The 126,050-nt window shown below is 41.7% G+C and overlaps 2 protein-coding genes across 4 annotated transcripts in view; one reads left to right on the top strand and one right to left on the bottom strand.

The window, feature by feature from the left end:
- LOC139451162 (acyloxyacyl hydrolase-like) overlaps positions 1-14,925 on the top strand; it is a 40,052-nt gene extending 25,127 nt beyond the window's left edge. For 2 of the 3 annotated variants that reach the window (XM_071232942.1, XM_071232939.1), the window contains exons 16-19: positions 2,643-2,702; positions 3,173-3,275; positions 12,368-12,444; positions 14,302-14,925. In XM_071232942.1, the coding sequence (XP_071089043.1) occupies positions 2,643-2,702; positions 3,173-3,275; positions 12,368-12,444; positions 14,302-14,430 (369 nt within the window). In that variant the 3' untranslated portion in view covers positions 14,431-14,925. Of the gene's footprint in view, positions 1-2,642; positions 2,703-3,172; positions 3,276-6,862; positions 6,940-7,578; positions 8,213-12,367; positions 12,445-14,301 lie in introns of those variants that run through there. The other variant, XM_071232941.1, reaches the window with a different exon arrangement.
- A 13,866-nt stretch (positions 14,926-28,791) lies between these two features.
- On the bottom strand, positions 28,792-90,656 carry LOC139451198 (sodium- and chloride-dependent transporter XTRP3-like). Its single transcript, XM_071232943.1, has 11 exons — positions 90,471-90,656; positions 77,548-78,193; positions 58,398-58,705; positions 57,273-57,434; positions 51,893-52,003; positions 44,978-45,179; positions 40,892-41,019; positions 39,900-40,101; positions 39,140-39,299; positions 37,094-37,256; positions 28,792-31,794 (listed from the first exon to the last, which is right to left on the bottom strand). Exons 2-11 carry the CDS (start codon positions 77,873-77,875, stop codon positions 31,561-31,563), a joined length of 1,998 nt encoding a protein of 665 aa, XP_071089044.1. The 5' UTR covers positions 77,876-78,193; positions 90,471-90,656; the 3' UTR covers positions 28,792-31,560.
- Positions 90,657-126,050: the final 35,394 nt, after the last annotated feature.

The raw sequence follows: 126,050 nt of genomic DNA on the forward strand, positions 1-126,050 counted from the left end.
GATGATCCTAGGCGCTGCTTGTCCTCGTCAATGGTTCTGTCATGGTGCAATGCTCAAAGCTTGGAATTTTCCCCACCGGGTTTCAGAAAAGGGCATGTTTAGGGTGGTCGCAATGTCAGCCTTTAAGCAACACGCACAATTTAAGATCTATTAACGGCCTTTTGATGTCCGACGAGCAGATGATAATGATGATGATGGTGTCATGATAATAATAATAATAATGATGATGATGATGGTGTCATTATGCTGACGATGACGATGACGACGACGACGATGATGATAATTTATGAATCCTTCCTATGCAATATTTCCTGTTTTTACTGGGCGGGGGGATGCCTAGTATCGCGTCGTGCCGACGGTCCAGATTTGATTCCCCACTTGGGTACAATGTGTAAAGTCCATTCTGGTGTTCCCGACTGTGATATTGCTGGAAAAGCTCACTCTCACCTGTTTTGACTCAGAAGAGATTCAACTGGTAACGATTCAATATCACTGTTCAAAGTTTGCGTTATTAAACGGTTTAAACTATCTTTGTTAGGACTTTGAGTCATACGTATTTCATGGGTGACATTACAAAGCGGTTCCTGTGCAGGATTAGGTCCTCCGCCTTGTTATAGCTGCAATATTGCTAAAAGCAGCGTAAAACACAATTCATTCACACACCTCTATGCATGGCTGAAAGTAGGTTGCGAAATTGTTTACCGACGCTCATGTGTGACTATCAAAGATCAACAGATCAAATTTAATGGTAAGAAATAGAAAACCTGTGTTGTTCCGAATTGGTTTACATGTCAATAACCTTGAATTTCTGCGACTTATAAGGAATCAAATTGATCCTTTGCAATATGATCGTTTATGGCCCAATTTGAAATAAAATTCCTCATGGTAGAATTATATACCCATGACTGACGTCCATTTACCGGAAGTAATTCAATGGCATCGCAAATGGTATGTATGTGGGAGCGATTTGATATATGTTATCCAAATATAACACAAGGCATTGTTTGCTCCATGCGCCCGGGGGATCTTGCCTGGTTTTATGTGATTTATTCGTCTGTTGTAATGCTTTTAGCGCAGAAGCAAAATACCCATTAACCAAAACGTATATTAATAATTCACATTATAAACAACATAAATCACCATCAACTAAATCCGGAACGTCACGTCTTTGGGGAGGCACGTGCAGCACAGTGGTCAACGGTGTTACAACTCGTTATGCAGAGTTGCGTCCCTTAGTCGTGTGAGGATCTACTTACCGTAGGTTTGAGTCCCAGATCAGCCCCGAGCATGACACAGACTGTCATCACAATACACTTGACTTACGCATAGTCTCTAAAAATATAGAATGTTGACCGAAACAAACAACACCATGAAAATTGAAAGGGAGCCCCAGTGAGAACCTGTGGACAATCTAGACTTGCTTCACTTAGGGTATAGCATTAGATTAAGGGCTGGAGGAAGGGGACATACTATGGTTTAGTGACTGTGAGATAAACTACACAATACCCGTGCTCATTGGCTTTACTGTGGACTATGTTCTGTTATGACCTTATGTATATTTGTTTGTGTTGTAGTTAACTTGTTAACTTGTTAACAAACAAACAAACAAACACACTTTTATTGCAAATTGTGTGAGTTGCGGGTAGAGCAGGACATGCTTACCCTTTTCGCGCACACCTGGTGTCATCACTGATTTTCAGTGATCCATTCATATAATTTTCACCACTATTTGCCTTTTACACCCTTACATTTGTAACATAACGCCATACACTAGGTGAATTTCCACAACGCTATATAAAAGAGGGCAAAACTCCGCTGATACAAGGCCATAGATACAAGACAAATAAATGTGGCAGTTGGTGTTGTTTTAGATTTTATAAAAGAGGCTGAACAGGAATTGTTAGAGTTTCTGCTTCTTTCACATGTGATGGGAGATGGTTCCACAGAGCTGGAGCACTGAAGGCAAATGACCTCTGCCCGGATCTTGTCAGTTTTGGTATACCAAGGAGATGTTTGTCAGAAGAACGGAGGGATCTAGATGGTTGATATACCTGGATAAGGTCGGATAAGTAGGATGGTGCTGACTTGTTCATATATACATGTACTGTCAATCTCATTAAAATCAGATCTTAGTTCTTGCTGCCGCTAAACAAAGATCTGAGGACATCCCATTACGGGTCACGTCAGACCGACCTTGCGCGAACTTTGACCGACCAATGGAATGACCAATCAGAAGGCGGCTTTCTCGTGCTTTACGGCACAAATTTCAAATTGGCGACTACGCTTCGAAACATATTTTGGCAAATTCTCGCTTAAAAGATTGAAACCTGTAATGGCTAATGGCTAATATATGGTCTAGACTGCATAGATTCAGTCGTTAAGCCCGTAACTATCGTTCGGAATACCCCGTTTGAATGTTTTCGAGGCTGCGTGAAGAGAAATCACATTCCGACTGTTACTTTCATGATCTGGTAAGCGACGCTCTGATTGGTCGGATGAAAGGTCGTTCTGACGTGACCCTTAATGGGATGTCCTCAGATCTTTGTTTAGCGGTAGGGAGAATTCAGATCTGAATTTAATGAGATTGTATATACTGTAAAAGTGGAATTGTAATCTTATTTTGATCTGCTTCTATATTGCAGGTATCGCCATGTCGGGGCTGGCTACAGACGAATGAGACTATCAGGAATATGACTGCCGTGGTGCGTAATCTGCTTGTAGTGAACTCAGTGTATATTCATCTACTTTAAAATACTAAAATTATACAAATTAGTATATCCTATGAACTTGCTCTGAATTTTGGATTAAAAATGTGATCAGAAATTGTTTTAGTTATTTACGTCTATCGATACAATCAACAGTATAGCACGGCTATTTATATTGTTGCCATGTCTTCAATGCCGTGACACCGGCAGATTCTATAACCGCACTACTGTATACAAACGTTTACTGTAAACCACTATACTGCGTATAGTAAATAGCGGGATCGAATAGGGGCATATACTGTTATCTGTATGCGTCATACCGAAGACGTTAAAAGATGGTATATGTTACCCTGCCTGGGGCACGGCATTAAGGCGATAAGACAGACATACAGACGTGCATGCACATTGCTATATAAGTGCATTACTATTGTCACCTCACCTTTAGGCTTGTGAGTCTTCTCGTTTAGCGTGCTGCCGAGCTGAGCAACGTTCTGAAGGACATCGCCACCACCGAGAAGTCCGCCTTCTCCTCATTCAACGTCACGTACATGGACTGCCCCTTTGAGCAAGGTAGGTGGGGTGGGGTCGGGTGGGGTTAGGAATGTGTGCGGTGTGCGGTGTGCAGTGTGCGGTGTGTGCTTTGTGCTGTGTGGTGGGGGTATTGTATTTTTGTAGGCACTGAAAATCATGTTTTTTCAAATTGTACATAGTTTGATATTAAATTTCACTTTTAACATTTATAATGTACGAATAAGTTTTGCAACTTCCATATAAGACCAAGTCGCAGAATATCTTTTGCACTTTAACTTTTCAATTCATTCACCTCAATACACTTATTCCATTTGTCTTTTACGCTTTTAATACCACTTTTATAGAATTACGCAGATTGGCCCTCTAACCATGCCTCTATGGCAGCCTTTATGTCCTCTTCATCCTGGAAGGGGGCGGTCGGGTAGCCTAGTGGTTAAAGCGTTCGCTCGTCACGCCGAAGACCCGGGTTCGATTCCCGACATGGGTACAATGTGTGAAGCCCATTTCTTGTGTCCCCCGCCGTGATATTGCTGGAACATTGCTAAAAGCGGCGTAAAACCATACTCACTCACTCACTCACTCACTCATCCTGGAAGGGGCACGGGTGGCCCAGTCGTCTAAGGCGCCGCGATTCGCTGTGCAGAGTCGCGTCCCTTAGGCACGCCAGAAACCTATGATTGTGGGTTCAAATCCCGGTTCGTCCCAATTATGTTTCTAGGTTTGTCAGCACCATACCCGTGCTCTTGGGTTTCACCGAAGTGGTAAACGTCTGAGACCTGTATCGCTTCAGGCTTTCCTCCCACATTAAGCTGACACGCCGTGATATAACTGGAATACTGTTAAAAGCGGCGTTAAACCCAACTCACTCCTATGCTTTAGACTCCCGAAACATAACAACAGATGCTTAACTTGTTTTGAACAATTTTGACGAACTGATAACTGACAGTTGCATGAGTGTTTGTTCAGTAGAAGTACTAAACCACACTGCTTACCTGCTGCTGAATTAAAACAAATCTTGTCTATCATATCAATTCATTAAACATTCCTCATTCTTAGTCTGACTGCACACATATACACTGCCGGGCAAAAGAAAATATACCCCCAAGGCTGATGGTGGGTAAAATTGAAAGAAACAAGAAATGGTTATTCGATGGTGCTGTATTTGAATCACAGCTGTGTTTTGGACCTTCATTTTATCGTTTTTCGGCGACCATTTTCAGCCTAGTACCGTTTTGATAACGTTTGTAAATTAATGGTCAAATCCAATTTTTAAGTGTGTACTTTCTTTTGCCCGACAGTTTACATGGAACAAATCAGTTGTGACCTTGACATTCCTTACATTGTGAGTCAAACGAATATGCCATTCAACGTGTAATTGAAAGAAATTCATATAATCCCATGAACCCTTTGAATAATACATAATAGTTGACTCTAGCAATCGTTGAGCGGTATAGACCACCTTTCTTTTCTAGCTTGCTGAATGACATAGGGTCACATTTATTGCCTTAATACCATACAGTGCATCTCTTATACTAAAACCTCTTTTCTTAATGATTGATTTTCAGCCCTTTATTCTAAAATATTGCCATGGTTAAAATATATAAAAAAAGACATTTTTAAAAATGAAGATAATGTCTTAGAAGAATAAAAGATAAAATTGATATATGGGAAGTGCAATAAAAAAATAATTTTATCTCTATTAAAGATTTTGCAATCGCATAGATACATTAAGTTCATGCACTGTGACCTCCCTGTCTGTTAGGTGCCTTTTCTTGTACAGAGCTCCAGATAATCTTTTGGTGTTGTGGGTATTTTACCCATGCATTTTAAAATCATTTGGTATCAGTTATTCTATCTGGGTATTCAAATTTCTATTACACACTAGTTTTTACACATGTGTTCATCTAGTCCCTGCAAACTGGTGTCGTGTGGGTTCGAGAGCTTTATAGGACTAAAAAATACCTCGATACTTCCACAAGAAAGTGTGATGGCAAATGATCATGATGTAACTGTCATCGTGGAGTTTGGCAAGGTTGACGGAATGTCCGTTTATAATTTTAAAATAAATTGCTGATTTGCTAATCGAATACGCAGGGTTACTTCGCAATATTTTGATGATACGCACAAATTTTATTTTTGTAGCGAATCTGTAATGTTCGTTGCGTATTTGATACGCTTGGATATTATTTTACTGCGTATTTCTGCATTTTTGATGCGTATTTTACGCAGATACGCAGCTTGTCTGGAGCCCTGCTTGTATCTCTAATAAACTAAACTTAGGGGCAAAAGAAAGTATGCTCCCATATTTCATGGAGGCTAAAATGAAACAAACGTTTTTTATTTTTTTTATTCGATATGGATGTATTTGATAAGGGGATCATAGCTGTAATTTGGACCTCAACGTTTCGGTGTTTCGGCTGTTTTCATTCTCGTAACGTTTTGATAACGTTTGAACGTTGGTAAAACCTTGGCGTATGCTTTCTTTTGCCCCAGTTTACTTTGTACACCGCAACTGCATGTTGACTCCGCATACGGATCCATGGTAACGGTACTTTTTCGCGAAACGCTACGCACATTAATATCGCATGTTGAGTGTCGTCTTGCAAGCATACTAATTTACCACGATAGGAATTTCACTGGAACAAGAAAGATTTCGGATTCTTGACATTTGACAGCTAAATCTAATGTAAGTGCACCAATGCTTTCTCTTATGTTTGATGCATGTCATCGTATGCCATTGTGTGGATCGATGCTCATGATGTCAATCACTGGATTGTCTGGTCCAGACTCGATTATTTTCAGACCGCCGTCAAATTGCTGAAATATTGCTGAGTTCAGCGTTAAACAACAAATAATATAGGAATTTCACTGGAACAAGAAAGATTTCGGATTCTTGACATTTGACAGCTAAATCTAATTGTTAGGACACCAATGCTTTCTCTTTCAATCATAAAAAAGTAAAGTGTTAAAACGAGATTCGCAGAGAGTCTATTTACATTTCAGTTAAAAAGTAAGGCTTATTGATCTGGCTTAGTTTCGACATTGTACTATGTTAATGGTACTGACATACAACTGATGTTACAAAGTGGCTGGACCCGTGTAGATCCGGAGTTAAAATAGGTCTTCAGCAACCCATGCTTGCCGTAAAGGCGATTATGCTTGTCGTAAAAGGCGTCTAACGTGATCGGGTGATCAGGTTCGCTGACATGTTTGATGCGTGTCATCGTATCCCGATTGTGTGGATCGATGCTCATTATGTCAATCACTGGATTGTCTGGTCCAGACTCGATTATTTTCAGACCGCCGTCACGTAGGCTGACACGCTCACTGACTCACTCACAACACTCTGCTTCACTGCTCACTGTGCGAAATGAGCCGTCGCTTGAAGCGTTCGGAAAATTATCAATGTGAGGCGATTAGCTTAGCATTAGTTGAATAACAAATCGTTCTATTAAGCAACGCTTGTGCTAACGCTTTGGATGGATGCATTGGAATAAACGCTCGTTAATACTCTGGCTACACTTTGCTAACGCACGTGCATGTTCTCTCTGTTCGTATTTCTATCCTTTGATCTAACACGTGTTAGCTCCTTATTTGGATAACGGCATATTGTCACGTGGTTTCAGAGTTTGCTAATTGGGTAAAACAGGGCGGAGAAGCATGGCAACTCATTGAACCGATAGATGGTTTCCATGTTAACCAGGTACGTACATGATATTCACTTATATAAGATTTGTCATGAACTATAGATTCATATACTCTGTGTCATACACTCTAAGACATACACTCGAGTACCCGTGAAGATCCGGGGTAGAATAGTTCTTCAGCAACCCATGCTTGCCGTAAAAGGCGACTATGCTTGTCGAAAGAGGTGACTAACGGGATCGGGTGGTCAGACTCGCTGACTTTGTTGATGCATGTCATCGTATCCCATTTGCGTAGATCGAAGCTCTTGATGTCAGTCACTGGATTGTCTGGTCCAGACTCGATTATTTACAGAGCGCCGTCATATAGCTGGAATATTGCTGAATGTGTCTTTAAACAACAAAGAAACAAACATACACCCGAGTCGTATGCATTGAGTCATACAAGGAGTATGTTTCCTTGGGGACCTGTTTCTATTATCCATTCCTGAAATTGTCACCGCGTCTTTGGAAATGAATGTTCGTCTATTCTTGACGTCGATGAATTAAAAACAGTAATATCATAATATAATTTAGACAATACACAGGTTAATCGAGGATGCCTTCACCAGTGCCCAGTTAATATGATTGGACGTCGGCGTAGAATGCCTGTGATACCGATGATATTTGCAGACACATATTCGTCTTACATATTTCAGATGGGACAAGCCTTATATGCGGCTGCAATATGGAAACATGTAGAGGAAAACATTCCGTTCGCTATCGGATCTCTTAACCCTAACAACGATAAGATACATGACATATTCGGCAACCAGGGCGGATACTGAGATTTCGCTGTGTTGAGGATACGCTGTGGGCGATCTGGGTCGACGACAGCGCGGCAATTACGACATCTGTAGATGCTGTCGACGTATAAGCGAAACTTTGATTCCAGTGGACAATTTTTAGTCCAAACCTCTCAGGAAACTCCACATGACGGACAATCGATAATACACCATTCTGAATTATAATATCAAGGAAGCCAGCGACCAATACCCAAACGCTTGAAGTTGAGACTTATGAGTTGAAAACACCAGTGATGTTAAATATAGCACGCTAATGTATGCTTCGTTGTGGATTAAGCCAGCGCTTGGAATGAGCGATCGATGTCTACCCACACACCTGGAGCATGTTAATTCAGAAACGATGCAAGGTTACCGTTTGGATTATCGCTTTTCCGCATGGCCTCTGTCTGAACTGCGTGACTGTGATATAGAGTTCTTCTCCACGGGTCCAGGTTTTAATAGTGTACATGTCATTTAGTATGTTTGTCTTTCGTGTATATAAAGTCAAGTTGGATGTATGGATGTCTGTTTTGTGTATTTATTAGCCCTGCATGCTGATGCTGTTTTCAGCATGTGATGTCTCCATATCATAGAAATACACTGATCCTTAACGTTAGCCCGTTTCTTGCTAACCTACTGGGATCGTCTGCCAAGGTCACCGCTATATTTACGGGGAACACGCAACACGTTTCTATCTGTGGTTTCAGGGAAAGACGTGCTACGTAAACCATATGTGTTTCAGGGGATCGTATGTTCAGTTAATCATTTGTGTATGAAGGAATCGTATATCAAGTTAACCATCTGTGTATGAGGGGACCGTATGTCAAGATGACCATCTGTGTTTGAAGGGATCGTATGTCAAGTTAACCATCTATGTTTGAAGGAATCGTATGTCTAGATAAAATATATGTGTATGAGGGGATCGTATGTCAAGATAACCATCTGTGTTTGAAGGAATCGTATGTCAAGTTAACCATCTATATTTGAAGGAATCCTATGTCAAGATGACCATCTATGTTTGAAGGAATCGTATGTCAAGTTAACCATCTATATTTGAAGGAATCCTATGTCAAGATAACCATCTATGTTTGAAGGAATCGTATGTCAAGATAAAATATATGTGTATGAGGGGATCGTATGTCAAGATAACCATCTGTGTTTGAAGGAATCGTATGTCAAGTTAACCATCTATATTTGAAGGAATCGTATGTCAAGTTAACCATCTATGTTTGAAGGAATCGTATGTCAAGTTAACCATCTATGTTTGAAGGAATCGTATGTCAAGATGACCATCTGTGTTTGAGGGTATCGTATGTCAAGATAACCATCTATGTTTGAAGGAATCGTATGTCAAGATAACCATATGTGTGTGAGGGGATCGTATGTCAAGATAACCACCTATATTTGAAGGAATCGTATGTCAAGATAACCATATGTGTATGAGGGAATCGTATGTTAAATTAATCATCTATGATAACATGATACAGTGCTTGTTGTTACTTCAACCGTGATACACAGCATGATACAGTGCTTGTTGTTACTTCAACCGTGATACACAGCATGATACAGTGCTTGTTGTTACTTCAACCGTGATACACAGCATGATACAGTGCTTGTTGTTACTTCAACACGTGATACACAACATGATGCATTGCTTGCTGTCACTTCAACAAGTGATACACAACATGATACAGTGCTTGTTACTTCAGCACGTTATACACACCATGATACAGTGCTTGTTACTTCAACACGTGATACGCAACATGATACACTGCTTGTTGTTACTTCCACACGTGATACACACCATGATACAGTGCTTGTTGTTACTTCAACACGTGATACACAACATGATACAGTGCTTGCTGTTACTTCCACACGTGATACACACCATGATACAGTGCTTGTTGTTACTTCAACACGTGATACACAACATGATACAGTGCTTGTTGTTACTTCAACACGTGATACACAACATGATACAGTGCTTGCTGTTACTTCAACCATGATACACATGATACAGTGCTTGCTGTTACTTCAACACGTGATACACAACATGATACACAGCTTGTTGTTACTTCAACAAGTGATACACAACATGATACAGTGCTTGCTGTTACTTCAACACGTGATACACAACATGATACACTGCTTGTTGTTACTTCAACAAGTGATACACAACATGATACAGTGCTTGTTACTTCAACACGTGATACACAACATGATACAGTGCTTGTTACTTCAACACGTTATACACAACATGGTACAGTGCTTGTTACTTCAAGAAGTGATACACAACATGGTACAGTGCTTGTTACTTCAACACGTTATACACAACATGGTACAGTGCTTGTTACTTCAACACATTATACACAACATGGTACAGTGCTTGTTACTTCAACATGTAATACACAACATGGTACAGTGCTTGTTACTTCAACAAGTGATACACAACATGGTACAGTGCTTGTTACTTCAACACGTAATACACCATAACAACAGATGATTAAATAGACAGAAAAGAATATAAAGATAAAGGTAGATATCGACAAGGACTGTATTGAAATACGTTGTCTTCCCTAAGAAATGATACGATATAACGCACCAGGCCGTCATAAGGCATCTAGTCCTCATCACGTATGGAGTTAAAGAAATTATAGCCAGAACGAAAAGGTCTAATTCTTTTATCAGAGCTAAGAAGAGAAAGGTAGAATTTTTTGGCCATATATTGAGTAGAATTCGATCAGTTCGTCGGGGGGGGGGGGGGGGGGGGGGGAGAAACTATTTACGTACATGTACCTTGTTAGTACATTAACGGGCAAAAGAAAGAATACACCAATGTTTGATGGTGGCTAAAATGAAACAAACAAGTTTGCAGTGTTTCGGCGACTGTTTGCAATGTTTCAGCCTAGTACCGGTTTCATAACGTGTGTAATGTTTGTGTCAAAAACAGTTTTCAAGTTTAAAAACGCCTCGGTAAACCTCTCAAAAGTTTTAAGATAGGCATGTGAAAGACATTTCAAAATTTGACGCATCAGTGACAAGAATGATGTCTGATGCAATTCCCTATTTTGACAAACAAATCAATTCATACACTCATTTTTTTTAGTCAATAGTTTGAAGCGTCCCTCTCCAAGAGTCCCAAATGACCAAAGGCCATGGTGCTTTACCACAGCTGGTCTGGGCCCGCGCATATTACAATGACCACTTACTACGATGAGCTCTTCAATTGTAGACCGCCTCCGTGGTCTAGTGGTAGAGCCTCCGTCCGGAAGGCGGAAGGTCCGGGGTTCGATCCTCGGCCGCGTCATACTCAAGACATTAAAAGATGGTACTTGTTGTTACCCTGTCTGGCGCTCGGCATTAAAGGGCTAAAGCCGGCTCGGGGTCAGTATACTGTGTCTCAGTGGGATATTCATGTTAAACTGCGGCATGGTATCTCAGTGTGCCAGCACTATAAATCGGCATCAGTCCGGACTAGTACAAGCAGCCACACACCCACGTGTATGCACGTGGCTATATAAGTGCAATAATCTTGGACGCGACGTTAAACCCCATTTCACCTCACCTCTTCAATTATGCCTTTCAAGGGATTGCGTCATTTTCGTGTCATGGGCGCAGTTCGTGGTAGTTATGATATATCAACTTTCAAAACATGTCTGGAACCTGAAGCTCAACTGGGATTATCATTTTCGTGTCATGGGAATTCAGGCGCAGTTCGTGGTAGTTATGATATATCAACTTTCAAAACATGTCTGGAACCTGAAGCTCTACTGGGATTATCATATACAGCTCATATATCAATATCTGGCATAAATGAACCAGAATTGAGACATGTGAGAAGAATCAGTTTATCTTATTATATCCTTTGGGTTCTCGGTGCTGATCATTGTGTTCAGGTTGGCCCAGTCGTCTATGGTGCCGCATTTCGCTGTACAGAGTTGCGTCCCTTGGACACACCGGAAATAAATAATTTTGGGGGTTATAATCCCGGTCCGGCCCTATTGGATCTTGGTTTGTCAGCACCAAACCCGTCCAAAGTGGTAACGGTCTAAGACCTGCATTCGCTACATGTCCTGTGCATGACGACACACGTGAGCAGAAAGGGATTTCCCTCGACTGTAATACTGGGATTCCCAGACATTCAGTAGTTACAAAAGTAGTCCACTTCGGTGGGCGTGGCTTAATGTTTAACTTTCACTGGGAAATGAATGCAATAACACGTGACCAATTCAGCTTATAAGAATGAAGGAATTACAAGGAACACAACGCAAATTTAATCATATGTAAAATGAACACAACACAGGCGGAATACGAAACAGTTTTACTGCTAAACTATTCTGTCATGAACGCGACACTTTGGCCCACCGTCATGCCGGAGGGGGTGATTTTTTACAGTAAACAGTTTTATTTGAATCAAGTTGGGGACAAATGATACTTGTACAAATATTTGCCCCCACCGCCACATTTGGCCTGAATACCCCCCCCCCCCCCCCCCCCACACACACACACACACACACACACACACCCACACACACACGCACACACTTTCCGCTTTCAGCGGATATGACGTCATATGACTGAATACTGTCAAAATAATATAAGAATATTTTACCAAACTGGAACCATTACACAGAATCAGCCACACCCACACGTCTTGTTACAGTGTTGAATCAGTGGAAAAAACAGGGAGGGGAACCATGGCAACTTATTGAACCTGTGGATGGTTTCCATGCCAACCAGGTAAGTACACCTTTGTTAGCTTCACGTTTAACGAACAGGTTGAAACAATACACCATAATGTTATTCCGAGTATTTGAATGTTGTTTTACGAAGCAGTAATATCACGTGGGCCTGAATATGTTTGTTTGTTTGTGGTTTAACACCGCACTCGGCTATATTCCAGCTATATGACGGCCCTCTGTAAAATAGTCGAGTCTGGACCAGACAATCCAGTGATTGACATAATGAGCATCGATAAAATGCATCAACCAAGTCAGCGAGCCTGACCGCCCGATCCCGTTAGTCGCCTTTTACGGCAAGCATAGGTTGCTGAAGACATATTCTACCCTGTATCTTCACGGGTCGGGCCTGAATATGATCGATCGTAGCGACCAAATATATGTTCGTGTGGTTACATTGTGACTCTTGTCTGATTGTATGTCACCGCACACTGACGGCATGTATGGTTGTTCTTGCTATCAACCACTTGTTTGTCTGGCCCAGGATCGATTATTTATAGGTCGCCATGGTTGAGCTCGACTGCGACTTTAACCAACATTAATTCTCGGTCTAACCAAACAAAATAATTTTCATTGTCACACAATCAGTTGATTCAACCATGTGTGAGAGTTGATTCAACCATGTGTGAGAGTTGATTCAACCATTTGTGAGAGTTGATTCAACCATGTGTGAGAGTTGATTCAACCATGTGTGAGAGTTGATTCAACCATGTGTGAGATGCTGACGAGGAAGGGTTGGCACCATGTTTCTGAAGAGTACAGCTTTGGTTTGAACGATTACCGTATTCGACGTAATAAGCGCCCCCTCTTATAAGCGCCCAAAGCGATATTTGCTAATATATTGGCAAGTGTACAATCCTAATTAGCACCCCTTCCGATTGATCACTGTACACAATACTTATTTATTCGTGTATAATACGCACTCGTGTGTTATATGCACCCTTAATTATGGCAATCTCATTAAAATCAGATCTAGTTCTCGCTATCGCTAAACAAAGATCTGAGGACATCCCATTACGGGTCACGTCAGAACGACCTTTCATCAGACCAATCAAAGCGTCGCTTACCAGATCATGAAAGTGTAAGTCGGAATGTGTTTTGTAATCATGCAGCCTCGAAAATGTTAACACGGGGTATTCCGAACGACAGTTTCGGCCCGTGCGACTGATTCCATTAAACTTATCGTCTATCTCTCGCTTCCGTGGGATAAACATTTGAACGGAGGAGGCGTTGCACAGTACGTGGGAAACACTGCCATGCAATCTTAACCATATATTAAACATTCCGGAATGTTCGTTTGTTCAGTTTTCAAAAGTTTAATCGACAGCTGTGTCAACATATTTTTCAAGCGTAGTCTGAAATGGAAGTCGCCAGATTGAAATGAGTGCCGAAAAGCTCGGGAAAGCTACTTTCTAATTGGCTCATGTCGACTTCTTGTTAGTCATTTCAGTGGTCGGTCAAAGTTCGCGAAAGGTCGTTCTGATGTGACCCGTAATAGGATGTTATCACATCTTTGTTTAGGGGTAGCGAGAACTTAGATCGCCAAAATAATATTGTAATATGAGCCCCCTATTTCTAATTTTGAGAGCGCCCAGGGTGCTTATTACGTCGAATACAGTATATATATAACTCATCGCTGCCCTTTCAATAACAGGGGCCCTGTCGTCTAAGGCCTTGGAATTCGTTGTGCGGAGTAGCATCCCTTTGGCTCGATGTGGGGCTAGAATCTCGTGTCCTTTATGTTTTCAGTTTTGTCAGGACCATATCCGTGCTCGTTTTGAATAGTGGCAAGAGCGGCTTGATTATTGCTGAAAATTCACTCACTCACCATAACCAACTATTTTGTCTCACTTGACAGCAAGGCCAGGCCCTGATAGCCGCCGCGGTTTGGGAGGCCATCGAACAGACGAGTCCTGCAGCGCTGGGCCAGCTCAACCCCAACAACGCCAATATACAGAAGATATTCGGCAACCAGGGCGGATATTGAGGGTTAAGATGGCGTCACTTCCGGTTGCATTAACTCGCCATCTTTAAATGGTATATTTAAGATAAAGGGGTACGGGTTGATGGTGTGTGTATGCATTAAGACCATCATTACTGACAGTTTGGGGCATTATTAAGGGACCGACTATTTATTTTCTGAGACAGACCTGAGATTTTTGTTCAAGACAAAATATAATCGGCCCTTTTGAGAAACGATTATTTGTTTGACAAAGGGGCATAGGCAGCTCTTTGAGCTGACGCCGGTACTCGTTGAGCAGATTTATGTCCCTTTATGTAGCTCCGTGGATCTGCTACTCGTATGTTCGAATCCAGTTTATGATCATTGGTCTGTCAGTACCATACCCGTGATTGTGAAAGACGTTAATTTCGTTTGCCCTGATAATAACAGCGAATTGTGATTTCTAGTGCAATACTGTTATGTCATAACGTTTCATATGCAACATGTGTGATAGACCATTTGACCGGTGCATGCGTGACTTCACGGAATATTCTATTTAAAATATTTCCTTATAAAATGATTGTGTTTTGTTGTTAATTGTTAGGACTTCTTGTCATTAGACATTAATTATTTCTTTATCCCACTGAGTATTGATAAAAGCGGCGTAAAACAATACTCAGTCATTCTTTCTTTCTAGTGTAATACTACATTGGCGTGACGGTACATGTGCAACACGTATATAGTAACACACACTTGACTAGTTTACAAATGTCACCCCACATTTATTAAAACATTAGTTTCTCTCATTTATCCATTTGGAAACATGGCGGTCCAGTAAACGCTGTGCAGAATTACGTCCCTTACCCGTGACAGGATATGCGCTACTCATGGGTTTTAATACCAGATTCACCTCGATTATGATCCTTGGTTTGTCAACACCAAAACCATGTTCATGGGTTTCATTATGAGGGGCACGGGTGGCCCAGTCGTGTAAGCCACCGGAATTCGCTGTGCAGAGTTGCGTCCCTTGGGCACGTCAGCAACTTAGGTCCGCCCCGATGATGTTTCTATCAGTGCTCGTGAGTTTCACAAGCCCAACTCACTCACTCACTAAAGCGGGAAGCGTCAACGACTGTCATGGAGGAGGATTTTCCTTCCACCTTACACAAAACACACACATACACACACACACACACACACACACACACACACACACACACACACACACACACACATATATATATATATATATATACACAGAGACGTAAATGTATAATACAATCATTTATTTACAAAACAGTGTACGCACGCTATACAAGTTAAATTACAGTCAGTTACAATTTCATCAACTACACTGTACAGTCCATGCTGAAAAATCATAAAGTAACAATTCTACACTTTTTACATCAAACACGAGGCTACTACTTCAGGATATAAAATCATGCCGTGAATTTTCGTTTCTTGGTAATGTTTTTCCAAAGCTTTTTAATCAAAGAAGTATCGGTATTTCTTCTGCGAGAGCTGGGAGAAATGGCCATTTGTCGCACTGTTTGACAGAGATTCTCAAAGATATCCTCAAACTCAACACTGTTCAGAGAAACGCCCACACCAGGCAAAGAGGCATTTGATCGAGGGTTTGTACACTCGATACTTGGTTGCTTATTTTGCGTTTCTTCTTGCCGCATTTTCATTAATATCTTTGGAAAATTGTATTTTTCAGACACATCACTCTTTCGTTCATTGCTAAGACAAATCTCTGTCTTATCGTTTAGTTTGTCCTTGGTCAGCTGTTCGCAAGCTTCAGTCTTGCAATTCTCGGACGCTGAAGCCCCATGAAATACCTGCGCACAAGCGATGAAGGGTGCTTTCCACACTTTCAGTGTAGAAAGAGTGCTTTCAGGTTCCTTCATATTTCGCTTTGTTAGCATCACTGGGAAAAGACGAGATGTCTCATTGCTAAGTTTCGCCAATCTCCTATCCATGTCCGTTGTCTTTTGGACCAATTGACAGTGTAGGTTCATCATCATGTCCACATAGCTCGATTCATCAAAGGATTGTCTGCAAGGGTGATCTGACTTTCTTTCGCACTGTGACTTAATTAAAAGCCCAGAATTGACTGTACCATATACCTTCTTCTGTATTTCAGGGATGTTACCAGGAATAAGTTCGCATAGCTCACGTGACTTGGACGTACTCGAATCAGGAGTCCTACCATTCTTCCTTTGCTTGACCGCACTACGAGTAGAGAATGTGTTTCGTCGCCGGAAACAGCCATCGGAGATATCATCAAGACTCTTCTCACATGACTTGGACCTACTCGAATCAGTAGTTCTACCATTCGTCTTTTGCTTGACCGCACTACGAGTAGAGAATGTGTCTCGTCGCCTGAACCAGCCATCGAAGATATTATCAAGACTCTTCTCACATGACTTGGACCTACTCGAATCAGTAGTTCTACCATTCGTCTTTTGCTTGACCGCACTATGTGTCGAGAATGTGTTTCGTCGGCGGAAGCACCTGTCGGCGACAACATCTAGCTCACTTCCGGAACTTCTGACGGAAGGTGACGGAACACCTGCAGCTACAGTTCTGTCATTTCCTGTTTCAAACTTATCTGTATTTCTGTTATTGGTTGTCTGCTGGGGCTGATCGTCCGTTGTCATGGTATCTATGAAGAGAGGCGATAGACTTGCCGTATCTCTATTTGTAATTTCCCAAGGATATGGGACTGACGCCGATCCATGTCCACCATCTATTATCTTCATCTGTATAGACAAGATTCCAACCTCATTTGTTTTCGCTATCTTGTTCATAATGTCCCTCCCTACTTGCACATGAGAGCTGTCTGTTAAAATGACAATGGCATCATCATCTTCTGACGTCAGGCTACTGATGGATATCTCCCCAGGACTGGCAGTTAAGTATCTGTTGGCCTGGAATTTGATTTTCACCTCGATTTTGGAGCCAGAAGCCATCAGGATGTTCTCCAATTTCTGACTGTATATATCTCTGTGGGTAAGAAACACAGTATGCACTTGACCATTACACATTGAAGATACATATAGATGTATATATCTGATGATGTTGATGTTTGTTGTTTAACGCCTCGCTCAGCAATGTTCCAGCTATATTACGGCAGTCAAATATTTGAGTCTGACAGACCAATGAGCATCGATCCACGCAATTGGGATACGATGACATGCATCAACCAAGTAAGCGAGCCTGACCACCCGATCCCCTTAGTCTCCTCTTACGACAAGTATAGTCGCCTTTTACGACAAGCATGGGTTGCACTGATACGATTACAAAATGGGGACCCCGTGAAGATCCGGGATAGAATAGGTCTTCAGCAACCCATGCTTGCTGTAAAAGGCTACTACGCTTGTCGTAAGAGGAGATTAACGGGTGGTCAGGCTCGTACATGTATGTCATCGTATCCCATTTGCGTAGATCGATGCTCACGATGTCAATCACTGGATTGTGTGGTCCAGACTCGATTATTTACAGACCGCCGTCCTACAGCTTGAATATTGCTGTGTGTGGCGTTTAACAACAAACAGACAAAATGGGGATCAGTTGGTGAGGTTCTGTGAGTTGGGTGACTGTTTGAGGCTAAGATTCGCTTATTTAACGAGAACATTTTATATTATCATATGCAGGAGGTGTTCTCCTTCAAAAGTTATAAGTTTCAATTCAGTTTCATGTTTGAGGAAGCCTAAAAGTCTTCCGTACATGTTAGCACGTACCTGAATATATTTCTGATGTTGGAGAATACGGCAGAGTTGAATTCTTCTTCCAGCAAACTGATGACAGCAACTGTGAAGACATCATGAAGACCGTCCTTGCTCCCCGTCTTTCGGAATGGCATCTTTCTTGTCAGAAAATGTCAAATGCTCAAAGGTGCATGGTCCTTCAGCATACACGGTGGCAAGTGCATCCTCTTTTATATGCTACCTGGCTTGGCTTAAGCCTATGAATATAACCTGTGAATGACAAACACCTTTTGCCTGTCACGATTGTTATTTTTACATATACTTCCCGGTCATGTTGCTGGGCAAATATTCTAATAATAATCATTTGTGTATATATAAACTTTGCATTTATTAATTGGTAGACGCTAAAATAAAAAACGGCCCTTTGTTTTTTTCTCTTAAATTTTAAGATACGATCTTGAAATTTCAAGATGTTATGTTGAAATTTCAAGATACATACTAAGTGAAATTTCAAGATAATCATCTTGAGTTTTCAAGATAATCATCTTGAATTTTCAAGATAATTTCTTGAAATTTCAACTTAGTATCCTGAAATGCTGAGATGCTAAGTTGAAATTTCAAGTTTTTGTCTTGAAATTGGATTCAACTTAGTATGTATCTTGAAATTTCAACTTGGTATCTTGAAATTTCAAGTTATTACGTGACCATCCGATCCCATTTGTCGATTCTCACGACAAGCATAGTCGCCTCTTTCGGCAAACATCGGTTATTGAAAATCTATTCTCCTCCCGGATCTTCGCTAAGCTGAGAATGACAGGTCAGTAGGTAGATGATTTTCCTGTAAACGTATATGTTACACACGTTTTTTGCGAATACATCTGCAAGTATTTTCTTGGATTTTTACTTATCCTGCAGTAAAAGCTGTGTGAAGGTCTTTGCTTGAAGAAGTTGCTCAATCACGCAGGTCCTTCGTGACGAAAGGAAGTGACGTCACGGATGCTCACATTACTCTTGTCACTTGATGAGTGAAGACCTGTTTTTCACTGTAGCATAAACTGATTCAAATCCTCACGTGTTTGCTATTATGAGTTAATGTTTTTTTTGTCTTTATGTTGTACCTGGGATAAACAAATTATAGCATGCATAATCGGGCGGGGACGCATTGTGATTTTACACTGCTTCATTGCAGATATCATGCCCTCCTGCTCAAAGTGCCGGCGCAATATGTCGGCGTGGGATCCCCACCACCTGTGCCTTAATCGCGTATCTCAATGCCTACTGCTTTCACCACAGCCTTCAGTCTGTATCTCCGTGTAGGTAAAAAACGTAGACCACAGCAGGCCAGGAAACACCGGCGCACGATGTCAGACCTCTCCGAGTATTCGCTTACAAGATCGGCCATCTCGGGTGAACCCCCCCCCCCCCCTTCCCCGACCTCAACTGCTACCTTGATGACGGACCCAAGGGTCGCAGTCTCCACCAAGAGCACCTTGACGACCACAACAACGTCTACCTTTACGGCGGCGACGACTTTGACGCCCGTACCTCACGTACCAGACGGCGCCTATACTATCCTCCGGACAGACGCTCGGTCTCCCACAGGCGCCCCGGCCTACGGCACAGACGCCCATGATACACGCCTCCCTCCTCCAGTACATTCAGTACTTACAGGCCAGACAGCCGTCGACGCCAGCGCCTTTACAGACGCCTCTACAAGCGCCTCCAATAGCGCCTCTGCAGACGCCTCCCCAAGCGGCCTTTCAGCTGGCGCCTATCTACACAGCGCCTATATAGACGCCCGCGCCTCTGCCTCTGCCTCCGCCGCGTCGGCCGACCTCACAGACGCCTTCTACCTCTCGTCACTCCGCGGACTCGGCTTCCCCAAGTACGTCTTCACGTCGGAAAGACAGCAGATCTTATCGACAGGGCCATAGATATAGGAGCCGCTCCCGGGTCGCAGACGCTCCAGTGGCTATCGATCCGACTCCTCGGAGGGCGCCTTCAGCCTTCGGCCTAGAGGTCGATAGCAAGACGGCCATCCGTGCTGACCCAATCTCAATCCCTCCTGACCCACTGATCAGAGACATGATCTCAGCTCTGGATGAGGACTTCAGTAAGCTATCACTGACTCCGTCCTTCAGGGCCCCACGCTATAGACGAGATGACTTCCCAGTCCACTCTCTTCAAGTTGCGGACCACGCTCACTCCTTAGATGAGGACATGCACCGCATGACGGGATCGAAGACAGACAGATAATTTATTTAAGTCTCACCTCACAATTACAGGGTAAAAATATGCTATACAAAATACAATAAAGTGTGAGACACCCTTTAAGGGTTACGAGAGACTATATATGAACTAAAATAAAATACACAAAACATAAAACTATATACTTATAAAAGGTTATCACTAAAAAACTAAAAGCATAAAAATATACCATTGAAATATGAAATATACACAATCTGAATTTGTCTAAGGCACTTCTATTACTCCTATAAGCTTTGCTTTTTTGTTTAATGTTTAACGCCACACTCAGCAATTTCCGCCTCCGTGGTCTAGTGGTACAGTGTCCGCCGGGAGAGCGGGGTTCGATACCCGGCCGCGTCTTACCAAAAGACGTTAAAAGATGGTACTTGTTGTTACTTTGTCTGGCGCTCGGCATTAAGGGGCTAAAACAAGGACTGGTCGGCTCGGAGTCAGTATACTGTGTCTGAGTGGGGTATTCATGTTGAACTGCGCCATGGAATCTCAGTGGGCTAGCATCAGTCCTGGCATGTCATTACATTGGTTACAAGGTTACCTTGGGTTACACCTTGCGTTATACCTTGGTCAACACGGGTTTACTTGGGTCGTCCATGATTTTCAAATCGACATAATAACCTTAAGCCTGCGGAATTGTTTTCACACTTCTTAGCCCTGCCTGCTGGATTAAGTTTAGCATAAGGCGCTCTGAAGAGGGTTGGGTGATTTCAAACAGTCGGTGCTTCATTATACAGGGTCCAATTGAAGAAATACTTTCCACATTTATTCCTGATAGAGAAATACACATTACTACGTAAAACAATCCTGATTTTTATCAATCATACCAAGGTTAAGACCAAAACGAACTCAAAATGTGTAAATTTTTGTGATCTTGCCTGAATTACGTTATTGATGGTGGTTTGCGTTTCATGTAAGGAACTTTTTTAAATCGTTAAATTTGTGCAAATTGATTTCAATAATCAGATCTCCGATATCTTGATTTTAACTGGGTATAAATTCGATGTTTTTTATTGGTATATAACAGCGCGATGGTAAATTATGAACATTTCCATTTCAGTAGATTTTTTATCCAAACGTTAAACAGAAAAAACCCTAAATTTTCGAGGTCATCATGTCACTTGCAGAAATACGAACATTCGAGTTAATCTAACACGTCACGTTATAAATTTTCAGGAAACAATAAATGACTCATGAATATTCACCAATCCTAATTTCAAGTGGTTTCGTTGAATATTTACGATATGCGAAAATACAAATACCGTGTCATGATGCCAGCAGACGTTCGAACATCAAACATGGCGCGCTTCGCCCGACCTCGGCATAACTAATTGCTATTTTAATATCAACAAAGTTGACACTGTCTTTATGTATATGCTTTGGGGAAAGTTGACGATCTTCTCAATCGAAGATTGTTTCATTTGTCATTTTCCGCTTAATATGACGAGAGAAAAACGAAAATAAAGATCGTAAATTCTGACAGCAATATTTCGGTTTGTGCAAAGGTCACCGGATGTGATGTCACAGACAGGTGTAGATATAGTCTGCTGATAATGTTTTGGAACAAGACATTTACAGTCAATTTTGAAATATTTCGCCTGTATTATAAAGAATAAACACAAATCACAACATATTATCAGTAAACACCACTAATATGAAATTACAAAGTGATTTTCACGATTTAATTGGTGTATTTTATAATCCGTTTGACCTTGCATGCTCCCGTGACCCGGAAACGGAAGAAGATGAATCAACACGCCACGTGCAAGTTTCTCGGTATCTTTTATTTGAACTATATGTAAGGATGACCATTCCATGTTACGTTGAATATAAAGTGATATGATTCATGTATCTGCGATGAACATGCTGATGATTTTGTTTTCACTATAATAATTATGTGTGTGAAGCAATAAGTCTATAGAAATCTTCGATCGCCAATGAACACCCTCCTCAACACGTGCGCGAAAAAGGCGTGACAAAACGTGTTTCAAAAAAGGATTTATGCGATGCCGAATATGATAGGCTATACGCAGGTGCGTGATGTATACATCAATAAAATTCTATATATGTATTTTCAGTGTTTTCCTTTTATAATACATTTATCGATTGTAGCATGATTTTACAATTCACGGAACATCTTAAAATTTTCCCATCAATATAGTGATATCGCCATGATTGCGTATTGATGATAGATTTGTTAATGTTTAATTATTAACATCTGTTCACAGCTTCTAAAATATTGAGTTATATTTTTATATTTAGTAGCTATATTTTCCTACAATGGTTATGTGTATGGATACTAAATATTAAACAACAGGTCAATGCATCAGCACAGTGTAATTGATCAGAATTTAATTATTATCTTTAGTTTAAATATATTTTATTCAACAATTGTTATCTTTCACCTGAACATAAATTATGTAAATAAGTAACTATTTGATGTCATTATTTGAGTTTAGTATTCCCTAAAAGATAAGAAATAGATAAAATACTTATGAACCTATAGATCTATATACACAACTCATATGGAATTAATCTTGTATATGAAGTTGTTTGTTTCCCCGAAAAAACAATTCTTAAATATTTTTGTAATATGAATATGATACATTAATTTCTTGTAACAGTACATGATACTTTTGTTTGTTTAATCACAAGAACCAGGTTGGCTGGTGAGTTAGCCATATATACCGAACAGCAATAAATCTTGAAATATTACAAAAACAATTTGAGCAATGACCGATTTTGATTAGAACAGACATAGACGGATTATTAAGAAAGACGACAAAGGAAACAGGAATACCACACAGTAATTACAATTACGTCATCAGTGTAAGGAAGACACATAGGGTTAAAATGAAAAGTCAATATCTGGTATGTCCGCCATTGACAGCAACACAGGCCATGCAACGTCTTCTCATTGATCGAATAAGTCTGCGAATAGTGTTCTGGGGCATTCCACTCTTGACGTAGTGTATCTTCAAGTTCTCTCAGGTTCGTACGGTGTCAGCACTGTTCAATTCCGTCGGCATTGTACGGTTGCTGCAATCCTGGTAGCCGGAAGTGTACGATCACGAAGATGCCGACAAACAATATGGCGATCCTGACGTGGTGTAGTTACACGACGTTGACCCGGACGTGGTCGATCTCTGGTGGTTCTTGTCTGTTGGTATCTGCTTAGTGGCCTGAGGACTGTTGAATGATGGCATTGAAACCGTTGTGCAACGACTCTACTTGACGTACCAACTTGAAGCATGCCCAAGGCACGTTCACGTTCCTCTGCTGTTAATCTTGGCATTTCTTGTGTTAGTACCCTTAAACGTCTGCAGCAACAAGTGATGTGGCTTTTAAAAGTCTGTCTTTTATAGCCCTATTCTGCATGCTTCCCGTGAAACAAAACACGTTTCCCATGAGGTGCACGCAATTTGTTGCGTTTTGGCGATTTCGCTCAACAAAATTAAGGAATGTGTTTTGACGAGCTGTTCTTCATGCTTTGTCCAGTACGTCGCATATTACTCATTCATATTTTCATATGACTTAAGCCCGGATAAAAATACATCCATTTTCATGGTGGTGCTTTTTTAATGCTGTTCAGTATATATATTTATAAGAGAATGCTATCTTTTGAAAAATGAATGGGGCACATATACGTTCATTGACAATTCTTGCAGTTCTGTTCTGTTGGAGAAAAGTATATGGAAATATCCTACCTTATGTATTTTTTCAGGGTTCTCACCAATGAAATAATGTGTAATTAGTGTGGCAGGACTTCCAGGTTTGTTGCAGTATGCTCTCGTGTGTTTGACAGTGACACTCATGCATGTCCCCTATGATGTACAAAAATTCAAAATGAATGCAGATCATCACCAGCTTAGGATCAGTATTGATCCCTTGACACCCTTGATCATTTTGATGGGTTTCTGAATATACAGTCAGTATAGGTCCTTATGTTCTATGTGTCTCAGCCTTCTGGGTGGAGTGAAAAGAAATGTCCCTGTATACATGAATACCTTCGTCAGATGTATATGGTTAATTTTCGCATACATGTACTGCTGCAAACCTGTTTTTCCCTTGCATATGCAATCACAGTATCAAACTTCATCAGCTGGTGTGAAACAAGTTCCTCAGTTGGCGTGTATTAAAGTGCCATCATGCATTTGCAATAAAAAAAACCCCACATTTGTCCTTCCTTGAATAATCTTAGGTTTAGTGCTTGAAATTTTCAGTGTCATAAGTTATTATTTTCCAAATTTCATAAGGATTTTTCTTTGATGGACGAACGTCAAACCATCTGTCAAGTTAGCTAGAATCATAACTTTAAAAGCCCTCATTTCTGAGGTGACCATATTTTTCAGATATTTTTTCTACTTGAGCCGTCTACCTGAGCTTGGTTACATAAACAAATACATGTTTTGAAATGTGAAATGGAATTCCACTGATTAGAAATCTTGTTTTATCCCATTGTTTTACGAAATCCATTTGACATGTGCTTTCGGTACCTAAAATGTCCTGAGAGTTTGTACCCAAACAGGTATGTGCTTTTGTGTCCAGAATATTTTTGTATTTCAGTTTTGTAGTTTCAAATTTACGCATGGCTTTTTGTTTAAAAAAGTTAATTTATTATCACTTTTCTGCAAAAAACCCCGACTAGATCTACAATTAACTTACGGCTTACCAATTTACTGGCCTCCTCTCCAGTGACAAGAATTTAAGACTTTCCTATCACAATTAATCAATTTGAGTTGTGCCAATGTGGACTGACTTCACTCAAGGACCAGGTACATTTAGGTTAGTCATATTATGAACTTGATGAAATGTTTTAACACAATGTTTAGCTCATTGTTTGCAATAAACATGCAAAAATAAATATAATCTTACAGATTTAGTTTAGTTTTCTTGGGTACAAAATCACCAAGTATTTTTGGTACAATTTTATTTTGGGTACAACATCACAGGCCCTCCATTCATCCAGTTGAAGTGCATCTACATCCATCCATTCTGAAGATTTGGGAGGGGGAGTAAACGTTTTAAAAACAATCCTGTCAAAATCAATGACAGACCAATAACAATATCCTGTTGTTATTTTTATGGCATATCAATATGTTATATCGCTCTCCGCTGCGGTCGTTTTCAGAGAATAATTTTCAAATCATCGAGCGTGGAATCCTTTACGGTTTACGCACTGGCGGCAATCACGAATTAATATGAAACAAACAGGAGTGAAGATTGCTATCCAGATAAATAAATAGTAAACAGTTGTCGAAAAATAGTAAATAGTGTATTTTCTTTTGAATTTGAATCTTTTTCGGAATTTTTGGGATGATACTTTGCTTACTAACTTTTGCATATTTTGCTTCGATGTGTCATGCGGTACGTGCTTCCGGTTTCAGAAATGATAGCTAAAATGTAAGTATTTGATTATTTTTCGTAAACTGATTATTTTGCTATTGAATGGTTTACTTAGAATGTATATCAGTTCAGATTTTGCGTATCATCCATTATTTGTCATTATTTGCAGTGTTTGTTGACTTAGTTCAACTAAACAAACCGCGAGTTAGGCCACGCCCAAACGTATCAAACGTTGTCGGCTTGTCAATGTGTCCGAAAGTTTAGCAAACGAAATCATTAAAAATTTTGCAAACTCTAAAAAAAATGAGATATGTTTTACACAGATTTATACATGCGTGTCAATAACTCTAGAAAATTAAGTTAGATGTAACAAAATTATTGTAATAGTCTTTCGGTATCACTATGCATGTGGAGTTGTTTGTTTACCGCCGTTGCTATGATCGTACGATTCAGATCTTACGATTCAGATTGTTTTTGTTTGTAATTAATTACATCGAAAATTGCTAATTTTTAGAAAATTAGGGAACTTGAGTGTTTTCCTTTCTTCAGCAAACAAAAAATTATGATCGAATGTGAAAAATGATAACATTATAAAGAAAATATCGGACTGCCTGCCGCTCGACGTGAAGTGCCAAAAGTCAACAATGGCCATTTCTGGTAGTTGTGTGCCGAGAAGTTTGGCCGAAACATTTTAAAACTAAATTTAAATGTAACAATGTGACGTAAATAGATATGGCGAGTTTTGTTTGTGGGTGTCCTTATGCTATTCGCCTGTCGAACTGATTCGACAGCAGCAACACGGCTAGTGACACACTCTGTCGAACTGGTTCGACAGTAGCGTTGAGAGCTTTAAGGCACGTGAAGGTCCGGGTTAGAATTGGACTTCAGCAACGTCGCTATATGGCTGAAATAATGTCGATGCGACGTTTAATTTTAACTCACTCACTCACTTTTAAATTCAGTGTATTAAGCCAGTTTGTAAAGCAACAAAACTCGAACCGGCGAAACCAGTGGTCAATATCATGAGGAACTTTCCATGCCGTCGGGGTACGATGACCGATTACTGATTAGCTCACACCATAGCCATATGTCTATGTGAAGGGAAAATGTCTGACACAAGTAAGATTAAGTAAATCATAAGTTTAGAATTTCCGGGGAAAAAAAGAACCCTTATATTGATGATACGATGTGCCCTGGAACCCGCGAGAAATCCCCATCTGACGGCGTTCATGTTTCAGATGGAGCGAGGGCAGGCGTGTATTTGCATAGAAATAACATGTAATCTCGTCCTCTCTATGAGTTAAAGCCGCAAAGTAAATACGAGCCATATTCTTGATGTTTTCTATGATTGAGTGTTGTATTTGATACGAAAGAATATTTTTATGGTTTTGACGTCTACACATCTCTTAGGCCACACGAACATGGTATTTGGTTGTTGCAATAAACACCTCAGATTAGGATTGCCATTAACCCCATCATGCCGTGTTATGGAATCTGGGTCACTGGTGGCTAGTCGCCAATGGCCTATAATTCGCTGTGCAGAGTTGCGTCCGTTGGGCACACAAGAAACCTACGATTGTGGGTTTAAATCCCGGTTCGCCCCGTTTATGATCTAGGTTTGGCAGCACCATACCTGTTCGTAACATAACTGTTCAAAGCGGCGTTAAACCCAACCCAACTCACTCACTCACTGTTATTGAATCTATTGTCCGATTAGGGGCGGTCGGGTTGCCTAGTGGTTAAAGCGTTCGCTCGTCACGCCTAAGACCCGGGTTCGATTCCCGAAATGGGTACAATGTGTGAAGCCAATTTCAGGTCTTCCCCGCCGTGATATTGCTGGAATATTGCTAAAAGCGGCGCAATACCACCAAATCACAAAACCTAGTCATATCTATTGATTATAATTTCAAGAACGTCCACCCTTTTTTACAGACATCACTTTATTCTGAGTGAGTTATTGTAGTGGTTGGGTTTAATACCGCTTTGCACAGTATTCCAGTTATATTACGGAGTGTCAGGAAAGCCCGAAGTGATGCATGTCTCGGACGTTTACCATTTTGGTGAAACCCTAGAGCACTGGTACGGTGCTGACAAAACTAGAATCATAAACGGGGCAAACCGGGATTTAAACCCACAATCAGGGCGATTCTGGGATTCACAGGGACGGAAAAGAATCCTCGTAGTCTATTGATAAGGAACGGAAATCTTTAGAGCGAATTGTGACGTTTTCATAAAAAATACAAAAAAACACCGAACCATTCACTGAATCTTTTGTCAGAAATGTACGGTAATGCGGACGTATACCCGATATTAATATAGACAAAAACAACATACGGTTATCTCTAACTAAGACATTTTATTGTATAGTTTAAGGTCATATAACGGTTCATTTATCTACAGTTAAATCTCTCACCAATAAACATTCTAAACTACTTTATCATCACAAAATAAATTTGAGATTTGGAAACCGAGTCCATCATCAAAATAAAATTCAAAGCAGAAATGACTAAAATCAAACTAAACTGTACTGCATTTCTTGTTTTCTTCAAGATGCAAATACCAACGACGGTGCCTTTGAAGAGATACAATTGTAATATCTGTGACATGGTATTGTGACATGACGTTGGTAAGCGAATGGAACGTACATTATTCAGCACCTTGTTTTCGTGGTTAAAAGCATGAGTTCAAGTATCAATCATGAGTGGTTCACAACAGATGCCAGTAACAATCATGAGTGGTTCACAAAAGATGCCAGTATCAATCATGAGTGGTTCACAAAAGATGCCAGTATCAATCATGAGTGGTTCACAATAGATGCCAGTATCAATCATGAGTGGTTCACAATAGATGTCAGTATCAATCATGAGTGGTTCACAATAGATGTCAGTATCAATCATGAGTGGTTCACAATAGATGCCAGTATCAATCATGAGTGGTTCACAATAGATGCCAGTATCAATCATGAGTGGTTCACAATTGATGCCAGTATCAATCATGAGTGGTTCACAATTGATGCCAGTATCAATCATGAGTGGTTCACAATAGATGCCAGTATCTATCATGAATGGTTCACAATAGATGCCAGTATCAATCATGAGTGGTTCACAATAGATGCCAGTATCAATCATGAGTGGTTCACAATTGATGCCAGTATCAATCATGAGTGATTCACAATTGATGCCAGCGTATGCCAGCCATCTGCATTTGTCCTTCAACCGAAATGCTGCTATGCTGTGCCTGTTGGACTATGTTAGGTATGTGAATAAAATATCATAAAAATATTTGTGTTTCTCACCACTTTCCGACCTGTTAAAAAAGCGAAATAAATAAATTTGTTTGGTTTGTTGGCCGCACTCAGCAATATTCCAGCTGTATGAGGTCGGTCTGTAAATAATCGACTCTGGACCAGACAATCCAGTGATTGATATCATGAGCATCGATCCACGCAATTGGGATCGATGATAAGCATAAACAAATACGGTAAGATAATAATTGTGTTAGGATTACAGGAAATAATTTCTATATATGTACCCAATTCTATATAATTCTATTCAGTTCTTCTCATGGCTATATGCTACTCAATTCTACCACATTATCCGGGCACGGCAGCTCAGGCGTGAAAGACACCGCAATTCGCTATGAATTGCGTCCCTTAGGCGTGCAAGGATCCTATTCAAATCTACGATTCGGCCTGATCATACCCCTTGGTTTCTCCCAGATTAAGCTGACACGCCGTGACATACCTGAGATACTGTTCAAAACGGCGTTAAACCTAACTCGCTCAGTGGTATTATATCACAGTCCTGTTGTCTATCACAGGCAGGCACATGACTCTACACAACCTCGACGTATAACATAATGTCACATATAGATTTATAGCCAGAAATAACATATACACTTCATGACAGTCCAAACTGGAACTGAAATTATTACACAATTTAACACATAGATATATATATTATATTGCTGCAGAGGTTTAACATCCCGTCATCCATTCATCGTTACGTCTTGGTGACAGTGAAAGCATCTGATTCCACACATTTGTTCATAATAGTAGGCTGGGTAGTCCACCGTTTGTTCGTCACGCAGAAGATCTGGGTTCGATTCCCTACTATCACATAAGGGTAGGTGGAGTAGCCATGAGATAACACTGTTATCCGGAGACCGAGTTCGAATCATGGGTACAAAGCCATAAGTTCATTTGTCCCCCCTCCCGTGGCTAATGTGTTACTAAACAACTAGTGGTTGAAGCGTTCGCCCGTCACGCCCAAGGCCGAGTTCGATTCCCCACATGGTGTGAAGCCCATTGGTGTCCGCTGTGATGTTACTGGAATATTGCCAAAAGCGGCGTAAAACTATTGTCACTCATTCTTCCTCAGCATTATCTCCTGGCTCGCCTAAACGCCTCATCGAATACCAGGCGGTCGGGTAGCCTAGTGGTTAAAGCGTTCGCTCGTCACGCCGAAGACCCGGGTTCGATTCCCTACATGGGTACAATGTGTGAAGCCCATTTCTGGTGTCCCCCGCTGTGATATTGCTGGAATATTGCTAAAAGCGGCGTAAAACCGTACTCACTCACCCATCGAATACCAACTGAAAATGGACATTATTATTAAGCAAATGGTCAGGAAAAAAGGAAAGAATGGCTACTAAATGTGCCCTGTTAACACGTAGACAGGATTACCCAATTATACAAACATCAGTCTCCCACGTCTCCAAAGCTTTTGTTCTCATCAAGTATACATGAATATTTCCGATACTGATATAGGATTTATACAGCATTCCAAGAAACAATGCATTTAAATCACTGATTCTGTTCATGTATCCTTGTGGCTGCTCTACATTACAAACAACACGCAAACATCAAAGGGCTCTTACATAAAAGTTCTCACAACCAAAACTGAAAAAAGACGAAATTTCACGACAAAGCAGTCGAGCCTATTTCAGAAATAAGTTTGAAATGGACTGTATGCACAAATAATTTTCTTAGAATGAATAGGAAACAAAACAATGATAACTTGCAATTATTCTTTGAGCTTTGGGGGGCGGTCGGGTAGCCTAGTGGTTAAAGCGTTCGCTCGTCACGCCGAAGACCCGGGTTCAATTCCCGACATGGGTACAATGTGTGAAGCCCATTTCTGGTGTTCCCCGCCGTGATGTTGCTGGAATATTGCTAAAAGCGGCGTAATACTAAACTCACTCACCCACTCACTATGAGCTATGGCGTCCAAAGCACGCTCTCACTATCAGATGTGACGTCATTAGCCTGCATTCCCTACTCCAGGAAGTGACGTCACCAGTCATGCCGGTGTTCTGAAGCTGCAACGGTGGGCTTGTAGTGTAGTTAACTCACAAGACAACGAGAAGTAGCTGTACAAGCTCGGAAAATAGATTCGATGTTAATTATCTTCACTTCAAAATATACATGCATATAAAATCGAATCTTTGATTGTTGCATTGGTGAATAATGGGCGAACGCATTGGCCTTTTGTACTGGGTAATGATATCCGCAACACTCTGAAAACCGCGCACCAATTTTGCACCGTCATATCATCCTATCCAGCTCACCGACTCCATGAAGTGAATCCAGTGACATTCATCTACTAATATGACGGCTACACTTTTATAATTCACTCATACAATTCTCCTTAAACAGCTACAAACGCTCAAAGCAGTACATGGTTATCAACACCTTCTATTATCATGCTATCGGAAATGGTCTGCTCCAAGTTAAATGAAGGTCATAGGTGATGTCAGTCGCAAATCTGATCACGTTTCCTCATCGCTGCAGATTTTTCCATTATTCGAAAATTGTCTGCTCCCAGTCAGATGAAGGTCAAATAGATGCAAATGAAGGTCAGTCCCTGAAGCCGAACAAGTATTTTTCCATTGGTGTAGAATAGTGGGGTTGTATTCCTCTTTCTTCTCGGAGCTCCTCTGCTGGGAAGAACGCCGGTGGTTCTTCCTTGACCTCCACGAAGCCGAAGTATTTGACTAGTGCCACTCCCGGGATCCACAGAACAGACGCAAGGATGAGGATGACAGCCAGAATCTGACACCACCACGGCCAGGGCAGCAGCACCGGCATACCCTGTCGACAACAAAACATATGACCTGATGAGTAGAATTTTATATTAAATCACAACCAACGCAAAGGGAGACGAAGATGCATACAATAATATCACATGAGCAATGGAAACAGTTTCGTCGGATAATAGAGACTGGTTATTTTCGGGCGTTTTATATTAACTTGAATTGGGTCGGTGTTTGTTGTGGTGGACTGAAGTCTCTTAGGGGCGGTCGGGTTAAAGTGTTCGCTCGAGACGCCGAAGACTCGGGCTCGATTCCCGACATGGGTACAATATGTGAAGCCCTTTTCCGGTGTCCCCCGCCGTGATATTGCTGGAATATTGCTTAAAGCGGCGTAAAACCATACTCACTCACTCACTGAAGTCTCTTAAACTACTTTCTTTACTTATAAGCGGCAGAATCTCTGCATTGTACACAGCAGACGTAATTCAAACTTAAAACACACACACACACACTTCTTTACGCAAATTGTATGAGTGGTGAGTGCTACCGGTAGGACATGCTTACCCTTTCAGCGAACACCCTGTGTCATCGCTGATTTTCACTAATCCATTCATATACTTTCCACTATTTTGCCTTTAATATAATTAATCAGTGTTCGCGAAAAAGCATTGAAGACAGTAAGGGCAAACCCAGTTTGGGAGCCGCTACCATGGTAAAGGTAAATTCCAAGCAAACTCGAACACTCGTTCCCTCTGTAACTGCCCTACAGTCGAAGATGTCAAAGAATTTGAAAACTACTCTCTTGTGATACTGAGCCCAGAGAGTTGTATATTAAAAGCCTCAAAACCCTTTTCAAAATCATAATAATATCTCTGCAAAGTTCATTGTACGATTCCGACAGTATTATGAGCATGTGTTTATGGAACACTTTCAAATAGTGATGATACCAGGTGTTCGCGTATAGGTGAGCGTATCCTGTCCCGCTGGTGGTAATCGTCTCAAACAAATGCAAATGCAAGTCAATTGTTCAGGTGAAAAAAAGGCAATTACATCTGACAGAATTTTTGTCACTGATGTGTCAAATTTAATTTGTCCTCCACATATCTACCATACTTTCAAGGCATTGAATTTTGTAACCCTGCTTAAACAACCTTTGAGCAAACGTTGTATGATGCTTTTTAAAATCTTTTTGGAAAGAGCATGCTCGATTGCACTTCAAGGGTTGTGAAATTTAGACTCCAAAGGCTGCAGCTGCTGGAGTATTGCTCAACATAAACAAATTCAATTTTTGCCCAGACTGGTCAGGTTAAATAGGTGTGCTTGTGTTAATGGCTTGCAATCTCTATATTCCGCGTCCATCCATCTCTGGTCAACGACTACATTGTCATTCGGCAGCTGTTGTTCCTGATGCCGGCCTTAAAGGATGGTATCGTTAGACAGACCTGACAAACTGCCTCTTCCTGCTCCTTTGCCTCTCATTAATAATACGGTATTGATCAGTTAATGGGACCCTCGTTATAACAGTGTTTTCAAGCTTTTAGCCATCATGTACCGAGAGCCTTGTGTAGCCTAAGTCAGGAACACTATTGACTTGTCGATATACTCGCATTCTGTTTGGGACGAAATAGGTAATGAAAATATTTTTAGTTAACAAGTTGTAATTATTGAGAACAGATATTTCAAGAAACGCCATTACCATATGGAATGGTAAACGTACAGATCCCTTGTATGAGTACGTTTATTGGGGCTGTTAAAAGCTTTTCGTTGCGTCGTAACATCGAGTTGAGGAGCAAACGACAAACATCATACTCTATCTTTGTTTTGAAATTCTGAATAAAGATGGAAAGTTTGTTCTTAAAGTGCATGGTATTTGTTTTAATGTCATGAAGAATATAGAACGAAGCACCCTCGTGGTTTATTCTGCCTGCAATGTTTTATTGTACGATAAATAACGATCACGAGTCATTTATTTCTTAAATATACTGACACTCGGAAGAAAAAAGTCAATGACCGGTGTGTGAGTGTGCGTGTGCATGCGCGCGTGTGTGTATGTGGTGTGTGAGTGTCTGAGTGGGTATATGTGGCGTGTGTGTGTATGTGTTGTGTGTCTGTCAGCGTGTGTGTGGTAATGAGGCGTGTGTGTCGTGTGTGTGTCTTTGTGTGCGTGTGTGTATGTGGCGTGTGTATGTAGTGTGTGCGTGTGTGTATGTGGCATGTGTGTATGTGTGTGAGAGTGTGTGTATGTGTGTGTATGTGGCGTGTGTGTATGTGTGTGAGAGTGTGTGTATGTGTGCATGTGGCGTCTGTGTATGTGTGTGTATGTGGCATGTGTGTGGTGTGTGAGAGTGTGTGTATGTCTGTGTGCGTGTGTTTATGTGGTGTGTGTGTATGTGGCGTGTGTGTATGTGTGTGAGAGTGTGTGTGTGTGTGGTGTGTGTGTATGTGGCGTGTGTGTGGTGTATGCGTGGTGTGTGTATGTGGCGTGTGTGTTGTGTGTGCATATGTGGCGTGTGTGTGGTGTGTGCGTGTGTGTATGTGGCGTGTGTGTATGTATGTGAGAGTGTGTGTATGTGGCGTGTGTGTGGTGTGTGCGTATGTGGCTTGTGTGTATGTGACGTGTATGTGGTGGGTGCGTGGTGTGTGTGTGTGTGAGTGTGTGTGGTGTGTGCGTATGTGGCGTGTTTGTGGTGTGTGCGTGTGTGTATGTGGCGTGTGTGTATGTATGTGAGTGTGTGTGTATGTGGCGTGTGTGTGGTGTGTGAGTGTGTCTGTGGTGAGTGTGTATGTGTGTGAGAGTGTGTGTTTATGTGGCGTGTGTGAGAGTGTGTATGTGGCGTGTGTGTGGTGTGTGCGTGTGTGGTGTGTGTGTGTATGTGGCGTGTGTGTGGTGTGTGCGTGAAACTATTACCCTTACATGTACAACGTTATACATGATGTTTCAAGTGTAGCTGTGTTTTGGCGCACCAAACTTTTTTTTAATGTTCAGTGAACGTTTCTGCTGCCACTCTGGGTTACCTGAAGCTTGTCTTCAATTTGTTGTTGCATCATGCACAAGTTGCAGCCTCCGTTGATAAATAAATCACCAATAAAGCAGATGTTGCTGTTTATTTGTTTTGAGGAAGACGATTCCAACGGGAACGGGGCTGTCCTGGTTGATAAGATCTCGCCGTCTTTTAGATTTAAAAGTTTTGAAAATTGCTTTCAGGAAAGCGTAATGATTCTGAATTTTGCCGCAAGGGCCTTTTCTCATTCGTCTTTGAAGGAGAAATGGCTTTTATGCTTGGCAATGTTCGCCTTCATCACACTCCACAAAATCAAATAGTAACTGATCAGATTAATTGAAAACGCAACCGGGAGTTGATCTAGTTATACAAACACGTAACCCTCTACCGCTGGCGTGAAGCTGAGTGAGACTCCGTCAGTGTCATACCCTTTATATAAGCAGGTGTGTGCTTAAGTCCAAAGATGGACGAGATCTCGTCTCGCGAGACTAATCAGAGACATTGGGTTTGGATACTTGATTGCAATGTTTCTCTGAGGCTACTGAAATTCTACTTTCAAATTTGGTTAAATATAAAACTATTGATTTCAATCGGAAGGCAATAAAGCTCCAAGGTTCCAAGGCTCCACAGCAGGGTTGTACTTAATCAGTTGATCAATATTGGTTTCATGGGGAAGTAATCTCCTTACAGCAGCCTTCCAATACACTTGAGATAGAAGCCTAAAGTTCACATGCATTTATTCAACATGTTGTTCCTATATATAGTAGTGGTAGTGTTGTTCCTACATCCGACGTGGGCTATGTTTGTTTGGAGATACAATACTACACTGTTCATTTAAACTAAAAGTTAACATTTAGTAATTCACGAGTCCAAATAATAATTGCTACACATAGCTACAGATAGTCATGTCCCCGAACATAATTTACACAAAACAGGTCACTCGGCAGTGGAGTCTAAAGCCGCAGATAAATATTCCAGCCGTACCACAGGATGTAATAACCGAGTCTGAACTAGACAAACCAAGGACTGAGTGTATGATCAGCGATCTACGTCGTCAGGAAACGCTAGGACCAGTCTTAGTGCCTGATTATCCAGTACCCAGTTTAGTCAACTCTACGACCGGCTTAGGTTACTCAGGTGAAGGGATCGTTATCGTGTAGGTTACTTGCGATAAACTGCCGGGCAAAAGAAAGTATACACCCTTTTTGATGGTGGCTAAAAATGAAAAAAACCCCACAAAATAACAACAACAAATGGTTATTCGATGGTGTATTTGATACGGGTATCATTGTTGTGTGTTGGACCTTCAGTTTGCAATGTTGCTGCGATTGTTTTCAGCCACGTAACGTTTTGATAACGTTTGTCATTTTTCGGTCCGATCCAATTTTCAAGTGTATACTTTCTTTTGCCTGGTAGTTAATGTACCCCCGGAACTGTTTTGTGGGTAGAACTGTACCCTGGCCGAAAACGTAACGTAAAGTAACGTGACGCAGCGAGTCTGGAGATGAGGTGAAATTGGGTTTAACGTCGCGTCCAAGATTATTGCACTTATATAGCGACGTGCAAACACGCGTGCGCGTATTTGTGTGGCTGCTTGTACTAATCCGGACTGATGCCGATTTATAGTGCTAGCCCACTGAGATACCATACCGCAGTTGAACACGAATACCCCACTCAGACACAGTATAATGACCAGAAGCCGACCAGTCCTTGGTTTAGCCCCTTAATGCCGAGCGCCAGACAGGGTAACGATAAGTATCTTTTAACGTGTTTTGGTATGACGCGGCCGGGGAACGAACCCCGGACCTTCCGCTCTCCGGGCGGACGCTCTATCACTAGTCCATGGAGGCGGTCTCGTAGCGAGTCCATTACATGGGACCCGTGAAAATGCCGGGGTAGAATAGGTCTTCAGCAACCCATGCTTGCCGTAAAAAATGACTATGCTTGTCGTAAAAGGCAATTAACGGTATCGGGTGGTCAGGCTCGCTGACTTGGATGATGCATGTCATCGTATCCCAATTGCGTGGATCGATGCTCATGATATCAATCACTGGATTGTCTGGTCCAGACTCGATTATCTACAGACCACCGTCATATAGCTGGGATATTGCTGAGTGCGGCGTTAAACAACAAACAAACAAAAATACAAAAAAACTTGCATTAACGCTGTTACGGGCTATCTTTCACGCAGACACCGCTGTCGCACACGCACACGCACACGCACACGCACACGCACATGTACGCGGACATTCACGCACATGACACTCACATTTAGGCTGTGATTTTACGGCGTCACAATCACACGCAACATTAACACACATACGTTCCCGTACAAGCACACGTAGCAACGTCTACCTTATTAGCGTCCCACGCCTCGTACGCTACTCCGTCCCTAAAGATGGCGAACAGGCTGGCTATAAAGATGACCAACATGGCGGCAGGCGCCAAGAATCGCCAGCAGAACAGGAAGAAGCAGCTGGGGCGTGTACCAAGCATCAGTTCAATGTCCTCGCTCAATCTGGAAACAACATTAGGCGTGTGGGTTTGTTATTTTTAACAGTATTTGATAGTTATGCGAAGGTGTGTCGGCTTAACGGGCATTCACACTTCCGTTAGTAGCTGTAGTTATCCTTAGAGATATTAACGTAGCCAAAATAGCACCAACGTGTCGAAATATGTCACTACGTCGAACAATGTTTCTCTATCAAAGTGTTACCAGGGAAATGTCCGTCAAGTTACAGACAAGTACGTTGTACTAGAGTGAACAAGTACGATAAGGGTGCTACACATCATCTACGTATTCCTACGTTAAGCTACTTTAGACTACATTACAGTACAGTAACTAGTTCATTTAGGTGCGTTGAACTACATTTAAAAGCGTTACATTACGTTAAACTAGGTAAACAACGCCCATTTCGCGCAAAACGTACAGGGTATATAAAGAGACATGTGGTTTTCATCATTCTTTCACTTTTGAATTCCTGACAAAGCACATATATATTTCATTCCTTTCGTCATTTTGGTCTTAGTTAGGTTTAGCTTAACTACAGTCTAGCTAGGAGGAAAACAAGAAACAGATGTCAAACCCCAGCTTCTGACATTGCCGAGGTTACTGAGGTTCATGAGAATCCTGATGTTCCTGGTGTTTCTTGGGTTGCTGAGGATCCGATCTATGAAGACTTTCAGGATATTGATAAAGTTGATGCCACTCCCCCAGATCCAGGAAGCTCTCAGAGGTGCAATGTCCAGGAAGAGGCAGCTGGCGCAAGTACAGGCAAGAGCGAGGACTCAAGCAAAGGCGCATGTACAGCAACAACAGTCCCAACCTCATCCCCATCTGCTATCTCAGACGCAAACACAGCATCAGCAGCCACACACCATCCCTCCTGTCACATCATCCACCAGTGGGGACTACCAGATAGCTTCAAATATTGCGGTTTCACAGTAGCAACGGTTTATCAACAGCCGCAGCAGGGACAGTCAGAGCGGTCTTCAAGTGCACCTCCAGCACACTCTCTACAGGACTTCCTTGAATTCTAGAGTGGAGGTTTTGAGGAATGGATTGACCTTTGTTCCTGTTTGGCAACCACTGTCGCCACTGCCTGGAGGATCAAAGACTGTTGATGCTTCCCTGTATTTTTATTTTGTATGTTTGTTTGTATTTTAAACATAAAGTTGAAATAAGAAATACAGATGTGATGTTGTTGATATGATATGATATGAAAACAGCCAAATTATTAACTAAGAGAGTTGTGCTAACAAACCAAAACAACCTGCTTGGTCCTAGTATTCCGGGTGTATCCCGACAGTTATCATTTATGTATACCGGGTGGACACTGGAAGTAATGCTATATGTATTCCTGGTGGATCCAGGGGGTAAGCCTATATGTATATCAGGTGGACACTGGAAGTAATGCTATATGTATTCCTGGTGGATCCAGGGGGTAATCCTATATGTATATCGGGTGGACACTGGAAGTAATGCTATATGTATTCCTGGTGGATTTAGGGGTAATCCTATATGTATATCGGGTGGACACTGGAAGTAATGCTATATGTATTCCTGGTGGATCCAGGGGATAATCCTATATATATGTCGGGTGGATCCTGGGAGTAATGCTATATGTATTCCTGGTGGATCTAGGGGGTAATCCTAAATGTATGTCGGGTGGATCCGGGGAGTAATGATAAATGCGTTCCGGGTGGATCCAGGGGGGTAGTCCTATATGTATATCGGGGGGATCCTGGCAGTAATCATATAGGTATTCCATGTGGATCCTGGCAGTAATCCTTTATGAATTCCCGGGTAGATCCTGGCAGTGATCCCAGATTTATCCTTGGTGGATCCTGGCTATTTTCGTTTCCTAAGACTTTCCATCGTGAACACTCACGAATACTCACTGTTTTAATCCGTAGATGTAGGAGACGGCGATGCATTCAGTGAAGGCGATGATGAGGAGCGGGATGTTGGCGGAGAAGGAGTCAAAGAGGGAGAAGACGTAGGGCCCAGTTGTCGTCCCGAAACAGAGTGAGACCACACAGGAGACGAGGCACACGATCCCTGTACGGGAGAGGAAGGCACATGCTATTTAGAACACTCCACACTACATGGAAAATAACATCCCTCAAATATGCCTAGTCTAACTACACCGGTCTTGAGTCCATGTGTGTATGGAGGTGGACAGTGGTCTAGTTTGTATGTTTGTTGTTTAACGCCGCATTGAGCAATATTCCAGATGTATGACGACGGTCTGTAAATAATCGAGTCTGGACCAGACAATGCAGTGATTGGCATCATGAGCATCGATCCACGCAATTGGGATACGATGACATGCCTCAAACATGTCAGCAAACCTGACCACCCGATCCCGTTAGTCGCCTCTAACGACAAGCATAGTCGCCTTTTACGGCAAGCTTGGGTTGCTGAAGACATATTCTACCCCGGATCTTCACGGGTCAATTCCACTGAAAAATCGGGTTTATTACCCTTATATACGAGTCAGGTTAAATCTCCTCAATGCATATTATTTTAAATACCATTCTCCGTCGCTGCCAAATAGCCAAATGCGACGTTCATTTCAAGCCATTCATTCGATTACTAAAACGGAATAATAAGAATGTGTATTTTGGTTATGCATCAGGCGATGAATAATTGTCTTACCACAAACGATCTCCTTCCTTATGCGTGGGAACAGCATCATGTCGTTGATAGATGTAAGGGCGCCTTCCAGCGTCCCAAACATGGAGTCTAGACCTAAGGTCAGTAGCATAAGGAAGAACAAGACTGCCCAGAGAGGGGCCACGGGGAACTGGTTGATGGCGTCCGTGAAGGCGATGAACGCCAGTCCTGTCCCTGAGGCTGACTGCAAGATACATTCAGGATTATTCTCTTCCGACCTCAAAGAGGCTCATTACTTGATGACAAAAATACTATTTCAATAGTGTATACATTTCCTGTGGTTTTATGTTTGTGACAGTAGCACTGATGGTATTTCCTCCCTCGCCCAACAGATCCGGCCCGGCTAAGGGATGTAACTCTGCACATCGAATTGCTTTACTTCAGACCACCTGGCCATCCGTGACTCCAACATAATGTTGTTGATAAAAGCGACAAAGACCTTTCCATATTCATAAGAATCACTAACATCAGAGTCACAAACACATGCAAAGGCAAGTCAATTATTCACCCGAAGAAACACGAGAACCCATGTCAAAATAGGGAATTGCATCGGACAAACATTTTGCAACTGATGCGTCAAATTTGGAAATATTCTCCACATGTCCACCATAAAATGTTTTTAAAGACATATACGTTGAAAAAAAGTCGTATAAGATAGACGAAAAAACCGCTATGAGAATGTAATAAATTAAGACATATGGCACATTTGATCAAACTTAATGATTTCACAAAGGGGTAAAAGCTGCTATGAACATATTGACACATGTTCCCTGGAACTATCATCAGACGTGTGAAGATTGTTGGTATCGATCATCATTTTAGACAGCTGAATGGAATGAATCTATTCATAATTGATAGCTTAAATTCTTCGTCTCTCACCCACTCACTTGGACCAGACAGAGGTACATTTAGCAGATCATCCGGATAGGTATTTTAAGCTCGAAGTTCCTTGCAAACCCTTGATGGGAGCTTACCTCTTCAATGATTTTCTTAAAGTTACATTCTGTGGTATTCTGCGATGACTCCAGGTAAGGACCTATTGCAGAGCTGTGGTTGCCGTGGTCAGCTAAACACTGCTCGTAGGCCATCGTGGCCTTAAAACCTGGAGAGAGTCAGGCAACGTTTATAGTATGACTTAAACAACAATGAAACAAATGACAAAACCATAATGTTTAAGGGTAACATACGAGGGTCGTTCAATAAGTTTTGCAACGTGGGCATTTGTGTTGACACAAACAATGTCAACTTGTGGCAGGCGTGACACTGGTCATAACATTAGGTTGACACATGTCATAACAAGTTCCAGACACAACAATAAGTTAGATGTGATGGCTTCATTCACCTAAGGGTGGTCACAATCATGGATTGTCTCAAACATGAACAACGCGCTGTAATAAAGTTCCTTACATACTCCGGTTCTCAAGTCGAGAACTGCACAGGCCGCCATATGTTAATGTGGATTCGAACAATTAAATCACCCACCCTACAGCCCAGACTTTGCCCCCAGTGACTATTTCCTGTTCCGGCAAATGAAATCTGCCCTATGTGGAAGACGCTTCCAGGATGACGAGGACATAAAGGCTGCCACAGGGGCGTGGTTAGAGGGCCAATCTGCGTAATTCTATAAAAGTGGTATTACAAGCTTGAAGGACAAATGGAATAAGTGTATTGAGGTGAATGGAAATTATATTGAAAAGTAAAAGTGCAAAACATATTCTGCGACTTGGTCTTATATTGAAGTTGCAAAACTTTATGAACGCCCCTCGTATTCTATAATCCTGGGCACAATAACATATAAACGTCTAAGACCTGAATCACTTCGGGCTTTCCTCCAACATTGAACTGACATGCCGTGGTATTGCTAGAATACTGTTCAAAGCTGCGTCAAACGCTACTCACTCATCACTCTCTCCCTTCGTACTTTTTGTAAACAAGAATCAATTCTTAATGTGAGCGAGAGTAAATCGATATTGCCTGACCTGCCCCGGGGATTTCTCGATCAAAACACAAGATTTAAATACTGAATATAAAAATATAATAAAAATTATCTATTTTAACCAGATCACGCAATGTAATCTTCGACCTCTCACGTTAAATAAATCATATATATATATCACAGCTGCTAAAACTCATCTCAGAGTCATGTTTCGACAGTCAACAGTTTCTTTATAACAGTGTATTACCGGCTTCTCTTGGGAGCGAGAATTTCGGTGACTGTCGTGGGGATATGGGATATATTCAGATACAAGATTTATTAATCCTGATTTCGAGGTTATAGGCCTGGAGAAGATTCATCCTCTATATATCCAGGCCTGGAATTTTCGGTAAACACCAACACCATCCTTCGGAACCATTCCCGTTGTTTCCGCAATCTCAAATTACCTGCCCTTGGATTTCACAAACATTTTACCGACCAATAATACGTCGAGATGAGGAAAGAGGAAATGGGTAAGGACTTGCCACCGCCCTTTTAATAGGACATGAAGACATCCGTTCCATCAGAAAGATTTTTTAGGGCTTTTTTTGCGTGTATGTCAGTTTTTCAATTCTGAATTTCTCGCAAGCTCTATCGTAAATTAATGGGACTGGCCGCCATGTTGTTGATATTGCCAACACAACATTGAGGCTGGCTGGTAACTCGCATTCTGATTGGTCCGTTAGACAGAGTAGGTAGCAAATCCAATTGGCTAATGAAATTAAGGGTGGATAATTTGAGATCGCGAGAATCACGGGAATGGAGACAGGGTTTAGTGTAGATTTATCGAAATGCGAGCCCTGGAGATATAGACGATGAGAGAACATCCAGTTCTACGATCTTGTCCAAAAAATGAATCATGAATACAGTTAACTAGTTTTATGTACGGATCTTTTAACTCAACTATTCGTCGGTGCCATAGTAGAATTGCTTATCTTTTTAACTATCATTCGAGAAATCTTTAAAGGAGATAGATACTTAAACTTTGCGATAAAATCTAAAAAAACTCCTATAGACTCATTTGTATCAAATCAACCTGAGCAGCCACACATCTGCCAAAAAATCAATCTTGATCTAAATCGGTTATTGTGCGATGTTCCTTCACACATAAACCTCATAAAAAAAAAGCCATCGAAAAAATCCGGTTTTTACCCCTGACGCGATCGTATAATGGGATCAGATCCACGATCTAAAAGTGCTGTTCACCGACAACCTCTGATACAACCAGACTTGTTAAACAATAGCGATCTCATGCTAATTGTATCTAACTGACTCGCCATGTCTGTCAAGATGCTAGGATTCCAGACACCAAGGTGGAACCCGTAACAGATCAAACTAGTTCTTGTAGTCCCTTGTGCAAACGCCATCTACCGGCGGATGTGTGTACGCCACCTAGCGGCTAGAGTGCAAGGGCGTGTAATAAGGTAGTACTGTCGGCAAATGCAGTGTTGGGGACCATGATCGACTGGTTGCAATTCTCTTGCCTCTAAATTTGTTTGTAAGTCAATCATCAATCAATAATACCAATGTCAGCGTGGGGTTAATGTGTTCGCTCGTCACGACAAGGACCCGGGTTTGATTCCCAACATGGGTACAATGTATGAAGCCCATGTCTGAAGTGCCAAGATATTTCTGGAATAGCGGTGACATCGTCGAAAAGCAATATTCACTCACTGCGGTGTTTCTTTAAGACGACAGTCATATTTCACATAAGCATATATTTTTTTGAATGTTTATACTGAATTAAAAAAAAGACTTTTTTTCAAATTATCTAAATAGGGTGCGGTGATGTCATGTCAACCGAGTGATTTTACCGAGATATTGCAACACTGTGTGTGTGAGTTCGTGTGTTTGGTGCATGTATTTTGCTTTTGTTTATTTGTGTGTGAGCGTGTTTGTGTGTGCGCGATCGTGCGTGTTTTTCTAAATGATGGTAATCGTTTTTTCAGACTTACAGGGTTACACTAAAGTAGTTAAGATGCCTTCGACAAATGCCAGCATTTCAATTCCCCTTTCTCCGAAATTCAAAGAATCCAGGAACAATGGAAAAAAATGACCTTACTTCCAGCTCGACCCAAAGTGCAGTCCAAAATAGCAACAACAATATTTCATTTGAGCTTTCAATGTGAAGGTACAAATAGTAATTGAGGGTGATGTCACCAAGAGTCTGCTTGAAGCTAAAAGAATCAATAATTCCTTTGAAAGACGCTATAATGGTGCCCCGAAACAGGGTAATCTAATATATTTAGGACTAAGTTTAGAGCAAGGCTTAAAATGTGTTCGACTGCGCAAGGTTAGAAAGACACTAATCTGCTTGTTTGGGCAAAGAGACCCAGAATAGACTAGAAATGGGCGAAGGTTAAAGAGGAGCTGTCACGATAACTGTTTGGAACTGGAAAAAACATTCGATACCATTTGCGATATGTGTGCAGATTAAACCACTCGAATTCGGTTTTTGACCATTTCAAAATTGCTTTCATAACCTTATTAAAAAGGTTATTCAAGAACTCTATGCTTAACTTTGAGAAGACTGTGAGATTCAACCCTGCGAGATTCACGCGGCATGTTAGCTTGATATGGAAGGAAGGTGACCGGTTCGAACCCACGATCTGGGCAAGCCCTAAAAGGGACCTTATTGTGCAGGGCGATTTGGGGCGCCTTAGATGTCTGGGTAACCAGTGCCGCCTTCAACGAGTGGACGGGATCTCATGTAGTGTATGAGTATCATTCCGGGTTGGAACAGTCCCCCCCCCCCCCCCCCCCCCACACACACACACACACAACCCCCATTCCACCGCCCTACACACAGACATCAACACCACTCTACGCCAGCTGCCGTAACAGTCGTTTACGATGGGGGGTCGAGCGGTCAAAATCGCTGCTTTTGATGTCGTACTTTCAGAGTCGTTACTGTACAGGTCGCAGTGATATAGCTGGATCCTTGCTGTATGCGGCGGTTAAGAACATGCATTCACTCACTGACTGATGCATGTGCTCGTTTGTAGATATCATGGTTATATTCCATTGGTACCATTGGATAAAAAACATTTCATGCGAGCATATGTTCATATGTTTACTAACGTACCTAACACGGAGAAGACGACGGTGGCGGTGAAGATGGAGGTGAAGAAGTCACAGATGGTGACGAAGAGCGTCTCCTTGAGGAAGTTACTCCTTACAGGGTTGTAAGAGGAGAGCGCGATCAGACAACCAAACGCCAGTCCAAAGGAGTAGAAGATCTGCGTAGCAGCGTCCAGCCACACCTGGGGGTCCTTCAGTCGACTCCACTGTAGAACATGATGTTATGTCCATTATTTAATCGGCAGATTGTGAAATACTGTAAATCGTGAAATTAATGCGTCTCCAAAAGAATGCGACCACTGGCCCCTGGCCAAAAATGCGACACCCCCTTCCTTTATTACTTACTTACTTAAATTAGGAATTTAACGTGCGCTTTCCGACATGTGCGTATTTCGCGCACGGGCCCGCCAGGCCATTTAGGGTATGTCCGAAAAGGTGAGGCAACCTAGGCGGGCTTTTTTAGGGTTGCTTACTTAATTTGGAGAACAAATTTTGAATTTTGAATTATACCATGCCAAAGGTGGAGAGGGGGGACTAAAAAGAGATTTTATAGGTTTAGAATTTTAGGGTTTATTGGCAGCTTGTTTGTTGTTCTTTTTTTTTTAAATGCGGCCAAGTAGGCCTGTTTTGATAAGATATATGCCTAGTGCTTTAAATGTTTGTAAGTCATTTAGGGGTTTTAGTACCGTTGCTAGTGTCATTTGATTGTTCCATTTTACTGTGGATTGGAGTGTTGTTCTGTGTCGCAGGTAATGTGTGTAGTATAGTATTTCGTGTTCAGGCGTTTCTTTTAAGTTGCAGTTGCAGCACCTTGAAACTGGTAACCACATAGAACCTGACCATAGTGGCTCCAGGAAGGGACACTCGTGTCTAGATCATATTCTAAGACTGGAAAATGAAAAAAAAGAAGCTCAGTTAAACAGACAATACCTAGCCGCAGTATTTCTGGACTTCAGCAAAGCCTTCGACATGGTATGGCATGACGGACTTCTCTCAAAACTAGCACAAAATGGAGTAGAAGGGAACATGGCAAACTTCAAAGACAGCTTCCTGCAAGACAGGTCGCTATCAGTTAAAATAGGGAAAATCGATCTGATCCTATGGCATTGGACAATGGCACGCCACAAGGCAGCATTATAAGCCCAACCCTGTTTAATATCATGGTCAATGATCTTTTTGACCATGTCAACTATCCTACCCAAACTTCTAAATTCGCTGATGACGGAGCAATATGGGTAAAGCGCAGAGATATTTCACAAATCAGAAAAAAACTACAGTCAGCCCTGGACGGAGCAGATCAATGGTGCAATAAATGGGGATTCACCCTTTCAAGTGAAAAAACTGTTGGAGTTCTATTCAAACTCCGGGGGAAAGATGCTATGATACCCCTTGTCTCTATAAAAGGCAAACCAATCAAATTCGAAAAATGTGCAATATTTCTTGGGGTGATCCTTAATCAACACCTCACTTGGCGCAAACATACAGAATATGTGGAAAACAGATGTCAAAAGGACCTGAACGTATTACGGGCAATTTCAGGCACATCTTTGGGCACATCGAGGGACACTCAGCTGGACCTCTACAAATCTCGTATCAGATCAAAAATTGACTATGGTTGTGAGGTCTTTCATTCAGCATCAAATACTGTCTTGAGGCGCCTAGACAATACAATACAAAGCCCTAATGCTGGCCACAGGCGCAGCAACAGGTACCTCACTAGAAGCACTACAAGTAGAAACGGGAGAACACCCATTGAAACTAAGAAGAGAGCAGGCAATATTATCGTACTGGGGACGAACATCAAACCATTTGGTTAAAAAGATATGGCAAGACAAAAACACTCGAGATGAAGCCCTAGCTCGAAAAAATCCTCCCTAAAGCCATCTGGGATATTAGTACGTGAACTCATTCGAAGTCACAATTGTGATGACATTCAGCCTCCAGAAAGTCAATACAAAGGGTTACACCCTCCCTCGACTTTAAAAACTCCCAAAATTGACACTGCTTTAACATCAGAAGTCACTAAAAAGAAAACCCAACCCTACTACGATCAGTAGGTATCACTAAAATTCAAACTACCTGGGACAGCTGGGCCCATATATACACTGATGGATCAAAGAATCCTATCAACAACAGTGCTGGTTACGGGATCCATATCCACAGCTCCAAACCTCACGCACATTCAGTTCGCCTGCCTGATGGTCAATCAGTATTCACGGCTGAATTGGAGGCAATTCATCATGCACTCAAACGCATACCGGAACTTCCGGAAGCAAAGGCGGTCGTCCTATCAGACTCGCTAAGTGCACGTCAAGCCATCAGTTGCAGAAACTCAAACTCCAGGCCAAACACAGTCAACACTATTCTATACGAATATACAAAACTATCAGACCAAGGGCAACAGGTGGAGCTGTGTTGGATCCCCTCTCACATAGATATTCCTGGAAATGAAAAAGGAGACTGGCGAAGCTAGCTCTAGACAAAGCGGATATACAGCCTATTCCCTTTCGCAAACTAGAGATAAAAAGCAAAATCAAAGCCTCCATAGCAGAAAAATGGCAAGCCCAATGGGACGCAAGTAAGATCGGCAGATGGCTATACAAAATTCAACCCAAGGTCCAACAAAAGCAAAAATCCTACTCAGATGAAAGGACAATTGAAATTGCTATCTCACGCCTCAGACTCGGTCACAAAAAGCACTATGACAAGGTTTGTTCATCTTGCAATCAGGCTGAAACCATTGCTCACGTGTTACTAGAATCTCTGTCATAGATCTCCTAAAGCCAAGAGATGCAATAGCGAAGGCCAAACTAACTCTATTTCTGAGAGATGGACAGCTACTCGAACGTATATAAACAGAGCAGCCAAGGATATAAATGAAATCATATCAATATAAGAAAATAGAAATCAAATCAATACAAAAACAGAAATTATGTGAATACCAAACTCACAATAGATATATGTACCCTACTCACACACAGGAGTCCCAAAGAGGGACAGGTCGACCTTAGGAAGAAGGCGACCTCTTAAACACTTAATGCAACAACAACGACAACATAGTTGTTGTATTTGTTTAAATAATAGAAAAAAGGAACAGCCCCAGGACTAGACCTTACCTCATACCAATTAATTAAACTGCTACCCAAAAATCGACTGGAATCACTACTCAAACTATACAATCTCATCTACCAAAACGGTCAGGTTCCTACTTCATGGAAAGAGGCATTGGTCATCCCAATACCAAAGCCGAACAAACCAGCAAACGAAGCAAACTCCTATCGACCAATCTCCCTAACCTCAAACTTATGTAAAATCATGGAGGCAATGGTCAAAAATAGACCCCAACACTATCTAGAACAAAACAATTAAATATAATAAACCAAGACCAAAGTGGATTTTCCCCAGGCCGATCAACCGTAGATAACCTCGCCCGATTAGAACAAAACGTCAAAACGGGCCAACTCAACCGACAATACACAGTAAGCATATTTCTAGACTTCTCTAAAGCTTTTGATATGGTATGGCATAACGGGCTAATAAAAAAACTAAAAAAAGAAGGACTTAAAGGCCAAATAATAAACTATATCCAAGGCTTCCTAACTAATCGCAAAATAACCGTGGGTATCGACCAAACGCAATCGGACCAGTGTCCCATAGAAAATGGCACACCCCAAGGTAGCATTCTAAGCCCAACACTTTTCAACGTTATGATTAACGACCTATTCGAGGAAATACTCAATAAAATTCAAACTTCCAAATACGCGGATGATGGAGCCCTCTGGGTCCGCACCAGAAGCATAAATATGGCTAAAAAATTACTGCAGAATGCATTAAATAAATTCAAATATGGGCAAATAAAACTTAAGGGTTTTCTCACTAAATGCCGAAAAAACCACAGGGATAGTATTCAAACACAGAAATATGCGTGCACACACCGCCTCCCCCCCCCCCCCCAAACTACAACTAAACAAAAAAAACCTTACAATTCCAAAAAGAAACCAAATTCCTTGGACTAATCTTTGATGAACACCTCACCTGGGGTGCTCACATTAAAAACCTAACAAATAGATGCACTAAAGACCTCGTAAACACATTACTCTGCCTGACAGGCTCCAACTGGGGGGCCTCCAAGGAGACCATACTATCACTTTACATATCACTAATTAGATCAAAAATAGACTATGGATGCCAAATATACAACACCTTAAACTCCTCATTAAGCGATAAACTAAACTCAATTCAATATCAAGCACGTGCACTGAAGATAATCACACGCACTGAGCATGGCACAGCGCGCATATCGCTACAGGCACTAACAGGCGAAATACCCCTGGATCTACGCCGAGAACATCTAACAATAAATTACTGGGCCTCAACCCAACAAAACCAACAAATCCAACAGATCCTGAAAACTAACACAAGCCCCAGACTCCAAGTTCTAGCTCGCAAAACCCCCCAATTAACACCAATCTCTCAACGCATAATAAATTACCTTAATACACACAACCTAAATAATTTACAGTTAAACACAGCCCCAAATAACACCTTCACACCCAAACTCCTAACCCTCCAAATCGACTTATCTCTCTCCACCAGACTAAATACAGAAACTGATCCAAATACCGCTAAATCCATCACATTAGCATACATTCACGAAAAATGTCCAAATTGGTGTCACATTTACACAGACGGGCTCAAAACGCACAGGATTCGGCATCCATATCAACGAACCCCCCCCCCCCCCCCCCCCCACAAAAGAGACACTATCATATAGGCTCCCAAATAATCAATCAATTTTCTCAGCCGAATTAATGGGAATAGCAACATCCCTGCACAGCGATCAAATAAATAGACACCAAAAAACCCTAATCCTTTCAGACTCATTAAGTGGGCTCCAGGCCATAAAAAAAACCCACAAAAAAACGCCCAAAACTAATACAACAGATAATTAAAAGCGCCAACAATCTACGTGAACTAGGTAAAGACATAAAAATAGTTTGGATCCCTGCCCACGTTGGAGTGTCTGGCAACGATCACGCAGACAAAGCAGCCAAATCAACACTGAAATTAGAAGAAGTAAGCATCAACCTACCAATATGAAAAAAAACTCACAAGGAGAAAATGTTCCAAAAGCCACTCAAAAAAAGAAAAAATCCATCATAAAACAAACAAAAATTGACTGTGTAATAACTAAACTACAAATAGGCCACACTAAGTTAAACTCCCACCTACACCAAATTAAAAAAACACCAAACCGGCAAATGCCCCCACTGCAACTTAAAAGAAACGCCGGAACAAGTAATACTATATTGCACACATTACCAGCAACACAGAACAACACTCCAATCCACACTAAATTGCAACAATCAAATGACACTATCAACTGTACTAAAACCCCTAAATGACTTACAGACATTTAAAGCACTAGGCATATATCTCATAAAAAAACAGGCCTACTTGGCCGCATTTAATGAAAAAAATAAAAGCACAACAAAGAAGCTGCCAATAAACCCTAAAATTCTAAAACCTATAAAAACACACAAACTCCCTTTAGTCCACCCCCCCTCCCCCCCACCCCCCTCCACCTTCCAAATTCCAAATTTGTTAATTAAATTAAGTAAGCAACCCTAAAAAGCCCCACTTAGGCTGCCTCACCTTTTCGGACATACCCTTTTCGACCAAACACCAAATGGCTTGGCGGGCCCGTGCGCGAAATACGCAGCGTATGTCTAAGTGGGTATTTCTGCTATCCAAAATGTCTTATTGTTGATATAAATGCCATGTTTAATAATGCGAGCAATGACCATTTTTCGCATTTAATTCACGCTCGCATTAATTTACAGATTTACAGTAAACTGCCAGGCAAAAGAAAGCTTAAACCCATGTTGTATGGTGGCTAAAATGAAACAAATAAAAATTTGTTATTCGAAAGTGATGTATTTGATACGGGAATCATAGCTATGTTTTGGACAAGTTTTATGTTTCGGCGACTGTTTTCAGCCTTGTAACGTTTTGATAACTTTATTAACGTTTTGGTCTGATCCAATTTTCAAGTGTATGGTATTACTTTCTTTTGCACCGCCTCCGTGGTCTAGTGGTAGAGCGTCCGCCCGGAGAGCGGAAGGTCCGGGGTTCGATCCCCAGCCGCGTCATACCAAAAGATGTTAAAAGATGGTACTTGTTGTTACCCTGTCTGGCGCTCGGCATTAAGAGGCTAAAACAAGGACTGGTCGGCTCGGAGTCAGTATACTGTGTCTGAGTGGGGTATTCATGTTAAACTGCGGCATGGTATCTCAGTGTGCTAGCACTATAAATCGACATCAGTCCGGACTAGTACAAGCAGCCACCCACACACACACACACACATAAGCGCAGTAATCTTGGACGCGACGTTAAACCCCATTTCACCTCACCTCACCTCACTTTCTTTTGACCGTCAGTATAGTTACACATGATGCCACAGTGGCTCTTATCTCAGACAAAACAAATGAAGTTTACTGGTCTGCAAGAGTTATAGCCTGAATTGGTGTCTCATTTGAAAGTCATATGATTGTCTGCAGACACGCGTAACATCATCCTAGATACGGCGTTCAGTAATGATCCAAGTGGGAGTCTAGCCAAAGCTCGGGGTAACCGCACTTTAAGCAGGCGTACAAGTACATTTCTGACTCATACCACTGTGTTGTAATATTCTATTTTCAAATAGGAATGTCATTGTTCGTGTTTACTATAGTGTTTGTTTGCTGAGAATATTCGCCCTCAATTTCTGCATAATTGCTGAGAGAGTTTGGCGCAGCCGGTGATCGAACTGTCGCCCTACCGCTCTGCGGCCAATGCTACACCCACCACACAACGGAGGGGGTCGCTCTGAGGAACATGCATTAGAGAACGGGAGAATCGTCACATGGTTAAGTCTCACCTCTGGCACAAACAGGTGCTCCAGTCCCTTCTCGAAGCCGTGCAGTGTGACTCCCCTGAAGAAGAAGATGATGAGCACGAGATAGGGGAATGTCGCCGTCACGTACACCACCTGGAGGACATAGAACATGGTTGTATACACGAGTTGTGTCCCCTGTCACGTACACCAACTGGAGGACATACAACATTGTTTTATACACGACTTGTGTCCCCTGTTAAGCACACCGCCTGGAGGACACAGAACATGGTTTTATACACGAGTTGTGTTCCCTGTCACGCACACCACCTTGAGGACATAGAACATGGTTGTATACACGAGTTGTGTCCCCTGTCACGTACATCACATGGAGGACATAGAACATGGTTGTATACACGAGTTGTGTCCCCTGTCACGTACACCGCCTGGAGGACATAGAACACGGTATAATACACGAGTTGTGTCCCCCGTCACGTACACCAACTGGAGGACATAGAACATGGTTTTATACACGAGTTCTGTCCCCTGTCACGTACACCATCTGGAGGACATAGAACATGGTTGTATACACGAGTTGTGTCCCCTGCCACGTACACCACCTTGAGGACATAGAACAGGGTTTTATACACTACTTGTGTCCCTTGTCGCGCAAACCACCTTGAGGCCATAGAACATGGTTTAATACACGAGTTGTGTCCCCTGTCACGTACATCAGATGGAGGACATAGAACAGGGTTGTATACACGAGTTGTGTCCCCTGTCACGTACACCACCTTGAGGAAATAGAACATGGTTGTATACACGAGTTGTGTCCCCTGTCACGCACACCACCTGGAGGACATAGAACATGGTTTTATACACAAGTCATGGTTTTATAGACATAGAACATGGTTGTATACACGAGTTGTGTCCCCTGTCACGCACACCACCTGGAGGACATAGAACATGGTTTTATACACAAGTCATGGTTTTATAGACATAGAACATGGTTGTATACACGAGTTGTGTCCCCTGTCACGCACACCACCTTGGTGACATAGAACATGGTTGTATACACGAGTTGTGTCCCCTGTCACGTACATCAGATGGAGGACAATGAACAGGGTTGTATACACGAGTTGTGTCCCCTGTCACGCACACCACCTTGAGGACATAGAACATGGTTGTATACACGAGTTGTGTCCCCTGTCACGTACATCACATGGAGGACATAGAACATGGTTGTATACACGAGTTGTGTCCCCTGTCACGTACACCGCCTGGAGGACATAGAACACGGTATAATACACGAGTTGTGTCCCCCGTCACGTACACCAACTGGAGGACATAGAACATGGTTTTATACACGAGTTCTGTCCCCTGTCACGTACACCATCTGGAGGACATAGAACATGGTTGTATACACGAGTTGTGTCCCCTGCCACGTACACCACCTTGAGGACATAGAACAGGGTTTTATACACGACTTGTGTCCCTTGTCACGCAAACCACCTTGAGGACATAGAACATGGTTTGATACACGAGTTGTGTCCCCTGTCACGTACATCAGATGGAGGACATAGAACAGGGTTGTATACACGAGTTGTGTCCCCTGTCACGTACACCACCTTGAGGAAATAGAACATGGTTGTATACACGAGTTGTGTCCCCTGTCACGCACACCACCTGGAGGACATAGAACATGGTTTTATACACAAGTCATGGTTTTATAGACATAGAACATGGTTGTATACACGAGTTGTGTCCCCTGTCACGCACACCACCTTGATGACATAGAACATGGTTGTATACACGAGTTGTGTCCCCTGTCACGTACATCAGATGGAGGACAATGAACAGGGTTGTATACACGAGTTGTGTCCCCTGTCACGCACACCACCTTGAGGACATAGAACATGGTTGTATACACGAGTTGTGTCCCCTGTCACGCACACCACCTTGAGGACATAGAACATGGTTGTATACACGAGTTGTGACCCCTGTCACGTACACCGCCTGGAGGACATAGAACATGGTTGTATACACGAGTTGTGTCCCCTGTCACGTACACCAACTGGAGGTCATACAACATTGTTTTATACACGACTTGTGTCCCCTGTTAAGCACACCGCCTGGAGGACATAGAACATGGTTTTATACACGAGTTGTGTCCCCTGTCACGCACACCACCTTGAGGACATAGAACATGGTTGTATACACGAGTTGTGTCCCCTGTCACGTACATCACATGGAGGACATAGAACATGGTTGTATACACGAGTTGTGTCCCCTGTCACTGGTCTATTATCGTAAGTCCATGTTGACGTATGGCAGTTGTGATCGACTTAGCGCTAAAATCGCTTTGTGGAACGCGCCTCTGGACTATACTAAAAGTAACCCAACAACATCCGCCATTACTACCATCCACATAACTCGCCACATGCTTTCAAGTCATTTCTGAAAATGCCCGTGGCACTCCTTAATTAGGGACATGGAGATTTACAACGTCGAAAGCATATACAAGCACCATCAATCTGATCAGTGTAACCACATTGTCCAGACCGATGTTCCCATAATCAGCAAATAATTCCGCTTTAGCAAATTTCTCCTCTTCAAGACACTATTAAGCTGGCTGAGTTGATTGAATACTCACTACTCTCAACTTGTAATGGGGATGCAATCATAGGAAGAACCATTCTGGAAGTGGTGGTGGTGGGGGGTGCAGTGACGTAGTATGTGCTTCGAATTGTTAGCCACATGCACGACAATGGAGGAATGGGTGGGCGAAGGAGTCGTCGAATGCTGTGGGGGATGGTGGGGGAGGAGGTAGTGGGAGGGGAAGAGAAGATTGCGTTCTGCACTCTTGAGGTAGAGGAATTAGTAGTCACATGGGCGAGGAAGAAAAATGTAAAAAAGTTTTACAGGAAACGCTGAACGCTTAAATAAATTCCATTACTTAACATGTCAGCGTTACTGCACTTTGAAACCCGTTTAGATCAATGATTTTCCTTCAGTTTCGCAACATTCATTTGGAAGTCTGCAGATCTTATTTTCTGAATAAAGAACTAGCGTTTGTGGGATGTACGTATGATCAGGAAAACATGCATCTTCCGCCATACTGAACACAGTCAGTGTTAACTTCCTGAATTCAACTTTAATAATATCACGACGAAGCAAATACTCCTAGAAACGGAATCCAGAATGATAAAGATCAAGTGATTATTTTAAGGCACCTGGTTTGGTTGTTTGTTAGGAAGTTGAAGGTCAAATTCTATGAATATACAAAAGGGATGAAAAGGATAAACTGAACTCTTCGTCGAACTTTATGTTGTTATATCAATATCTTCTTACAAAGGGCGGTGGGGTAGACTAGTGGTTAAAGTGTTCGTCACTACGAAGATCCGGGTTCGATTCCCCACATTTCTAAGACCCATTTCTTGGGTCCCTCGCCTTGAATTTGCTGGATTATTGATAAAAGCGGTGTAAAACCATACTCACCCACTCTACTCAAAAGAAAGAAGTTGTTATCACTAAGAACATAACGACACTTTCACAGTGACTCAGTTGGTTGGAGTCACTTTACAAAGTGTTTCAGCTGTTTGTAAGCTGAACGAGCTAGATAAGCCCCGTAATGCAGGGCGTTCACGTTCACCACGCTTGTGAAACTCACGCACAGAGGGTTGATGCTGCAATGGCGATTCTCTTGTCGAAACTGGTTTTCGAACCAGTTTAATGTCTTTTTAAATGAATTTTGACAAAATATAATCCATGGATTTGCTGGAGCATGCTTATTATTCAAATCATTTCTTACTTCTGTTGTGAATGAACTAAAGTGATCTCTAAGTCCAGAGGAGCTACACACGTGTGAGTGTTCCTATACAAAACCCCAAGCTTTCATTAAACACGAGAATATGTCAGTATATCATTAGATTTATAGGAGCGAAATATAAATATACGTCGACTTGGGTATTTGGGGAGGAGATACTATCAGAGGCAGACGCAGAGCTTCACTTTGCCAGATTAGATGGCGGACTGCTCAGAAGGTGCCGAAGAATCGATGAAGTCTTGTCCAGATGAATGCCAGCGTCCGTTGCCGACGTGATGCTCGTGAATGGTTCAAGTCCGGGAGAGTGTCAGGTAGATGTAGTCTCCGAGGCATCCCCGACACCCCATCATGAAGTAAACTACTGTTGGACATCATCGTCTCTAAGCACGCAGACAATTAGGCCACTGGTGTTGTTCTAGAGACACCGGTGCTTGGCTTCCTGGGAGTGGGCGCTGTTTTAAAATCGAACAGGTATTCCCCATACAGCAACCAGCCAATCGTTATTGTTTTGTGGGCTGGAAGCTAATCATTAATTCAGTGTCATCGACAGGTTCAAGAGAGTGGGTTGTTATGTTGGCGGTGATTTACGCCGGGGTAATGGAGATGACCCTGTTTAAACCGAGGCAAGCAAGTGTGGGAGAGGATGAGGATGGGAGTTGTCAGACATGGTCAAGAGAAAACAGGCTTGTACTGAATAATATTCGTTCGTACACTCGTACCCTCTGGGATGAGTCGTCTAGAATAGACACGCTATATTACGGCAGTATGTGGACAGAGACCCCCAAAGGATGCAAATGTATAATGTATATTTGATAATAGTGGTAACAAATTATACTTATTTTAGTGAAATCCAGCTAATTCTAACTGAAAACGTCCGTTTGAATTGCCGTTTGAATTGAAGGATTCATGGTACCCAACAATGACGTTTGAGTGTTCCCTGCAATAGGTGTCCTGATTGTGGGGTTTCCGAATTAACGAGGTTTCACTGTATATAATAGACCAGCACCTGTACTGAAGGTCGACTCTGTTTAGTGAGTGAGTTGGCTTTAACGTTTTCGTACAACTAAGGGGCGCAACTCTGCACAGCGAATTGTTGCTGACAAAGCGAGGATCATAATCAGACGAATCTGCGGTTCGAACCTGAAACCAGTGGATCGTGTGACTATAAAGGGACGCAACTCCGTACAGCGAATTGTTGCTGAGAAAGCGAGGATCATAATCAGACGAATCTGGGGTTCGAACCTGAAACCAGTGGATCCTGTGACTATAAAGGGACGCAACTCCGTTACAGCGAATTGTTGCTGAGAAAGCGAGGATCATAATAAGACGAATCTGGGATTCGTACCTGAAACCATCCTATAATAAACAATACATAGAAAGTGAGTGAGTGTGGTTTTTAGCAATATTCCAGCAACATTACGGCGGGGGACACCAGAAAGGGTCTTCACACATTGTACCCATGTCGGAAATCGAACCCAGGTCTTCGGCGTGACGAGCGAACGCTTTAACCACTAGGCTACCCGACCGCCCTTGATACATAGAGAAGTTAAGGAAAATAACATAACGGCAATTAAATATAACAATGGGTTTACAACTCACCTTTCCGGAGGACTTGATCCCCTTAATGATGCAGCAGTAGACAATGATCCACGCCGCCACAAGGCCGACACACATCTTCCAGTTGAGGTGGGGTGGGGACTCCACGGTGGGGGCAGTGTTCAGCGTCTCGCGGTACCAGAAGTACGTGGTGGGGCTGCTTTTCTTATGAGAGAGGGAAAGAGATAACATCAGACTCATGGGACAGATTGTGAATGAAGACAAGAATTAGTGGAACAAACTTAGAAAACGCGTATGAATTAGCCCATATACCAGCCTTCCAGTAGCATTCGGGTTACCAATTACCTTTTGTTTGTTTGGTTGTTGTTTAACGCCGCACTCAGCAATATTCCAGCTATATGACGGCGGTCTGTAAATAATCGAGTCTGGACCAGACAATCCAGCGATTGACATCATGAGCATCGATCCACGCAATTTAGATCGATGACATGCATCAACCAAGTCAGCGAGCCTGACCACCCGATCCCGTTAGTCGCCTCTTACGACAAGCATAGCCCTTTATGGCACGCATGGGTTGCTGAAGACCTATTCTACCCTGGATCTCCACGGGCAACCACTTACCTACTTTATACGACAGAGCAATGGATATTGTATCATATGCTGTAATCAATAATTATATTACCGTAATCAATGAAACGCCAGATGAAATATAATATAACCTCCAAGCACCGAGCAAGAATTTTGTTTTTGTTTTATGGTTAATAGCAATTATGTAAATTATAAATATTATATTCTATGTGACCAATCATGAGATATGGCACCCTATGGGTGAAGAATAACAATTTGACTTTCATTATATTTGAAAACTACAGCATCTTTCTTCGGATCACATAAATACAATTCACAAGCTTCAATTCATATTTATTACAGAAATACATGACATCACACATGGTTATCTTCACTGAAGTACGTTGACGTCAAACGTCTTATGACATCATAGTATAATTGTATTTCTCCTGGTTGGTCACTTATATAGGTAGGACGCGTGGTGGGGGTGGGGTGGGGGTGGGGGTGTGTGTGTGTGGGGTGTGTGTGTGTGTGTGGGGGGGGGGGGGTGTCTCACCTGATTGTGGTAGGACGCTTATAGGGACAAGAATGTTGTCTTACCTCACATTCAGGATCCAGAATAACTGTGCTATTGCCCTCCACCCGATGGGGGCATGACGCCCAGGGGAGAGGACTCTGAAAGCTCTGGCCGAGGTAGATGAGGCACCATGCCATGATGGTGTTGTAGTAGAGGGCCACGTTGAAGGACACCACGGCAGAGGCGATGCCAAGGCCCCCCAGGTAGGGGGATACCTGGCTCCATGCTCCAACGGCTCCTTTCCTCAGACGCTGACCGATCGCAAGTTCCAGGAAGAAGAGTGGTATACCCTCTATGGCCAGCATAATGGCGTATGGCACCAGAAACGCCCCTGTAAAGAATGACATGATTTCAGTGCAATGATGAACATTGATCCTTTGAACTGTATCACATATGTGTTTGTTTGTTTGTTTGTTGTTTAACGTCGCACCTAGCTATATTCCAGCTGTATGATGCAGGCCTCAGAACGGATATCGGAGAACTTTTATCAACCTGTCTTTATATAAACATATTTGACCCCGGAAGAAACTCGGGTGATATTCGTTTTAATTCATTCCTTGTGAGTGAGTGAGTGAGTATGGTTTTACGTCGCTTTTAGCAATATTCCAGCAATATCACGGCGGGGGACACCATAGATGGGCTTCACACATTGTACCCATGTCGGGAATCGAACCCGGGTCTTCGGCGTGACGAGCAAACGCTTTTACCACTAGGCTACCCGACCGCCCCTCATTACTTGAGATTTCGCTGCAATATTTATGTTTGTGATTTGTTTGTTTGTTGTTTAAAGCTGCAATATTTTAGTTATATGATGGCGGCCTGTAAATAATCGAGTCAAACCAGACAAACGTTTGGTTGATATCATGAGCAACGATTCACGCCGTCGGTGTACCGAGCCACATCACGCGACCCATCAATTCGCTTCGTACGAAAATCCTAGATTGTTGAGACCAGGTCTTATCCTGGTACCATATAAATTCCTATATAATTGAACGTGACCCTTTTCTGAAACAACTTTGCAGACTTTTTCCACCGCAACACATACCAACTTTGATGCAGATACATGTTTTTTTTTTAAATTAAAAAGGCGTGCATCGTAAAGTTGGCACATTTATCGCGATGCGGTATAACAATTTATCGTGCACTACAACCCTACGACACCTGTAGGGTTAATCTTGTTTCCGCTTTACCTTCCTCATCGCCCGAACCTTGAACCACCATCCGATCAATTTGTATTTAACGCGAGAGTACATGAAACTTAAAATAGACAATGTTGACCTTATATACAATTTCTTTTCAAAACGGATGTTGCCTCTGTTCGTAATTCTCACTGGTATCAACTGTATTAAAACGACAAGTTTTCATGTAACTGTTGTTTACACTAGTTTTCAATCTAACTAAGCTCCCACAGCGTCTTACCAGGGAACTCTATTATGTTATTGGTAAACGTAATGGGAGCATTATAGGGTGTATTGATTAGCTAAGTTGTCTGACAAGAGTAACCACCATTTTTATCTTCATCAACGTCGATGTTTAAACACGTAAACGAAAGGGTCACTTTACAGTCAATGAATCCTTCCTCGGTTGTCTCCCTTCGAGGAATTCTCCTCCATCAACATTCGATCTAATAAAGCCGACAAGCTGTTTGATATCTTGATTAGCCGGGATCCGGGTTAATCGATGAGTGCAGAGCAAATACAACACATGCACATTTCACTTCATCGTCTTGCTAGACGCAGTAGCTGCTGAGGGCGTACCTACTCGCCTAACAAACGCTTGGCACGAATAAGATGGCGTCGATGAGACGGCCCACGTGACGAAGCTCTGTATGAGGTGGTCGGGTACAACTGTTGACGTTCACGTTGCGTGATGTCGATGTGGGAATCTCTGGCTTAATCATGATCATTTCCCGCCCACAACTGAACATGTCGTGCGACAGAAATAACATTGAATGACAGCCACGGATCGCTCAGTACACATATCTTGTCCCTAGGTAACTATCTATGAAAAGCTTTGCGTTTAATGAGGTCGTATTATCCTTGTCGTGACATGGACTTTTTATGTGATGTATTGAGGAGATAATATAAAATTATTATGATTCATCTTTATTGAATATTAACGGACATGGCACAGTCGTCTGAGGCGACGCAATTCGCTTTGCAGAGTTGCGTCCCTTGTGCACGCCAGAAACCATTATTTGAGGGTTTGAATCCTGATTTGCCCCTTTATAGTTGCGCCATGTCCTATACAGATGTATATGAATATTTTGGACGAGGAACTGGTTGGGGAAAGAAAAATTTAGTGTGTGTTCTGTTTCATGTTTCTAGGTTTGTCAGCACCATACCAATGCTCGTGGGATTTACCAAAGTGGTAAACTTCTGGGGCCTGCATCACTTCGGTCTTTTCTCCCACATGAAGCTGACACGTCGTGCTGTAACTGGAATACTGTTCAAAGCGGTTATACCCAACTCACTCACTCATCTTTATTGGAAGGTGATGAACTCCTTTTAGAAATAATGTAGGGTAGTATTGATATTCCTTTTACCCTCATCAGAAGTTGGCAGAGTGAGCTTCAACATACAATTATATTAAAGGGAGTAAGTTCAATCGCCATACAGCTAGAATATGGAGTGTGGCAAACAATCAACCAATGGCATATTTGACTGACTGAGGCCTAGGCCTTGTAATGTGTATGTGTGCGTGCGCGGAAATGGCGCATTGAACAATATATATTTTGGGTAACATTTTCCACTTTCGTAATGGAAAAGATGTACATAATTAAATTTGAGTTAACTGACAAATACAGTGGCTTTTAAATCATTAAATTTTAAATCCTGTGTTTTTCATTTAATTTTGGTCTGATTCCCCTCAGATACCGATGCATTCAGAAAACTTCCAATCCAGTATTCAGTTATCTTGAGGAACGACCGTACACCAGGGACGTGAGTTTAGGGCTATGCTACATCTCAGAGATAATTAGATATTTATGTGTTTGTTGGGAGCTATCGATCTTAATTGACGATAACATTGTTTAAGGTTAACCTCCAAGTGACCTCTAACCCTGCGTCAGTCCCTGCAGGAAGGGCAGCCCAGGTGTACAGATGAACAAGTTTTAATTAACGGAAATACGAGTGAGTGCATATTGTTTTACACCGTTTTTTTTGGAATATTCAAGCAATATCACGACGGAAACACCAAAGGAGTGTTAAACCCAACTCACTCACTCGCTCATAAATTGACTCCAACAATAAGCGAGGGATATTGGACGCCTGTTCTACACAGAAATCCCCTGCAAAAAGAACTGCAAATAGGACAGAAATAACAATGCTTTATGTAATGCTGAGAGTATATAAATGAACCAAATTCTTGCAACAAACCTTGTAAAGATTGCAAACTGGTTTCATTGGAAAATAAGTAAAAAAGCGAACCATTAAAATATTAATATTTCCAATTGTTCCAAAGGAAAATCAATTGGATACTGAGGGTTGTTTATACTCGAAGAGGTCAAAGGTGAAATGTTAGTCAAAACAGATGCATAATTTTTTTTTTTAGTGATTGACTATGTGTTGAATGTCAACATCAGCCTTTCCTTTCATCACAGTCAAAAGTATAATCGGTTATGTCTGTAATTACGATACTTTCTATGGCATATTCAGATATGCTACACATAATACGTAACCCCACGTTTCTCATCATATTTGCACCAATCTCCTCTAGGCCCCCTATAAATAGGAGCTTTCAACGCTAATTTGTCTTCTATATTGCCAACAACGACTGACATTTACGACAATGAACAGGAAGCAGCGAATCGATCAATGGTAAACATCCTGTATGGTAGATATCACACCTATAGTCAAGGAAATCCTGGCGTTGATGTTGACAAAGAAGGTAGGATCGAACGGAACGAGCACACAAGAAATCCAAGCGACATTTTTGACAGGACGCTCGCTTTCACATTAACGCGTGACTCGCAAACTATAAATGCTGTATGTTTTGTTGATTTTGTGACATTTATTAATTCATGTCTGTGGCCAACGCAGGTTTGTTTCATTCTCATTCTATGCAACTTGTCGTCAGTCAGATGGTACATGTGAGCACAGTTGTAAATGAATAATATCTGAATATTCTAAAAACATCCACAGGGCACTCGGTTCACCTTAACCCTACATTCATTCGCCACAACTCGCCCATTTTCGTAATCTGCGAGAAGACTCTTCAGGACGGGCGATGGCGCAGTCCACTGAACTAATACAAACCCTGAAACCACCGACTGTAGACATGTAAAAGGCGACTAACGGGATCGGGTGGTCAGTCTCTCTTTCTTGGTTGATGCATGTCATCGATCCCCATTGCGTGGATCGATGCTCATGATGTCAATCACTGGATTGTCTGGTTCACACTCGATTATTTTTACAGACCGCCGTCGTATGGCTGGAATATTGCTGAGTGCGGCGTTAAACAACAAACAAACAAGACAAACAAACCTTAAAACACAACACAAGCGTCATCAAAAGATGACACATTCAAATTTTGTATTTTTTTAGATATTGGAGTGGGCTGAGGCTGAGAGATGGGCTATTACACATATGCTATCATGGTATGTCGCACTGGTGTTAGAACAGTTTATTTGACATTTGCAAAAAGCTGAGTGCGGCGTTAAACAAAAAACCAAACCAAACATGGTTGTACGGAAGCTCACTAGAGCCTTCATTTTGTATCTTGAAAATTCGAGGTACTTAGTTGAAAATTCAAGATAATAATAACAAAATTATCTTATACTATCTCTAAGTTTATTAAGCTGAAAATTCAAGATACTAACTTGAAAATTCATTATAAACTGAAATCAGTTAATGAACTTCCAAGGCTCCACGTTCTTATTTGAGCTGACATAGTTGCCAGATTAGAACTTAAATTTTCAAGATAAGAACTTATTTTTTCATGATAACATCTTGAATTTTCAAGATAATTTTGTGTGTGGCCCTCATGGATTTCCGTATGGTGACCTGTTTCACGGTAAATATTCTGTTGAGGAGTTCCTAACTGCGACACCGATGCTAGCTGTGTACAGCAACTCTGTTATTATCTAACATCCACTGGTCGGCAATACAAATATGGCTTCGATTTGGGCCATTATGACGTTCTACTTAAGTTCGATGCCCATTTTCCTCGGTCTTCAGAAACCCTGTCGGAGGGTAAATTAAGGAATATCTTTGAACTTGTTATACCCTATATTCCAAACCATTACACCAAATATTTCCCTTGACAATGCCTTGTCAACACTTGTGTTATGAACCTGTTAATACAAAAGGATCAGGTTTCTGTTTCGGACACTGTTAATATTTTTTAAGATACAGAGGTCGCGGCCAAAAGGTACGATTTTGCAGCTGTAAGGTTTTGTTTGTTGTTTAATGCCGCCCTCAGCAATCTTCCAGCTAAGTGACGGTCGGTAATTAATCGAGTCTGGACCAGACAATCCAGTGATTGACATCATGAGCATCGATCTACGCAATTGGAATACGGTGACATGCATCAACCAAGTCAGCGAGCCTGATCCCATCTCTTGAAGTTGTCTCCTTCAGTTCCTACTCATTGGCAAACTGGCATTTTCACACTGAAATTAATCATGAAAGAAATTCAATGTGCAGTTCCTTCACTTGGCCACTGAAAGGCAATCCAAAGCTGTCAAAATGTGATGTCGCTTACCGGGGAAGACTCAAATTTTCCATTCAGACGTTGAGATTGGAAAATATTGCCAAAGGAAATTATTGCGCCTGTTCAAAAATAATGAAAAAACTCTTATCTCTGTCTTAAAAACGTGTTTGAATGATATCTATTCCAAGATGTCGCCTTCAGTTGGACGAAACAGTGATAGTTGAGATGAGAGAGAGGGAGAGAGAGAAAGAGAGAGAGAGTGAGGAGGGAGAGAGAGAGGAGGGAGAGAGAGGGAGAGGGAGAGGGAGAGAGAGGGAGAGAGAGGAGAGGGAGAGAGAGTGGAGAGAGAGGGAGAGAGGAGAGAGAAGAGGGGAGGAGAGAAAGAGAGAGGGAGAGAGAGAGGAGGGAGTGAAAGAAAGTAAGAGAGAGTGAGTGGAGAGAGAGAGGGGAGAGAGGAGAGGAGGGAGAGAGAGAGAGGGAGAGAGAGGAGGGGAGAGAGTGGAGAGAAGAGAGAGAAGAGGGGAGAGAGTGGAGAGAAGAGAGAGAAGAGGGGAGAGAGAGAGGGAGAGAGAGGAGGGAGTGAAAGAAAGTAAGAGAGAGTGAGTTGAGAGAGAGAGAGAGAGAGAGAGAGACAGAGAGCAAGTGTGTGTGTGTGTGTGTGTGTGTGTGTGTGTGTGTGCGCCAACTAACGCCGGTGTTATAGTGCTAGCCCACTGAGATACCATACCGCACTGTAACACGAATACCCGAGCCCGACAGGACATACTGACTGCTCGTTTTATCCCCTGTATGTCACATGACACAAATCTCAAAAGCACATGTCAGAACTCAGTCGACAAAGGCAGAATAACAATACTCGGCAATAATGATTTTCTTGAGATCGGAGAGAAGGATATTCATATGGTAGCGTGAAAACAAAGCTTCTCTGCTCTAGTCTTCTTTGTGAGTCTTCAAAAGTAAGACGAAAAGTCGCCTCTAATAACATGATTGAAGGCCATGAAATCAACCAGGGGTTGAATGAGAAGTCCTAAGCCTGACATGGAAGGAATTGTGTAACAGTAAATCTTTTGTTTTCGACATCACGTGTCATAGTGGTGTGGCCACAAACAACTGAGTCAATTAAGCTAATTGTTTCGCTGTTACAAGTCAGTTGAAAAGAGGAGGTGAGGTGAAATGGATTTAAACGTCGCGTCCAAGATTATTGCACTTATATAGCGACGTTCATGTACGCGTGTACTTCACTTCAGGCCTTAACAGGAGAAATGCCACTAAGTCTACGCAGGGAACAGCTAAGCTTAAATTTCTTGGCCGCGTCCCAATCAAACCCTCTTATCCAAAACTTAATAAACCAAAACATCAGCCCCAAAAAACCAAGCTCTATCTCGTAAACACCCCTTACTTACCCCAATATTCCAAAGAATAACAAACTACCTAAATGAACACCAAATTAAAAATCTTAAACAAAACTGCAAACAATCAAATATCTTCACCCCTAAACTTAAAATATCCAAAATAGACTAGCTAGCCAAATAAATAAACAAACTACCCAAACATAGCTAAAACCACCACACTAGCATACATACACGGAAATTGGCCAAATTGGTGTCACATTTACACGGACGGATCTTCAGATCCGACCTCCAAACACACAGGTTTCGGAGTCCATACCACACAACCAACTAAAACCACACAATCCTTCCGACTCCAAAACAACCAATCAATATTCACGGCCGAACTAATGGGCATGGCCTCAGCCCTCCATAATCAAGAATCCAAAAACCACAAAAAAATCCTAAAACTTACCGACTCCCTAAGTGGACTGCAAGCCCTCCAAAACAAAAATACTCAAAACCGACCTAAATTAATAAATCAAATACTTAAAAGCTCCAACAACCTAACTAAGGCAGGCAAACAAATAACCTTTTTGTGGATACCCGTCCACGTAGGAATATACGGTAATGAAAACGCCGATAAAGCAGCTAAACTATCCCTCAAAATCCCAGAAATAAGCTTAAACTTACCCATCTCAAAAACAAGCAAGAAATCACCAAAAAATGGCATAACCTATATCTAAACTCAAATAGCCAAATAAAAAAAGTACTCAGCAAACCACTAACCAAACCAAAAATTCTCCATCCATCAAAAAATATCGACAGCGTAATCAATAAACTCCAAACAGGACACACCAACCTAAATAACCACCTAAAAAAATTAAAAAAACACACTACAGGTAATTGCCCACACTGCAAACAACTAGAAACCCCAGAACACGCACTCATCCACTGCACACACTACCTAACACATCGAACCGCATTACAAACCACCCTCAATCTAAACAAGCCTCTCACTCTAGAAGCAATACTAAACCCAAAAAATAAACTAGAAAACTTCAAGGCCTTAGGCGTATTCTTAATCAAAACGGAACTAATAAAACGCATCTAAAAACACAATAATCAACCAAATCAAAATCACATAAACAAACAAACATCCACCATACCCAGCCCCCTTAGTTCTCCTCCCCAACCCCATCAGCATCTATTTCAAATCTCAAAATTCCCAAATTCTATATAAGCAACCCCTAAAGCCCCCTCTTGGGTTGCACAGACCACTTTCGCCCCTTTCGGAAACACATTAAATGGCCTGGCCGGGCCCGTGTGCGAAAAACGCATCAGTCCGAAAGCGCACGTTAAATCTCCAAAGTAAGCAAGTAAGTACGTGTGTGTGTTTGTGTGGCTGCTTGCACTAGTCCGGACTGATGTCGATTTATAGTGCCAGCTCACTGAGATACCATGCCGCAGTTTAACATGAATACCCCACTCAGACACAGTATACTGACTCCGAGCCGACCAGTCCTTGCTTTAGCCCCTTAATGCCGAGCGCCAGATAGGGTAACAACAAGTACCATATTTTAACGTCTTTTGGTATGACGCGGCCGGGGATCGAACCCGCTCTCCGGGCGGACGCTCTACTACTAGACCACGGAGGCGGTCGTTGAATAGAGGAACGTGAGGAGATCAAGTTCCCGTGGATACTTGTTTGGACTTGACTGGACCTTATCAATCAATCCTCTATAGAGAGAAATTCCACTTATCTATAACTACCATATTGTAATAGCATATAGATGGGTGGATGGATTCTAAGTAACAAACTTAGGAAAGTGATAAATAAGTGTAAAATATATTAAAAATGGATTTACTTGCTGTTATATATGTCATGGCATGACAGGTGAGGTGAGGTGAAATGGGATTTAAGGCCGCGTCCAAGATTATTGCACTTGTATAGCGACGTGCATGTACGTGTTGTGTGTGGCTGCTTGTACTAGTCCGGACTAATGCCGATTTATAGTGTTAGTCTGCTGAGATACCATGTCGCATTTTAGCATAAATACCCCACTCAGAGACAGTATACTGACTCCGAGCCGACCAGTCCTTGTTTTAGCTCCTTAATGCCGAGCCCCAGTCAGGGTAACAACAAGTACCATCCTTTAACGTCTTTTCGTATCCTGGGATCGAACCCTGGACCTTCCGCACTGTGGGCGGAAGCGCTACCACTAGACCACGGAGGCGGTCCATTGCATGACAGATGATTGTAGTAACATGAAAGAATCGGGTGTTCTTATACTTCTTTTGAGTAACAAGACAGATAAACTATAGTTATATGAAATAATCGGGTGTTCTTTAACTTCTCTTGAGTAAGAAGACAGATTAACTATAGTTATATGAAATAATCGGATGTTCTTATACTTCTTTTGAGTAACAAGACAGATTTACTATAGTAATATGATAGAATTGGGCCTCCTTTAACTTCTTTTGAGCAGTACACATCAAGTTCGCACGATCATGAGACGACCAAGCACTCGGAAAAACGACGTGAATTCTATTCACGTTTGTCGAAAGTCTGGTCATGCCCTTCCTGTTTTCGGGTTGTCTCATGACGGACACAGGAAGTAGTTTTGTGTACGAACTATATTTTAAATGAGGCTTGGACAATCCATCCCTAGCCAAAACGAACGTATCCCAATTAAAACGCCAGGACCACGGTTCTGGGTTTCAATAGATCCCAATATTCACTCCAACGTCCCCGAAGGCGCGATTACTCGATGTATATTTCCAAAAAGTGTTTTTGTGGGTGCAAATTCGACAAATAACACACATATTTCTATAGTTTCGAACACATCTTAATTTAAACTACCGTCACATCCATAGCCAAAACGAACGCACCCAATAAAAGTGCCAGTGGCACGATTCAGCATTTCAATAGACCTCAATACTGCCGCCATCGGCCCCACAGACGAAGATAACGAGGCACGCAGCTTGGCCTGAAGTTACTCCACAAATATAATCAGTTTGCCAACAACAGGGGACTCAATTCAAGCATCTGCCTGATCAATTCTTCCTTGCCCAGTCAGTATGTGATAAGTGTTGGATGAACGGAATACAAACTGTAGTAATTGGATTGTTATCTTACATGTATTACGGTAGGGACGAATAAATTGATTTGTTTGCCTTTAGTGACAGGTTTGTGTGCAACTTCTTATCCCTTATCTTTTAAGAATCCAAAATACTAGAGCCAGTTCAACTCCCTGTTGAGAGTCATATTTCTTCAAAGCGAATCCCCTACCCTAAGGTTCTGATGTAATTGCCTGAACAGAATACCGATCGACACAGTCATAGGCGGCCTATGCCTGGAGCTGGAAGTCAGAAGAATTGTACTTTCCTTGAGATAATGGTCATATCTAACCACGAGGAAGATCCATTTACGTCCATTATACACCATACTGCCTTAGTCTGTAGTCGGTAAATATTTATCATTCCGTTGACGAATAGTTTGACGTCATTTACAGTTACAACACGTCAAAACCTTTGATTTGATTTGATATGGCGGCGAGAAGAACATGGCGAATAAAAATGTTGGTGATGCCCAAATACCCATTTTCTAATGTACATGCCGTAAAAGGCGACTATGCTTGTCGTAAGAGACGACTAACGGGATCGGGGGGCCAGGCTTCCTGACTTGGATGATGCATGTCATCGTATTCCAATTACGTAGATCGATGCTCATGATATAAATCAGTGGATTGTCTGATCCAGTCTTCCTGTGCGAGGCGTTACACAACAAACAAACAAACTTCGTTGACGTGTATGGGTAAGATTTTTACCAATACTCGAAAACAGAGGGAAACACGAAATGGTTAATTCCTGGACGTTTTCCACTTTAGTGAAACCCACAAGCATGGGTAGGTTGCTGACAAACAAGAGTCATAATCTGGTCAAATTGGGATTCGAACTGGAGCCTAGTAAAAACCACTACAGAGCGCATTGCCCCTTCGTTGGTTGGGTTTGTTTGTTTGTTTGTTATTTAACGCCGCACTCAGCAATATTCCAGCTGTTTGACGGCAGTCTGAAAATAATCGAGTCTGGACCAGACAATCCAGTTATTGACATCATGAACATCGATCCACACAGTTGGGATACGATGGCATGCATCCACCAAGTCAGCGAGTCGGACAACCCGATCCCGTCAGTCGCCTCTTATGACAAGCATAGCCCCCTTTTATGACAAGCATGGGTTGCTTAGAACCTATTCTACCCCGGATCTTTACTGCAGATCTAGCTGCAGATGAATACTAGATACGTCCACCGCTTGAGTGTGCATCTGTAAGTGTGTAAAAATACCTTCCATTTCACGGTAGACAAATTACTGTCCATATTCACCTTATATCGGCAGCGCGTGTGATTTTTATTGACATTCTGGAACATCAAGTCGTATAGGAACTCGCGCTGGCAAATGAAATAGCTTAAACAGCCATAAGAACAGAGCGGCAATTCGCAAAGAGACGGACGTGGCTTGTTCGGAAACGAGAGAACAATAGCTTACGTAGGAAATCATTGCACTGCAAATTGACACTGGGTAATTCTCATCGATTAATGCAAATATATTGGCAATGAAGCCAGAGACTCCATGACGATGGAATGGCGGAAATGGCATTGATGGTGCAGTGTGCGCCTTCTCAGGCATAAATAGTTTAACAGCTTGAGAATATTATCATACAAACTAGAGAATTATTATTCGACCTAAGGGTCAGTGACTGGTGTCGTTCACCCCCCATCGCCTTCCTTGTAATTAATGTGTTTTGGGGGTCGACTTCGTCAAAGTAACCATATTATTCTTCGCCTGTTTTCCGTATTGGTGAAACGTATAGCGTTTTTTGTCAACATTTGCATTAGTTTTTCAGATTTGTCCTATTTTATTACTCTAATTCCAAAATTGTGTTCAAACTACGTGCCCTAGTACAAATTTACTATTTGCATAAATGTTTTTGGTGTCAGTGGTAACTGAACCTCGGTATTGTATGAGACCAGGCAATTATTGTTACAAGGAATAAGCGGCATCGATATTCCTCTGAACTGAAGTTAAATTGCAGAAATTCTGCAACATGTTTCGATCGGTAAGGGGGCACGGGTGGCCCAGTCGTCTATGGAAAAAAATGCTGTGCATAGTTGGAACCACTGGGCACGCCAGAAACCTATGACTGTGGTTCGAATCCCGGTTCGTCCCGACTATGTTTCGAGGTTTGTCAGCACCATACCCGTTCTCGTGGATTTCACCAAAGTGGTAAACGTCTGAGACCTGTATCACTTCGGGCTTTCCTCCCACATTAAGCTGACACGCCCTGATATAACTGGAATACTGTTAAAAGCGGCGTTGAACCCAGCTCACTTACTCACTTCAACGGTAAGATTTGGGTTTGGGTGTGAATAAGATGCATACTTATAGATGCACCTGTAATTAGATTATTGCACTTACATAGCGACCTGCATGCACGTGTGTGGGTGTGGCTGCTTGTACTAATCCGGACTGATGCCGATTTATAGTGCTAGCCCACTGAGATACCATGCCGCAGTTAAACATGAATACCCCACAGTTTACTGACTCCGAACCGACCAGTCCTTGTTTAGCCCCTTAATGCCGAGGGCCAGACAGGGTAAAAACAAGTACCATTTTTTAACGTCTTTTGGTATGACGCAGCCTGGGTTCGAACCCCGGACCTTCCGCTCTCCGGGAGGACGCTCTACCACTAGACCACTGAATCAGGATCCATATTTCATTTAACTGGAACACATATCAGTTTCGGCAAAAGCTAGTTATCGATATTAGACATTAATAAATGACAAATACTAGCAAACATGTGCTGTATCCTCATGTGTTTAAAGTTACTTAAAAAAGCAAGATCTCAACACATTTGGGAAGTTGCCAGCTCTCCATCCTTAGGATAGAAGTCACAACAGGGATTTGTCTAGACCTGCTCAGATCCGGGGTAGAATAGGTCTTCAGCAACCCATACTTGCCGTAAAAGGTGACTATGCTTGTCGTAAGAGGCGACTAAGGGGATCGGGTGGTCAGACTCGCTGACTTGGTTGATGCATGTCATCGATCCCAATTGACTGGATTGTCTGGTTCAGACTCGATTATGTACAGACCGCCGTCATATAGCTGGAATATTGCTGAGTGGGGCGTTAAACAAAAAAACAACCAACCAATCTTAGAAGGGATGTTGGGGTCGCATTCTACCCGACTCTATTTCTCTCTCACAACCACCACACCAACTCTAACCCATACAAGACCCCGCTCTCGACTTTCGGAAGTATTGTTCACTGGTAGCTCCTGATAATCGATAGATGTGTTGAAAACAGCAATCTCTCGATTATAGACATTCAACAAAACAAGACTGAGTTTGAAGCGTGTAAACATAACAGGTCTTTTAATGTCATCAGACGCCTTCACCATGGCAACAACATCAACGAAGGCATCATAACAAATATGAATATGGCATTTTCACTGACCAACAGCGTCTTGCAGTAACAAAGGACATCACGAGGGTGAGCGGCTAATTTCTTCTGTGTTGATCGACTCCCAAGAGAAGTCTGCAAAACATCATTACTTTCACGAAATTATGCCCTAATCAACAAAGCGAGAAAGGGAAACGTTATTTTATTATTCCCTTGATGACTTTATCGAAAAACGAATTATACCATGACGAATGAGATTGTAACTCAGCAGTTTTTCATCCCTACTGGTAGCACTGGACTGGCTGCTTAAAAAGCTCAAAGGAAATAAAAAAACAAGTGTAGTATTTTTATTCGGCGAATGGATAGCTTTCTTGAATTTGTGAATTAGTTTACAACAAGATCTGAGAGCTGATTAAAGGGGCAATAACATATTAAAATATTTATAGTTCGGAATACAGAAAATTATCGCGATATTAAAAGCGCGCCTGTATCTTTTTATACTTGTTGTGATATTCTTTTCTGAAGCTTGAATGATAAGCGGACGAGCCTGCAAACATTGTGTGTTTGTGTTGATGAAAGTGAGTGAGTATGGTTTTACGCCGCTTTTAGCAATGTTCCAGCAATATGATGTCGTGGTACACCAGAAATGAGCTTCACACATTGTACCCAAACGTGGCTTGGATAAAACGGCGATCATTCAAGTATTGAATATAGAATGTTCATGCAGATTATTTGAGTCCAACTCACAGGAAGAGAGAATGTTCAAGATCCATTAAATGAACTGATTGAGTAGATGTTGTTTAACGCCTCAGTCAGCACTGGCCCAGCTGTATCATGATGGTCAGGAAATAATTGAATCTGGACCAGACCAACCAGTGATTGAAAACATTTGAGCAACGATCCACGCATTCAGGGCAAGATTGTAATCAGTAAATTTGGAACCCTCGGGTCGGAATTCGGCAAATCGACATCCTATCGTCTTTGGTTTGATTGATTCTCTTGCCACCCTTACCAATATTAATACGGCGGAAACCCAGAACAAATTGTTCCATTTTGGAATCGGAATCTTTGGCATAACAAGCATAGGTTCCCCCCCATACATTACCTCACTGTCCGTCTTTTTTGGCCGTAAAAGGCGGACCCGTGAAGATCCGGGGTAGAATAGGTCTTCAGCAACCCATGCTTATCATAAAAGGCGACTTTGCTTGTTGTAAGAGGCGACTAACGGGATTCGGTGGTCAGGCTCGCTGACCTGGTTGATGTATGTCATCGTATCCCAATTGCGTGGATCAATGCTCATGATATCAATCAGTGGATTGTCTGGTCCAGACTCGATTTTTCACATGCGTCCTCATATAGCTGGACTATTGTTTAGTGCGGCTTTAAACCAAAACCAAAACAAACACAAACAGAAATATTGCAGCTATTAATAATATCAAAACAAGGAATACAATAAATAGAGAATCTCACCCGAGTGTCAACCGAGATCAAACCCATGAAGGCGAGTTGATGACGTCAGAATGGTCTGCAAAGCATTATGATGCTATTTCAAAGCTCTTGATCACACCCAAACATCTGCTGAGGAAGCCAGTCTTAAATCATGATAAATGCGCTTTACACATTCTACCCAGATGGGGAATAGACCTTGGGTCTTCATATTCGTGAATGCATAACATCTGCCCCATCTTCCAGAGGCAAGAGAGTTAACTGGCTTTAAAAGTCGAATGTCCACCCTTGCAGAACGAGGATGGTATTATGGAGTTAGATTTTGGCTGGACTAACGAGTCTATGCATAGTCCAATCAAAATCGCGCTACGAAATCGAAATCCGGTTCGTAAACTGTCATGCAGAGTTTGGTCGATTGTAGGATTTGCACAACATGTGCACAGCAAACTCGTTGTCAACAGATATTTTCCAAATCGTTTCAAGTTTTTAATCAAGGTGCTCACGTGATTTGATGCACTTCGCGATGTAAGAACCGTTTTATCACAATACAGATCTTGATTGTCGATCGGATCGTCTTGACTGGGCGCCGCCATTTTGTTTGAAGCATATGCAAGTGATACGAGAGGTTGAATCTGATTGGTCCATAGGAGGGGAATAGAAGGGACATAATTCGCAACAGCCACTGGTAGCGCTACGATCGGGCCCAGGAATTCCAGCCTAGTTCGGCAAGGGTGGAAGCTGGACTTTTATAGTCAGTTAACTCTCTTGCCTCGGGAACATGCATCTGCCCCTAATGAATGAACGCCTAAAGCACACCATTCTTTTCAATTAGGATCGATTATCTGTATTCCCCCTTTAAACGTTTGTAATACTCTAATTCATCATCCATCTATACGTACACAGGCAGATTATTTATTCTGAGCAAGATGTTATTTCCGTCATGTTTTACTGATGCCATGTTATCTCAAAGACGCAAAGCGTAACTGACATCCCCACGCCATGTTATCTCAAAGACGCAAAGCGTAACTGACATTACACGCCATGTTATCTCAAAGACGCAAAGTGTAACTGACATCCCCACGCCATGTTATCTCAAAGACGCAAAGTGTAATTGACATCCCCACGCCATGTTATCTCAAAGACGCAAAGCGTAACTGACATTACACGCTATGTTATCTCAAAGACGCAAAGCGTAACTGACATCCCCACGCCATGTTATCTCAAAGACGCAAAGCGTAACTGACATCCCCACGCCATGTTATCTTAAAGACGCAAAGTGTAACTGACATCCCCACGCCATGTTATCTCAAAGACGCAAAGCGTAACTGACATTACACGCCATGTTATCTCAAAGACGCAAAGTGTAACTGACATCCCCACGCCATGTTATCTCAAAGACGCAAAGTGTAATTGACATCCCCACGCCATGTTATCTCAAAGACGCAAAGCGTAACTGACATTACACGCTATGTTATCTCAAAGACGCAAAGCGTAACTGACATCCCCACGCCATGTTATCTCAAAGACGCAAAGCGTAACTGACATCCCCACGCCATGTTATCTCAAAGACGCAAAGCGTAACTGACATCCCCACGCCATGTTATCTCAAAGACGCAAAGCGTAACTGACATTACACGCTATGTTATCTCAAAGACGCAAAGCGTAACTGACATCCCCTCGCCATGTTATCTCAAAGACGCAAAGCGTAACTGACATCCCCACGCTATGTTATCTCAAAGACGCAAAGTGTAATTGACATCCCCACGCCATGTTATCTCAAAGACGCAAAGCGTAACTGACATTACACGCCATGTTATCTCAAAGACGCAAAGCGTAACTGACATCCCCACGCCATGTTATCTCAAAGACGCAAAGTGTAATTGACATCCCCACGCCATGTTATCTCAAACACGCAAAGCGTAACTGACATCCCCACCACAAGCCTTCTTTCAACAGGAATTATTTGTCATCTATGCTTACTGGTGGTCACGAAGTAAATAAATTTCCCTGTATACAGAACTTCTGAACTTCTTTCTCTCTTAATATTTAGATTTGAATAGTGAGTTGTCTTCAGTCGCTGCAGCAGCATATCAGTTATGTCAATCCAAGACGATGATCTCCCTTTACGTACGCGATCAGATTAACATTATTCCATTGAAATTGCTTTTAACTACCTCTTCACACCACGTTACCTTGGAAACGTATTTACATCATTGAAAAATGCACACACGTCCGCGGGATTATAATCACAAATTATTGAATTTCGAATAATTGTGATGTATGCTACCTTCAATTTCCATTGTCGCATTCGTGCCTCGCGATACTTAACGAATTTGGTATTATGATTGTCCAAGCACGTCCAATGTGTTATTCTGAATAATGTATTTTAGTGGGCGTCATCGGGCCCGGTGTATAACACACATAGCAGAAATACCCTCATGGCCCAAGGCTCAGGCAATGTAGGCTAATGATGTTCGCATTAAGATGTTTATTAACGACCACCACAGCGTCCCTAATTGCCACCTCTTAAAATAAGCACATCAAAAGGCTTCTTGGTTTTTAGTTTCATTATTCACTAGGTATAATGTATTTCGGAAAATAGCATTTCATGAGAAAGGAAACACGGCCAAGACCATGTGCTTAAGGACCTTGGTTGCGGGATAACATTGTAGCAGGGTCATCACTGTAGATTGCTCTGTCATTTCTAATGGAATATATGTCAGGGAGTAGTAAGAGAATGTTCCCCAAGGGGTCGTATGTCGCTGGGAGCAAGGTAATGGATATAGACCACTGCTTTATATGGGAAACACAGCTGACAATGGACCTCATTAGAAATTTAATCAGTGGATGGAACGTCACGTGCATGTTGTGATGCGACGTGATTACTTCAACAATGTTAACATGCTGAGAAGTTGTTTGATCAAGGTTACAACATTCAGTAAAGCTTTCACGAAGTTTTATGGTAATCATGTGAAGGACATTTCCAAATTTGACGCATCAGTGACAAAAATGATGTCCGATGCAATTCCCTATTTTGACTTGTACCACATGTTCCCGTGGTTTTTTTCAGGTGAACAGTTGACTTGCTTTTGCATGTGTTTGTGACGGTTGCCACAGGCGGGGCAGGATACGCTCACCTTTTCGCGAACACCTGGTATCATTACTATTTGATAGTGTTTCATTAACACATGCTCATGATATAGTCGGAATTGTACAATCGACTGTGCTTAATGCAGAGATTCCTATTGGATATGGAAATGGTTTTGTCGCTTTTATTTATGTAAAGAACAGATCAGATTAATCTTGAATATTTTTTTAATATAAATATTCACATTATTTTGTTTACATCAAATGGTTTTCCCTGCCTTGGAGACATGGTTCCTCTTCCTTCGTTCAAAATACAAGGAATGATTCTTACATGAACAAAGACTAACCACATTTCTTCTAGATTCTTCAGGTAAAACCCGATAAAACAGGAAAATAATGGGGATAAAAATCCCATTTATTTAGTGTTAAATGTCGTCATTGCGCCCATGGTTTGAAAGTTCTGTTGTAATAACAACACGTCCTCCTGTATATTTATGTGAACGGCATGGCTTATTTGAAGATGAATATCATTTGTTCTTGTTGTCCATATCGTAAGACAAGCAGAGAAAAACTATTTGCATGTATATTTAATAAATACCGTTCATGCATTCATCAATGTCCTGTAAAAATGTTAATTTTAACAGAGGCTTAGTCAGTTTATTTGAAGAGACATTTGACTAGTCACTCTCTTGAATTGGCAGCAATACATCACACTTCATTGTACATTGCATTGAGGTATTGTTTTAATATTTGATAGCAAGTGACTGAATTAATGACCTGGGTCGCGTGGCATCCAATACTGAATAAACTCTCTCTCTCTCTCTCTCTCTCTCTCTCTCTCTCTCTCTCTCTCTCTCTCTCTCTAACATTCTCACTTTCTCTCTCTCACTCTCTCTACACTCACCTATCTTGCTCCTCTCTCACATCCACTCTCTCTCGCACTTACTCTTTCTGTCTCACTCTCTCTCTCTCCCTCCCTCCCTCTCCCTCTCTCTCACAGTATCATATTTATCACATTCGTATCCAGACATAACAGCCAAGATATATTATATAAACACGATATTTCACCGCTTTACGCTTTACTAACATTAAGCATTGTTTGATGAGGAGACCACTTTTTTTCTATAAAATACACTAATAAGCAGCAAAACATTAATCAATGCAGAATCCAGCAATGAATAGTTAAACTAAAACGTACCTCCTCCATTTTTCTGTGTTAGGTACGGGAATCTCCATACGTTGCCAAGCCCAACAGCGTAACCAATCAACGACAGCATAAACTGAAACCGGTTATCCCACAATTCCCGTTCCTCGCCAGTATGGCGGCTTATCTTTTGCTCGAGATCAATGCGCAGAAGATTTGCAGTGGATGCTATTGGTCCAATACTGAGCGTACTTCCGTAAGATGGCGTTGATGCGGTGAGGGACAATCGAGGATCGTTGCTAGGCTCTGGGACTTCCTTATTCAGATTCGGCAGAGCGAGGCGGTCCATCTCTATGCCTGGATCCAGTTCTTGATCCGACATCTTGCACCAATATTATTCCAACAGTTCTTTCCGAAAAAATCCCAAATTCTTACACTGTAATATATCCTCCAATGGTTGTCTTCACAGACGATACTAGCACAGCAACATGGCGACGCAGACGCACTCCAAATTTAAGAATATGATGACGGAATAGTACTTCACAATGTTCACTTCCTTTCACTTACGTCACTTCCGGTCCATAACAGTTGCTTCCCTGAGTTTCACTTCCGGTGTACACTAGTGCCCAAATATGGGCATTCCCTATACATGTTCTCGTGACGTCATACCTGGATGTAGCACCATTGTGACCGTATAGACCTGCAACACAACCATCCGGGCCTTTAATTTATATACTTTATGAAGATAAAACAAGAAAGCACATTACGTAATATATAAACCTTTTAGCCACCCCTTGCTGTATGTCTACCGGGCTTATACATGTCAGAATATTAATATCTGAGGCAGTATCAACGTCACGCTGACAAAATACCCTCTTCTGTGTTTATAATTCATGAAACGTGGAAAGTTCATACATCGGAACACCCATAATTCTATCGATTGACTCTCTCACCTTTCAGAAAAGATAGCAATTGACATACCTTTCTCATGGAAACCAAGACAGGCGAGATAGTTAAAGATATAGTACTTGTTATAAGACCACTAGGTATAGCAGTTCGTTATAACGCCTTAAGGTTTTTACAGCTAAAAGGCAGTAAGTTGGTGCAATGCATCTGGTTACTATACCAAAGGGCATTATATTTCTACAGCATATGCAGCCACCGGAATAAGACGTCTCGTAATAATTCCATTGATTCTTTAAGTGACATTTAGAAGTTTGTGTGAAGAGGGAGACAGTTCTTCTCTATTAGAATGAGGGCGGTGGGGTAGCCTAGTGGTTAAAGCTTCACTCGTCACGCCGAAGACCCGGGTTCGATTCCCCACACGGCGTGATATTGCTGGAATATTGCTAAGAGCGGCGTAACTCACTTTTGTAATGAACGCGACGTGGAGGTACTAACAGCGTTATGTTATCAAATGGTGTTCAGAAATGTGAAGTAGGAAGGTTATTTACATATGGATGAGTGATGTTAATGCAGATTGAAGGATTATAGATTGAAGTGTACACAACATGTAAGGTTGAAGTATAAAACCTGGTTGCAGAACATATCAAAATAAATAAGTCACACAGACCATACAGTGATTGATATGGACATGTTATTGGAAGCCAGAACTAAGATCAGAAGTTGATTAAGATCTCCCTTGTTCATAATTCCATCAGTGAGCGAGTGAGTGAGTTGGGTTTAACACTTCTTTTAACAGTATTCCAGTTACATCACGGCGTGCAAGCTAAATGTGGGAGATAAGCCCGAAGGGATGCAAACATTTTCCACTTCAGTGAAACCCACGAGCACGGGTATGGTACTGACAACAATAGAAATATAATCGGGGCGAACCAAGATTCAAACCCACAATCATTGGGACGCAACTCTGCATAACGAATCGCGGCGCCACAGACGACTGGGCCACCCGGGCCCCGTAATTCTATCAGGTTCACTGGTACGAACTGGCATAATGTGCCTAATAATGCCACACGGTTAGTACGACGCATTCGGGCAACTGGCATAGGACGTCACGTGTTTACGTTCATAAGGTTCTTACAATCATGACGCAGTTAAAGGGAATAACATGTCTCGTTATAATGCCATGGTTTAGTCAAGTTCAGAGGCGGTCAGCTCGTATAATGCGTCTCGTTATACCACCATCAGAATATAAAAGCATATACAGTTATTACACACCTCGTTATACCGCCATCGGATTACAAAAACATGACTTTTACAGTTATAACACCTCGTTATGGCGCCATTTCATTAAAAAAGCATGTACAGTCAACTGTTATAACACACCTCGTTATGGCGCCATAGGGTTTGTACAACACAGAAGCATTCAGTTGGTATAATACCTCTCTCAAATAACGCATTTATGTGCCCTCGTAAGAGCAGTATGGAGGCGTCAACCTGTATAACGGGACTCTATATAACGACATGAGTTTAGTGCCAGGGTTTGTAACAACGTTACATATATATGCACTTGCTTGATAACGGTGTTAGAACCTACACCGAAACGTCGCTCTTAATTGTAAATAAAGAAGTTGTTCATCCATGAATTCTTATTTTTACTATGTAACAACGGTTGTGACATATTTCACAGGACGTTTGGACTAATGCCGATTTTATAGCGCCAGACAACTGAGATTCCATGCCGCAGTTTAGTTTGAATACCCTACTCAGACATAGTATACTGGCTCAGAGCCAGCCAGCCCTTTTTAAGGCCGAACGCCAGTCAGGGTGACAACAAATACCATTTTGTAACGCATTTTGGCATGACGCGGCACACGCCCCACCACTAGACCACGGAGGCGATGTGGAGGGATGACAGTAACTGTATTTGGCAATATATACTCAAAACCATTGAAGTTTGTTAGAGATAACACGTCGCATTTTCAACTCTCGAGAGTGCAGTTCAGTTGCATCTGGAATGAAACATTTAATACCCACATTGACTGGGGCGTTTATTGCACGTGCATGGGCTAAACCACTGGTTGCGTTCAGGTGTGTGTTTCTCCATCACCTTCAATCTTGCATATCATTGAATTTAATATTCGTTGTTTCAAGCCAGCTTCCACTCAGGGTGACATAGATACATTGTCAACATACCCAGACATACATGTATTGTCGCTTGTTGTTAATGCTTGACACCCAACATACTGAGGCTGATTACACTTCCCTGTCAGTTGTGATATGGGTTTTATATGGTGGCCGAGAGGGGACATCGCTTTCTCGCCTTCAGTCATGGCCGCGAAAAAGCGATGTTACAAGACGAGAAAGCGGTAACACGAGACGAGAAAGCGATATTCATTTCACGAATTGCTTTCTCGCGGCCGTAAATGAAGGCGAGAAAGTGATGTCCCCTCTCTGCCTCCATAGTTTTAAGATGAAGCCGTTGTTACATGTGGGGAGATTGTTTCATCCCTTGTTTGTTGCGTTACAGTGACTAACATTAAACTACGCACCGTTTATCCGGAAACTCGTTTTCCTAATGCTAACATTAAGGAAAACATTAAAGCGACGATTACCAACGAGCATGGGTATTTTGTTATGATTATGAAACACTTTGGTAAATGAAAAGAAGATGAAAAAGACATGGGACCATCAGAAGACACCTTTGTTGTGGACGTTTTATACCCGAGCTGTTGCTTGTTCTGTGAAAATACTCCTTGTTCACAATCAGAAACCTTTGTTTTTTCTGCTAATGATGTTAGCACTATGCGGTTGCCTGTACTCGGCCTCATTTTGAGCATGCATTAGACGACAATCGGAGATCGATTATTTAAAGGTTAAAGTAGGAGTGCCATACTTGCACCACTTGAAGTAATGGAAACACAGATAATAGTTCAAAGCCAAAGTAAAACGCATTCAGTAGTTCAAACTGGCAGCATTAAGACTTCAAAGAGATTCCATTCTGATATTGCGAAATTCTTAGCATTCGTCGGAATTCAAAGGTGTGGAAGCATTCTTGGGATAAGTATGTTCATAGAAGACTTTCGAGACAAATTAATGTTATATTTCGCCAAACTCAGCAAAATAACAACTTTATCAAGATGGTTGAATGATTGAATCGGGTCCAGGGAAACCAGTGATTGACGGCATGAGCACCGATTAACATTGTTAGGGCACGATGACACACAACCGGCCAAGTCACACATTGTAACTAGCTGATCCTCAATGGATAGCACTGATGGCAAGTTTGGGGTTCTGGGCACCCTGAGTTTGTCGTGTGAGAAGTGTCATATCTCTCTCATGAATCAAAAACAGTGTTATGGAAAAGAATTTAATATATCAACGGTCAAAACGATTTGTTTATTAATATAATGGCCAGACAACTGTATTTTCCTGTTTCAAGGATTTTCCTTAGGAAGGAGACAAAAGAATAAAAGAAGAATTATCCCGATTAAATTTTCTGATTTTTTTTTCAGGGGTCTCAAAAACCATTTCTTCTATCAAGCAATACAGTTCATTTCCAAGAAATTTATTTTGTCGGTAAACCAAGAAGATGTATTTGTGCAGCCTAAAATAACACTAACTGTCCAATTGTTCAACGCTGAAACTGACTGGGGGTATAGTTTGCCTCTTATCAGGGTTTCGACCAAATTCGGGGGCACGGGTGGCCCAGTCGTCTAAAGCGCCGCGATTCGCTGTGCAGAGTTGCGTCCCTTGGGCACGCCAGAAACCTATGATTGTGGGTTCGAATCCCGGTTCGCCCCGAGTATGTTTCAAGGTTTGTCAGCACCATACCCGTGTTAGTGGGTTTCACCGAAGTGGTAAACGTCTAAGACCTGCATCACTTCGGGCTGTCCTCCCACATTAGGCAGTATCTTGATTTTGAAGACCTAATGCCCCTCCTTCAGGAACCTTTGTGTCTGCATAAAATAAAATCAAGACATATTTGTTTCGTTAAAGGAAAAGAAATGACTCCAGCAACTATTTTTGATGGGTGGGTCTACAAACAGAAGTCCAGAGAAGCATCTACGTGAATGATTCTTGATATGGCTTTGAAACGTTTCACCAAACCAAAAACTCCACTAACTCAGAGAAAGACCGCATGGTCCTGAATTTGGAAGTTGAATATATTGATTTGCCTTTGCGTGAGTTTGTGATGGATGCCACTTGTGGGGCAGGACATGCTCATCTTTTCGCGAACACCTGATGCCATCACTATTTGAATAATGAACTCTGCTTTCATCAGATATTACGATTATGGCAAGAGTTGTATCGCTTTTAATTATGTGAGCTATCAGACAAGAGACAACAGCTGCCTTTAACTGCTGCTGAACCATTTTGATGGCAGTAGAGCATCGCACCGTATTGACTTCATATGTAATTAACAGATCACCGTTGCATTGGCACGACAACAGAACGGGACGCTGAAATCTACAGATAGCAGTTATGTTTTAAAAAGTAGATGAATAAACTATAATCAATACACGACGGATGTTATGCAGTGGACTGATAAGGCACCTTCCTGCTCAACTAGACTCCAATGTCGCCTCAACGTAGAACGATATGAAACTAATCGGGTGAGTCAATAAGTGGGCGGACATTTGACTGGTGTTGTTTTTCCAAGTATGACAAATAATTATAAAAGCTTCGAAGATTTGGTATTGATTCTTAAGAAATTAACCTGTGTTCAAGCGTGTTAACTATTTGAGTGTCATCATTAACAAAAGTATCATATATTACTGTTTCGAACATGGGTGCCACCCTTTGCTGGTATCACAGGCCTGGATGTGGCTGGGGTATTGCTAAAAACCGCGATAAACCCAACTCACTCAATCAAACAAATGGTTTAACTGGCATTAATGGTTTCATCGATTAATCTTTAAATTAAATCGACAAAACCTTTTCCATAATCATAAGAAATCTCCACTAAAAGCTGAGTCAATTTACGATTCCGGCTATATCATGATCGTGTGTTTATGAATAACTATCAAATACTGATGTTACCAGCGTATCCTGCTCGCCGATGGCATCCAACAAACACATGCAAAAGCAAGTCAATTCATCTGAAGAAATACGGGAATATTATGGCACAAGTCAAAATATGGAATTGCATCGGACATCATTTTGGAAATGGATGCGGGAAAGTCTACCATAAAACTTTGAAGTTTCTACTGAGCTTGAGTGTTGTAACCTAGATCAAACACATTTTGAGCACGAGTGGTGTAACACACCTTGACACTTTGACGAACGATCTCGACAGAAACTACAACATTTGGTGTTTTCATACCATCCTCATATCAATAACTAAATGTTTATGGTGACATCCAATCTGACGTTCACTTGTCCAAAAATATTCTTTTTGACGGAGGTTGTTCAATCGAAACAATAATCACATACCCTAATTTGTTCCGTACATAGGTCAAGACCCATGTGAAATGACCAAGTCATTGTTTGATTATGCTGACTCAGCGACAATTGTATTGTCAGGCAACTCAACAGAATTACAAGTTGGAGCAGCTGACGCCAGTCTGATCAAGTTTCTGGGCATTAACACCGCGTTAATCTATTATACACCATTACCTAAGGATCCGACAAATGATTGTCTTTAAAGGCGGTGTGGGCTGGGATTTGTCCCTGACAAAATTGAAAAGAAAATTGCGTTAGGTTTTAATCCTCGGTCGATAACGATCGTACAACACCAGTGGCACAGCCAGCCATTGTTATGTCTCAGTGGTGATTGGCCATTTGAAGAGAAGTAGTGAGTGCTTTTCGATGCTGTAGCAGTAACCATTTGAAGATATTACTGACTACATTCTGGAAATGTCGCGGATAAAAACCGATAAAGGAGACTGAGTTTAAATAAAATTCGGTGACATTTACAAAAAGTACTAAATCGTCGCGATGATTCCAAACAGATATTTATAAGCAAATTCTAATGAATAAATAAATACAAAGGTTGAAACATAACACCAGTACCAGCGTTCAGCATCTGTTACATGCTATTAACGTTGCGAGTTGAATGGAACTGCAGGAGTGCTCAAGTACACCTACATATATGACACTGGGTCTGATGCCAAGATGTTACCCATAATAACGGTTTACCAGTCAATAGCTTGCATGTAGAGTCTCTCCTCGTCCCAGTAACATGAGCCTGTCCCATTAAGGTACAGTACGGCTCGTTGGCGCAGCAACCCTGGTTCTTCTCGCTCGACTGGTCAGTTGAATAGTTTGACTCTGGCCATTAAAGAGTTCCTCATGCGAATCTATCGAATTCCGTTCTTGTGGCCAAAGGGCATGCATGACCTGACAGGATATGCACTCTAAAGGGACAATTGAACAGTTGTCCTTTAAAGTTTTAGATGTTATTTGTAGATTAATGTTTTGTTGACATAAACTGCCGGGTATAAGAAAGTATACACTTGAAAACTGGATATGACCAATAACTTGCATACGATATTAAAACGTTTCTAGACTGAAAACAGTAGCCGATACCTCAGGTCCCCAAAACACAACTATGATATCCGTATGAAATTACCTACCTACTTCTTGTTTGTTTTATTTTTATCCATCACCAAACATGAGTGGATACTTCTTTTGCCCGGTTGTCTAGTTGACCTAAGAGTGAGTTAGTGAGTGAGTGAGTTGTGTTTAACGCCGCTTTTAACAGTATTTCAGTCATATCACGGCGTGTCAGCTTAATGTGGGAGAAAAGCCCGAAGAGATGCAGGTCTTAGACGTTTACCACTTCGGTGCAACCCACGAACACGGCTATGGTGCTGACAAACCTAGAAACATAATTGGGGCGAACCGGGATTCGAGCCCATAATCATAGGTTTCTGGCGTGCCGAAGGGACGCAACTCTGCACAGCGAATTGCGGCGCCTGAGACGACTGGGCCGCCCGTGCCGCCAGTTGACCTAAGAGAAATGAAGTGTCATGTGTCGGCAGGTTATCAAAGTCCGGTCAGACTATCCAGTGGTTGATAGTATGACCAACATTAAATTATCACACCAGTGTTTAAGAAATCAAGGCCGGGGCACATGAGCCAGTGATTGATAGAAAGAACGACAAAACATCATAGAAGTATGAACGCAATCAACCTTTGACCAGACACGTGGTTGATGGAGTGAGCACCAATGAGCTGTAATGATTCTGGAACAAGCAAACCGTTGAGAGATGGTGTGAGAATCGACCCGCTCTGTAGCGGTGCGATGACAATGTTTACAACGTATTGTTATAGTGGGTACTTCCGAACAATCTCATTCCACTCGTCTTCTACAATAATGCTGCAATTAGATTATCGACCTCTACAGCAGAGTTATTTCCCATGACGCCTCCGTGGTCTAGTGGATAGAGAGAGTAAGGTTGGTGGTTCGGTTCCGTGACAGCGTCACACAAAAAGTTCTTAAAAGACGGCACTTGTTGTTACCATGCCCCTGATTTTCTGAGTGGTACCCGTATTAAACTGCGGTGTTATCTCAGTGGGATAGCACTATAAAACCAGCTTTTCCCCTTTATTGTCGGTGATACAACACATACCTCGTTGTTCTGATTGGTGCAAGATTAGGCGGCCATCCAATCAGACAAACACTAGGTAAGGGCTCACAGAACGTCTCATTCGTGACCAACTCGTGTTATTCCGGCGACAAGCCGAATAGCGACTCGTGCCCCTGTCGTGGCCATTTTTGCAACCGGGTTCCGTCTTAGCGCAAACGGGCATACATAAAACAATTGTCAACTCGTTGCGCAATGGTTCACATATATTTCACCATATATCATTTATATTTCAGATGCAATTAAAAGCACATCAGGACATGCGAAATTATACAGTATGATTGGACACATTTAACTGTGTCTTGGGTATATTTTTAGATGCAAGACATATGTAAAAACAGAAATTATTTCTGAGGGATTCTTTGACGAAGAACTTGAAATCATAGGCGCATTCTGATTGGTTTGTCGTATTTTCGCACATAACATTCATCGATAGGGGGACAAGTCTTCTTGCAGGTTATGGAAAGGGGCGAGTGGTGACGAATGAGAACGTCTTGCTGTTCTGATTGCTGCACAATTATATGTTTATCCAATCACATGTGCCCCCAGACAAAGGCGACAGGCTTACAGTACATGCCGCGATGCTCTGATTGGTGCAAGGTAATATGCTCATTCAATCAAATGTGCCACTTGGAGCACATGATGCTCAAATACAGAGACTTCATCAGATTATTATTTCGTCCAACGTTTTGGGGGAATATCTATATTCCTGTCATATATATGCTCTTAATTGCATTACATTGCCTCCGTGGTCTAGTGGTAGAGCATCTGCCCGGAGAGCGAAAGGTCGTGGGCGCGATCCCCGGCTCAGTCGTAGCAAAATACGTTAAAAAATGGTACTTGTTGTTACCCTGCCTGGCGTTCGACATTAAGGGGCAAAAACAAGGACCTGTCGGCTGGAAGTCTGTTTACTATGTCTGAATGGGAGATTCATGTAAAGCTGCGGCATGGTATCTCAGTAGGCTAGCACTATAAAAATCGGGATTAGTCCCGACTAGTACAAGCAGACACACACACGTCGCTGTATAAGTGCAATTATTTTGGCGACGTTAAACCCCATTTCACCTCACATTACCTTGATTTCTATGACAACACTTCACGATCTTGACACTGAGCAGGTATTTCTCGGAGACAAGATGGCGGTACCCTAACGGTACAAACAATTGGCTAGTTAAAACAGCACTTACATCGCAAAGTGCATGTCTTCATATGTGATGCTGTAACGCAGTGTACACACGCAGATGAAGTATTGACGTTGTTAGAAATAACTATAATAGCCATGACAAGCAGAGTGTTCAGGGGCAGAGGCTACAACCTGGCACGTTACGAGCAGACAGGTCCACATTAGGCCAGACCTTTAACGGCTGCAGCTTTGCATGAAACATCAGACAGCTTCTAATCTTGAGAGGCGGTGAGGTAGCCTAGTAGTTAAAGCGTTCGCTCATCACGCTGAAGACCCGGGTTCGATGCCCGTTTCAGGTGTCCCCCGCCGTGACATTCCTGGAATGTTGCTTAAAGCGGCGTAACACCATAACACTCACTCTAATCTGGAAGTTGCCAAGAGGTGAATCACTAACCTGTGAAAGAATGGGCGGAATGGAGCAATGGCGAGACATTCAGACAACTACATCATTGTGGTAGACTTTGAGGTGAGGTGAGGTGAAATTGGGTTTAACGTCGCGTCCAAGATTATTGCGCTTATATAGCGACGTGCATGCACGTGTGTGTGTGTGTGTGTGTGTGTGTGTGTGTGTGTGGCTGCTTGTACTAGACAGGACTGATGCCGATTTATAGTGCTAGCCCACTGAGATACCATGCCGCAGTTTAACATGAATACCCCACTCAGACACAGTATACTGACTCCGAGCCGACCAGTCCTCTTATTGCCGAGCGCCAGACAGGGTAACAACAAGTACCATCTTTAAACGTCTTTTGGTATGACGCGGACGCTCTACCACTAGACCACGGAGGCGGTCGGTAGACTTTGATACATCACATGTAAAATGTACCGGGACATACACTTGAACCACTGGTTTTATACACGTGTTGTGTTTCAACACAAATGACACTCGGAATCTTCCTTTCTGTTTCGCGTTATTTGTCCATACAGAAAGACCCGCTAGTCAGGAACACCGCCCTTCTCTCGGATGCTTTTGGGAATATCTCCATTCAAACATTTCCACCTTACTTTGTGTCCATGGTCCGTTAATCAGGACATTTGTTAATCCGGACTACATCACTGGGAAACGCATCGGATTAACAGGGTTTCATTGTATACTGGGGCACGGGTGGCCAAGACGTCTTAGGCGCCTTGGAACTCCAGAAACCTTTGACGGTGGGTTCGACCCGATTGTTTCTAGGTTTGTGTAAAATTGTTTTGGCCATGTCAGATTAACTATAGTCATGTGAGAAAGTCTGGTGTTTTTTCAAATTCCTTTTAGCAGTATAAATGTTATTTTAAAATAAGCCAAACAATCGGACTTTCCTACAACATCATGACGATATATATCTGCAATACTGTTCAAAGGGGCGTTAAAACAAATTCACCCACCCAAGTAATTGTATATTTGGCACAAACAATATCCATTCCATCTCCTAATTGTAAAGTTCACATGGATAGTCGCGTTGCTTTTCACAAATTGAGCAGAATACATTGTCGACATTGATAAAGTTCGTCTCTACAATTAAGACATGGCAAGAAATTTGACATCCGCTTCAATTAAGCTCACAAATGCAATCAAAGTCAGTCATCAACACTTTAACGATTTCTGAATATTTGTTGATGAAAAGAGGCAGAACTGTCATCGCAAACAAGAACTAATTTCTGGCTACCAGAAAAAAGGTAGTTTTTAAAGAGAGGTTTGAAATACAAGTGTTAAACAAATACAGGCGGATATCGATTGGCGAGGGTTTGTTGTGAGCTTCAATGTCCAACCATCAGAGCATGGCACAGGTATTCGCCAGTAACTCGGGGTATTGCGCAAACAGCAAACATGTCGAAATAGATACCACACATGGGAATATTAAAATTAGAGCTGGCGTTTGCGAGAAATATAATCATTGCAGTAGTCCTTCCATATCGATATTAAGGTCTGCCGTTATTTTTGTTTAGATGAAAGGATGCATTTTTTATGACATAGTTCTGATAAAAGTCGTAATAGACGTTATGTCTACGTTTTCTGCATGGAATCGTTCAAACACGGAGTAATGGGATAAGGGTAAACGTAAAGTCTTATCAGATGTGTTGATCACAATTACAGTTTCATTACCACTACTCTAATTTGTTAGTAGCAGTAGTAGCAGTAGTAGAGGTAGTAGTAGTGGTAGTAACAGGAGTAGTAGTAGTCGAGTAGCAGTAATGTAACAACTACGGTCGTGGTAGTTGTAAACGACCCTAGTAGTGATAAATTCATTGGAGTAATAGCACAAATGTGAAAATGAATACCCCTAAAACGTTGACGTTTTAAAAATAAAATAAATTCACATTGTTATGATGTTTAAGGTAACGTTCATCTTGGGCGCCGCGATAGGGGTCTGAGAGTCTTGTTTGAAACAAATAATCTGGAATAAATGTATTTGTCGTCAGGTTCTAGCCAAGGACAAACATCGGTCGCTGAACATGATATTCTGAAATTATTTGGCACCGCCTACCATGATAGTAAACAATAATGCTTTGAACCACTGGCTGAAAATAGAATCTGTTTCCTACAAGCCGAGGCCATGAATAAGAAATTGTCAGTCACTACCGCGTCACAGGTACTAAGCAGAGAGCACTGAAGTAGCGGTTCAACATGGCAAATTAGAACATTATTTTGACTCATTTACTCATTTACGTGTAAATATTTACCTGATAGTATACATATGAACATCAGGTTTCAACAAGAAGCAATTCCTCAAACGACGGCCATAAACAGTTTGTCTTAGACAATAATATCGTCTTCTTTAATTGGTTAACGTTTGAGAATGGCACTGAGGTCCAAACAGTTATGTCGACTGTCGTGTCAATTTCAACCTCAATCACAATCACCAAGAGCAACGGCGTGGACGGCCAAGTCAGGTTTAGATGAGATTTGATAGGAAATCGATCACTCCTTGAGGTATCCAATAACGATCAGAAAATGAACCGTATTGACGAAGAGTGCCATGATTAGAACCCTCTATTTACTTACTAAACCTATATCAATAACTCCATACTTGAACATCGCGATTACCGAGAAGAGGAAACATTACCATTAGCAACCAATATCCAATACATACAATTGCAGAAAATCTATTATGTCCTACATTGGTTTGTTGGTTTAATGTCAATCACTATAAACATTTAACTGACCTTTCCAAAGAAACTTCAGAAAATGAATGCTAAAAACCGCATCATATGAACTAGGGACACAGTTTACAATCGGCTTCAACTTCTCTTGATTTGTTTTCTCAACGAATCGATGAAAGATTCAATAGCAATAGGAAATTTCACCATAGTCGACCTACCTGAGTTCGGAAGGACTACGTCCGCAGCCTTTGGTATAACGAATAAAATATAGTTAGAGGTAGCTCCTTCAATTCAAAACAATTTAAGCGTCCAAATCACAACATTCTTTATCCGAAGGACCTGAAGAATCCTCCGCCAGAGAAAACAGGTCCCAAGTCAGGGTAGACGAACGCTTTGAGAGTCGAGGGATGGTGCCGGTGGACCTCTCTCCTGGCGTATTGATTGTGGCTCGGCTAGCTTTAATCAGCCACCAGAACTAGTTGTACTGCAAGCAGTTCTCACAGTCTCAACTGCGGCCGGTTAATTAGAACCAGTGACAGGAAAATAGCATTTGCTTGTAGCAGCAGGTGTTGATGTTGTTTTAGGGCGATGTAATGAGAATTCGGTGATTTCATCAGATCTGGCGTGCGGCTGAAGATAGTGCAGCGTAAATGTTCCCTGATTAGATATGATCACTTAATATAGTGGGTGGGAAGAGTTCTCGTATGCGGCAATCTATTTTGAGATCTGATAAAAAACATTACTGTGTAATGAGTATTTATTTTTTTGTTTTACGCCGTCGGCAATATTCCAGCTGGAAATAATCGAATCTGAACTAGACGAACCAGGGATTGATATCATGAGCAACATCCCACATCATCCGGGTGCGATGACACGCAAACAGCCCATTAACCCTCGATCCATTTAGTCGCCTCGTACAAGCATTGTTTGCTGGGCCCAATGTGAACCCAGAATCTGGTACACTTAGCCTGTTTCATAGAAGATCAGGAAAACCATTTAGGGATTTTCCTTTGAAGAAAATGTGCTACCCAAAATATGTAATAAATAATCTTTACTTCAAACATCTAATTACCTTTGAAAAAGGACACGAATTAAACGCGAAGGACTTAATTGCGGCTGAAGCGGTATTAAAAGAGACTCACAAGGACGTTGCAGCGTTATTTAAGACAAGGGAGAGCAGGATAACTAACACCTCCAGGACAATGCCTATCGAGGACAAATATCCTGTTTCAGAATCAAAGCACAAGATGCCATTATTCATAACATATTCTCTCTATTACCATTCAATGCATTACCAGAAATGCGAGTGAGTGAGAAATTTGACGAGAAAGAATCGTTTCATATAGCGATTCATCTTCCTTCGGGACTGGCTGTTTGCTCAGCGCTCAGACGCAATACACACCGCCTTTGATTACTGTTGCTTGTGTTTCATGATCACAGGACCGGGACCCATAATATCAACACTCACGGACAAAGTGAAAGGTCAAACGCAACACGAGATTGAATGTTCACGCTACAAAGTTACCACAACCTTTACCGTCATGAACTTCAATACCTTGATAAAAAAACATCAAACTGATAAATGTAATCTTCAAAACATGGTAATCAACAACAAATCAAACAAAGAAACTAACAAACCACAATACAACCCCCCCCCCCCCCCCAACCCCCCCCCCCCCCCCCCCCAAACAACAACAACAACAAAACAAACAAACACGTGAATAAAAACAAAACCAAGAAATGATGAAGAGGTATATTTTGGGGGATGGTAGCTCGTGCTGACAATGCAACTAAATTCATAATAATCAATTTGGGATTCAACGCCATGATCATAGGACTATGGAACAACTATGACAAGGTTACAACATTTAAGGCCAAAGTAAAGCTTTCAAAACATTTTGTGGTAGACATGGAGGAAATTTACAAATTTGACGCACCACTGACCAAAATAATGCCTGTTGCAATTCCATATTTTTACTTGTACTACAGAAACCCGTCTTTTTTTCAGGTGAACACTTGACTTGACATGTGTTTGTGACGGGTGCCACCGGTCGGGCAGAATACGCTCACCTTTTCGCGAACGCCTGTTGTCATCATTATTTCATAGTGATTCATGAACACATGTTCATGATATAGTCTGAATCGTACAATCGACTCTGTTTTGACAGAGATTTCTTATAAATATGGAAAGGGTTTTGTAGCTTTAACCTACATAAACCAGTCGCGGCAAGCAATGTCATCCGACGGAGTGTCACTTTCTGCTTCATGAAACAACATGAGGTTAACATCAATGATGCAGACACCAGCAACGTCAGCGATGTAGTCAACCGTGGTGGAATGAGTTGCTGGTTCTATTGTGAGCCTTGGTTTTCTGTATCAAACTTGTGGTTCACCAAAACATCCTTGCTTTGTCAGCACAATGATTGTGTTTGCGTGGTTTACCAAGGCTCCTTGGTTTATCAGCACTATAACTGTGGCTCCCCACTATTCCTTGGTTTGTCAGCACAATAATTGCGGTTCACCAAAATTCCTTGGTTTGTCAGCACAATAATTGTGGTTCGCCAAAATTCCTTGGTTTGTCAGCACAATAATTGTGGTTCACCAAAATTCCTTGGTTTGTCAGCACAATAATTGTGGTTCGGCAAAATTCCTTGGTTTGTCAGCACAATAATTGTGGTTCACCAAAATTCCTTGGTTTGTCAGCACAATAATTGTGGTTCGCCAAAGTTCCTTGGTTTGTCAGCACAATAATTGTGGTTCGCCAAAGCTCTTTGGTTTGTCAGCACAATAATTGTGGTTCGCCAAAGCTCTTTGGTTTGTCAGCACAATAATTGAGGTTCACCAAAGTTCCCTGGTTTGTCAGCACCATAAGCATGTTTGTGCGTTTCATCAAAGTGATAAAAAGTCAAGGATATTTGTGCAAATTTGGTCAGTTTAGAAATATTGTTTAAAAGCCATGCACTTACTCATATTCCCAATATCCCAATTCTTATAGTCCAAATATTTCACGATTTTTATCTTAATGAGTTTCAATGATCCATTCATGTAATTTTCACCACTACGGTTATAACGAAATTAACGGGACCACTAAATTTAGTTCGTAATATCCGTAGTTCGTCATAAGCAAATAAACAGCATAATTACAGCAAATGGACGGGGCCAAAAAATGTTCGTTATATCCGTCAGTTCGTTATAAGCGTGTTCGTTATAAACGTACTTTACTGTACTCCCAAAGGAATTAGTTTCAGCAAACACTCGAGATTGCTTATTTGTTGACACACATTAATTATTTCTTCGGTGGAAACTATACATTTTTTATCTAAATAACATTCAGAAACAACCATTACGATTACAGAACGCGGATCTGTGCAAATTAAAACACATCATTGTAATCTATGACAATAGACGCATCCATTGACAAAGGCTTCTGTTCTAGACCTACACGCATCGATAACACCAAATATCAAATACCCAGATAACTGGCACGCATAACGCATCCTTGGCAACGATATTGTTCTTTCATCTTTATATATGATCATCATTGTATATATCCATCGACAGCTAGATCGTGTTGTTATTAAACATAATCTATGACAGTTATCCGAGGCCATGTACTATCCCTTGTTTTACATCTTCGTTCTCTAATAAAACATATAACACAGCGAGGATGATGCCTGATCATCATCCCATTCCGTCATAGTTTCAGATATATCACCATCTGTCACAACCCATGCATGCCGTAATAGACTACCATGCTTGTCGTAAGAGTCGACTAACGGGATCATGTGGTCAGGCTCGCTGACTTGGTTGATGCATGTCATCGTATCTCAATTGCGTGGATCTTTGGTTATGGTGTCAATCACAGGAGTGTCTGGTCCAGACTCGATTATTTACAGACCGCCGTCAGACAGCTGGAATATTGCTAAGGCGGCTTTAAACAACAAACAAAATACAAAAAAGCATCTGTCAGGATTGTCTGGTCCAGATTCGATTATTTACAGACCGCCGTCAGACAGCTGAAATATATTGCTAAGGCGGCTTTAAACAACAAACAAACAAACCACAAAAACACCTGTCAGATTATTGTGGGAGGAAAACATTAAGTGATGCTCTGTGATGAAGCGCACGAACATGGAAATGGTGCTCATAAACCACACCCAAACTATCCCCTGTCAAACACGTGGATTAGGCTCCCATGAGTGAGTTGGCAGTTTGCTCGAGCGGTCTACGAAACAACATCAAATATACATAAACCAAAGGCAACAATAACATCCGGTTGGTACAGATTGGTTTCTAACTTTACCGTGACGCGTCGTAGATGTCGTGGGGGTGTCTACCGAAACATGGAGGGCGAGAGTTGGTCGGTTTTCACTCGTCAAATCAGCCATGTTGGACAGTATACAATGCACAATGGACGAAATAGTCACTAAATACTGAGATGGGCTACCGGCACATTGAAACATTTTCATTTCAATACACTATAGAGCAGTTAAGCGTTATCGCACTAGTAATTCAAAAATGGTGTTACTGTCTGGTGATGTGGAACTAAATCCCCCCCCCCCCCCCCCCCCCCCCCCGAAAATAAAATGATAAAATTGATAAAAATCAGATGGACATTGACATCGGTACTTCATTCCAAGACCCTTAGTATGAAAACAGATTATATTATTGACGTTGCTCTTTCCCACCCAACATGTCCCATTACAAAGACTCAGTGGTGAATGGTAGGCAGTTGTGAAGATGAGGGTAATGCAAGTCAGCGTCATGGTGTCTTGGAGAATTTCTTAGCCCTCGAACCTGGGCGAGATTACCCGCCTTCAGGTGTGATATGACGTCATGGGATTGGCGAGTGCCGTGTTCGTCGAGTGAAGTGATCACACCTTCGTTTAATGCTTTTTGGTTTAAAAATAACTTCATCAACGTTGGCAGCAGGAGAACCTACTGAAGACAAATAATGTATGTATGTATGTATGTATGTATGTATGTATGTATGTATGTATGTATGTGTGTGTGTGTGTGTGTGTGTGTGTGTGTGTGTGTGTGTGCGCGTGCGTGCGTGTGTGTGTACAGTAGAACACGGATAGAGGGAACAAACGGATACAACGAACTGTTAAAAAATCCCAGATTTATCTCCTATATATTATCATATAAAATTTACATACATAACGAACTCTCTACAGCGAACTAACGGATATAGCGAACTGATATCTGATCACCGAAAAGCCCATCTACCACTAATTATTGACGTGTATAGCGAACTGAGAAATCTCACTCAGAGTCAAGTGTCACTGACAATTGGCTGTACGCAATCAGATGCGAATCAACACAATTACTGGTGACGATTCAACCTAGTTAAACTTGCATTATGTTAATCTTAATTATGATCAAATAATAACTTCAGATACAATTTCGTCCGACCATTGCATTAATAATTGTGGCACTTATTAACTAAATCACCGATAGATGCGGGAGGAAACGTGTATAAACGTGTATTGTATTTTGTTTTAGCCAAGATGGCGGACGTTTCCGAGCGAAAACGTATATAACGAACAACGAATATAACGAACTGATTTCTCCGGTCCCTTGTAGTTCGTAATATCCATGTTCTACTGTATGTATGTATGTATTCATTTTAGTTCAGTCACTGTGAGATTTCGGCGTTTCCCTAGTCCGTCGTACTTGTTGTTAACAACAGGCGTTCGCGAAAAGGTGAGTGTATTCTGCCCGACCGGTGGCACCCGTCACAAACACATGCAAAGTCAAGTCAAGTGTTCACCTAAAAAAAGACGGGATTATGTTGTACAAGTAAAAATATGTAATTGCAACAGGCATTATCCGTCTAAATGGGTTGTCTATAATGAGCCGTCTAAATGGGTTGTTTGTAATGATCCTTCTAAATGGGTTGTCTAAAATGAGTAGTCTACAAGGAGCCGTCTAAGTAGGTTGTCTAGAATGAGTAGTCTAATTGGGTTGTCTAAAAGAAACCGTCTAAATGGGTTGTCTAAAATGATCCGTCTAAATAGATTGTCTAAAATGTGTAGTCTAATTGGGTTGTCTAAAATGATCCGTCTAAATAGGTTGTCTAAAATGAGTAGTCTAATTGGGTTGTATAAAATGAGTAGCCTAATTGGGTCGTATAAAATGATCCGTCTAAATGGGTTTCCAAAATGATCCGTCTAAATGGGTTGTCTAAAATGAATCATCGAAAGGGTTGCCTAAGTTATCCGTCTAAATGGGTTGTCTAAAATGATCTGTCTAAATGGGTTGTCTAAAATGATCCGTCTAAATGGGTTGTCTAAAAGGATCCGTCTAAATAGGTTGTTTAAAATGAACCGTCTAAGTGGGTTGTCCGACTCTGTCATCGTGCCACGATGGTCTGGAGCATACTCAGGCACGTCCAGGCACGTATTTCCAAAGGACACATTAACTCAAGATTCACATCCAACTGTTTTGTTGTTTCTCAATATTCATTTGATATATTTGTCAACCTCAACTGAAACCCGGTCCCGTGTTACACGCATGGCACACGCGTGTGTAACGAGGGACCCACGCGTGCACAACGGGTTGCACACGCGCTGCACACGCGTTGCACACGCGTTGCACGCGCGTGTTCAACGGGAGCTCAACCCGTGTGTAAACCGTTGAGCACCCGTGTCACATGCGTGTGACGCGGGCTCTCACCGTGTGTGAGGGGAATGAACTTCTGGGAAGGAGTGTATCTGAATGTAGGGATGAATAACACTCAATATACAATATAGTATAGACCATTTAACGATTATCATATAAATGATGCATAGTTCAAACATAGATGTCGACTCGTGAAGATACGGGGTAGATTAGGTCTTCAGCAACCTATGCTTGCCATAAAAGACGACTATGCTTGTCCTAAGAGGCGACTAATGGGATCGGTTGGTCAGGCTCGATGACTTGGTTGATGCATGTCATCGATCTCAAATGCGTGGATCAATGCTCATGATGTATGTCAATCACTGGATTGTCTGGTCCATATTAAAATATTTACAGACTGCCGTCATATAACTGGAATATTGCTGAGTGCGGCGTTAGACATGAAACAAACAAAACAAACAAACAAAATCGATTTGGCTGTTTCTGTCTACTTATTCAGTATAGGGGCGGTCGGATAGCCTAGTGGTTAAAGCGGTCGCTCGTCACGCCCGGACTCGATTCCCGACATAGGTACAATGTGTAAAGCCGATTTCTGGTGTCCCCCGCCGTGATATTGCTGGAACATTGCTAAAAGCGGCGTAAAATGATCACTCACTCGCTCATTCAGTATAAACCCTCCACTGCTGGCGCATGGCTGGTAGTGTTTCTTTGATACAGGGACTCGCGTAAACTTCTCCACAGACTCTGCCAATATCTGCTCAGTGTAAACCAGAATCCTTTCTGTTGTCTCGTGTTCAGCCCAAACGGAAGTTGCATTCAAACCAGATCACGATGAGTTTACCGACCGGTTCTGACAGCAATAGAAAGGCCACTGCCGACTCCCATCCTCACGGGCAGACTAGAGATCCACTTTTGTGAGGGTCAATGAAATTCGATGAAGAAAATCGTATCTGCTGTCTCGTTAATCTTCGCCATTCCTAATTCAGGCCATCGTGATATCCCAATTTGGTATTGAAGGAGACAATCGAGTGATGATATTTCTATCCAACAACACACAATTGATGTCGTCTGCTCCCACGAACGTAACCTCAGTTTTCGGGCCAAATCCTCTGGGAAGTGAAGCGATCATTTAAACTGTGTATGCTAGTTTCTGAAAGCTCTTGTCTCTCTCAGTCTCATCAGTGGAGCTTTAAGAAACCGAAACCGGTCGTGAAAAAAGCAGATATAGCTGTATTGACATACATGATGGGTACAGAGTATGGGGGAAAGAATGGTTGTCACTCTGGTCGCCTTCCTCAGCCTATTCTACCGAGAGACTTAGCAAGTAGCAGACCTTTGGCCGGGGGTACACTGCAGATATTGCATAGGTTACAGAAGTGCCACGTTTACAATATCAGAGAACGAGAGCGTACCATATTCTTTAAAAGCTGCTACCAATGTACATGTACCAAATCCGGAACAAATCGCCGTTGGAAGGTTGGTGTGTTGAACGATTTTTACCCTGGTGTTGACAGCTTAATGAGGTCTTAGACGTTTACCACTTTCGTGAACCCCACGAGCACAGGTAGGGTGCTGACAAACCTAGAAACATAATGGGGGCGAACCAGGATTCAAACCCACAAACAAAGGTTTCTTGTGTGCACAGCGAAATAGATGCGTTTAAGATGACTGGGTCACTCTTGCACCGTCATAACCGCTGGATCTTGGGGGTAAGTCACGAAGATGTTTATCACACGTCAAAGATCACGCTGATAAATCAGGGTTTATAATCAGGATCCTGGTACAGATAAGGGACATTACTATGTACATCGAACTGCGGTGCTTTATACCACTAGGCCACCTTTGTTCCTTTGTGCTTTGGGGTAGCCTAGTAGTTAAAACAATAGCTCGTCATGTCGGGTTCGATTCCCCACATGGGTATATTGTGTGATATTGTCCCCCGCCGTGATGTTGCTAGAACACTGATGACAACGGCGTTAAACCATATTAGCTCACTCATCTTCTAAACGAATTCGAAAGCAACAAGTGACGTCACTTTTGTCTGACACCAGTGAAATACACCCGAATACTCCTGACACCAGTGGAGCAAACGACTCCTACGGAACAGGAAGTGAATTGATGGAACACTAAACTTGAAAGTGATGAATGCGACATTCTAACATGACACATATATGAGAGTCAATTTCTGTAATAATCATTTGAAAGAATGAATCATGTCATTTTTAAGCACGAGTCCCTGATAAAACACACTCATGTCATTGATGCATTACACTTGTTTAAATCATAAACGCAAATTTCAATCTTAACAGATGGGCAAATTTCGAGAGGACACGGCGAACTGTTTTCATTCTTGGATCGAAAACGTACAATTTATTCCGAGTGCTGTCACGTTGTAAGGCCCACTTAATACAGTTAAAAGGAAAATACGCTGTTTTGTACAGCGACGACGTGAGTGAGTGAGTTCTCCGCTTTTAACAGTATTCCAGTTATATCACGACGTGTCAGCTTGATGTGGGAGGAAAGCCGGAAGTGATGCAGTACAGCGATCGGGATTTTTTGTTTGTAACGCTTAACAGTGTGATAAGGAAGAGTGGAGTTTATTTTGTTTGCAATATGTTTTAGACAGTTGTCAAGGCAACACAGCGGGAGTTGTTGTGGAACCAGGTGTGGTAGTGTATCACAGCAGTTATTTGAATGATGAAAATACAAGTTGGGAATCAGTTGTACAGCAATCAGGATGGTTTGTTTGTAACGCTTAACAGTGTGATAAGGAAGAGTGGAGTTTATTTTGATTTGCAATATGTTTTGGACAGTTGTCAAGGCAACACAACGGGGGTGGTTATGTAACCAGGAGTGGTAGTGTATTACAGCAGTTATTTGAATCATGAAAATAAAAGTTGGGGACAAGTGATAATTGTACAAATATTTGCCTCCCTGTCAACAAAAGTTAACTACGGCCTTGTGTGAGTGGTAGTCAATATATATCTATGCTTTCATTTTGTTTTCATATCGTAGTTTATTGGAAATATTTTGGGCAAGTAAAATCTGAGTGTGTGGGTGAGTGAGTTGTGTTTAACGCCACTTTTAACAGAATTCCAGTTATTTCGCGGCGTGTCAGCTTAATGTGGGAGGAAAGCTGAAGTGATGCAGGTCTCAGACGTTTACCACTTCGGTGAAACCCACGAGCATGCTGACAAGCCTAGACACATAATCAGGGCGAACCGGGATTTGAACCATGATCACAGGTTTCTGTCGTACCCAAGGGACGCAACTCTGCACAGCGAATCGCGGCGCGGCCATTCGTACCCCCAGTAAAATATGAAGAGGGCTTGAACAGTTTTTTGTTAACAAGTCCTGTCCAGTGCACTTCGGACACTTATTCATACACTGCCCCTAAGTACTCGAGTTATGAACAGATTTATACAAAGGTGTGTTTTCGAAGCCATTCAATGATATATATTTCGAAGTCTCCAATGATATATATATATATATATATATATATATATATATATATATATATATATATATATATATAAAAAATTATATGTATGTATGCGAGTGATTGAGTGAGTATGGCTTTTCGTCGCTTTTAGTTATATTCCAGCAATATCACCACGGCGGGAACTCCAGTAATGGGTATCACACATGGTACCCATGTTTGGAATCGAACCCGTGTCTTTGGCGTGACGAGCGAACACTTGAACCACGAGGCTACCCCACGGCTCCGATGCGTGCGAGAGGTCGTATAGGTCAGCCAGATAAGAGTACACCCAAACATGTCAATCATATTTGACTGGAATAGATCTCCAGCTTTATACCTCCATTACACTATAGGAGAAGTGATTGTTGGACCAGCCACTTTCAGAACATGAAGTGAGGAATGAGCAGCTTTGATTGGAATATATTTTGTAAAACGTGTATGTTTCTCAAATATTCACCACCAAATTACCAAAAGTATGTTTTTGTAATATTTTGTCCTTATTGTTTTTACATAATAATTTATTCTGCTTTTGTCCACATGTTTTCACGAAAGTGCCATGTGGTGCAGACCCGCACTTGGTGTGTTTAACTTACTGCACTCGGAAAAATACGTTTTGACCTCAGTCCGCAATTACACGACACTAAAGTAGCCGTCCAATCAAATCACACTCATTGTCGAGGGAAACGATGGATGTTAGTTATAGGAGTGATGGAGGTGGTGACGTCACCCCAAAACGAAACTATGGTGAATGGATCCAGGGTATTTATTACAACATAATATATAATAATATATAATAATACACTAAATCATGGACGATGATATTTTCCCGTCGTCAGTATATGTGTTCTTGTTATACGTCAGTCGGATATAAAGCAAGGGACTCACAGTGATCATATACTGGTTGGCGGGATGTAAAGCAAGGTACACACGCTGATCATATACTGGTTGGCGGGATGTAAAGCAAGGGACTCACGGTGATCATATACTGGTTGGCGGGATGTATAAAGCAAGGTACACACGCTGATCATATACTGGTTGGAGGAATGTAAAGCAAGGGACTCACTGTGATCATATACTGGTTGGCGGGATGTAAAGCAAGGGACTCACGGTGATCATATACTGGTTGGCGGGATGTAAAGCAAGGTACACACGCTGATCATATACTGGTTGGCGGGATGTAAAGCAAGGGACTCTCGGTGATCACATACTGGTTGGCGGGATGTATAAAGCAAGGGACAATTAATAGTTATTGTAAAAAGAATACATTTACTTGAAATCCTCAAAAGATTCAGGGTAAAATCAGTAAACACAAAACAAATGCATGTTTTTGTCATTACGGAAGCTGAAGAATTAAAGTTTTACAATTTCAGTTACCCACCTCGTTACTAATATATCCGAGAAACGTTAACATACACCCATACGTTTTTTGAACATTTATGTTCCAACTGAGCTTTTTAGAATGTGATTAAAAAACACCCATTCCGATTACAGAACACGAATATGTTGTCTGTTTGTAAAATAAAAGACGTCATTTTAACCTATGACAAAAGATTTATTGGCAAACGTTTCTGTTCCAGACCTACACGCACCAATAACATCAAATGTCAAACACCAGATTTGCTGACATACATAACACATTCGTTCGTCCTTGGCAATACTATTGCTCTTTCATCTCATTTGATGATTGTATATTTTCCCCTATGATTAGATCGTAATGTTATTAAACATAATCGCCATATATCACCATCCTCCATCAATTATCGAGGGTTTGACATCTCCACTCTATTATGAAAGATCGAGTATGATGCATGATCCTTCAACCCCATCCATTTCAGAAAAAATCACCACCCGTCAGTTCATTGTGGGAGGGAAAAACGTTTTTTGAACATTTATGTTCCAACTGAGCTTTTTAGAATGTGATTAAAAAACACCCATTCCGATTACAGAACACGAATATGTTGTCTGTTTGTAAAATAAAAGACGTCATTTTAACCTATGACAAAAGATTTATTGGCAATCGTTTCTGTTCCAGACCTACACGCACCAATAACATCAAATGTCAAACACCAGATTTGCTGACATACATAACACATTCGTTCGTCCTTGGCAATACTATTGCTCTTTCATCTCATTTGATGATTGTATATTTTCCCCTATGATTAGATCGTAATGTTATTAAACATAATCGCCATATATCACCATCCTCCATCAATTATCGAGGGTTTGACATCTCCACTCTATTATGAAAGATCGAGTATGATGCATGATCCTTCAACTTCATCCATTTCAGAAAAAATCACCACCCGTCAGTTCATTGTGGGAGGGAAAAAGCATTAAGTGCTGAAAAGGTCTTTGAGAAAGCACACAGGCATGATGTTGATAAACCACAGGTAATACATTGGTGCATGTTGACGAGTTCACGGTTATACTTCATTTCAAGTCCCTTCAGTCTGAATATAAACTATGTTATTGACATTCCTCTGTTTTCCACCCAAGATATCCTATTACAAAGACTCGGTAAGGTGAATGGAAGGCAGTTGTGAAGATGATGGTCTTGCAAGTCATCGACATATTGTCATGGAGAATTTCCAGCCTTCGACCCTGGGCGAGATTACCCACCTACAGGTGTGATATGACGTTTGTTTGTTTATTGTTTAACGCCTTACTCAACAATATTCCAGCTATATGATGATGGTCTGTAAATAATCCTGGGAGTGGCGAGTAATCACACCTTCGTTGTGTGATGTTTTGTTTGTTAATATAGCTTCATCATCGTGAATACTTGAGAGTAGAGGAGAATCTACTGAACAAAATCAATGGATTTGATTTATCCTTGACATAAAACGTCGATATGTAATTGTTTTCAGAGGGTAAAATGAGAGTTATGTGCCTTTACCCTCTTTGCCTTTCTTCAAGTTAATTGAAGAAAACTGAATTGTAAGAAGAGTGATATATTCCTTTCAGTCCAATAGCAATTATCCATATTCGTTGAATATGTCCTCAGTCTCAAATGGGGTTGCCTAAAATAGGTTGTCTGAACTGAATTGTCGAAAGTGGGTTGTCTAAAGTCAGCTGTCTAAATGGGTTGTCCGACTCTGTGGTGAATGAGTTGTCTAAAATGACTCGTTAAATGGGTTATCCGACTCTGTGCCTGATTGTACATAATCGTACGACGATGGTCTTGAACGTGCTCATGCTTTCAGTCACTAGTTTTCCTTGTTTATTCTAAGGGAAACATTCTGACTGTAGGGTAGAATAACATATACAGGTGCACCCGAAGAACAAATACTCTATATACCATTTACTATAGTCTTACACGTTAGGCATATATGCATCGTGTGCTTGATCTGAAGATCTGAAAGTGATTCTTTGATACTGGAGTCAGCGTCATCTTCTTCACTGACCATGCCATTATCTGCCCAGAATAATCCAGGATCATTCTCGTCTGTCGCGATCAGCCCAAACGGATGTTGCATTCAGGACAAATCAGATCACGATGAGTTTACCGACCGGTTCTGACAGCAATAGAAAGGCCACTGCCGACTCCAATCCCCACGGGCTGACAAGAGATCCACATTTGTGAGGGTAAATGAAATTCGATGAAGAATATCGTATCTCCTCTCTCGTTAATCTTCGCCATTCTCAATTGGGTCCGTCGTGACATCCTAATTTGGTGTTAAAGGAGATAATCGAGTAATGATATTTCTATCCAGCAACTCACAATTGATGTCGTCTGCTCCCACGAACCTAACCTCAGTTTTCGGGCCAAATCCTCTGGGAAGTGAAGCGATCATGTGAACTGTGAATGCTAGTTTCTGAAAGCTCTTGTCTATCTCAGTCTCACCAGTGGAGCTTTAAAACATCGAAACCGGTCGTGAAAAAAAGCAGATATAGCTGTATTGACAGACATGATGGGTAAAGAGTATGAGGGGGAAGAATGGTTGCCACTCTGGTCGCCTTCCTCAGCCTATTCTACCGAGAGACTTAGCAAGTAGCAGACCTTTTGTCGGGGGTACACTGCAGATATTGCATAGGTTACAGTAGCGCCACGTTTACAATATCAGAGAACGAGAGCGTACCATATTCCTTAAAAGCTGCTACCCATGTACCAAATCCGGAACAAATCGCAGTTGGAAGGTTGGTGTGATGAACGATTTTGACCCTGATGTTGACAGCTAACATATTACGGGGTAAAAACCGTTGTGAGTGAGTGAGTGGGTTTGAAGGCCGCTCTGAACAGTATTCTCGTTATATCACAGCGTGCCACCTTAATGTTGGAGGAAATCCCGGCGGAGGTCTTAGACGTTTACCACTTTCGTGAACCCCACGAGCACGGGTAGGATGCTGACAAACCTAGAAACATAATCGGGTTGAACCAGGATTCAAACCCACAAACATAGGTTTCTTGTGTGCACAGCGAATTGCGGCACTTAAGATGACTGGGTCACTCTTGCACCGTCAAAACCGCTGGATCTTTTAGAGTTTGATGCCTCTCTGAACGGTAGTTCAGATATTTAATATGGGGGTAAGTCACGAAGATATTTATCACACGTCAAAGATCACGCTGATAAATCAAGGGTAATAATAAGGATCCTGGTACAGATAAGGGACATTACTATGAACTGCGGTGCTTTATACCACTAGGCCACCTTTGTTCCTTTGTGCATTGGGGTAGCCTAGCAGTTAAAACAATAGCTCGTCATGCCGGGTTCGATTCACCACATGGGTATATTGTGTGAAGCCCATTTCCGGTGTCCCCCGCCGTGATGTTGCTAGAACACTGCTAAAAGCGTCGTAAAAATCATATTCGCTCACTCATCTTCTCAACGAATTCGAAAGCAACGAGTGACGTCACTTTTGTCTGACACCAGTGAAGAACGACTCCTACGGAACAGGAAGTGAATTGATGGAGCACTAAACTTGAAAGTGATGAATGCGACACTCTAACATGACACATATATGAGAGTCAATTTCTGTAATAATCATTTGAAAGAATGAATCATGCCACTTTTAAGCACGAGTCCCTGATAAAACACTCATGTCATTGATGCATTCCACTTGTTTAAATCATAAACAGAAATTTCAATCTTAACAGATGGGCAAATTTCGAGAGGACACGGCGAACTGTTTTCAGTTTTGGATCGAAAACACACAATTTATTCCCAGTGCTGTCATGTTGTAAGGCCCACTTAATACAGTTAAAAGAAAAATGTGCTGGTTTGTACAGCGATCAGAATCTTTTGTTTGTAACGCTTAACAGTGTGATAAGGAAGAGTGGAATTTATTTTGATTTGCAATATGTTTTGGACAGTTGTCAAGGCAACACACCGGGAGTGGTTGTGCATCACAGCGGTGCTCACAGTGACATTTCCTTCCCAGTGAGTAAAGGACAGTTGCCCACACTCCCCACTGTATTTTTTATGAAAAAAACAGTTTTATTTGAATCATGAAAATACAATTTGGGGACAAGTGATAATTGTACAAATATTTGCCTCCCTGTCAACAAAGGTTAACTACGACCTTGTGTGAGTAGTAGTCAATACATATTTATACCTTATTTTGTTTTCATATCGTAGTTTATTGGAAATATTTTGGGCAAGTGAAATATGAGTGTGTGAGTGAGTGAGTTGTGTTTAACGCCGCTTTTAACAGTATTCCAGTTATATCACGACGTGTCAGCTTAATGGTGGAGGAAAGCCTGATGTGATGCAGGTATCAGACGTTTACCACTTCGGTGAAACCCACGAGCACGGGTATGGTGCTGACAAGCCTAGACACATAATCAGGGCAAACCGGGATTCGAACCCATAATCATAGGTTTCTGTCGTGCCCAAGGGACGCAACTCTGCACAGCGAGTCGCGGCGCGGCCACCCGTACCCCCAGTAAAATATGAAGAGGGCTTGAACAGTTTTTTGTTAACAATTCCTGTCCAGTGCACTTCGGACACTTATTCATACACTGCCCCTAAGTACTCGAGTTATGAACACATTTATACAAAGGTGTGTTTTCGAAGCCATTGATACTGGATGTTTTGTGAAAAAAGACTATTATCTGTGATATTGCTGGAATATTACGAAAACGGCGTAAAACACGACTTACTCACATATTCCAGATGTCCGCGTAAGGTCAAAATGCTTTTATAGCAAATTGTTTGCATTGATCGAAAATTGTCCTTGACGCCATACAGAAGGTGGCGAGGTAATTTAACTGCAGCAGATTTGTAGGAATGAGAGCCTGTTGAATAAAGCAACTGACGGTTTAAATATTGAACACACATCTGTAGATCAATGAATGGGGACATGCTGCTCGTCTTGATGCCGTGGTTGCTGCAGGAATTGTCTTCAATGAGACATATATATATATATATATACACACACACACACACACACACATATATGCGTGCGAGTGATTGAGTGAGTATGGCTTTTCGTCCCTTTTAGTTATATTCCAGCAATATCACGGCGGGAACTCCAGTAATGGGTATCACACATGGTACCCATGTTTGGAATCGAACCCGTGTCTTTGGCGTGACGAGCGAACACTTTAACCACGAGGCTACCCCACGGCTCCTATGCGTGCGAGAGGTCGTATAGTTCAGCCAGATAAGAGTACACCCAAACATGCCAATCATATTTGTCTGGAATAGATCTCCAGATTTATTCCTCCATTACACTATAGGAGAAGTGATTGTGGGACCAGCCGCTTTCAGAACATGAAGTGAGGAATGAGCAGCTGTGATTTGAATATACTTTGTAAAACGTGTATGTTTCTCAAATATTCACCACCATATTACCAAAAGTATGTTTTTGAAATATTTTGTCCTTATTGTTTTTACATAATAATTTATTGTGATTGTGTCCACATGTGTTTTCACGAAAGTGCCATGTGGTGCAGACCCGCACTTGGTGTGTTTAACTTACTGCATTCGGAAAAATACGTTTTGACCTCAGTCCGCAATGACACGACGCTAAAGTAGCCGTCCAATCAAATCACACTCATGGTCGAGGGAAACGATGGATGTTAGTTATAGGAGTGATGGAGGTGGTGACGTCACCCCAAAACGAAGCTATGGTGAATGGATCCGGGGTATTTATTACAACATAATACAGATATATTACACTAGATAATTGACGATGATATTTTCCCGTCGTCAGTATATGTCCTCTTGTTATTCGTCAGTCGGATGTAAAGCAAGGGACTCACGGTGTTCATATACTGGTTAGCGGGATGTAAAGCAAGGGACTCACGGTGTTCATATACTGGTTGGCGGGATGTAAAGCAAGGGACTCACGGTGATCATATACTGGTTGGTGGGATGTGAAGCAAGGGACTCACGGTGATCATATACTGGTTGGCGGGATGTAAAGCAAAGGATTTAGGGTGATCATATACTGGTTGGCGGGATGTAAAGCCATGTACTTAGGGTGATCATATACTGGTTGGCGGAATGTGAGGCAAGGGACTCACGGTGTTCATATACTGGTTGGCGGGATGTAAAGCAAGGGACTCACGGTGATCATATACTGGTTGGAGGGATGTAAAGCAAGGGACTCACGGTAATCATATACTGGTTGGCGGGATGTAAAGCAAGGGACTCACGGTGATCATATACTGGTTGGCGGGATGTAAAGCAAGGGACTCACGGTGATCATATACTGGTTGGCGGGATGTAAAGCAAGGGACTCACGGTGATCATATACTGGTTGGCGGGATGTAAAGCAAGGGACTCACGGTGATCATATACTGGTTGGCGGGATGTAAAGCAAGGGACTCACGGTGATCATATACTGGTTGGCGGGATGTAAAGCAAGGGACTGAGGGTGATCATATACTGGTTGGCAGGATGTTTAAAGCAAGGGACAATTAATAGTTATTGTAAAAAGAATAAATTACTTGAAATCCTAAAAAGATTCAGGGTAAAATCAGTAAACACAAAACAAATGCATGTTTTTGTCATTACGGAAGCTGAAGAATTAAAGTTTTCAATTTCAGTTACCCACCTCGTTACTAATATATCCGAGAAACGTTAATATACACCCATACGTTTTTTGAACATTTATTTTCCAACTGAGCTATTTAGAATTTGATTAAAAACCACCCATTGCGATTACAGAACACGGATGTGTTGTCTGTTTGTAAACTAAAAGACGTCATTTTAACCTATGACAAAAGATTTATTGGCAATCGTTTCTGTTCCAGACCTGCACGCACCAATAACATCAAATGTCAAACACCAGATTTGCTGACATACATAATACATTCGTTCGTCCTTGGCAACGCCATTGCTCTTTCATTTCATTTGATGATTGTATATTTTTCCCGTTGGTTAGATCGTAATGTTATTAAACATAATCGCCATGTATCACCATCCTCCATCAATTATCGAGGGTTTGACATCTCTACTCTATTATGAAAGATCGAGTATGATGCATGATCCCCAACCTTCATCCATTTCTGAAAAATCACCACCCACCAGCTCATTGAGGGAGGGAAGAAGCATTAAGTGATGGTGATAAACCACAGGTAATAAATTGGGGCATGTTATAACCAGTTGACGGTTTTACTTAATTTAAAAGTCCTTTCAGTCTGAATATAGACTATGCTATTGACATTCCTCTGTTTTCCACCCAACATATCCCATTACAAGACTCGGAAAGGTGAATGGAAGGCAGTTTTGTAGATGATGGTCATGCAAGTCATCGTCATGTTGTCTTGGAGAATTTCCAGCCTTCGCCCCTGGGCGAGGTTACCCACCTACAGGTGTGATATGACGTTTGTTTGTTTATTGTTTAACGCCTTACTCAACAATATTCCAGCTATATGATGATGGTCTGTAAATAATCCTGGGAGTGGCGAGTAATCACACCTTCGTTGTGTGATGTTTTGTTTGTTAATATAGCTTCATCATCGTGAATACTTGAGAGTAGAGGAGAATCTACTGAACAAAATCAATGGATTTGATTTATCCTTGACATAAAACGTCGTTATGTAATTGTTTTCAGAGGGTAAAATGAGAGTTATGTGCCTTTACCCTCTTTGCCTTTCTTCAAGTTAATTGAAGAAAACTGAATTGTAACAAGAGTGATATATTCCTTTCAGTCCAATAGCAATTATCCATATTCGTTGAATAAGTCCTCAGTCTCAAATGGGGTTGCCTAAAATAGGTTGTCTGAACTGAATTGTTGAAAGTGGGTTGTCTAAAGTCAGCTGTCTAAATGGGTTGTCCGACTCTGTGGTGAATGAGTGGTCTAAAATGACTCGTTAAATGGGTTATCCGACTCTGTGCCTGATTGTACATAATCGTACCAAGATGGTCTTGAACGTGCTCATGCTTTCAGTCACTAGTTTTCCTTGTTTATTCTAAGGGAAACATTCTGACTGTAGGGTAAAATAACATATACAGGTGCACCCGAAGAACAAATACCCTATATACCATTTACGATAGTCTTACACGTTAGGCATATATGCATCGTGTGCTTGATCTGAAGATCTGAAAGTGATTCTTTGATACTTGAGTCAGCATCATCTTCTTCACTGACCACGCCATTATCTGCCCAGAATAATCCAGGTTCATTCTCGTCTGTCGCGATCAGCCCAAACTGATGTTGCATTCAGGACAAATCAGATCACGATGAGTTTACCGACCGGTTCTGACAGCAATAGAAAGGCCACTGCCGACTCCCATCCCCACGGGCTGACAAGAGATCCACATTTGTGAGGGTAAATGAAATTCGATGAAGAATATCGTATCTCCTCTCTCGTTAATCTTCGCCATTCTCAATTCGAGCCGTCGTGATATCCTAATTTGGTGTTAAAGGAGATAATCGAGTAATGATATTTCTATCCAGCAACTCACAATTGATGTCGTCTGCTCCCACGAACCTAACCTCAGTTTTCGGCCAAATCCTTTGGGACGTGAAGCGATCATTTGAACTGTGAATGCTAGTTTCTGAAAGCTCTTGTCTCTCTCAATCTCATCAGTGGAGCTTTAAGACACCGAAACCGGTCGTGAAAAAAGCAGATATAGCTGTATTGACAGACATGATGGGTAAAGAGTATGAGGGGGAAGAATGGTTGCCACTCTGGTCGCCTTCCTCAGCCTATTCTACCGAGAGACTTGGCAAGTAGCAGACCTTTGGTCGGGGGTACACTGCAGATATTGCATAGGTTACAGTAGCGCCACGTTTACAATATCAGAGAACGAGAGCGTACCATATTCCTTAAAAGCTGCTACCCATGTACCAAATCCGGAACAAATCGCAGTTGGAAGGTTGGTGTGATAAACGATTTTACCCTGATGTTGACAACTAACATAGAACGGGGTAAAAACCGTTGTGAGTGAGTGAGTGGGTTTGAAGGCCGCTCTGAACAGTATTCTCGTTATATCACAGCGTGCCACCTTAATGTTGGAGGAAATCCCGGCGGAGGTCTTAGACGTTTATCACTATCGTGAACCCCACGAGCACGGGTAGGGTGCTGACAAACCTAGAAACATAATCGGGTTGAACCAGGATTCAAACCCACAAACATAGGTTTCTTGTGTGCACAGCGAATTGCGGCGCTTAAGATGACTGGGTCACTCTTGCACCGTCAAAACCGCTGGATCTTTTAGAGTTTGATGCCTCTCTGAACGGTAGTTCAGATATTTAATATGGGGGTAAGTCACGAAGATATTTATCACACGTCAAAGATCACGCTGATAAATCAAGGGTAATAATCAGGATCCTGGTACAGATAAGGGACATTACTATGAACTGCGATGCTTTATACCACTAGGCCACCTTTGTTCCTTTGTGCATTGGGGTAGCCTAGTAGTTAAAACAATAGCTCGTCATGCCGGGTTCGATTCACCACATGGGTATATTGTGTGAAGCCCATTCCGGTGTCCCCCGCCGTGATGTTGCTAGAACACTGCTAAAAGCGGCGTAAAACCATATTCGCTCACTCGTCTTCTCAACGAATTCGAAAGCAACGAGTGACGTCACTTTTGTCTGACACCAGTGAAGTACACCCGAATACTCCTGACACCAGTGGAGCAAACGACTCCTACGGAACAGGAAGTGAATTGATGGAGCACTAAACTTGAAAGTGATGAATGCGACACTCTAACATGACACATATATGAGAGTCAATTTCTGTAATAATCATTTGAAAGAATGAATCATGCCACTTTTAAGCACGAGTCCCTGATAAAACACTCATGTCATTGATGCATTCCACTTGTTTAAATCATAAACAGAAATTTCAATCTTAACAGATGGGCAAATTTCGAGAGGACACGGCGAACTGTTTTCAGTTTTGGATCGAAAACACACAATTTATTCCCATTGCTGCCATGTTGTAAGGCCCACTTAATACAGTTGAAAGAAAAATGTGCTGGTTTGTACAGCGATCAGAATCTTTTGTTTGTAACGCTTAACGGTGTGATAAGGAAGAGTGGAATTTATTTTGATTTGCAATATGTTTTGGACAGTTGTCAAGGCAACACACCGGGAGTGGTTGTGCATCACAGCGGTGCTCACAGTGACATTTCCTTCCCAGTGAGTAAAGGACAGTTGCCCACACTCCCCCCTGTATTTTTTATGAAAAAAACAGTTTTATTTGAATCATGAAAATACAATTTGGGGACAAGTGATAATTGTACAAATATTTGCCTCCCTGTCAACAAAAGTTAACTACGACCTTGTGTGAGTAGTAGTCAATACATATTTATACCTTCATTTTGTTTTCATAATCGTAGTTTATTGGAAATATTTTGGGCAAGTGAAATATGAGTGTATGAGTGAGTGAGTTGTGTTTAACGCCGCTTTTAACAGTATTCCAGTTACATCACGACGTGATGGTGCAGCTTAATGGTGGAGGAAAGCCTGATGTGAGGCAGGTATCAGACGTTTACCACTTCGTGAAGCCCACGAGCATGGGTATGGTGCTGACAAGCTAGACACATAATCAGGGCAAACCGGGATTCGAACCCATAATCATAGGTTTCTGTCGTGCCCAAGGGACGCAACTCTGCACAGCGAGTCGCGGCGCGGCCACCCGTACCCCCAGTAAAATATGAAGAGGGCTTGAACAGTTTTTTGTTAACAATTCCTGTCCAGTGCACTTCGGACACTTATTCATACACTGCCCCTAAGTACTCGAGTTATGAACAGATTTATACAAAGGTGTGTTTTCGAAGCCATTGATACTGGGAGTTTTGTGAAAAAAGACTATTATCTGTGATATTGCTGGAATATTACGAAAACGGCGTAAAACACGAATTACTCACATATTCCAGATGTCCGCGTAAGGTCAAAATACCTTTATAGCAAATTGTTTGCATTGATCGAAAATTGTCCTTGACGCCATACAGAAGGTGGCGAGGTAATTTAACTGCAGCAGATTTGTAGGAATGAGAGCCTGTTGAATAAAGCAACTGACGGTTTAAATATTGAACACACATCTGTAGATCAATGAACGGGGACATGCTGCTCGTCTTGATGCCGTGGTTGCTGCAGGAATTGTCTTCAATGAGACATATATATATATACACACACACACACACATATATGCGTGCGAGTGATTGAGTGAGTATGGCTTTTCGTCCCTTTTAGTTATATTCCAGCAATATCACGGCGGGAACTCCAGTAATGGGTATCACACATGTTACCCATGTTTGGAATCGAACCCGTGTCTTTGGCGTGACGAGCGAACACTTTAACCACGAGGCTACCCCACGGCTCCTATGCGTGCGAGAGGTCGTATAGGTCAGCCAGAGTACACCCAAACATGTCAATCATATTTGTCTGGAATAGATCTCCAGATTTATTCCTCCATTACACTATATGAGAAGTGATTGTGGGAACAGACACTTTCAGAACATGAAGTGAGGAATGACCTGCTGTGATAGGAATATATTTTGTAAAACGTTGATGTTTCTCAAATATTCACCACCATATTACCAAAAGTATGTTTTTGAAATATTTTGTCCTTATTGTTTTTACATAATAATTTATTGTGATTGTGTCCACATGTGTTTTCACGAAAGTGCCATGCGGTGCAGACCCGCACTTGGTGTGTTTAACTTACTGCATTCGGAAAAATACGTTTTGACCTCAGTCCGCAATGACACGACACTAAAGTAGCCGTCCAATCAAATCACACTCACGGTCGAGGGAAACGATGGATGTTAGTTATAGGAGTGATGGAGGTGGTGACGTCACCCCAAAACGAAACTATGGTGAATGGATCCAGGGTATTTATTACAACATAATACAGATATTATACACTAAATCATTGACGATGATATTTTCCCGTTGTCAGTATATGTCCTCTTGTTGTACGTCAGTCGGATGTAAAGCAAGGAACTCACGGGGATCATATACTGGTTGGCGGGATGTAAAGCAAGGGACACACGGTGATCACATACTGGTTGGCGGGATGTAAAGCAAGGGACTGAGGCTGATCATATACTGGTTGGCGGGATGTATAAAGCAAGGGACAATTAATAGTTATTGTAAAAAGAATACATTTACTTGAAATCCTCAAAAGATACAGGGTAAAATCAGTAAACACAAAACAAATGCATGTTTTTGTGATTACTGAAGCTGAAGAATTAAAGTTTTCAATTTCAGTTACCCACCTCGTTACTAATATATCAGAGAAACATTAATATACACCCATACATTTTTTGAACATTTATGTTCCAACTGAGCTTTTTAGAATTTGATTAAAAAACACCCATTGCGATTACAGAACACGGATGTGTTGTCTGTTTGTAAAATAAAAGACGTCATTTTAACCTATGACAAAAGATTTATTGGCAAACGTTTCTGTTCCAGACCTACACGCACCAGTAACATCAAATGTCAAACACCATATTTGCTGACATACATAATACATTCGTTCGTCCTTGGCAACGCTATTGCTCTTTCATCTCATTTGATGATTGTATATTTTTCCCGTTGGTTAGATCGTAATGTTATTAATCATAATCGCCATGTATTACTATCCTGCGACGATTATCGAGGTTTGGACATCTCCACTCTATTATAAAAGATCGAGTATGATGCATAATCCCCAACCTTCATCCATTTCTGAAAAATCACCACCCGTCAGCTCAATGAGGGAGGGAAGAAGCATTAAGTGATGGTGATAAACCACAGGTAATAAATTGGGGCATGTTATAACCAGTTGACGGTTATACTTAATTTAAAAGTCCTTTCAGTCTGAATATAGACTATGCTATTGACATTCCTCTGTTTTCCACCCAACATATCCCATTAGAAGACTCGGAAAGGTGAATGGAAGGCAGTTTTGTAGATGATGGTCATGCAAGTCATCGTCATCGTCATCGTCATGAGAATTTCCAGCCTTCGACCCTGGGCGAGGTTACCCACCTACATGTGTGATATGACGTCATTAGATTGGCGAGTGCAGCTGTTCGTCGAGTGAACACCTTCGTTTTCACCACTGAGTGATGTGTTTTTGTTGGTATTAATAGCTTCATCATCGTTGGCAGTTGAGAGTACAGGAGAATCTACTGAAGAAAATCAGTGGATTTGATTATGTCCCTGACATAAAACGTCGATATGTAATTGTTTTCCGAGGGTTATATGAGAGTTATGTGCCTTTACCCTTTTGATTTTTTTCAAGTATTTTGAAGAAAACTAAATTGTAACACATTGTGATATATTCCTTACTCAACAATATTCAAGCTATATGATGATGGTCTGTAAATAATCGTGGGAGTGGCGAGTAATCACACCTTCGTTGTGTGATGTTTTGTTTGTTAATATAGCTTCATCATCGTGAATACTTGAAAGTAGAGGAGAATCTACTGAACAAAATCAATGGATTTGATTTATCCTTGACATAAAACGTCGATATGTAATTGTTTTCAGAGGGTAAATTGAGAGTTATGTGCCTTTACCAATTTGCCTTTCTTCAAGTTAATTGAAGAAAACTGAATTGTAACAAGAGTGATACATTCCTTTCAGTCCAATAGCAATTATCCATATTCGTTGAATATGTCCTCAGTCTCAAATGGGGTTGCCTAAAATAGGTTGTCTGAACTGAATTGTCAAAAGTAGGTTGTCTAAAGTCAGCTGTCTAAATGGGTTGTCCGACTCTGTGGTGAATGAGTTGTCTAAAATGACTCGTTAAATGGGTTATCCGACTCTGTGCCTGATTGTACGTGATCGTACCAAGATGGTCTTGAACGAGCTCATGCTTTCAGCCACTAGTTTTCCTGGTGCAGACTTGTTTATTCAAAGGGAAACATTCTGACTGAAGGGTAAAATAACATTCAAGTGCACCCGAAGAACAAGTACTCCACATACCATAGTCTTACACGTTAGGCATATATGCATCGTGTGCTTGATCTGAAGATCTGAAAGTGATTTTTTGACACTTGAGTCAGCGTCATCTTCTTCACTGACCACGCCATTATCTGCCCAGAATAATCCAGGTTCATTCTCGTCTGTCGCGATCAGCCCAAACGGATGTTGCATTCAGGACAAATCAGATCACGATGAGTTTACCGACCGGTTCTGACAGCAATAGAAAGGCCACTGCCGACTCCCATCCTCACGGGCTGACAAGAGATCCACATTTGTGAGGGTAGATGAAATTCCATGAAGAATATCGTATCTCCTCTCTCGTTAATCTTCGCCATTCTCAATTGGGTCCGTCGTGATATCCTAATTTGGTGTTAAAGGAGATAATCGAGTAATGATATTTCTATCCAGCAACTCACAATTGATGTCGTCTGCTCCCACGAACCTAACCTCAGTTTTCGGGCCAAATCCTTTGGGAAGTGAAGCGATTATTTGAACTGTGAATGCTAGTTTCTGAAAGCTCTTGTCCCTGTCAGTCTCATCAGTGGAGCTTCAAGACACATAAACCGACTGTGATTAAAGCAGATATAGCTGTATTGACAGACATGATGGGTAAAGAGTATGAGGGGGAAGAATGGTTGCCACTCTGGTCGCCTTCCTCAGCCTATTCTACCGAGAGACTTGGCAAGTAGCAGACCTTTGGTCGGGGGTACACTGCAGATATTGTATAGGTTACAGTAGCGCCACGTTTACAATATCAGAGAACGAGAGCGTACCATATTCCTTAAAAGCTGCTACCAATGTACCAAATCCGGAACAAATCGCAGTTGGAAGGTTGGTGTGATGAACGATTTGGACCCTGATGTTGACAGCTAACATAGTACGGGGTAAAAACCGTTGTGAGTGAGTGAGTGGGTTTGAAGGCCGCTCTGAACAGTATTCTCGTTATATCACAGCGTGCCACCTTAATGTTGGAGGAAATCCCGGCGGAGGTCTTAGACGTTTACCACTTTCGTGAGCCCCACGAGCACGGGTAGGGTGCTGACAAACCTAGAAACATAATCGGGTTGAACCAGGATTCAAACCCACAAACATAGGTTTCTTGTGTGCACAGCGAATTGCGGCGCTTAAGATGACTGGGTCACTCATGCACCGTCAAAACCGCTGGATCTTTTAGAGTTTGATGCCTCTCTGAGCGGTAGTTCAGATATTTAATATGGGGGTAAGTCACGAAGATGACACATCAAAGATCACGCTGATAAATCAAGGTTCATAATCAGGATCCTGGTACTGAGTGAGTGAGTGAGTGAATGGGTTTGAAGGCCGCTCTGAACAGTATTCTAGTTATATCACAGCGTGCCAGCTTAATGTGGGAGGAAATCTCGGCGGAGGTCTTAGACGTTTACCACTTTCGTGAACCCCACGAGCACGGGTAGGGTGCTGACAAACCTAGAAACATAATCGGGTTGAACCAGGATTCAAACCCACAAACATAAGTTTCTTGTGTGCACAGCAAATTGCGGCGCTTATATTATGGGGGTAAGTCACGAAGATGTTTATCACACGTCAAAGATGACGCTGATAAATCAAGGTTTATAATCAGGATCCTGGTACAGATAAGGGACATTACTATGTACATCGAACTGCGGTGCTTGAAACCACTATCCCCCCCCCTCCCCCCCCACCATGTTTATCTAGTCAAAGTCGATAGGTAATTGTGCAATCAAGGGAAGAACTAGTCAACGTGGCCATCTTTGTTCCTTTGTGCATTGTGGTAGCCTAGTAGTAAAAACAATAGCTCGTCATGTCGGGTTCGATTCACCACATGGGTATATTGTGTGAAGCCCATTTCCGGTGTCCACCGCCGTGATGTTGCAAGAACACTGCTAAAAGCGTCGTAAAACCATGTTCACTCACTCATCTCCTAAACGAATTCGAAAGCAACGAGTGACGTCACTTTTGTCTGACACCAGTGAAGTATACCCGAATACTCCTGACACCAGTGAAGCAAACGACTCCTACGGAACAGGAAGTGAATTGATGGAGCACTAAACTTGAAAGTGATGAATGCGACACTCTAACATGACACATATATGAGAGTCAATTTCCGTAATAATCATTTGAAAGAATGAATCATGCCACTTTTAAGCACGAGTCCCTGATAAAACACTCATGTCATTGATGCATTCCACTTGTTTAAATCATAAACAGAAATTTCAATCTTAACAGATGGGCAAATTTCGAGAGGACACGGCGAACTGTTTTCAGTTTTGGATCGAAAACACACAATTTATTCCCAGTGCTGTCATGTTGTAAGGCCCACTTAATACAGTTAAAAGAAAAATGTGCTGGTTTGTACAGCGATCAGAATCTTTTGTTTGTAACGCTTAACAGTGTGATAAGGAAGAATGGAATTTATTTTGATTTGCAATATGTTTTGGACAGTTGTCAAGGCAACACACCGGGAGTGGTTGTGCATCACAGCGGTGCTCACAGTGACACTTCCTTCCCAGTGAGTAAAGGACAGTTGCCCACACTCCCCCCTGTATTTTTTATGGAAAAAAACAGTTTTATTTGAATCATGAAAATACAATTTGGGGACAAGTGATAATTGTACAAATATTTGCCTCCCTGTCAACAAAAGTTAACTACGACCTTGTGTGAGTAGTAGTCAATACATATTTATACCTTCATTTTGTTTTCATATCGTAGTTTATTGGAAATATTTTGGGCAAGTGAAATATGAGTGTGTGAGTGAGTGAGTTGTGTTTAACGCCGCTTTTAACAGTATTCCAGTTACATCACGACGTGATGGTGCAGCTTAATGGTTGAGGAAAGCCTGATGTGATGCAGGTATCAGACGTTTACCACTTCGTGAAACCCACGAGCATGGGTATGGTGCTGACAAGCTAGACACATAATCAGGGCGAACCGGGATTCGAACCCATAATCATAGGTTTCTGTCGTGCCCAAGGGACGCAACTCTGCACAGCGAGTCGCGGCGCGGCCACCCGTACCCCCAGTAAAATATGAAGAGGGCTTGAACAGTTTTTTGTTAACAATTCCTGTCCAGTGCACTTCGGACACTTATTCATACACTGCCCCTAAGTACTCGAGTTATGAACAGATTTATACAAAGGTGTGTTTTCGAAGCCATTGATACTGGGAGTTTTGTGAAAAAAGACTATTATCTGTGATATTGCTGGAATATTACGAAAACGGCGTAAAACACGACTTACTCACATATTCCAGATGTCCGCGTAAGGTCAAAATGCTTTTATAGCAAATTGTTTGCATTGATCGAAAATTGTCCTTGACGCCATACAGAAGGTGGCGAGGTAATTTAACTGCAGCAGATTTGTAGGAATGAGAGCCTGTTGAATAAAGCAACTGACGGTTTAAATATTGAACACACATCTGTAGATCAATGAATGGGGACATGCTGCTCGTCTTGATGCCGTGGTTGCTGCAGGAATTGTCTTCAATGAGACATATATATATATATATATATATATACACACACACACACACACACACACACACACACACACACACACACACACACACACACACACACACACACACACACACACACACACACACACATATATATGCGTGCTAGTGATTGAGTGAGTATGGCTTTTCGTCACTTTTAGTTATATTCCAGCAATATCACGGTGGGAACTCCAGTAATGGGTATCACACATGTTACCCATGTTTGGAATCGAACCCGTGTCTTTGGCGTGACGAGCGAACACTTTAACCACGAGGCTACCCCACGGCTCCTATGCGTGCGAGAGGTCGTATAGTTCAGCCAGATAAGAGTACACCCAAACATGTCAATCATATTTGTCTTGAATAGATCTCCAGATTTATAGCTCAATTACACTATATGAGAAGTGATTGTGGGACCAGCCGCTTTCAGAACACGAAGTGAGTAATGACCAGCTGTGATTGGAATATATTTTGTAAAACGTGTATGTTTCTCAAATATTCACCACAAAATTACCAAAAGTATGTTTTTGTAATATTTTGTCCTTATTGTTTTTACATAATAATTTATTGTGCTTGTGTCCACATATATTTTCACGAAAGTGCCATGTGGTGCAGACCCGCACTTGGTGTGTTTAACTTACTGCATTCGGAAAAATACGTTTTGACCTCAGTCCACAATGTCACGACACTAAAGTAGCCGTCCAATCAAATCACACTCACGGTCGAGGGAAACGATGGATGTTAGTTATAGGAGTGATGGAGGTGGTGACGTCACCCGAAAAGGAAACTATGGTGAATGGATCCAGGGTATTTATTACAACATAATATATAATAATATATAATAATACACTAAATCATTGTCGATGATATTTTCCCGTCGTCAGTATATGTCCTCTTGTTATACGTCAGTCGGATATAAAGCAAGGGACTCACGGTGATCATAAACTGGTTGGCGGGATGTAAAGCAAGGGACTCACGGTGATCATATACTGGTTGGCGGGATGTAAAGCAAGGTACACACGCTGATCATATACTGGTTGGCGGGATGTAAAGCAAGGGACTCACGGTGATCATATACTGGTTGGCGGGATGTAAAGCAAGGGACTCACGGTGATCACATACTGGTTGGCGGGATGTATAAAGCAAGGGACAATTAATAGTTATTGTAAAAAGAATACATTTACTTGAAATCCTCAAAAGATTCAGGGTAAAATCAGTAAACACAAAACAAATGCATGTTTTTGTCATTACGGAAGCTGAAGAATTAAAGTTTTCAATTTCAGTTACCCACCTCGTTACTAATAATTATATCCGAGAAACGTTAATATACACCCATGCGTTTTTTGAACATTTATGTTCCAACTGAGCTATTTAGAATTTGATTAAAAGCACCCATTCCGATTACGGAACACGAATATGTTGTCTGTTTGTAAAATAAAAGACGTCATTTTAACCTATGACAAAAGATTTATTGGCAAACGTTTCTGTTCCAGACCTACACGCCACAATAACATCAAATGTCAAACACCAGATTTGCTGACATACATAATACATTCGTTCGTCCTTGGCAACGCTATTGCTCTTTCATCTCATTTGATGATTGTATATTTTCCCTAGTTGGTTAGATCGTAATGTTATTAAACATAATCGCCATGTATCACTATCCTCCATCGATTATTCAGTGTGTGACATCTCCACTCTATTATGAAAGACCGAGTATGATGCATGATCCCTAACCTTTATCCATTTAAGAAAAATCACCACCCGTCAGCTCATTGTTTGGGGGAAGAAGCATTAAGTGATGAAAAGGACTTTGAGAAAGCACACAGGCATGATGTTGATAAACCACAGGTAACACATTGGTGCATGTTGACGAGTTGACGGTTATACTTCATTTCAAGTCCCTTCAGTCTGAATATAGTGAGTGAGTGAGTGAGTATGGTTTTACGCCTCTTTTAGCAATATTCCAGCAATATCACGGCGGGGACACCAGAAATCGGCTTCACACATTGTACCCATGTCGGGAATGGAACCCGTGTTTTCTGCAGGACGAGCGAACGCTTTAACCACAAGGCTACCCGACCGCCCCTACGTTATTGACATTCCTCTGTTTTCCACCCAAGATATCCCATTACAAAGACTCGGTAAGGTGAATGGAAGGCAGTTGTGAAAATGATGGTCTAGCAAGTCATCGTCATGTTGTCTTGGAGAATTTCTGGCCATCGACCCTGGGCGAGGTTACCCACCTACATGTGTGATATGACGTTTTTATTCATTGTTTAACACCTTTACTCAGCAATATTCCAGCTATATGATGGCGGTCTGTAAATAATCGTGGGATTGGCGAGTAATAACACCTTCGTTGTGTGATGGTTTCTTTGTTAATATAGCTTCATCATCGTGAGCAGTTGAGAGTAAAGGAGAATCTACTTAGTAAAATCAATGGATTTGATTTATCCTTGACATAAAACGTCGATATGTAATTGTTTCCAGAGGGTAAAATGAGAGTTATGTGCCTTTACCCTTTTGCCTTTCTTCCAGTTAATTGAAGAAAACTGAATTGTAAGAAGAGTGATATATTCCTTTCAGTCCAATAGCAATTATCCATATTCGTTGAATATGTCCTCAGTCTCAAATGGGGTTGCCTAAAATAGGTTGTCTGAACTGAATTGTCGAAAGTGGGTTGTCTAAAGTCAGCTGTCTAAATGGGTTGTCCGACTCTGTGGTGAATGAGTTGTCTAAAATGACTCGTTAAATGGGTTATCCGACTCTGTGCCTGATTGTACATAATCGTACCACGATGGTCTTGAACGTGCTCATGCTTTCAGTCACTAGTTTTCCTTGTTTATTCAAAGGGAAACATTCTGACTGTAGGGTAAAATAACATATACAGGTGCACCCGAAGAACAAATACTCTATATACCATTAACGATAGTCTTACACGTTAGGCATATATGCATCGTGTGCTTGATCTGAAGATCTGAAAGTGATTCTTTGATACTTGAGTCAGCGTCATCTTCTTCACTGACCACGCCATTATCTGCCCAGAATAATCCAGGTTCATTCTCGTCTGTCGCGATCAGCCCAAACGGATGTTGCATTCAGGACAAATCAGATCACGATGAGTTTACCGACCGGTTCTGACAGCAATAGAAAGGCCACTGCCGACTCCCATCCCCACGGGCTGACAAGAGATCCACTTTTGTGAGGGTAGATGAAATTCGATGAAGAATATCGTATCTCCTCTCTCGTTAATCTTCGCCTTTCTCAATTGGGTCCGTCGTGATATCCTAATTTGGTGTTAAAGGAGATAATCGAGTAATGATATTTCTATCCAGCAACTCACAATTGATGTCGTCTGCTCCCACGAACCTAACCTCAGTTTTCGGGCCAAATCCTTTGGGAAGTGAAGCGATTATTTGAACTGTGAATGCTAGTTTCTGAAAGCTCTTGTCCCTGTCAGTCTCATCAGTGGAGCTTCAAGACACCGAAACCGGCCGTGATTAAAGCAGATACAGCTGTATTGACAGACATGATGGGTAAAGAGCATGAGGGGGACGAATGGTTGCCACTCTGGTCGCCTTCCTCAGCCTATTCTACCGACAGACTTGGCAAGTAGCAGACCTTTGGTCGGGGGTACACTGCAGATATTGCATAGGTTACAGTAGCGCCACGTTTACAATATCAGAGAACGAGAGCGTACCATATTCCTTAAAAGCTGCTACCCATGTACCAAATCCGTAACAAATCGCAGTTGGAAGGTTGGTGTGATGAACGATTTTACCCTGATGTTGACAGCTAACATAGAACGGGGTAAAAACCGTTGTGAGTGAGTGAGTGGGTTTGAAGGCCGCTCTGAACAGTATTCTCGTTATATCACAGCGTGCAACCTTAATGTTGGAGGAAATCCCGGCGGAGGTCTTAGACGTTTACCACTTTCGTTAACCCCACGAGCACGGGTAGGGTGCTGACAAACCTAGAAACATAATCGGGTTGAACCAGGATTCAAACCCACAAACATAGGTTTCTTGTGTGCACCGCGAATTGCGGCGCTTAAGATGCCTGGGTCACTCTTGCACCGTCAAAACCGCTGGATCTTTTAGAGTTTGATGCCTCTCTGAACGGTAGTTCAGATATTTAATATGGGGGTAAGTCACGAAGATGTTTATCACACGTCAAAGATCACGCTGATAAATCAAGGGTTATAATCAGGATCCTGGTACAGATAAGGGACATTACTATGAACTGCGATGCTTTATACCACTAGGCCACCTTTGTTCCTTTGTGCATTGGGGTAGCCTAGTAGTTAAAACAATAGCTCGTCATGCCGGGTTCGATTCACCACATGGGTATATTGTGTGAAGCCAATTTCCGGTGTCCCCCGCCGTGATGTTGCTAGAACACTGCTAAAAGCGGCGTAAAACCATATTCGCTCACTCATCTTCTCAACAAATTCGAAAGCAACGAGTGACGTCACTTTTGTCTGACACCAGTGAAGTACACCCGAATACTCCTGACACCAGTGGAGCAAACGACTCCTACGGAACAGGAAGTGAATTGATGGAGCACTAAAGTTGAAAGTGATGAATGCGACACTCTAACATGACACATATATGAGAGTCAATTTCCGTAATAATCATTTGAAAGAATGAATCATGCCACTTTTAAGCACGAGTCCCTGATAAAACACTCATGTCATTGATGCATTCCACTTGTTTAAATCATAAACAGAAATTTCAATCTTAACAGATGGGCAAATTTCGAGAGGACACGGCGAACTGTTTTCAGTTTTGGATCGAAAACACACAATTTATTCCAAGTGCTGTCATGTTGTAATGCCCACTTAATACAGTTAAAAGAAATATGCGCTGGTTTGTACAGCGATCAGAATCTTTTGTTTGTAACGCTTAACAGTGTGATAAGGAAGAGTGGAACTTATTTTGATTTGCAATATGTTTTGGACAGTTGTCAAGGCAACACACCGGGAGTGGTTGTGCATCACAGCGGTGCTCACAGTGACACTTCCTTCCCAGTGAGTAAAGGACAGTTGCCCACACTCCCCCCTGTATTTTTTATGAAAAAAACAGTTTATTTGAATCATGAAAATACAATTTGGGGACAAGTGATAATTGTACAAATATTTGCCTCCCTGTCAACAAAAGTTAACTACGACCTTGTGTGAGTAGTAGTCAATACATATTTATACCTTCATTTTGTTTTCATATCGTAGTTTATTGGAAATATTTTGGGCAAGTGAAATATGAGTGTATGAGTAAGTGAGTTGTGTTTAACGCCGCTTTTAACAGTATTCCAGTTACATCACGACGTGATGGTGCAGCTTAATGGTTGAGGAAAGCCTGATGTGATGCAGGTATCAGACGTTTACCACTTCGTGAAACCCACGAGCATGGGTATGGTGCTGACAAGCCTAGACACATAATCAGGGCGAACCGGGATTCGAACCCATAATCATAGGTTTCTGTCGTGCCCAAGGGACGCAACTCTGCACAGCGAGTCGCGGCGCGGCCACCCGTACCCCCAGTAAAATATGAAGAGGGCTTGAACAGTTTTTTGTTAACAAGTCCTGTCCAGTGCACTTCGGACACTTATTCATACACTGCCCCTAAGTACTCGAGTTATGAACAGATTTATACAAAGGTGTGTTTTCGAAGCCATTGATACTGGGAGTTTTGTGAAAAAAGACTATTATCTGTGATATTGCTGGAATATTACGAAAACGGCGTAAAACACGACTTACTCACATATTCCAGATGTCCGCGTAAGGTCAAAATGCCTTTATAGCAAATTGTTTTCATTGATCGAAAATTGTCCTTGACGCCATACAGAAGGTGGCGAGGTAATTTAACTGCAGCAGATTTGTAGGAATGAGAGCCTGTTGAATAAAGCAACTGACGGTTTAAATATTGAACACACATCTGTAGATCAATGAATGGGGACATGCTGCTCGTCTTGATGATGCCGTGGTTGCTGCAGGAATTGTCTTCAATGAGACATATATATATATATATATATATATATATATATATATATATATATATATACACACACACACACACACACACACACACAAACACATATATGCGTGCGAGTGATTGAGTGAGTATGGCTTTTCGTCCCTTTTAGTTATATTCCAGCAATATCACGGCGGGAACTCCAGTAATGGGTATCACACATGTTACCCATGTTTGGAATCGAACCCGTGTCTTTGGCGTGACGAGCGAACACTTTAACCACGAGGCTACCCCACGGCTCCTATGCGTGCGAGAGGTCGTATAGGTCAGCCAGATAAGAGTACACCCAAACATGCCAATCATATTTGTCTGGAATAGATCTCCAGATTTATTCCTCCATTACACTATAGGAGAAGTGATTGTGGGACCAGCCGCTTTCAGAACATGAAGTGAGGAATGAGCAGCTGTGATTTGAATATACTTTGTAAAACGTGTATGTTTCTCAAATATTCACCACCATATTACCAAAAGTATGTTTTTGAAATATTTTGTCCTTATTGTTTTTACATAATAATTTATTCTGATTGTGTCCACATGTGTTTTCACGAAAGTGCCATGTGGTGCAGACCCGCACTTGGTGTGTTTAACTCACTGCATTCGGAAAAATACGTTTTGACCTCAGTCCGCAATGACACGACGCTAAAGTAGCCGTCCAATCAAATCACACTCATGGTCGAGGGAAACGATGGATGTTAGTTATAGGAGTGATGGAGGTGGTGACGTCACCCCAAAACGAAGCTATGGTGAATGGATCCGGGGTATTTATTACAACATAATACAGATATATTACACTAGATAATTGACGAGGATATTTTCCCGTCGTCAGTATATGTCCTCTTGTT

This window comes from Haliotis cracherodii, unplaced genomic scaffold (genome assembly GCF_022045235.1).
Source record: "Haliotis cracherodii isolate W230 unplaced genomic scaffold, xgHalCrac1.p SCAF_10, whole genome shotgun sequence".
In the NCBI taxonomy this organism is placed as follows: domain Eukaryota; kingdom Metazoa; phylum Mollusca; class Gastropoda; order Lepetellida; family Haliotidae; genus Haliotis; species Haliotis cracherodii.

Bases quoted from the DNA above. Each gene is read 5' to 3' on its own strand.
- LOC139451198 (XM_071232943.1), bottom strand. From the start codon at position 77,875: ATGTCGGATCAAGAACTGGATCCAGGCATAGAGATGGACCGCCTCGCT. The intron at 45,180-51,892 runs GTGAGACTTAAC...CATGTTCTACAG, and splicing joins AGCACCTGTTTGTGCCAGAG to TGGAGTCGACTGAAGGACCC. The intron at 41,020-44,977 runs GTACGTTAGTAA...GACTCTCTCCAG, and splicing joins CGTCGTCTTCTCCGTGTTAG to GTTTTAAGGCCACGATGGCC.